The sequence below is a fragment of the Eubalaena glacialis genome, chromosome 11, assembly GCF_028564815.1.
Source record: "Eubalaena glacialis isolate mEubGla1 chromosome 11, mEubGla1.1.hap2.+ XY, whole genome shotgun sequence".
Taxonomy (NCBI): Eukaryota; Metazoa; Chordata; class Mammalia; order Artiodactyla; family Balaenidae; genus Eubalaena; species Eubalaena glacialis.
In genome coordinates, this window is record NC_083726.1 from 75,013,724 (window position 1) to 75,157,902 (window position 144,179).

Sequence of the window (144,179 nt, forward strand, 5' to 3'; positions counted from 1 at the left end):
AGGCAGCAAAGAGAGAAAGCTTTTAATGATATGCCAAAGTATTCTTTTTGTATTCAGCATTAGTATTGTCTCAAAAACACTGTAATTCAGTTACATTAACTGTGCATATATAAAATTGTTTGAAACTGTGACAACTGCAGCTTCTGTTTGGTAAAATATAAAGCCTCTTTGGATGCAACTATGAAATATATGTAAACCACAACCAATTCCAGGTATATCTTGGCTACATAGGTACATAATATAGTAAGAACCCTGTTTTACCCATGATGCTATGATCCATCAAATTTGTATTCATATTATTATTGCAGAAGTAATTTTATCTTTAATGTTCTTCAGTTCCATATGTCAAATTACTGTCTGCAGCTATAATCACCTTAAAATAACTACTATATCTGAAAGTAAATCCTGATGCTTTTCAGTAGGTTTGTGGCTTCAGATTTTCATGTGGTCAATGACATAACCATGAGAGATGATAAATGTCGGTCTTGTACACAAGTTACAGATTCACATCAACTTAACTGAAAAACAAAATATCAGAACTTAATTTATCATTAAGTATTTATTTTTCTTTATTTGAGCTCCCTTCTGCCAAAAAGATTACAAAAGCATTATCAAAAAATAGAAAAAAAGAAAATAATTTTTGGCAAAACCACTATAGCAGCAACAGTCCTACTACTCTTTGTATGTTCTATCACAGGACTGAAAGGCCCCAATTCCTTATAGATATTTCACTGACACCTAATCTAAAATTTCCCAACCCCAGCCATGGTGGCTGGACAAATCTCTCCAACCTTAGCATGCAATGGTACAACTAGCTGGTACAACAAGCAGCCAGAAAGGATAGCAGCATTAAATACTTCCCACCCAATGCAGCAAGTTAGTTGCCCCAAGCTGCTCATGTCCCAGCACACTTAATTTTATCAGCAAGTGCTGATAAAATGAACAGCAAGGTCCTACTGTATAGCACAGGGAACTATATTCAATATCCTATAATAAACCACAATGGAAAAGAATATGAAAAAGAATATGTGTGTGTGTATATATATGTGTGTAACTGAATCATCACTTTGCTGTATACCAGAAACTAACACAACATTGTAAATTAACTATACTTCAATTAAAAATAAAAACAAAACAAAACAAAAAAACTCCAAGACCAAAGCTGAACTGGGCATGCCACCAGGACCACAGGCATAAACCATGACTGTCCCAAGCAACTGAGATGATGTTCACTGTACATTTAAGTATTATCCCCATTTAACAGATGAAGAAAGAGATGTATAGAGACAGAGGCTAATTTACTGTGAAGACAATTTATTGTAAAGCTTAAGCTTCAGGGCACTTCACCTGAATATGCATGCCCTTTCCAAGCCCTGTACATAATTTTGTAGTCACAATTTTGTATTCTTTTTCCATAAAGAGGGCTCCTTACAACATGGATCTGCCCCTGTACAGAGGTTTAATAACTAACCCAAATTCACATAGCCCACAGTACCTAAAACGAGTTAGCACTGGTATTGATTTGATTTGGAGAATATACAGTCATATCAGAAAATGAAAAAATAGTATTAGTTGTTTTCCCCCCCCCAAGCAGAATCCTAACTAGTATTCCTATCTTGGAGTCTTTCCCTGCTATATTCCAACCTACACACCACTAATATCACAAATAGTCATAAAATACCACTTTCATTGCATTACTTCTGAATTTGAATGAGTCCTCAATAACAGATCAAATTTCAACTTCTCAGTCTGTCTTTCAACCTGTCAAGCAAATACCACACACATTTTAAAATATTTAAATATATAATCTTATCTCCAATTACTTATGTAATGTTTATTTTCTTCTTTGTCTTTCTCCAACTGAACTTTCTTTCATACTTGTTTCTGATTTGCCAAACCCTATCTAAAACTATCCTATGTTCTACTGTAATTCACAGTATCTATTTTTTAAACCACATATTTTGGCCTATGACCTTAAACATTTTCAAGCTTAATAGCATGTCATATTCCCCCTCCCCCCGATAAACTATAAATCTATCAGAAAGAGACTAAATTTTGGTTATTTTGTACCTCGACCTGGCACAGCACCTGGTGCATAGCATTCAACAAATGTTTTGCACAGGTGAACATTTTAGGCCTACATTTACAAATGCAAACCTCTACCTCACCTAAATTTAAACAAGATTTTAATCTGTGTCTTTCTTATGACACTGGTCACATTCTTCAATCTAAGTTATAAAAAGGCGATCTCATTCTGAATAGCATATTCTGGCCCAAAGACTGGTTACATCTTTATATTCTACCTCCTCTCCTCTATCCTACCACCCTCATTTCTGAGGTGGCTATGAATTTGGTGAAACAAGTCACCAATCAATAAATAAGGAAAATAAAAGAGAACCTTTTCCAAATTTAAAAAAATCAGTGCTTATACCTGACCTCTCTCAAATTTACACCTTAACCTGACTAGGAAAATACAGGGTCTCAGCGGTGACTTGTAAAAAGTATAAAACAAAAATTAGAGTTCTAGGTCAATGATTCCCAAATAAAAATAATTTTTTTAATTGGTAAGACTGACAAATTACTGATATTTTAATTTTGTCAAGAGAGGACTTAAAGGGGGAGAGGTACTTTAAAATCAAAAAAAGTAAGAGGAATATAATTTTAGAACAGTCCTTAAATTGAAAAACCTGACATTATCACTGATTAGCAAGTTTCAGGGACAGTAGATTGGGAACTGCTATCAGAGATGTATAAATTAGTTTCAGCTTAGATCAAATATCTTTACCCTAAATGAGACTTTGTTTGAAATGAAATGTTACGACATCTTGCAAAGATGTCCACAAACCATAACACTAAAGGCAAACCAAGTTAAGTAATTTAAAAAGGAAAATAAGGGAAGCTTACTTCTTCCCTAGCCCTTTCCCTCACAAAAGAAGACATTTTGTGTATAACTGGTAGAGTCCCTAAACTGAAGAGCAGCAAAAAGTCAAATGCCAAGAAAAACTGTAAAGACCTTTGCAACTATAAAGATGCTCCTATTAGATGATTCTGTAATTAAACTTAACATACATCAGGTTCCTATAATATACAAGAATACTCTCCTTCAGTTTAATGTATACAATCAAGTTGTTATGACCAAAATGTAAACTTGCTATAGCCTGCTTCATTCATTCCCTTGACAAAAATGTATAGTCCCTTAAGTGTTTTCCTGTCCTTATGCAGACCCCCACACACACTGTCTGCAAAATAATCCTTTCAAGTTCTTTAATACCTCCCCTCCCAATCCATCTCTTCTAAGAACTCTTGCTAAAGATTAGGTCTCCAATTTGATCAATTATTTATCTCACATCCTTTTCAACTTTTAAGAACCTGTATTTCATTGCTTCTCTGTGGTGTTTGTTCTGCTATCCTTCAAGGCTTAACATAATTTCCTGTTTCTCAATTCTCTAAATATCCGCAGCCCTTTATTTATCCACAGGCCACTTTTACAATACACATGTTTCTATATAGCACTGTGTAGTGGTTAAGCACATTGTTCTCTAATCCTAACTCTGTCACTGATTAGCTAGGTGACCTTGGGTGAGTCACTTAACGTTAATGGTTTCCCCATCAGTAAAATAGGGATAACATCTGTACATACCTCATAGGGTTCTTGTTAAGAGTAAATGAGCTAATAACATGCAAAAAGCACTTAGAACAGTGCTTGTTATATATTAAGTGCTATTTATCTAGTATTATAGTCATTTACCTAATTCTAATCTCACCATTCTACCATATATTCTTTTTGTGGGCCAAAGTTATATCTTTTCACTTCTGAATCCCCCCATACAGCTTAACAATGTCCTAAACATGTAGGCATGTAAAAACATACTTGTTGAATACTTAATGTTGAATGTTATAAGGGAGCAGTTGTTCTGAGGGGACTCTGTAAATGTTCTCCAGTTATTTCACTTGTCTATATTTTAAGTTCCTAACAGTTCCCAAAATTTTCAACCACAAAACCATCCTAACATCAGAGGGGAAGAAACAAGTACTCCAGGATGGTCTGGGATAAGAATTAAATTTCTATTCTATAGTAGCTCCAATCAGCTGCTAGTGATTACTAAGCATTGTCTGGGATTCTGAGGCCCTTTAGGGTCTCATGATCAGATGCCATGATCAACTAATCTTGCCAACTGTTATAGTAGAAAGTGGAGGTACTCATCTTTTCATTACAAATCTGCAGTTTGACCCTAAGGAGCCCATTCACCCCCCTGCACCCCCACCATACACAAGAAAATTTATTTTAAATTACATATTGTATCTTAAAATTTCACAAGAGTTTTGTATTTTTCTCTATAATGTATCCATGTTAGTTTAAATTTTAAAATATATTTTTCTCTGATCTCCGAGGAGATCTGATGCTCCAAGGAGATGTGTCATGTTTCTTCTGTGGTTCCTTAAGCCCCCTGGTACCTAATACCTCCAGGTACAGCACTACCTCACTTTGAGAAACACAGTCTTTGACTACACGTTTCCTGTGGTTTACTGGTTTTACATCCTCCCAATAGCAACTAAAATATTACTCCCTGAATAACCAGAAGTTTGAGATATATAACAGAATAAGAATAGCACTTTTACATTTTCATGCTTAAAATGTAACACATTAAATGCTTAAGCATTTGTAAAATGACTTCATAACTCATTTAATATTCACATTTTAGAAAATATTAAAATCAAATTGTATGAAATTATAATCATATATCAACTAAATCTTGTGAAGCCTGTAAATGAATTTTCACTTTTCTCCAAAGTGGAAGTTTGATGGTAGAACACTAGCCAGGAATAATCAAGATAAATTTCTAAAATAAAATGCTAACATAGTCTTCAACAGGATAAATGTGCCTGCTAAAATTATTGGGCACAGTTACAATATTTGGTGAATACAAAAATTGTCTTTCCTCTTACAAATTCGTTAGAATTTAAATGTGTTATATTCTAACCATATACCACTCTCCTGGGTCTACTTGTGAAAAAAATTGTATTTAATGGCTTAGAGTTTCAATCAAAACAATTTTTTTCATCAAAGAATTTGATCAAATGAAATTGTAGGCCCACATGATTTCCATCCTAGTGGACTCCAAGGTCAATAGCAATGAATAGGTTATATAAAACTAAATTGCCAACCCATTATGTTTTAAGTGATTACTCCTAAATACAAAGTACATTGTAAATTCTCTGTAAGTTATTAAAGTAAAAACTATTTATTTTACCTCACTTTAAAACAAACTATATTGGATTTTTATGGTTGATAGTGCCCCCCCCCCATCAATGTATTTAAGGGCTGCAAGGAATGTCCTCTTCCATAACACTTTGCAAATTCATGCAAAGATTATATATTGACCTAAAAGAAACCCCTCCCAAGAAAGAGGGGCAGGGCGGGAAGAAGGCAGAAAAGGGCTCAGGTGCTCAGAGGCCTCATTAGAGGAGGACGCGGGACACACGGTGAGCAGAGAACCGCATGGAAAGTAGCCCCACCCGTGAAGCCTTTGGAAACACAGCGGGGAGAAGCTGGATTGCTTCTGGTTTAGGAATAGAGACTTGGTGCTAAGATCTCCCATCTTAGATAACGATTGAAAGACGCACTCCTGACAAGTTCTTTCCAGCTAAGTCTGTGCACTCCCCTCCAGGGCTAACGGAAGAGGCGCCATTACGGGAATGAATGTCCAGGGACTCAAATGCTACAGTCTCAGGCTCCAGCAGCACAACTCACCTGGACCCCCCGACCCAATTCATCTCCTCAAAACTTCGGAGCAAGAAGACACCGGGGTCGCGACAGGCTGTTGCTCTGACTTCTTCGTCTTGGGCTGAGCGACAGGTTCTTACGCCTCAGATGGCCCCTTCTCGGCTCCAGAGAGTATGGCACAGCCTCCCGACAGCCTCTGTGGCCTGGGGTAGGCTGCTTCCGGGCCTCCCGACAGCCCCTGCGGTTTCTGCGGAGAACGTATCCTGACAGAGCCGCAAGCGAAGCTCTGGGAAAGCAGTCAGCCCGCCTCAAGGAGAAAGAACACAGATTTTACAGCTCAGGCAAGGGAAACCTAAGTAAATGAAATATCGGATTGTGGCCACAGGGTTAGTGTTTCAAACCACCTGCACCATAATTTTATTTAGTTCTGTATTGGTTTCAGCCTCTTCTTTCAGGTCAAAGACCAGACTTGGTGGAGAAAAAGAGAGGACAACGTTATAGATCTATAATCCTAAAGATAATATTTCCTTTCCCACTTACCACTCTTTCTCCAAATCCTTTAAAATCTTTCACTTGTAGTTTTAATATTCAGTAAACAGTTGTCTATTAGAAACATTGCACTGTAGTAATTGATTATTCTGTATATTTTGTTATTTTTTGAGAGAACTTCGTCAAAACTTAATTTAGCTGTAAAGGCCCAAAGACTTTAAACTCCTTACTGAAAAAAAACCTCAAAACAAAAATTGGGTTTTGCTGTTCATATCCGTGTTATGTTTGTATATCCTTACAAAAATTTATCTTACAAAGTGTTCTATGATATTTTGGTTAGAAACTAGGAATCTCTTATCCCAAACAAATGCACAAAATACTTTTTTTTCCCCCAATTGTCATTATTGTTTTCCACATTTTAACCTGGGGAATATCTCATAATTTCAAATATAATACATTTTCTGTTGTCATTAGGAAATAGTACCTAAAATAGGATTATGTCCCAGGATAGACATCTTGTGTAATCATATAAATACTGATTTTTATAACAAAGATTCAGTGAAGTACTAAAAAATTAGACTAGTTATTAGGTAATTATTTGTAACAGCTGAAATGTTGACCTAAGATCTCATCATCAATGTTATGCCTCACATGAATAAGGCTAGCATGACTGATAGATAATAAGAGTCAAAGACTGAGCTGTTTTAGGGCCAGAGGGCAATTAGGTAACCTCTTGGATCAGGAAACTGTTCAAGAAAGAAATACAGCACTGATAAAATATTATTTAGCATTTGTTGAAAAGGAAATCCATCCAAAATTCTTAAACCTTAATTTGTCTTTATTACTAAAAATTATTTACTTTCTGGTGATTTACTATCTAAACACACAAGCATATATTATCTACATGATATATATTTTTATTTACATACCTGTATATGTAGATCTCTTTATTATAAAAAATGACTTACGTTTTACAGTTTATAAATCATATAGTTTTCCTAATATATGTAAATATATGTATATGTTCTCTAACATATATAAAATGTATTTAATCCTACTCTTCCATGGACATTGGTAGTATCCACTTTGACATGGACATTGAGAGTATCTCACTTGAGAACAGAGTAATTTAATAATTATTGCTTATTTTTAATTTTTATTTACTTTCAATATCTTTGTCTAAGATTATTTCTACCCTCTTAAGAAAATTTTAATACTTCCCCATATAAAAACATGTAAACTTGACAAGCTTGAGTGGAAATGAGACTGAACTATGTTTACTATAGTAAGCAGTGATTTTTTTTTTTCCACCTCCCTTTTCTCTAGTTTGGAACTCAAATTAACATTATCGTGGCTTTAATTGCATCATGCCAGTATAAAAAAATGAAAGAAGTACTTTGACATTCATAGTTTCTTATTTAAATGGCATATATTTCCAACTGGAATTACCTATCTGGTTTTCTATCATCTCTGCCTTTCCTGAAGGCTTGAGCCTAGTCTCAGATGCTCAAATCAATCCTGGCCCTTGGGGGCAGGGTGGGATGAAGGGTGGGAGTGGAATTTAAGTGGTGATAGTTAGGCCTGTACTTTAGTGGCTTAACAAGTTAAATCTTATATTGACCTTTTCCCTTGTTCTAGTAACTGGACTTCAACCTTCCTTCTACCACATTTCTGGCAACCAAATTTCTCTTCTTGATCATTTTCTTTATACCCAGTTCCTCAGTCTAACAAGGCTTTCACTCCAGGCTTTAAAAGCATTTTCCTGTACCCCAGCTTCATTACCAGTTGGTAAACTGACCTGCCTACATATTTAGGCCTGCATATTTAGGTCTCTAATTTTCTTTGCTTCTAGATTTCCCACTGCCCTGCTCGTCCCCTGATCTTGTTGTCCTATGCCAGTGATGCAGGCCACTTCCCTTGACTGCCAGCTGCTTTCTGACCCATGCATCCCTCTGTGTATCATGTTCTGCCAACTGAACATCCTCCTATCACCCCCAGTTAAGTTTATCCTGACCCTCCACATGTCCTATCATAGTCAGGAGATGTGACATAAAGAATTAAAATTTATACATGTAAGGCAGCCTTATTTTGACACATGAAAAGCATGAGATTAGGAACAAAAATTTTTTTGAAAATAACCACTATGACACTATGATCTCTATGTGCAGACTTAGAAAGTCTTGATGGAATGATAGATTACTGTGCTAATATGGCCAGCTATCAAAGAATCTTGCATGAATTTGCTACTCATGTATTAGTAAATCTGCTGAATTGAATGCAAACAAATGAAAAGAGATCTGTGATGATTCTTGGAACTCATATAGGTACCTGGAAAAGAAGGAGTTAGGAAAGTTTAAGAATATGGTTACTAATAAAAGTGAGGGTAGTTCTTTATTCACCGTAAACTGAATAATGAAGATCACAACACTGAGGCAAGTTTTATATTCTAGCACAGGTTTTGGCAAACTTCTCCAGAGGCCAGATAATGAATACTTTGGTCTCTATTTCATCTACCCAGTTCTGCCACTGTGGCTTGAAAGCCAAGAAGTAAATAAATGGGTGTGGCTTGAAAGACAATAAGTAAATAAGTGGGTATGGCTGTGTTCCAATAAAACTTCATTTATGGACACTGAAATAAAAATTTCATATAATTTTCACATGTCACAAAATATTATTCTTCTTTTGATATATTTTCAGCCATTTTTTGAATATAAAAACTATTCTTAGCTCATGGGCTATATAAAAATAGGTGGTGGGACAAATGTGGCCCACTGGTTGGGTTGTAATTTGCCAACCTCTGTTCTAGTTTAATGCATATCTTTTCAGGCTTCCAACTGACTAGAAATGTGTGTGTATGTTGTGTATGGGGGAACGGGGGCAGTGGAGAAACAAAAATGTTTTTGCATTTTTGAGAATAACTCATCTTTGCCTAAAAACATGCCTTTTACATTTTTTAAAATATCAAAATTTTGCTTGACTGTTTAGCAGTTAAATTCTCCATTAGGGATGTAGAGAATTTTTTTAAACACTTTTGATTTTTATCAAATAATCAAAATGGAAATGGGAAGTAGCCAGTAGATTATCTGTAAACCTAAACAAAACAAACAAAGCAAAAGCTTACAAAAGACAAGAAACTCTTGCAAAATGAGGTAAGATCCTGAAGAAGCTATTTCTACCATCTAACTCCTGTTTGATTCCCAAATGGTTAACTTTGGATTATAAAGTAACATACCTCCAAGTAACAACTCTGAAGGACACAAGGGGGTGGTAGAAGTGAAACACTGCTCTCATTTATTTAATAGCACCTTGTAAATAATCACCAATGCATCAGATCTCTATTGCTAAAAATAGCAGTTATGGGGCTGGAAGGTTTTCATTATAAGGACAAGTAAACTTTGGAATGGACGCATAGCAAAGAATTATTTTCTATTATACAGAAGACTTATCTCCTATTTATTTACAAAAAAATAGGCTCAACTTGTCTGATAGGTTCTGGGACTTCATGTGAAATTACAGAGACGGAAAAAAAAATTTAATGGGGGAGGGAGGAGTGCCGAAAACCAGATCCAAGTGCTTGATACTTTGTTTTTTTCCAGTGCCCCTCCCATTTGTCACTTTCATCTCTCTCCCTTTCAGATTCATTCCATACCCTTTTCATTATATGTTGATCTTCTTGTCCCTCTTCTCTCATCTCCCCAGTTCCTCCTCCCTCATTCGTTTTTTAGCTCTTAGAAATCTCACTTTCTTTTTGCTCTTCCTCTGTGGTATCTACTAAAACCTTAGAGAAGTGATGTATTTTCTGAAACTTCTGTGGGTTTCTAAGTGACGCTGAGCATGCTCAGTCGCTAGGGCAGGTTTTGTCGCCAGCAGCTGCCCTGATTCGACCTCTCCAAAAATAGACATTTAACTCTCTGAACTGTTTAAGGATGTAATTCGTTTTGCTCTCTCTTCATTTTCAAGGTTCAAAGGAAAGCAGCGAGGATTCCAGGGGTCCCGTCGCCCCTACAGCCAATGAGGGGCCTGAGAGGGAGGAGCTTGGGGCTGCTTGGTGCAGCTTGAGCTTCTGAGGGAATCATCCCCAGCAGACGCAGTGGAGTCTGTGCTGTGCTGCATCTCACAGAACAAAATCTTAAAAAATAAAAACAAAAAACAGAAGAGGAGAAACGCTGCAGAGTATGGAACGCTGTAGAACTTTCTGAAACATTTGCTTGGGATTCCCGGGGAGCATGATCTTTTAAAACCAATTCTTTCTGAAGCCGGTTTGGGTAACTGGGAAAATGATACATATGCTAAATGCAGCAGCTGATCGAGTGAAATGGACCAGATCGAGGACTGCTAAAAGGGCTGCCTGCGTGGTGGCTGCAGCCTATGCTCTGAAAACCCTCTGTCCCATCATTGGCAAGCGTTTAAAGCAATCTGGCCACTGGAAGAAAAAAGAAGCTTACCCGGCTGCAGAGAACAGAGAAATACTGCATTGCACCGAGGCCACTTGTAAAAAACCTTCGCCTGGAGTGAATGCAGATTTTTTCAAACAGCTACTAGAACTTCGGAAAATTCTCTTCCCAAAACTTGTGACCACTGAGACAGGATGGCTCTGCCTCCACTCAGTAGCTCTAATCTCAAGAACCTTTCTGTCTATCTATGTAGCTGGTTTAGATGGAAAAATCGTGAAAAGCATTGTGGAAAAGAAGCCTCGGACTTTCATCATCAAATTAATCAAGTGGCTTATGATAGCCATCCCTGCCACCTTTGTCAACAGTGCAATAAGGTACCTAGAGGGCAAATTGGCCTTGGCCTTCAGAACTCGCCTAGTCGACCATGCCTATGAAACCTATTTTACAAATCAGACTTATTATAAGGTGATCAATATGGATGGGAGGCTGGCAAACCCTGACCAGTCTCTTACTGAGGATATTATGATGTTCTCTCAGTCTGTGGCTCACTTGTATTCCAATCTGACCAAACCTATTTTAGATGTAATCCTGACTTCCTATACGCTCATCAGGACTGCTACATCCAGAGGAGCAAGCCCAATTGGGCCCACCCTTTTAGCAGGGCTTGTGGTATATGCCACTGCTAAAGTGTTAAAAGCCTGCTCTCCCAAATTTGGTAAATTGGTGGCTGAAGAAGCTCATAGGAAAGGCTATTTGCGGTATGTGCACTCCAGAATTATAGCCAATGTTGAAGAAATTGCCTTCTACAGAGGACATAAGGTAAGAAAGAAATTAAGGTGACGGGTGAAATGTGAGACTGTTCAAGCTGCCACTGCAGTGCTAGATACCATCTGTTGTACTGTTGATGGACCCACTTCTTTAGGGTTTTAGATTCTTATGACATTCAAACCTGTATTAAAATATATGCTTCATTACCCTTTTTAATCACAAGCTGTTAAAGAATTATATGTAGAGTGCAAACTTTTCTAAAGTTTCATGAAAATAACATTTTCAGCATTCTAAAAAAGTCTACTTAGTCTCAGTTATCCAAATATGCTCAGAATTATCTCTAAAGCATTTTCTTAAAACTGAAATCCTAAGTAGATGGTCCTAGAACATTGAAGAAAATATATGTTTAGAAACTAAGTAAACATACTTCCACTGAGATGGAAAATTTAGGATGGCATTGTTTGTTTGTTTGTTTTTCAAGAGAAAAAAAAAGTGCTTTCATATGAAAGACAGGTGTGACAATTTTGCATGCCTGGTCCATGATGGAGTTCCTCAGTTCTAAGAAGTGCAGGAGAGTGGCTTACAAATGGCATTTCCATTACTCTTAATGTTCAGTACCATATTTTGACACAAATTAGAAAAGGTAGTGAAATGAAATTTTGTCTAGCTTAGAGGGAAAAGCTAAGATTAGAGATGAAGGGGAAAAAAGGAGTTCCAGAATGTTATTTTTAAATATTAAAGATTTTCAACATTAAACAGGTCCCTTAAATAGTTAACCTGATTACATAAACTTGCAGTACATTAAAGACTTTTTAAGGTGATGCATCTGAAATCGTAATACAAATGACTTGGCAAATGAAATAGTAAGTTATTCTAAAGTTGAAATGGTATTATAATTACGAAGCAGAATTATTTAATTTTGAAACATCATCAATAACAACAAAAAAAGAAATTTTATAGCAGTACCAATCTGAAGAAGAAAATTTAAAGCAAATTTAGGACTTCTATTCCCACTTGAAAATTGGCTTAATATGTTGCAGTAATCATATTTATGTCATTCTTGAATCACTGAGCTCAGTGATATAAATTATAGCATGTTGTAGGCTTCTTGCATTTAAGACAAAACCTAGTAAATTGAGTTAGTTCAAAAGTGGAGTCTAATTACACATATACATGTCATGTGTTTATTTTCAGATATTTTTGCTGTAATCAAAAAGGATAAGGTTCTGTTTATTCATGTCTTACGGAATATCATTTAATTTTAACATCTTATACATATAAATTTGAAAACATAAGTATAAATCACTTGTATATATTTATATTTAACATATTTACTGAATATCAGACATTTAAAAAATAATACAGGTGTGATTACAACTAAATAATGACTAATTCTGACATTAATCTGTATTTATTGATTGTTAGAATCACAGATAATAGTATACTAAGTAAAACAAAATAATATGTAATTATCTTTAAAGAAAGTCCTCAAGCATAAGTTATTTATTTTTATAGTTCATACTAGGTTAATTCTTATCTCTTTTTCTCTCCATAGGTAGAAATGAAGCAACTCCAGAAAAGTTACAAAGCTTTAGCAAATCAGATGAACCTCATTTTATCCAAACGTTTGTGGTACATCATGATAGAGCAGTTCTTGATGAAGTATGTTTGGAGCAGCAGTGGACTAATTATGGTGGCTCTACCTATTATCACTGCAACTGGCTTTGCAGATGGTGGTAATGGCATTTATGCTTAATATTAAATATATGTTTCTGATTATTTCTCTTTAAGGTGTCACTGCTGGAGTTATGTCAGTGAATTGTGTAGCCATCATTCTATAGTCCTTAATGGTCAGAAACAATGGCAGACTTTGCAACATCCAGTAATAAGACCAGCAGTATGAAAGAAGTGACTCAAAAGACCTTTCCAGTTCTGTGATATTTCAGAAATCTCTGATGTAGTGTTTTTGGGAGTTGATCGTGAGCAATTTTAATTATACTGCCTAATATAGAATGATTCTCTAGTTTACAGTTCAACTCAACACAAATTAATACCTTCAAAAAGAGTATAATAGAAAGTCTCCCCATGTGTTGTAAATTTCAGTTCTGCACATAGCATGCATTTAGTCTATAAATATTCTATAACTAGATCTGCCCTGATTTGTGATTTGAATAGTTGGTTGACTACATTAGACAACTAATAATACTGTTTCAGGGAGAGCTTCATGCCATGGAACAAGGTCTCCTCTACTTGTAGGTAATATAGAAAACCTCCTATTTGGTGGTATTGTGGGGATAGGGGTTGTAAAGTTGCAGGTGTCTAATTCTATCCTATCACTGTCCCAGTGGGTTTTTTAATCAACATTTTTCATCCTTTGGAACAACTAAGAAAGATAGAGACAAGGAGGACAATATTAAAATGTTATGTAATACTTGAGATGGGAGTTTGGGTCTTAATTGGCAGGACAGAGGGGGATTAATTAAAGCAGCAGCATTTTCCTGTCTTTTTCCGAAGTAAAATATTCCCCCTCCTCTTTAAAAACCACTTGACCAAAATTGGTCTTAATGTTGAAGGAGCTAGACAAAAACATGGGCTTTGTGGTGAGACAGAGCTTTGCTCAACTCTGCTTTCCCTCTTTCTGTTTGTGTCCTTTTAGTCAAGTTAATTAAACTGTGTAAACCTCAGTTTCCTCATCTGTAAAATGAGAATCAGAAAGGCTACTTCAGAGTGGGGTGGTGAGGATTTGGTAGAATAATGTTATCAAGAGCATGTATCAAGAACATTGACATGGTGACAATTATTGCCTAGAAAACAAAAGGCAACACTAAGAAAAATGTAACAGAATTCACACTATTTTACAGTTATTTTTGGTGTAGAATTAAGTATTAATAGTTATTTGTTTGAAGTCATCCAATAAAAAGTAAAAAATTACCATATGCTTTAATATTTAAAACAGTGCTTTAATGCTTTACCAATTCTCACAAAAACACCTGTCAAATTTGAGTCATTCTTAACCTAAAATTGTTCATTTTGGTAAAGTAGGATTTGTCAATCCCTTGTGGTAAGTGCTATACGTATACCAAATGTACTCTGCAACTCAACTGTCTAATAGTGTATTTAGACCACTAGGAAAACTGAATTTTATCTGTTTATTTAATGTTTTCAAAATTCGTTTTAATCATTTTAAAAAGCTTCTATTGAAAAAGGCATTGTTAGTATTTTTAGATTTAATCCTTTCATAATGAAATAAAATAAATTCCTTTTTCAAAAGGGTATTAGAGAAAAAAAGACAAAAATATATGGTCTTAAGATTAGTTTTACTAAGAAATTTAACAAAATTGTCAGATATTCATAGTGAATATCTATCCATCAGTTTATGGATATTTTAAAAGTTTCATGTATAATGTATATTAGAAACTACCCCAATGACAAAATTATGGTGTTGTTCTGTTAGTCTTTGGAAGAACTGGTCTTATTAGAAAACCCTGGAGTATTCAACATAGAACAGAGAAAATGCAGGTATTAATAGTGACAAATTAACCCCACAGAGACCAGTAAGAAGTAAACAATGTATGCAAACAATCTAACAATCTTCTGTAGGTGATGTAATAAGATATTTAAAAATAAATCCTACAAATCTTGAAAATACAATAGTAAATTAAAGAAACAGCATTAAAATTTTAGATTGAAATTGTGCTAATAATCACATTGATGCAAGTGAAACAAAATAATTCTTAAAGCTTCTTTTCAAAAGAAAATTTTATAAAAAGAAAAGCAATATAAGAATTTCATAGAAGAATAAAATGAATTCATATGATAATATTAAGAGAGTATGCTTCAATATCTTCTGTAATTTCTAAGGTTACTGTGTGTATGCTTATAATGTTCGTATGTATGTATTTATGAAATATATTTGACTTATGATGACATACCACATGAAAACATTAAGTTATTTTACTCAGACAAAATAATTGATTTTTTTTTAGATAATGATATTATCTTTGAGGCTTTAGGTCTTGTAATTAAATACTATCTATCCTAATCTAGTCTTCAATCTTAATTTATGCTTACGCCCTGAGTTGTCTCTTACATTAGAGATAAATTAAGCGCATGATAGTACATATTTTAATGCAAAAATAGATGGAAAGAAATGGATGAGTAAGAGAGGGATGGCAAAGAGAAAAGGGAGAAAAAGCAGAAAAGAGGAAAGAAAGAGAAGAGTAAAGGAAGAAACAGGCCACTGTTCAAATCTTGACTCTGCTAGTTAATAGTTATCCATCCTTAAGAAATTTACAGAAACTTTATATGCCTCAGTTTTCTTTTAACTATAGGAATAATAGTATATATTTTACAGAATTGTTATGAAATTATAAATAATGTATTTAATGTGCCTTGAAACAGTCCATGGCAAATAGTAAGAATTTAGGTGGAAGCAACGGTTAATATTTATTACATTCTTACTATGTGGGCTCTGGTATCAGATTGCCTGGGTTCAAATGCTGGCTCTTTTGCTTACTGGGCTGTGACTTTGGACAAATCATTTAACCTTTTTGTACTTCAGTTTCCTCATTTCCAAGATGGGGGAAATTATAGCAGGCTTGTTATGAAGATTAAGGAAGATCCCATGTGTAAAATTTAGAGCAATGCCTGCATCATAGGAAATGCTCAATAGATGTTTGCTGGCCTGATTATTGTTAAAAGAGCAAGGCATTTGAAAGTGATTAGGAAGTTGGAGGTAAAGATGCAAATAGGAGGAATAGCCTACATAAATTATTTGAGAGGAGGAAAGAAAAATAGTTCTGTAGTAGATTGGTTACACCATCTAGCTACAACTTTAAGTAAAATCTGTGGTAAGGACAGGATTATATTTATATTCAAGTTCACATTACAAAACTGCATATGGTATCATGTCATTTTCACGTCAGAAGAGGAGCTTACAGGTGATCTAGTCTGGAGCCCCAGGTCTGCCTAAGGTCACACAAGTGGTTAGTGGAAGCACTAAGGATAGAAGACATTATGTAATTCCTTGTGCATTGCTTTTTTTCCCTTCACTATGCTGCCTCTATATTAGCTGTATTGGAACTTATTCTATAAGGGACTTAACTTATTTGAGACCAAGTAATCATGGGAGCAAATGGTTGAAAAAGGTATTGAAATGGTTAATTTTGTATCATCTCTATTATCTTTATAGAGGACATTACCCCTTTATTTGCTTCATATTAAGAGAAAGGCTGAAATTATGTGAAGAAAATAGTTACTTGGGAGCTGTAATCTCAGTTGTTTAATGTTATAGGCCACTTCCACTTTTCTTCTCTTTATATCAAGAGCAGTTCTGGGCAAGGCCAGGGAAAGCTACTTATAGGTCTCTCCCGCCAGACCTTATTACAGACACCTAACGAGTAGGAAAGAGAGCAGCTAAGCCACTGGCACTGCCAGTGTTGGTAATCTGCTAGTGTGAGGTGGCACATCAGAAGTAGCAACTGAGAGATACTGTTCTTAGGAATAGAACTATATTCTACCCATCACCCTAGTAACATGGGTGATGTTTATATTCTCAAAATGTACCTGCAACAAGATTAGATCCATAGCTCCTGCTGCATTAGTATGTCTCATATTCCAATGTCAAATTATTCAAATAAAATGTTATATTATAGGTCAGTTTAGATATGATTACTCTCCTGTCGACCAATAACAGTAATTATCAATATATATCAAAGACATACTTTTAGCTGTAAGTAGCTATGCATATATGTAGTTATGATTTTTAAAGTATAACACATATGTGAACAAGACACAATCATTAGTGTACCACTCAACCAATTGTCACCAAGTTAAGACATATACATAATCACAACTCAGAAGAAATAGAACCTTACCTTCATCCCAGAAGCCTCCATACCCCTTCCCAGTCCTATCCTCATCATTAGCCCCCCACCCCAACTCCACTTACTCCTGCCCTTGCCATGCCACAGCGAAGATAATTATTTTACTGACCATTCATTAATATTTGCTGGTTTTTGAATCTTCTATAAATAGTATCGTATAGTACGCATGAGCATTCTAGTCGCTCCACATCTTTGTCAATGTTTGACGTCAGTCTTTTTCGTTTAGGCATTTTTCATCTTAGACATATGGTGGGTGTATAGTGGTACTTTACTGTGGTCTTAGTTTTCATTTCTTTGATGGCTAATGAGATTAAGCACTTTTTATTCATTTATTGGCCATTTGGATAGCTGTTCTTATGAAGTGCTGATAATTTTTTTGATTAATTTTAAATTAGCTTATCTGTTTTTTTCTAATTGATTTGTGAGAGCTGTTATGTATTCTGTAATAAGTCTTTTGTCAGACACAGACACACAAAATCTCAAATATCTTTTCCCACTTGATTCTTCCTTTTTCAGTCTCTTAACAGTGTCCAAGAGAAGTTATCATTTTAATATAGTTCAATTTATCAATCATTTTCTTTGTGGTTAATGGTTTTATGTCCTGTTTAAGAAACATTTGTCTAACCCAAGGTCATAAAGATACTCTCCAATTTTATCTTTTAGAAATTTATTGATTTTTCATTTCACATTGATATCATCAATCTATTTAGAGTTGATATTTATATGTGGTATGAAGTAGAGTAAGGCTATAGTTTTTGCTGAGATTTGTCAAGATGACAAAGGTAACATGTAAATGAAATTAAATAAACTCAGATTATAAAAGCAAAGGATAAAAGTACAAAAGAATAGCCCACTTTTTTTAACTTTTAAAAATAAATAGACTTAAACCTGAGTTATAAAATTCTTTCTCATCTTTTCAGTGAAATAGCAACAGATGTGACTATGTTGCAATACATACTTATTATTAGCAGTGATGAAAAGTAGCAGTAAAATGAGCAGATATGTTAACTATTAAATCCTTAAATGTGGAACTTTTGAAAAAATATTTTAAATATTTGGTGAGGAAAATGAAATGTGTTTACCTAAGATACAAAATAGGCGAGTGCTTTAGGTCATGAATTTATATCTCTGACACTAAGGAATCTTGCCTTGTCATAGAAGTTATTTGCTAATGTGTGCATGACAAAATACTCTTGCACTGTTCTCAAACTACCTGCCAAAGAAAAACCAGTAGAATAAGTCAAATGAAGTCTTTCCAGAGCTATTTGTAATTTTGTTACAAATTCATAATTTTAAAAGCATGGAGAAAGCCCAGTAGATAATAATCTGCCAAAGCAACATAGAAATTACCATGCCATACAGAACACCAGTCCATCTGTGCTAGTGTTATTTCTTTTTTTAGATTTTATTTTACTTATTTATTTTTATACAGCAGGTTCTTATTAGTTATCTGTTTTCTACATATTAGTGTATATATGTCAATCCCAATCTCCGAATTCATCCCACCACAACCCCTGGGCTTTCCCCCCATGGTGCCCATACGTTTGTTCTCTACACCTGTGTCTCTATTTCTTCCTTGCAAACCGGTTCGTCTGTACTATTTTTCTAGATTCCACATACATACATTAATAGACGATATTTGTTTTTCTCTTTTTGACTTGCTTCACTGTGTATGACAGTCTCTAGGTTCATCCATGTCTCTACAAATGACCCATTTTCGTTCCTTTTGTGGCTGAGTAATATTCCATTGTATATGTGTACCACATCTTCTTTATTCATTCAACTATCAATGGGCCTTTAGGTTGCTTCCATGACCTGGCTATTGTAAAGAGTGCTGCAATGAACACTGGGGTGCATGTGTCTTTTTGAATTATGGTTTTTTCTGGGTATATGCCCAGTAGTGGGATTGCTGGATCGTATGGTAGTTCTAGTTTTAGTTTTTTAAGGAACCTCCATACTGTTCTCCACAGTGGCTGTATCAATTTACATTCCCACCAACAGTGCAAGCGGGTTCCCTTTTCTCAACACCCTCTCCAGCATTTATCGTTTGTAGATTTTTTGATGATGGTCATTCTAACCAGTGTGAGGTGATACCTCGTTGTAGTTTTGATTTGCATTTCTCTAATAATTAGTGATGTTGAGCAGCTTTTCATGTGCCTCTTGGCCATCTGTATGTCTTCTTTAGAGAAATGTCTACTTAGGTCTTCTGCCCACTTTTTGATTGGGTTGTTTCTCTTTTTAATATTGAGCTGCATGAGCTGTTTATATATTTTGGAGATTAATCCTTTGTCCATTGATTTGTTTGCAAATATATTCTCCCATTCTGAGGGTTGTCTTTTTGTCTTGTTTATAGTTTCCTTTGCTTTGCAAAAGCTTTTAAGTTTCAGTAGGTCTCATTTGTTTATTTTGGGGTTTTTTCCGTTACTCTACGAGGTGGGTCAAAAAAGATCTTGCTGTGATTTATGTCATAGAGTGTTCTGCCTATGTTTTCCTCTAAGAGTTTTATAGTGTCTGGCCTTACATTTGGGTGTTTAATCCATTTTGACTTTATTTCTGTGTATGGTGTTAGGAAGTGTTCTAGTTTCATTCTTTTACATGTAGCTGTCCAGTTTTCCCAGCACCACTTATTAAAGAGACAGTCTTTTCTCCATTGTATGTCCTTGCCTCCTTTGTCATAGATTAGTTGACCATATGTGCGTGGGTTTATCTCTGGGCTTTCTATCCTTTTCAATTGATCTATATTTCTGTTTTTGTGCCAGTATCATACTGTCTTGATTACTGTAGCTTTGTAGTATAGTCTGAAGTCAGGGAGCCTGATTCCTCCAGCTCTGTTTTTCTTTCTGAAGATTGCTTTCACTATTGGGGATCTTTTGTGTTTCCATACAAATTGTGAAATTTTTTGTTCTAGTTCTGTGAAAAATGCCACTGGTAATTTGATAGGGATTGCATTGAATCTGTAGGTTGCTTTGGGTAGTATAGTCATTTTCACAATATTGAGTCTTCCAGTCCAAGAACATGGTATATCTCTCCATCTGCTTGTGTCATCTTTTTTTTTTTAACACCTTTATTAGAGTATAATTGCTTTACAATGGTGTGTTAGTTTCTGCTTTATAACACAGTGAATCAGCTATACATATACATATATCCCCATATCTCCTCCCTCTTGTGTCTACCTCCCACCCTCCCTATCCCACCCCTGTAGGTGGTCACAAAGCACCGAACTGATCTCCCTGTGCTATGCAGCTGCTTCCCACTAGCTATTTTACATTTGGTAGTGTATATATGTCCACTTTGATTTGTTTCATCAGTGTCTTATAGTTTTCTGAGTACAGGTCTTTACCTCCTTAGGTAGGTTTATTCCCAGGTATTTTATTCTTTTTGTTGCAATGGTGAATGGGATTGTTTCCTTAATTTCTCTTTCTGATCTTTCGTTGTTAGTGTATAAGAATGCAAGAGATTTCTGTGTGTTAATTTTGTATCCTGAAAATTTACCAAATTTATTGATTAGCTCTAGTAGTTTTCTGGTGGCATCTTTAGGATTCTCTATGTATAGTATCATGTCATCTGCAAACAGTGACAGTTTTACTTCTTCTTTTCCAATTTGTATTTCTTTTATTTCTTTTTCTTCTATGATTGCTGTGGCTAGGACTTCCAAAACTATGTTGAATAATAGTGGACATCCTTGTCTTTTTCCAGATCTTAGTGGAAATGCTTTCAGTTTTTCACCATTGAGAATGATGTTTGCTCTGGGTTTGTCATATACGGCCTTTATTATGTTGAGGTAGGTTCCCTCTCAGCCCACTTTCTGTAGAGTTTTTATCATAAATGGGTGTTGAATTATGTCAAAAGCATTTTCTGCATCTATTGAAATGATCATATGGTGTTTATTCTTCAGTTTGTTAATATGGTGTATCACATTGATTGATTTGTGTATATTTAAGAATCCTTGCATTCCTGGGATAAATCCCACTTGATCATGGTGTATGATCCTTTTAATGTGTTTTTATATTCTGTTTGATAGTATTTTGTTGAGGAGTTTTGCATCTATATTCATCAGTGATATTGGTCTGTAATTTTCCTTTTTTGTAGTATCTCTGTCTGGTTTTGGTATCAGGGTGATGGTAGCCTCATAGAATGAGTTTGGGAGTGTTCCTTCCTCTGCAATTTTTGGAAGAGTTTGAGAAGCATGGGTGTTAGCTATTCTCTAAAAGTTTGATAGAATTCACATTTGAAGCCACCTGGTCCTGGACTTTTGTTTGCTGGAAGATTTGTAATCATAGTTTCAATTTCATTACTTGTGATTGGTCTGTTCATATTTTCTATTTCTTCCTCGTTCAGTCTTGGAAGGTTATACCTTTCTAAGAACTTGTCCGTTTCTTCCAGGTTGTCCATTTTATTGGCATAGAGTTGCTTGTAGTAGTCTCTTACGATGCTTTGTATTTCTGTGGTGTCCATTGTAACTTCTCCTTTTTCATTTCTAATTTTATTGATTTGAGTCCTCTCCCTCTTTTTCTTGATGAGTCTGGCTAAAGATTTATCAAGTGTGTTTATCTTCTCAAAGAACCAGCTTTTAGTTTTATTGATCTTTGCTATTGTTTTCTTTGTTTCTATTTCATTTATTTCCGATCTGATCTTTATGATTTCTTTCCTTCTGCTAACTTTGGGTTTTGTTTGTTCTTTCTCTAGTTCCTTAGGTGTAAAGTTAGATTGTTTATTTGAGATTGTTCTTGTTTCCCGAGGTAGGCTTGTATTGCTATAAACTTCCCTCTTAGGACTGCTTTTGCTGCATCCCATAGGTTTTGGATCGTTGTATTTCTGTTGTAATTTGTCTCTAGGTAGTTTTTGATTTCCTCTTTGATTTCTTCAGTGATCTCTTGGTCATTTAGTAACATATGGTTTGGCCTCCTTGTGTTTGTGTTTTTTACGTTTTTTTCCCTGTAATTCATTTCTAATCTCATAGCATTGTGGTCAGAAAAGATGCTTGATATGATTTCAAATTTCTTAGATTTACCAAGGCTTGATTTGTGACCCAAAGTGTGATCTATCCTTGAGAATGTTCTGTCTGCACTTGAGAAGAAAGTGTAATCTGCTGTTTTTGGATGGAATGTCCTATAAATATCAATTAAAGCTATCTGGTCTATTGTGTCATTTAAAGCTTCTGTTTCCTTATTTATTTTCATTTTGGATGATCTGTCCTTTGGTGTAAGTAAGGTGTTAAAGTCCCCCACTATTACTGTGTTACTGTTGATTTCCTCTGTTATAGCCATTAGCATTTGCCTTATGTATTGAAGTGCTCCTGTTTTGGGTGCATATATATTTATAATTGTTTTATCTTCTTCTTGGATTGATCCCTTGATCATTATGTAGTGTCCTTCCTTGTCTCTTGTAACACTCTTTATTTTAAAGTCTATTTTATCTGATATGAGCATAGGTACTCCAACTTTCTTTTGATTACTATTTGCATGGAATATCTTTTTCCATCCCCTCACTTTCCATCTGTATGTATCCCTAGGTCTGAAGTCGGTCTCTTGTAGACAGCATATATATGGGTCTTGTTTTTGTATCCATTCAGTGAGCCTGTGTCTTTTGGTTGGAACTTTAATCCATTCTCATTTAAGGTAATTATCAATATGTATGTTCCTATTATCATTTTCTTAATTATTTTGGGTGTGTTTTTGTAGGTCCTTTTCTTCTCTCGTGTTTTCTGCTTAGAGAAGTTTCTTTAGCATTTGTTGTAGAGCTGGTTTGGTTGTACTGAATTCTCTTAGCTTTTGCTTGTCTGTAAAGCTTTTGCTTTCTCCGTCAAATCTGAATGAGATCCTTGCCAGGTAGAGTAGTCTTGGTTGTAGGTGCTTCCCTTTCATTACTTTAAATACATCATGCTACTCCCTTCTGGTTTGTAGAGTTTCTGCTGAGAAATCAGCTGTTAACCTTATGGGAGTTCCCTTGTATGTTAGTTGTCATTTTTCCCTTGTAGCTTTTAATAATTTTTCTTTGTCTTTAATTTTTTTCAATTTGGTGACTATGTGTTCAGCGTTTTTCTCCTTGGGGTTTTCCTGACTGAGACTGTCTGTGCTTCCTGGACTCGGGTGGCTATTTCCTTTCCCATGTTAGGGAAGTTTTCAACTATAATCTCTTCAAATATTTTCTCAGGTCCTTTCTCTCTCTCTTCTCCTTCTGGGACCCCTATAATGCGACTGTTGTTGCGTTTAATGTTGTCCCAGAGGTCTCTTAGGTTGTCTTCATTTCTTTTCGTTCTTTTTTTCTTTTTTCTGTTCCGTGGCAGTTAATTCCAGCATTCTGTCTTCCAGGTCACTTATCCGTTCTTCTGCCTCAGTTATTCTGCTATTGATTCCTTCTAGTGTATTTTTCATTTCAGTTATTGTACTATTCATCTCTGTTTGTTTGTTCTTTAGTTCTTCTAGGTGTTTGTTCTTTAATTCTTGTAGGTCTTTGTTAAACATTTCTTGTATCTTCTCGATCTTTGCCTCCATTCTTTTTCCGAGGTCCTGGATCATCTTCACTGTCATTATTCTGAATTCTTTTTCTGGTAGGTTGCCTATCTCCACTTCATTTAGTTGTTTTTCTGGGGTTTTATCTTGTTCCTTCATCTGGTACATAGTCCTCTGCCTTTTCATTTTGTTTGTCTTTCTGTGAATGTGGTTTTTGTTTCACAAGCTGCAGTATTGTAGTTCTTCTTGCTTCTGATCAGTGTTATTTCTTCTTAACAGAGGCTATCAGTGAAAGCTATTATTCAAACCCCTTTTAACCCAAATTCATAAAATCCCATAATTATTTTAGACCATCAGCCAGATTCTCTGAGCCAAAACTATTCTTAGCACTTTAACTGATACAGCAATCACTATTTTGGTAGCTTGCTGAGAATCCTTTGTTAATTTTTTGTGGCTATCTAAATTTTTCACACATTTAAATGTGTTTAAGAATATCTACATTCTGTTCCCAGCCTATTTAGCCATTCAGGTCTTTCTCTCATCACTTATACTAACACTCAAAGCCTTTCTTTTTTCATTCTTCAAGGAAACAGACTAACTTCAAGGGAACTAAAGATAGTTCTCTGGAGCAGTACTTAACTCTCGAGCTAGGAGGTCCCCATGAACTCATGGTTTTTCTGATACTCGAGTAAAATCAGTGCTTAATACCAACCCATACTGTAACTTGACCAGGTTATTATTCAATTGGCATTGCTTGAAATTTCCCTTCTTTGAGACATTGCTTATGCTGTACTTGTGATCTTTTAAAACTGTATGCAGTCTTCAAGGCCTCACTCTCAGTCTACTCCTCCATGAAGCATTTCTTGTCTCTTGCAGCAAGAAATTATTTTTGCATCCTTCAAATGTGTCATATTAACTCTCCTCATAGGCTGCCCTGCATTGTTATTTTGGAACTTGTCTTCTTTCTCCTATCAAACTGTAAGCTTCCTAAAGAAAGAATCTGAAAATTACATTTAATCCTTGCATATCCTGTAACACCTTGCCTAATTTCTTGTAAATCCTGCTGTTCAGTAAATATCTGCTGAGTGAATTTTACCTTATATTATGCATGGATCCCTTTCAAACTCAGCTGAGCTGTCTATGAGCAAGTAAAGGTGAAAGTATCCGGTAGTTATAGCAGGGCACATGTTAAATATTTGCATGTCATGGAGAAAAAAAAAACCCTTTTCACTGAGATAAATCCAAGCAAAATAAATAGCAAAGTGGGCCTATGGCTATTTATATTATTCTAATTTCTTCATTAATTTGCAGCTTTCAATTTAGAATTTTGGTGATAGTCCATAGAAATACCGGATAGAGAATCAAATTGATGCCAAGATTAAAGTAATGACCTGGAGAGAATAATTTTGAAGAATAATACTAAATGGAGTAGATATGCAATAATAACAATAACACTTAGAGAAAATAATAACACCTAACATTTAAGAGCAATTATTATAAACCATGGATTAGGCTAACACTTTGTTTGTATTTCCCCACTAAATCTCACAACAACCCTCTGAGATAGAATTGTTTGAGATAGTACTATTATTTCCCTCATTTACACATGAGAAAATAGCTTGGAGAAGATTAGTGGCTTGCCCTACTAACCTTACTACTTGCCAATAAGTGGTAGAGTCTGGACTCTAACCTAGTCTGACTTCTGGCTCTTAACCATAATTCTGCATTGACAATAATTTAGGATATTTATCTATCTATCCATCCATCCATTCAATACACATTAAGGAGTACTGTGTTCTAGACACTCTGGTGAGTACTAGGAATAATGAATAAAATACAGTCTTGCCCCTTAAAGAACTTATAGTCCACTGGAAAAGCCAGACAAGGGTTTCCAGGGAAACCTATACTAAAGAGCTAACTCTTTAAGAAAGAGCTTGGCAAAAAAGAAAGTATATTAAGGTCAGAAAATATTATATATGCAAATACCAGAGAATAAGCAGAATATTGCATGGTTGGGGTGTTGCTAAACTGTAGGGTGAAAGTTGAAACAGGTAGACAGAGCTAGTATGAGGGTCAGCTACTTTGCATTTCTATTAAAGAAATCACACTAGAAATATTTGCTTAGATTCTAGTTAATGGTATTTTATTGACTGAATCAGTAGTATTTTATTACCTAGCTCTAATAAGGGCAGGACGTTGACTTTGGTAAGGGTTGAAAGAATGCTAAATGAAAATAGTCTTTAATTCCTATAGATTTAATTCTTCTAACTCTCCTTCTAGAAAAATAATAAGACAAAGGAAGATTTAAATAAAATCTGGTACAAACACTATTTTTTAAATAATTCATTAATTCCTAGGAAATTGCTGATACTAATGAAAAGTTTTCATACGGTTGTTTTAGTCACAGCCTCATAGTACAAAACAAAACATTTAGTTACTTAAAAAATTCAACAGTTTTGTAATTTGCTTTTAGATCTAGAGGATGATCGAAAGCAAGCTATGGTTAGTGAGCGGACAGAAGCGTTTACCACTGCTCGAAATTTATTGGCCTCTGGAGCTGATGCTATTGAAAGGATTATGTCTTCATACAAAGAGGTACTTGCATTTCTTGTTATCAATTTGATTAAAATAAGATATATGAAAATCACCCAAAAATGTAAATTACCACATATGTTTATTATTTTGGAAACATCTTTTCTCTACCAAAAATTGCTAAGAGTATAATCAAGATAAAGGACAACAACTCCCAAGTCTATTGCTGCTAATACCTTTCAATTTTTATACTCTCAATTGTCAACTCCTTTTTCTGTCTATAGTATGACATATTTGCTCTTAAATTTTACTAAAAGGCCCTTTGGTATGGATTTTGGAGCCAGAGTGCCTAAATTTAAATTCTTGCTCCAGTATTTACAAATTATATGAACTTGACCTGTTTGTGTCTGTTTCTTGATCTGTAAAATGAGGATAATGAGAGTGATGACTTTGTTGAGTTGTTGTGATAGTAAGCACTTTAATAAGTGTTAGCCAATAATATTACTTATATACCTTGCAAACTTTTACTTATACTTCAGGACAAGTCAAGCCTTACCAACCACGTATAAAAAACCATCTTGTGATTCCACTTTCTTTCTGACTTCCCTGCAGAGTCTGGGTCTTCCTTCTCTGTGTTCATAGTACATCTGGTGCTTTACCACATTATAATTGTCTATCTTTTGCATAAGACCCTGAGTGGAAAGCAGGAACTATCTTATTCATCTTTACATTCCTAATATCTATTTTAATGCTTGGAATATTGTATATGGTCAGTAAATATTTGCTGAGAGAATGGTAATAAGACCTACAGATAGCACAGGGTTAATATTAAAAATCACTTTATTCAATTCAGATATTAAATAATATTCCCATGGACAGTCATTCTCACTATTAATTACTCTCGTGGCTTTTGCATCAATATAAATTGCCAGAGCATCATTATAAATTTAGCTACCTATTAAATTATCCTTGAATAAATTATATTAAATAGTTGCAAAGTTTGTGATTTGCTGACAAAACTTTTCAATCTCATTTAACAACTGATTTATTGAATTGGTTTTTTTTTAAAAAGGTAAAACCAGTTGTTTAGGGCCACAAAGCAAGACAACTCAATTAAAACTTTTTTTTCAAATATTAATTTTGATAATCTGGAGACACAGTTTTGGGGATAGCTTTTTCAGCTAATAAATTACTTATTATTAAAATTAAATGAGAAATCAAAGTTTTATATATCTCACATTCAAACACTTTGCTATCTAAGTCACAGAGAGAATATCAGTTCTTTTTTCTAGATTGTCTCCAACACAAGAAATGATTGCATTTTGTTTTATTTTGCCTGTATGTGCATTGAATCATAGAACTTTCACTTCTAAAGAATCTTATTACTCCTGTGAAAGCACGTGAAAGCATCATGGATTCTCCACTAGCTCTAGAGGGAACAAGGTTTCTTTTTAGACAAACCCCCTTGTCTTATATCCCAAAGTAATTTGTCCACAGTCACATTCTCTTTTTTTTTTTTTTTTTGACACTCTTTGCCCATTCATCCCTGCATCCTGGTCTACTAACTCAATGCCCCCTGCCTTTCTTTAATTGACCTCCACATTTGTTTCAGATTTTTTTAATGCAACTATATTTACTTACGTTTCTTTTAGATCCATATTTTGTTAATCCTTAGTTCTGTTTTCCTCTACTTGGGAACTCAAGAGATTCTTCTAGATAACATTTTAGAAATTATCCTATATAATAGCTATAACATTAATATATAGAAATGAAATACTAATCTAATTATAGACCTCTCACACAGTAGAGACATGTGGTAGAAGGCTTTTAACAATAATACCTGCTCATTCACTGTTTAAGTTTTGCACACACAAAAATCTTACACAATGTTGGTAATGTATTAGTCCATAGTTTATTGTTTAAGAGACATTTATTAGTGACATGCCTTGCTTATTGATACCAATTTCCTACTAAACAGTTCTGTAAGAGAATGGTTTTTGTTGCTTCCTTTTCACTGAGAAAGATGGTCTTGACAGGACATGAGTCATCTTTCAGATGAGTCACCTTGATAACAAGGTGTTCTTTTAATAGAAAAGCAGCAGAGATTCAACCTAAATTGGACAACTGGCAGAATAGGAGCAAGATACCACTCTATTGAGCCTTTTGAACTAAAGCAGAGATTTATCTCATCTTATAATCTCATCTAGAAAAAAAGTCACATTTAATATTTTTCTTTGGGCATATAAATCATGTTTGGCTTGAAAAGAAACTGAATTTTATGGGATTTGGACTGAAAAGGATTTAAAGCTTTTCACTGAGCTCACGCCCAATATTGGTATCCACTAGCAGGGGTATTTTCTCTGGCCAAACTTAGGAATTGTGACAATCAGTTTGACTCAGAAATGTCATTTCATAATAAGAAAAATATGCATTTTTCTTCTATTTAAAATCTTCTATTTTTAATTGAAAAAAGATATCAAAATAAAGAATCATTATTTCACTGAATGGATTTAAGCTTTTCACAAAACTTCTAATTTCTGGAAATCAAATTTTCATGCAAACAGGGGCCAAATCAGAAAATTGTTTGAAAGATTTTTAAGTCTCACTAATATTCTGAAGTCTTTACATTTCACTTTGAACCCTGACTTGAATGAATAATTTTTATGTGTTTTTTTAATTCCAATCAAACTTAAGCTGTCGACTTGCTATGCTGCTTTCTTGGTAAGTTTTTTAGTGTTACTGGTTTTAGTTATCAGATGTACTATCTACTTTTCAGGTATAATAAAATAGGATCTTTAACATTAAATCAAGAAGCTTATATGATTGCATATTTGTTTAAAAGTCTGTCTCGAGTATACTATTTTTTCTCCCTATGTTGGTTTTAGATAACTGAATTAGCAGGCTATACTGCTCGAGTATACAACATGTTTTGGGTCTTTGATGAAGTAAAAAGAGGCATTTATAAGAGAACTGCTGTCTTGCAAGAGTCTGAAAACCATAGCAAGAGTGGAGCTAACGTAGAATTACCCCTCAGTGAGACACTGGAAATCGAAGGTATTAAACTCATATGTTTTTATATTTTTTCTATATTTAAATGTTTATCAACAGAACCAAAGTTTTTTAGAAGATAGCTTTGAACAGATGTAAGGAACCAACATTTAGTTGTTTAAACAGTTATTCCTAAAGTCAGTGCTGCATTTTGAGGAGTAGTGACTAATATTACCATAAAAAATATTATGCTACTTTTATTTAGGACAAAATGTCTAGAATTATTTTTAGAAACTGCACATATGGCAGAATGAATTGTTTGCGTTTAAAATTCAAATAACAGAATTAGAGCTAATGTCATATTGTTCTCCATAATTCTATCATTTGGTTTGGTTATTATAGTTTTAAAAATTATAGTTCTATGTCTTAATTTCCTTTTTGCAACTGTGTTTTTTTTTATATAGGAAAGTTTAATTTAGAGAAATAAGTAGTTATAAACAGTGTGGCTGGGTTATACCAGATAGAGTTTAGCTTTGCTCTCATTATGATATTAACATCATATTATAGTAAAATAATATTTCTGAGAAAGATTTTCCAAATAGATATGCCAAAATGTGCAAATTTACATTAGACTTTGCTTTAGATATAGATATCTATATTTACATTTATTTCTATGATTCATTAATGTGAATTATCTTTATAGTGAATTTACCTGTTATGCTACATTATACTTTAAGTTATTTAATTAGCAATAACACATGATAGCTTTTGAAACTTAAACTCTTCCTTAACTTATAGGAAAAGTTATTGATGTGGATTATGGAATTATTTGTGAAAATGTTCCCATAATTACACCAACGGGAGAAGTGGTGGCTTCCAAGCTAAACTTCAAAGTAAGATGATATTCAAGAATCTTCTGATTGTTGCCAACACAATAATACAAAACAACTCAGAATTCATGTACCTTATATTAAATACTTGGAGGAGCATATGGAAAGGAGGGGAAATCAAGAAAGGTATGCATAGAGGCTCAATTACAGATGCAGTTACTTCCTCAGAAAGCAGAGAGAAAGAAAAATTTGATTTCTACTGCTTTATGGCCTGGTTGAAAATCAAAATTAGAGTACACTGAGAGCCTATACAAAGTAACTTTTGGGAACAATAGGAAATTTCTTCAGAAATTAATATCTGGAAATACATTTTATTTTTTTTCCTTATAGGAGTTACTCAAAAAATACAAGCCTATATTGTTATATATTTACTAAAATATGAGAGAAGAGGTCATCAGCAAGTTTACATTCTCTAAATTTAATTTATATTTTCAATAATCACATCTTCTATTAGGAAAAAATGATCAGAAGATTCATGAATTGGAATTTAGCTTTTAATTCTGTTGAGAATAATAGTTATTTGTTATTTAATACTCTGTCTTGATTACAAAAACTAAGGTAAAAAAATAGCTAATAAATCTGAGACCCTGATTTAAAGTATTGTAAAATTCAAACACACATTTTGGAATTCAAGTACAAAATAATTTGCTGACAAGTGTAGTGGAGTTATCTGTGCTTAGTTCAAACAATGACATGATTGTACTTGATAACAGAATTAGAAACATGACCGTATATGTACATTTAATGATTTTAATATGGACCTTAGTCTAGAGTTAATTATTAACGATGTATTTGAAAATGCATAAGCCTGCTGGAAGAGGATGAGAAGTACTGAACAGGGAGAAATTCTGTGTTAATAAACGTAAGAGAAATTGTGTTTTAACTACAATTTGGTTGGGCTCTATTTTTCCATTTATGGACCTATAGAGTAGCAATAAGGTGCTAATGATGCATCATAATCTTAAGTAGATTTAAAATAAAGCCTTTGAAGAGGCCTACATGGGATATTTAACTATTTGCTAATACTTTAGCAATTTATAATGTATGACTTTGTATAGAGGTTTTTCATCAAGTTAGGTTTCATAATATCAATTCTTGTTGCTCCATTTATTAAATAGAGGGAGAGTCTTGAATTCTGCCACCTACTAACTAAATACATTATTGTGGACACATAACACTCTTTCTGTGAAAAAACTCAGAGCTCAGTATATTTTTATATAAAATGAATTTTAAAATACTTAATCTAGTGAAAGTGTCATAAATTTTGAGGTTCTACAAAGGTATATGTTAATATAGTATACTTTTATGATAATTATTTATTTCTGAGTCAGACAGGGAGTTTTATTTAAAGTCTCAGGTCCCCAAAGTATAATAGAAAATTTTGTTTCCTCTGCATGGATTGATATATAAACAGGTTTCTAGAGGAAAACATTCTTGTTCTTATGTTAGCCTTTTGGAATTAAAAAACCATTTGGAGAAGAAAATTTCAGTAAATGTGGGAATTCTTTTGCCTCACACTCACTGTTTACTAAACATCAGAAAACTTATGCTAAAAAATAATATGAATGTAGAAAAGTCTTCTATTACGACTCAAAATGTGTTAAATTTCTGAGAATTCCTGGTAGAGAATGACCCTATTAAATATTTTGTTTATATACCTTTTGCCATGGCACATACCTTTAAAAAATCATTTGAAAAGTGTTTATGCTTCTACAGAATTAAACTTTCTTAATCCTCTCTCTACTGAAAGAGCAGAGCAAATCACAAAACCCTTTCTGGGTTCTTCCCAGGATTTTTTAAAAATTTTACTCTATCAAAATGGCATTTCAGTTTGCCTACAATTAGGGAGAAAAAAATATCTGTGGTCAGATTTTATAGACTCAAGCTTGCTCCTGTCTTATGTCCTTGTGGTAGTTATCTTTATTGCCTGGAATACTCTTCCACCAGATCTTACTTGTTGCTTCTTGTCACCAGGCTAAACCAAAATGGTATCTCCTCAAAGAGGACTTTCCTAACCACCTAATCAAAAGAAGCCCCTTTCCCCTGCCAACCTCACAATGCCACCATCTTTCCCTAACACATCTTCCTTTTTTGCTATCATAATAGCATTTATGACTAGTTAATTTTTTGTTCATGTGTTTATTGCCATCTTTGCCATTGAAATGTAAGCTCCACAAGAACAGGGACTTTGTCTTGAGCAGCACTGTATCTTCTGTGCCTAGAAGAATGTCAAGCACATTTAGATATTCAATCAATGTTTGCTGAGGAAATGACTAATTACTCAGAATATAAATCTGAACCATTTTTGCTTTACATTTATTTATTACATACATTCTTAGTTCTTGTATCTAACCTTCATATCAACCTTTTTTTCCTTCCCTTCCTCCCTTCCTCTCCCTACCACCTTCTTTCAGCAAAAAGATTTTAGCTTATGTTATACACAGCAAATGAGTAATGGATATACATGGATATGGTTCCTTATAGTGACATAATACAAGTAGTGTAATGCTCTTTCACCTTTGAGTTTTCAACATAATGTATTCTACATCATGGACCTTAGATATTTGTATCTATACTGCACAAAGCTACATATACAGGCATACTGTAAATTTCTGCCTCTCGTACTTTCATACTATATTCATTTTTTAGTCACTAATTATAAAATATCATTTGTTCTTAGAAGTAAATCAGATTTTTAAATAATGTTCCTTTTTCTTGACCCTTACAATACCTTTTAAATAGCACATTGCCAACTTCCTGATCCTATTAGGTGGAATAAGAAGTCATAAAATATAACTGTTTAAATTTAAATGATAAATAAGCTGAAAGATTCTAAGAGAATCATCCAATCAACAATTGATAAATAACTTAATTCATCCCTAGACATAAGACTAAATTACAGTCTTCTTGCTTGTCTCTGTCTTAATTTCATAAATGTATTTTCTCCATCTGTGAATAAACCAAAATTAGAATCATTTTATGTCTCATTATGGGTTTTTGTGATTTCTGTAACATTTCAGACTACTGAATTAAACAACCCAGCTGACTCGTAGAACTCCAACTTACAAATACAACAAAGTTGTATCTTAATTGAAGTAAATTTAATCAAATATTAATATAAATAAAATAAATTTAATCTATTTTAATTTAAATTAAAATTTTACAATTTCTTATTTCCACGTGGTTATGTTCCTACGTATTTGTGTAGTATGTGATGGCAAGACCTCAATGAAAATTTTGGGAAGTCAGTGCTCATTCGAAGAAGATCCATTTCTTTGGAATTGGATTATTTTATGATGCTTTTAGCGTCAGAGCATAGTCAAAAGCCAAATTTGATGGTCTCAATCCCGATATATTTTTCTTTGATTCCTTGCCCATCCTAGGTTATCATGTGTTTGAAAGTTTTTTAAAAAATCCCTTTTAAATGCTGCCAAATGAAACCATTTTTACATATTGTAATTTCTAATTTTATTTCTTACCTTAGGTAGAAGAAGGAATGCATCTTTTGATAACTGGTCCCAATGGTTGTGGGAAAAGTTCTCTCTTCAGAATTTTAAGTGGGCTCTGGCCTGTGTATGAAGGAATCCTATATAAACCACCTCCACAACATATGTTCTATATTCCACAAAGGTAGGTAAAGTTTTTTATATCACAATGAACAATTTCCTTTTGCTTTTGAATTATGTTGATTCCTTAAACTCTTCTGTAGGTAATCTTTAAGCATGTTTTTATTGAGAGATGCAATTAAGGAAATGAAAATTATCCTAAAAAGTTTTCTTACTGCTTTGATTATAATAGTTTCCAGGATAATAACAATTCTTTTCATTTTCACATCATTGTAATGAACACTCAAAGACTATAGATGTTAGTCTCAAGGAGTAACAGGCTAGTCCAAAGAGTAACTATATTGCCTTAGATGTCAGATTAGCTCTTCTCACAAAAAAATTAATAGTTCTTGGATAGTATACTAGTCTTTCCATCAAGCTGCATACATTCATATGTTCTAAAATTGTTCAATTATATTTTAAGAGCCTCTGTGAAATAATCTTTATCACAATTCTGTTATATAATTAATTAATGATTTGAAACTACCTTAATTAAAAATATTTTACTCTAATAATGAGTGTAAAAGTAAGCATAGAAATATTTAAAAGGAACATTTTTCTTCTGAAGTTTTTAACTATCTTCCTTCATAACAATTTACAGATGTCTAAACAGAAAGTTATACTTGAAAATTTGGAATATTCATTGTGGGTGACAGAAAATTAAATTTAAAGAAAATTAAAATTAAATTCATCTGACCCAGTAATTTTTCCATCTGTCATCACCCTGGGTTAGGTCGACATCACAAAAGTACTCCTACTGTGTTAGAGGACTATTCTGTGGAACCTAATAGAGCATCTATGCTGAAATTATATTACAAGAGCAAATATAAAAGTTACATCAGGGCTTCCCTGGTGGCGCAGTGGTTGAGACTCTGCCTGCCAGTGCAGGGGACACGGGTTCGAGCCCTGGTCTGGGAGGATCCCACATGCCGCGGAGCAACTGGGCCCGTGAGCCACAACTACTGAGCCTGCGCGTCTGGAGCCTGTGCTCCGCAACAAGAGAGGCCGCGATAGTGAGAGGCCCGTGCACCGCGATGAAGAGTGGCCCCTACTTGCCACAACTAGAGAAAGCCCTCATACAGAAAACGAAGACCCAACACAGCCATAAATAAATAAATAAATAATTTTTTTAAAAAAAGTTACATCAAGTATGATGCTATCACATCTCTCTTCCTCTTTTTCCTTTGTCAGAAATTGTTTGTACAGTCCTGCCCACTGGACTAATTTTTAGATCATATATTGTAGTTATGCAGATGAGGCTTTGTGTGGCTTTTTCTTTAAAGTAAGACCTATCAGAGTAGTAGGAAGCTATCTGAAGTGTAGAAGGATGAAGAACTGTATTGGCAGTAAAAAAATATTGGATGTGAGCAGTGCTATGAATACTTATATTTAACACAAAATAGATGACATCTGTGACAGCAGAATCATTGTCTCTTTCTGTCTGTGCTTTAGAATCCTTTTGGGAAATGTTCTGGATCTGAAAACTAAATAATACTGCCAAAGTTTAAGTTTCAGACATTAATGCATTAAGTAGACCAATTTTAATTTCTTATTTAGGTTTTAAAGCATAAAATCATGAGGAAAATATTCTGTTACATCATAGAATCTACTCTTTTAATGCAAATAAAATTATATATGTAAATTTTTTATTTTTTGCTATTTTAGATTTCATTTATAATATAGATACATTTCTTGAATATAGCTATACACTGAGCAATGAAAGACATTTCTCAGACATAAGAAAGTGCATAATCAGCAAAGTTATCCTTCAGAAATGAAAGAGAAATATTTTCCCAGACAAAAGCTGAGGGAATTCATGTTCATTAGAGCTGCCTTACAAGAAATTCTGAAAGGAGTTCTTCAAATTGAAATGAAAGGCTGCTAATTAGTAACAGGAAAACATATGAAAATATACAACCCTGGTAAATGTAAATATATAGTCAAATTCATAATACTCTAATACTGTATTATGGTGGTGTGTTAACCATCTAACTCTTAGTATAAAGGTTAAAGGACAAGAGTATTAAAATAACTATAACTAGTACAATTTATTAATGAATACACAATATAAAAATTATGACATTAAAAACATAAAAGGGGGAGAGTAAAACTTGCAAGATGTTTTATATATGCCTCATAGGAACCAGAAAGCAAAAACCTACAGTAGATTCACAATAGATAAAGAGAAGGAAATCAGAGCATACCACTACAGAAAATCACCAATTCACAAAGGAAGGCTACACGAGAGGAAGAAAGGAACAAGAGACAAAACAACAGAAATCAGTAAGTTGGCATTAGTAAATCCTTACCTGTCAATAACTAGTCTAAATGTAAATATATTGACTTCTCCAACCAAAAGACATAGAATGGCTGGATGGATGAAAAAACAAGACCCAACTATATGCTGGCTATAAGAAGACACTCACTTCAGCTTTAAAGACACATATAGATTGAAAATGAAGGGATGGAAAAAGTTATTCCATCTAAATGGAAACCAAAAGAGAGCAGGGATAGCTATACTTATATCAGAAAAATTAGATTTTAAGCCAAAATTGCTAAAAAGAGACAAAGAAGGTCATTATATAATGAAAATGGGGTCAATTCATCAAGAAGATATAACAGTTGTAATATATGTACACTCAACATCAGAGCATCTTAATATATTAAGCAAATACTAACAGATCTGAAGGGAGACAGACAGCAATAAATTAATAGTTAGGGACTTCAGTACCCCACTTTCAACAGTGGGTAGATCATCCAGACAGAAAATCAACAGGGAAATATTGGACTTGAACCAATATTTAGACCAAATGGACTTAGTAGACATATACAGACATTCCATCCAATGGCAGCAGAATACACTTCTTCTCAATCATGCACGGAACATTCTCTAGGAATATTATATGATAGGACACAAAATAAGTCTTAGCAAATTTAAGAAGATTGAAATCATACCAAGTATTTTTCCCATTATAACAACATGAAACTTGCAATCAATAAAAGGAGGAAAGCTGAAAATTTTACGAATAGGTGGAAATTAAACAACACACTCTTGAGCAACCAGTGGATCAAAGAAGAAATCAAAAAAGAAATTAAAATATCTTGAAAGAAATGAAAATGGAAACACAATATATGAAAACCTATGTGATGTGGCAACAGCAGTTCTCAGAGGGATATTTATAGCAATAAGAAGAAAAGAGATCTCCAGTAAACCTAACTTTACATCTCAAAGGAACTAGAAAAAGAAGAACAAATAAAGTCCAAAGTTTGCAGAAGGAAGGAAATAATAAAGAGAAGAGCAGAAATAAATGAAATAGAAACCAGAAAACCAATAGAAAAGATCGATAAAACTAAGAACTGATTATTTGTAAAGATAATATTGATGAGCCTTTAGCCTATCCCTGGGATGCAAAGATGGTTGAACATTGCAAATCAATAAATATGATACACCACATTAATAGAATGAAAAACAATTATCATATCATCTCAATAGATGCAGAAAAAGAATTGACAAAATGCAATATCCTTTCATAATATTAACTGTCAACAAACTGGATCTAGAAGGAACATACTTCAACATAATAATGGCCACATTTGACAAACTCAGAGTTAATATCACATTCAATGGTGAAAGAATGAAAGCTTTCCCTCTAAGATCAGGAACAAGACAAGGGTGCCCATCTGACCATTCTCATTCAACAAAGTACTGGAAATCTTAGATAGAGCAATCAGGCAAGACAAAGAAATAAATGCATTCAAACCAGAAGGGAAGAAGTAAAATTGTCTTTGCAGACAATATGATCTTTCATGTAGAAAATCCTAAAGACTTCACCAAAAACATTTAGAACAAATCAATGAATTCAGTAAAGTTGAAGGATACAAAATCAACATACAGAAATCAATTGTGTTTCTATACACTAACAACAAACTATCTGAAAAGAAATAAAGAAAAACTATTCCATTTACAATAGCATCAAAAATAATAAAGTACTTAGGAATAAATTTAACCAAGGAAGTGAAAGATCTATACACTGAAAACTATAAGACTTTGAGGAAAGAAACTAAAGAAGACAGAAACAATTGGAAGGATATCCCATACTCATGGATTGAAATAATTAATATTATTAAAATGTCCATACTGCACTAATCCATCTATAGATTCAATGCAAGTCCTATCAAAATTCCAATGGCATTTTCCACAGAAATAGAAAAAACAATCCTAAAATTTTTGTGGAAGTACAAAAGACCCTGAATAGTCAAAGCAATCATGGAAAGAAGAACATGGTTGGAGGCATCACACTTCCTGTTTTCAAACTCTGTTACAAAGCTATAGTCATCAAAACAGTATGGTACTAGTATAAAAATAGACATAAACCAATGGAAGAGAATAGAGGGCCCAGAAATAAATGCCTGCATATGGTCAATTAATATTTGCCAAGAGAGTCAAGACTACTCAAGGATAATCTCTTCAATAAATGGTATTGGCAAAATTGGATAACCACATGCAGAAAAATGAAATTAGACTTCTTCTGTCTTACACCACTCACAAAACTGAACTTGAAATGGATTAAAGACTTAAATGTAAGACCAGAAACCATAAAACTCTTAAGGCATAGGAAAAACTCCTTGACATTGGTCTGGGCAATGATTTTTTGGATATGACACCAAAAGCACAAACAATAAAAGCAAAAATCAGCAGGTGGAACTACATCAAACTAAAAATCTTCTACACAGTGAAGGAAACCATCAACAAAATGAAAAGCCAACCAATGGAATGGGAGGAAATATTTGCAAGTCTTATATCTGATAAGAGGTCAATATTCACAATATATAAGGAGCTCATACAACTCAATAGGAAAACAAACAAACAGTACAGTTTAAAAATGGGCAGAGGATCTTAATAGACATTTTTCCAAAGAAGATATACAGATTGTCCAACAGGTACATGAAGAGGTGCTCAACGTCACTAATCATCAGGGAAATGCAAGTCAAAACCACAATGAGGTATCACCTCACACCTGTCAGAGTGGCTAATCTCAAAAGATAAGAAATAACAGGTGTTGGCAAGGATGTAGAGAAAAGGGAACCCCTATGAACTCCTGGTGAGAATGTAAGTTGGTGGAGCCACTATGGAAAGCAGTATGGAGTTTCCTCAAAAAATTAAAAATAGAACTACTGTATGATCTAAACTCCCATGTTCATTGAGGCATGATTCACAATAGCCAAAATATGAAAACAACCTAAATGTCTGTCAACAGATGAATAGAAAGAGATGTGGTATGTATGTATACACAATAGAATATTCTTAAGCCATGAAAAAGGAAATCCTGACATTTGTGACAACATAAGTGAAATAAGTCTGACAGAGAAAGATAAATACTGTATTGATATCACCTATATGTGGAATCTAAAAAAGCTGAACTTGTAGAAACAGAGTAGAGTGGTGGTTACCAGGAGCTGGAGAGTGGGGGGAATGGGGAGATGTTGGTCCAGAGTACAAACTTACAGTTAGAAGTTGAATAAGTTCAGGGAATTTAATACACACCATTGTGATTAGAGTTAATAACACATTATATATGGGTAGTTGTTAAGAGAGTAGACCAATGTTCTCACCACAAAAAAAAAGTGGTAATTATGTGAGTAATAGAAGTGTCAGGTAACAATACGGTGATAATTATTTTGCTATATGTAAGTATATCAAATCAACATGTTTATAACTTGAACTTACACCATGTTATATGTCAATTTTATCTCAGTAAACCTGGAAAAAATATCACTAAGCTGTACACTTAAGAATGGTTAATATGGTAAATTTTATTTTACGTGTATTTTACCACAGTTTTTAAAAGTGGAAAAAAAAAGAAAAAAGAAGTGCAAAAATTCTAGTCTTTGCCCTCAGGAGACCTAACTATGTTATTTTGCAACAAACATAAATCAATAGGAAACTTTTTCTTAATTATGAAATTTACTGTTGCCTAGGCAAAAGGTCAACTACACCTTAGTTAAGAAAAATGAGAATGAAAATCTATTTTTTAAGGCTTAATTTTTTTTAATAATTAATGTTAAAAGTCATTTTATCTTGATTATAAAGCTTCTTGAAACATGAAAATTTGTATTTGTTTAAAATCCTATAGGACCAATATCTTGCAAAAGAGCATAAAATTTATTTAAATGTATATGTAAACTAGGAGAGCCTAAATATAGTATTTACATCTAGTATTCTAAAAGCTATTGATTTTTTCAAAAAAGTTTGAAAATAATCTTATGTGTCTTTATGATTTAAAAGAAAGCTGCTACATAGACGGGAGGGGAGTTTGGGGGAGAATGGATACATGTATATGCATGGCTGAGTCGCTTTGCTGTGCACCTGAAACTATCACAACATTGTTGATTGGCTATACTCCAATATAAAATAAAAAGTTAAAAAAAAAAAAAAAGAAAGAAAGCTGCTACAACCTATTTCAAAATATTTGTCAGTAGATAATCTTAAACTTTTCTTTTTAGGATATTCTTATTAATGAATATTATCTAGTATCTTATTGCATTAATTTATAGCAATAGAATATAGGTTAAGTACTAGTTTGGCAGAAAAAAACCTGTAAATTAAATATAGAATTGAGTCTTATGTACCTACAGAATCAACTTCATAAGTCACAAACAGACCTTTATAATAATCCCCCTGTTTTCACTTTTCGTGACTGAAAGACTTCTTGGTAGAGGATCAATCTCTTTATGCAATGATCAAATGTAAATTAATTGTTATTTTTATGAGGAAAAAGGAGTGGGTTTTGTTAAAGTGGATTTCTAATAATGTCATGTAGTGTACAGAAAAAAAAGTAAACTGAGGGAAAAAATGTTCTGATTAAGTATATTGGGACTGCTAATTTTTTTAATAATTTAAATAATAATGAAATTTTTAATAATAATAAAATAATAATTTTTAATAGTAATGAAATTTTCAGAGAATTTGAAGAGCTGCTACGGCTCAGTTTCAAGTTGGGAAACCTGAATTCCTGAGAAATTGTGAAATCACCTCAATATTTCCCCAGTTAATATCTTCTGATACTTCAGCAATGTTAATAATGAGAACCAGATAAAAGAAAATCTGGGCCTTGGTTCAAGAATACAAATAAAAAGTTATTTGGGATGGTAGATGGTAAAATTCTTAGTTTTGCTCAGATAGTTCTTAAACTATTTTGGCAATCTTAGGCTGTTTGAGACTGAATTTCCTGAGCAATGTGACTATACTCTTTAAACTGATAGTTGAAACTCATTGTTTCCTACTGTATCAGCCATCTGACCCTCAGGAAAATTCTTACACTTGAATACAGATCCTGAATTTCTTTTGTCAGTTCTTGGTGCACTTTGTCTTAACCACTTAAAGGTTGATTTATGATCTCCTGCTCTAGCTTTCACTAATCCACAAATTTATGGCTCATTAGTCATTTAGTAATTCCCTAGTACATCTCTGTCTTCAGCTATTAAAGACTCTGAAGCCCAATCTTTTTTTCTTTTTTTTCTTTTTTGGCTGCGTCTGGTCTTAGTTGTGGCGCGCGGGCTCTTTGTTGCTGTGTGCGGGCTACAGAGCGCATGAGCTCAGTAGTTGCAGCTTGCGGGCTTAGTTGTCCCGCGGCATGTGGGATTTTACTTCCCCGACCAGGGATCAAACTGGCGTCCCCTGCATTGCAAGATTCTTAACCACTGGACCACCAGGGAATCCCTGAAGCCCAATCTTTAATTTGTTTAGTTCACTTGCTAACAAAATACTATTGTATGCTAACACTTACCAAAATGGGAAATTGAAACATTTGGTGGGGGTTGGGGAAACAGAGCGTGAAGGAGAGGAAGGGAAGGAGGGAAGAAGGAAAGAAAGAAGAAGGGGATGGAGGATGGAAGGGAGGGCAGGAAGCAAGACAGAAGATAATAGTTGTTTACTGACAAAAGGCAGCAAAATCTTGGGTTCCTTTGTGCTACTTTAAAAAAAAACTCTCCAGGGTATCAGTTGTATACATCACATATTTCTCCCCAGCAACCGTCTCCAGTTTGGCAACAGCCCACCATGTAATTCTGTTCCCAAAGCTCCTGCTGTCACTACCCTTTCTTGGTAGAAATATCTAGGGACAGAAATTTTAACCATGATCTTCTTACTACTGTAAACTTTATGCCCAAATACTTACACTAAGGCCAACAGATCTAAAATAGATTCAGACTTCCCACAAATTTGCATGAAAAGATAATTTGTACACATTTCTGCCCGTACTTGACTTTGAAGTCTGAGAAGTAAAAGGTTAAGAAAGTGAAAGGATTATAAGGATTGAATTAAATTTGACTAAGCATTTTTTAAAAGAAAGAGAAAAATAAAAGAAAAGAAAAAAATGGGGGTAGAATAGTAGGGATATTGTATTTCATATCTTGGGAAAATTACTGTACTTTATTCTTTGTCAATGCTCTACTCTTTTTTTTTTAAATCAATGTTTATTAATGCCCTGCTAGAAGATGCTTTAGAGGATAGTGAATAAATAAAGACACAGTCACTCTCAATGTGTGTTTGTGTCTAATTTGGTTATAAACAAAAACATGCAACTATGTCCTATAAAACCCAGAATAAATGCCTCAAGAAAGATAAGAAATGCTATAGAAATATTCAAAATGAGAAAAAATATTGTAGAACAGCGTGTCACTTGACCTGGGTTTTGAAAGTTAGAATTTTAACAATTGTCATAAATTGGATGTTTCTCAAATGTCTAAGTAGAGCAGAAATGCCACTGATTCAAGTAAGCATGAGTCTTCTGTTTTTGTTTTTTGGATACTTCCTTCTAAGCAGGGCTGTTCTATCCACCCTCCTTCTAATACACCAAGCTGAGGAAAGCAATTATTTATTATTAATATTATGTCATTGGTACATACTGAAGATAATAGCATCCATCCCCTAGGTCCTTAATCATTGCTAAGATGTTCTTTCAGCTGAAGTTCTTTGAATTACTTTTTAAAGTTCTGTAGTGCTTTGGGGGTCTGCCCTTTCCCTAGTATCCACCTAAGAAGCTCGTCTCCTCTTTTTGAATAAATGACATAGTCTTAACAGGTTAAATTTTAGTCTGTTAGTGCTTCTTGAAAAACATAGCAAAAGAAGACAGTAACTTGTTTCTACAACACTCATTTTTTTTTTGGTCAGAAGATATTCTGAAATTATAAATAACATATTATTTATCAGCTCAGTATTTATTTACTAACTGCTTCATTCACAAGGTAGTATATTCAAGTATCATGTTACTTAATCTTCTAGACTAAATGTAAATGCTGCTTAATAGATAAAGTAGTTATGAATCATAGTTTTAAATAAAATACAACATTAAAATCCTAAATTTGGTTGTACACAGGAATAATAGCATGACTAATTAGATTGTACAGAGAATTAAATATAGATAACATTACTTCTATCTTTTAACATATGAACAGTACCTATTGATTACTCTCTGCATGTCATGCTAAATAGATTATTTTAAATGATTAAATTTGAGTTCAAAGGGATTATAAACTTTAATACTTAGAGTTGCACACCAGTTTAAAGCCAGGGTCAGAGTTCACCAAATCTTTGGATACAAATCCTCTGTATTCACTGCCTCTTATTGCAGGTTAATAAAATAATCTTATTAAAAACATCTACCTCAGGTAGAAAAAAAAAAGCCCTACTGTTCGACCTTAAAATATTTTCTCAGACAGTCTTAATTAATCTTAATTAATAAAATAAAAAGATTCTCTAACACTGTCCCAAATTTATGGGGAATAACAAACTATCATTCTTTTATAGTTTGCACTCACTTCCAAAAATTTCTATATTCTTCAACTGTTTCTCTTAGAAGAGCTTATGACATGAAATCTCATCTTTTAGAAGTGCCAACATGTAATCCATTGTTTTCTTTGATAGCATTTCCACACATCCCTTTAATGATATAGGTTATGTATTTCTTAAATAAGGTGAATTAATATTGATTTTTATTTTGACAATCTTATGACCTCTTGAGATAATTGGTGGATCCTAGGGCATCTTGAGCAAGGGCTGAGCATCTCTGGTCTATTACTACTAACACAAGCAATTACTATGTATTAGTCACTGCTTACATATATTACATGTTTCTGATTTATCTGTATGACAACCCATAAAGTTGGTGTTAGTATCCCTATTTTATAGATGAGAAAACTTAGAGAGGTTGAAGTCATTCCACTGATAAATTTTGGAGCCAGCATTTGAACTTTGGTGTGTCTGAGTCTAAAGTCACTTTGTCTTGCTTACTGCTAGCAGCAGGGTACATGTTTCTGAAAAATTACTACTCTTCTGCCTGCCCTTGAAAGTGAGTATCACCAGTTAAGGTTGTTTGCTTGGTATGCTGAATCTGTACTAATATCAAGCTATTGTTTGGAAGCAGAGGTCCTTATAATGCTTGGGGTACAGGGCAATCCAAGCCAATTTTAGCATAAAGTTTTGCACAGATACTTGGCTGTCATTCATTTATGTTAATGTGAAAGAAGCTATATTCTTGTGTAAAAGTGAAATTCATTTAAATTAAACTATGTTCAAATCACTTTCAAATTAGAATATGTTCTCTGTTCTTTCCTATTCTTCTAAAATCCATTTCTCTATAAAATATAAAATAATCTCTCAAAAATATACCCATAGTTTTAAATCAGACTTCTTGAAGAAAAGTAAAATAAGCAAATCTTAATTTTCATGATGCATTATGGCATACAAAATTATTATTTACCCTTTAAGTTGTCAAAAGAAGAGATTATCTTTTGCAACAAAGACTGTGTTTTGTGTTAGGAAGTTCAGCAGAATGGACAGAATACTTAAATAACACTAGTAACAGCAGCATTGCCACAACTGTACTGCATGCTAAGACATGCCTGTGTCAAATAAGTTCTGTAGATATTTTAAAATATGAACTTTCTTTTGAATTGTTTCTTTATGAATGCCTTCCAAATCCAGGATTTCCTCTTTGGAGGGATAAGAGAACTATGTTATACAACAGCATTGTTTAATCCACACATTTAAAACTAGATAATGACTATTAAGGAACCAGAAAGCACATGAGACCAGAAAGGAGGTTAGAAGACCTAATTTGCCTCCTTTCTCCATGGAAGAGAGGGTGCCCTCATAGTCAGTAAAGAATTTTTGGTGTGATCCTTACTTTTCTTCTTTTTGCCTAAGATCTCAGATTAAAAAATGAGGGTGTGATCTGGAAAAGGACATACATAAGAATATGGGGTCGTGCTACTTTAGATATCTTGATGACTGTTTTCTATTGAGTCTCTAGCTTTCGGACTTTTTGATTCTTTTTGATGAATCTCTAGGTGCCAAAACAAGATAGGGAGAGCCTCTGAAGGACAAGGAGTATATTTACTTAAGTAAGATGCAGGCTAACCTGAGTGGAATGTTGGTCTGAAAGGGCACTGTAGTAAAGGAAAAATGTAATATGGCTTAATCCAGGCATACTCATGGAGCCCCATACCTAAAAGGTTATACATACACTGATCTTGTTGCCCCCAAATTAGACAAATCTGAACTTGAGGAGAGGGAGTTGTCACTGGAACAGATTTTGCCCTTTTTGAGTCACTGTTGAATAAATCTTTATAGAATATAAGCTAGAAAGGGCATGTCTCTGTATAGCACTCTGTACAGCATTGGGGGGTATTCTACTAAGTCTGTAGTATACCTATTGGCATATTGTAACTGTGCAATGAATGTCTGATGAATGATTTAATAAATGAGTGAATGAACATCTCCACTGATTTGGTTTCTACTGCCAAATTAGTCTGGCTTCTTATACTACTTAGGAAGCAAACTATTTATTTTCTTGCTTGCACTAGATATGTCACAAAATCTTCTTTGTGATGGCAATAAATATTTGTCACTTAACATATCTTTTTTAAAAGAAATTATTTTAGCCATGAATAAGGCTCAGTAGTATTGCTATAGCTAATTCACTTCTATTCCTTTGCTTTCTGACTATTAGATTCAAATCAAGTAAACTTTGCATAAATATCTTTGGGCAATTGGCTCAGAATGATCAACTATACATTTTAGTACCTCCTGTGTATTAATTGGTACAGTTCAGTTTTTAAAAATCTCTAAAAGATCTATAAATATAAAAATGATTTCCTGTAGCTTTTTATTTTTTGCTTTAATTTTTATTTATTGCTTGGAAAAATGTTAAGGATACATTTTTTTCATATTTAACTCTTTTATAGGCTAATTTATAAAAATGATAATGGAAAAAATCTTCCTTTGCATATAAAAGTTTTCATTATTTTATGAGTCAATTATTAGGTTAAACCAAATAGAATTGCAATTTTTGTAGGTCAAAAGGTCAAATATCAGGAATTTCATACAGTAATCTAATATAATGATAAATACAACAAAGTTGACTTTTAAAAAGTTTGCATTCTTCCCAGTTTGGGAGTACTTTGATTATTACACTAACAGTATTTTTATTACTACTTGGAAATAAACACAGTCCCTGCTCTTAAAAGGCTGTACACATATCTCCTTTGGTACCTAGAAATATCTTATCTTAGAAATGTAATTTCAGTAATGGTAAGTATATCTTTTCAGTTGGGAATTTCTTCTTTTTTGCTACATATTTATTTTAAGACTATTATGAATGACTTACACATTGAGGACTCAAATCTAGTTGTTGCTGTTCATGAAAAAATTCTGATGACATGATTGGTTCCAGAATGTACATTTATATGAATTATTAATAGCTAGATTTTATGGCTTTCAGATTGCTAACTTATTACTATGGTAACACAGCAATACTTAGCTGTACCTTATTCTTAAACTTAACACATCTCATGCCTTAAATACATGAGTATTGCTATAAAATTTTTATCAATATTGTTCACAATTAAATTCTAGATGACTATGAAATATTTAGCATTTTGGGTGATCATTCCAAAGACTTCAAGTACAGAGCTAACATTTCTCAATGCTTTCTTCTTCCTACTTTGTCTCTATTAAAGAGAAAAATAGAGAATAGTATAAACCCTAATAAATGTCAATACATTTTGCCAAGAATCATATATTGTCAGATATTTAATATAGAAAAGTAGGCAGTATAATACAAATTATAGAAGTACCCTGAGACATTGTAATATAACTGTAAAAAGCCATAATCCCTGGGAGTGGATTTGATCTCTAATAATTTTACTTTAATTTTACTATTATAATTAACAGTTTTAAATATAGATGCATTCAAAGTAATTTCAGATTACAAAGGAAATTTTGATAATTGCTTAAATAATGATAATCTAAATTATAGTATGATACCTATAGCTTTATTCCAATATCTTTTCCACAACAAATAGAGGTAATTCTGGATTTTACTTAGAGAAAGTAAATTGAAACTAGATAGTGTTTCTTTTTGATATCTACTAATTGTAAGCAATCTATTTCTTTTGTTGTTTGGACTACAAACAACAAAAGAATGGGCCAGAGCAAGTGACATGGTAATGGGCCAGAGCAAGTGACATGGTAATTGATCTACCTGAATTATTTAGAAGATAATCTGAATAGGTCTATATATCTAGAAAGGAAAGTTTAGTAAAGAGTACTTTAAGTGCTTATCAATTATGTATGACTGTGGTAGCACTAGAGAAACTTGAGCTAACTTAAAATGTTAAATTCCAGGCCTATGAGCAGGAAAAAGGATCACATGCAAACTAATCGTATAAACATTGGATATAGGGTCCTCCATTTTTTTGTGCTTTCAAATAGATTCAACATCAACCCAAATTTCCTTGATATAGCCTTTCCAGAGAATTCAGTTGTAACTTTATAGTAGTATTTTTAAATAATTATATTAATAAAATCTATTATTAGAGTATCCTTAGTTGCTATGTACCTCAATAAACACATATAGAATGTGTTATTTTTACCATTTCACATGATCATAAAACAATTGAGGAAAAAATGGAACTTTAATAAAGCAATATTTTTTGGGTCCTTAATTAATATATACTTTTATGAAATATTTTTGTATAATTTCATCAATATTCCCTTCACATAAATTTTCAAAATAGCAATTTTCATATTCTATTAAATCATTTTGAGTAACAGTAAATCAAATAACAAATTATGTAGACATTTAATTTAAATCTCATCCTGATTGAATTTTTTAAAACTTAGTAGCTAAGAGTGTCTTCTTTTAAGTTCTGTTTTTACTTTTTTTTAATTTTGAGAATGCATATTCAACATATTATTAGGCTTATAAACACAATAAGAAATTAAGCATTGCAAAACAAAATTATAATTAAGAGTTTTTATGAGATAAATTTTCATATCTGTTCATCAAAGAGAATTGACAGATTTCAGAAGTCATAAAGAAGACATAAATAATATTAAATGAATCTTTTAAAGAAGTTACAAAGTTTTTAAAATAAATTTTATTTATTTATTTATTACTTACTTACTTAGTTACTTATTTATTTATTTTTGGCCGCGTTGGGTCTTCGCTGCTGTGTGTGGGCTTTCTCTAGTTGTGGCAAGCGGGGCTACTCTTTGTTGCGGTACACAGGCTTCTCGGTGTGGTGGCTTCTCTTGTTGCGGAGCAGGGGCTCTAGGTGCGCAGGCTTCAGTAGTTGTGTCACGCGGGCTTCAGTAGTCGTGACTCGCGGGCTCTAGAGCGCAGGCTCAGTAGTTGTGGCACACGGGCTTAGTTGCTCCGCGGCATGTGGGATCTTCCCGGACCAGGGCTGGAACCCCTGTCCCCTTCATTGGCAGGCGGATTCTTAACCACTGCAACACCAGGGAAGTCCCAAAGTTACAAAGTTTTTTAAATTAATTTTTATTGGAGTATAGTTGCTTTACAGTGTTGTGTTAGTTTCTACTGTACAGCAAAATGAATCAGCTATACATACACACATATCCCCTCTTTTTTGGATTCCCTTCCCATTTAGGTCATCACAGTGGATTAAATAGAGTTCCCTGTGCTATACAGTATGTTCTCATTAGTTGTATATTTTATACATAGTATCAATAGTGTATATGTGTCAATCCCAATCTCCCAATTAGAAGTTACAAAGTTTTGCTTCTTCAAATTCCTTTTACAAAGAAAACATTTGGCAGCCTTATGCATATTGATACCTTTGAGGTCCCATAAATTGCTACAGTGAACTAAGTGGTGCTCCAGTTACTAAATGAAATATTTCTGGGTAAACGAGATACTTAAGTGTTTAACAGAATATACTCTCTAAAATCTAGGTAATTATGTATTTATTATTTATTAATCATGTTGAGAATAATAAAAATTTACTATGGGAATAAAACCACATGTCTTTTAGCTGGCTAAATAGAAATTCTTTTGTATCTGCTTTTTTCTTTTTTTTAAAAAATAGAAGTATAGTTGAGCTACAATGTTATGTTAATTTCTGGTGTGTAGCAAAGTGATTCAGTTACATATATATTCTTTTTCATATTCTTTTTTAAATTGACCTATAGTTGATTTACAATGTTAATTATTGCTGTACAGCGAAGTGATTCAGATATATATATATGTATATATATATATACACACACACACACACACACACACATTCATACATATGTATACATTCTTTTTATATTCTTTCCCATTATGGTTTTTCATAAGATATTGAATATAGTTCTCTGTGCTATACAGTAGGACCTTGTTGTTTATCCATTCTATATGTAAAAGCTTACATCTGCTAATCCCAACCTCCCACTCCATCCCTCCCCCAAACCCCTCCCCCTTGGCAACCACCAGTCTGTTATCTATGTCTGTGAGTCTGTTTCCATTTCATAGAGGGGTTCATTTGTGTCATATTTTAGATTCCACATATAAATGACATCATATGGTATTTGTCTTTCTCTTTCTGACTTACTTCACTTAGTATGATAATCTCTAGTTGCATCCATGTTGCTGCAAATGACATTATTTCATTATTTTTTTATGACTGAGTAGTATTCCATGGAATAAATACACCACATCTTTATCCATTCATCTGTCAATGGACATTTAGGGTGTTTCCAAGTCTTGGCTATTGTGAATAGTGCTGCTATGAACATAGGGGTTCATGTATCTTTTTTTTTTGTTTGAATTTTTGAATTTTATTTTATTTTTTTATACAGCAGTTTCTTATTAGTTATCCATTTTATACATATTAATTTATATATGTCAATCTCAATCTCCCAATTCATCACACCACCACCACCACCACGCCCCCCTGTGCCACTTTCCCCCATTGGTGTCCATACGTTTGTCCTCCACATCTGTGTCTCTATTTCTGCCCTGCAAACCGGTTCATCTGTAGCATTTTTCTAGATTCCACATATATGCATTAATATATGATATTTGTTTTTCTCTTTCTGATTTACTTCACTCTGTATGACAGTCTCTAGATCCATCCACATCTCTACAAATGACCCAATTTCGTTCCTTTTTATGGCTGAGTAATATTCCATTGTATACATGTACCACATCTTCTTTATCCATTCGTCTGTCGATGGGCATTTAGGTTGCTTCCATGACCTGGCTATTGTAAACAGTGCTGCAATGAATATTGGGGTGCATGTGTCATTTTGAATTATGGTTTTCTCTGGGTATGTGCCCAGTAGTGGGATTGCTGGGTCATATGGTAATTCTATTTTTAGTTTTTTAAGGAACCTCCATACTATTTTCCACAGTGGCTGCACCAAATTACATTCTCACCAACAGTGTAGGAGGGTTCCCTTTTCTCCACATCCTCTTCAGCACTTGTTATTTGTAGACTTTTTAACGATGGCCATTCTGATTGGTGTGAGGGGGTACCCCATTGTAGTTTTGATTTGCATTTCTCTAATAATTAGTGACTTTGAGCATCTTTTCATGTGCCTATTGGCCATCTGTATGTCTTCTTTGGAGAAATGTCTATTTAGGTCTTCTGGCCATTTTTGGATAGGGTTTGTTTGGTTTTGTATTTGAGTTCAATGAACTGTTTGTATATTTTGGAAATTAAGCCTTTGTCAGTCACATCATTTGCAAATATTTTCTGCCATTCTGTTGGTTGTCTTTTCATTTTGTTTATTGTTTCCTTTGCTATGCAAAAGCTTGTAAGTTTGATTAGGTCCCATTTGTTTATTTTTGTTTTAATTTTTATTGCCTTGGGAGACTGACCTAAGAAAACATTGGTACAATTTATGTCAGAGAATGCTTTGCCTATGTTCTGTTTTAGGAGTTTTATGGTGTCATGTCTTATGTTTAAGTCTTTAAACCATTTTGAGTTTATTTTTGTGTACAGTGAGAGGGTGTGTCCTAACTTCATTTATTTACATGTGGCTCTCCAACTTTCCCAATACAACTTGCTGAAAGACTGTCCTTTTCCCATTGTATATTCCTGCCTCCTTCATCGAAGATAAACTGACTGTAGGTGTGGCATATTCTTTTCCAGTATAGATTATTACAAGATGTTGAATATAGTTCCCTGTACTGTACGGTAGGACCTTACTGTTTATCTATTTTATATATAGTAGCTTGTATCTGCTAATCCCAAACTCCTAATTTATCCCTCACTTTCCCCTTCCCCTTTTGGTAACCATAAGTTTGTTTCCAAATGAACTTATTTACAAAACACAAACAGACACACAGTCATAGAAAACAAACTTATGCTCTTTTTTAAGATATTGCCCTTTCACATAGGTAGATAACTTAAACCTAAGTTGAAATGAACTTTTTTGTCTCCATAATGGTTTATTGAATGCCTACTATGTGCCTGTAGTACTGTACTAAGTGCTCTACATTGCTTTATGAAAACCTACTGCTTCATTTAATCCTCATAACAAATTCAATAAAGTGAGTTACTTTATAAATGACGTAACTATAGCTCAGAATTTGGGTCACATTGCTAGTGAATGGTGAGATTGGGATTCCAGTCCAGAACCATCTCTCCAAAGCCCATTATCACAACCATGACTCTATACTGTCTTCCCCAAAATGTAGATATAAAATATAATTTCATCAAATATTTCCAGTTAATCAAGTCTTATGATGGAATCCTGTAGAAACACCATTGAAATGAACGTTCAGATGTATTTTAATCATTGCAGTCTCAGTTATGTATTGTGTCATGGCTGTTCTGTGGATTGAATTATATTTGGGGTTTATGCTAAGGATATCTAAACTTCTGATTTACATTAAGTTGGAACTGGCATCACTTTTTAAGTTAGCTAAATTACTGACTCCCAATATTTCCTTGTATTTCTTCTTAGTAGTCTCAGAATACCGACTAAAAAATTGTTCACTGGCCCTGATGGTCAGTATCTATTTTATGCTACTGTTATTATTACCAGATATTAATTTAAGATAATACCACATTATATAAATGCTTAAAATGATGGAAATAAACAAATAACTTTGTGTCCTAATTCTGTTTTTAAAAAATATATGGTTAGACTGGAGAGGGAAGAAAATCAGAGAGCAGGAGAAGACATACGGAATATGGTAGAAGAAAAGTGCCTAGAAATGGTGCAGCCACTTGGGAAAACAATTGGTCAGTTCCTCAAAAAGTTAAACAGAGTTACCATATGCCCCACTCCTAGGTGTATGCCCACTATTCATAATAACCAAATAGTGGAAACAACTGAAATATCCAGATTAACAAAATATGGTGTATCCATACAATGGAATTTAATTCAGATATTAAAAGGAATGAAATACTGCTACATGCTACAACATAGGTGAACCTGAAGATATTATGCTGACAGAAAGAAGACCACATATTGTGTGATTCCATACATATGAAAATATGTGAAATTTCCAGAATAGGCAAATCCGCAGATACAGAAAGTAGATTAGTGATTGCCAGGGCTTGGGAGGAGGGAAGAACTAGGAGTGCGTGCTCTTAGGTATGGAGTTTCTTTTGGGGGTGAAGAAAATGTTCTGGAATTAGATACTGGTGATATTTACATGAGCTTGTAAATATACTGAAAATCATTGAATTTTACACTTTAAAAGGGTGAATTTTATAACGTGAATTATATCTCAATTTTAAAAATATGACTAGAGATTCCTTATGTTTGCAAAGACTCCATTGAAAACCTTATTACATGAATGCATATATGTATAATTGAAATATAAATATTTTGATTTTCAAATGTTAGTTAAATCTGTTATAAAATAAATTTTTGTGCTATCTATCCTTTAACTAAATCATTTGCATGTTATGGGAAAATAGGTAGAGAATTGATCTACAAACACAGTTTGTATTTAAAACCTTTAATTCTCTCTCTCTCTACACACACACACATCTTTTTTTTTTTAAGTAAGTTGCTGTAAATAAATCTTCACCCCTAACTTCTTTAGGGTGTACAGTTGACCCTTGAGCAATGCAGAGGTTAGAGGCACTGACCCCAGCACAGTTGAAAATCCATGTATAATTTATAGTCGGCCCTTTATATCTACGGTTCCACATCTGCAAATTCAACCAACCACAGATTGTGAAGTACTGTAATATTTCCTATTAAAAAAAACCCATGTATAAGTGGACCCATGCAGTTCAAACCCATGTTACTCAATGAGGAACAGTATTTTCAAAGAGCAAGAATAGTCTCTAACATAGACATAGTATGATGATCAAATTCATGAAAATTAACATTGATATAATATTATCTGAACATACTTTTGTTGGTTCTCAAACCGCCCCTTGTACACAGAGGGCAAGAAGAGACAGAAGAAAGAGGCAGACCACTCCAGATTGGTGGATGGCAGGTTTAATAAGCAAGGGAATTTACATTTGAGGCTTGTCATGGGCAGCCTCAATATGAGCCTCTCCACTTCTATCCACCAGAATCTTAAAAGTTTATATAGAGGCTTTAATGGGGTTCGGTCATGTATACCATCCGTATGGTCTCAACACCACATTGCTCCCTCAAGTCTGTGTCCTTGAAAATAGTTGGCGGCTGTGGGAACTGTGGGTTAAGCATACATTCCAAGGTCAGGGAAGGGGGTTGGAGCATCAGATTGCCTGGGTCCAGCTCACAGGTCAACTGGCAGTGAAGTCCTCTTGATTACCTCCTCCAACAACTTTCCACATTCAAATTTTTCCAATTGTCATAATACTATTCTTTATAATAACTTGTTTTTCTCAGTCCATCATCATACATTGTACTTTAGTTGCCATGTTGCTCTAGTTTCTTTTAATGTGAAAGAATTCCTTAGCCTTTATTTGTTTTTTATGACATTGATATTTGTAATGAGTGCAGGACTGTTGTTGTTGTTGTATATTCATAAAGTCCCACAATTTGGGTTTATCTGATAGCTTCCTAATGATACAATACAGTTTACACATTTTTTTGCAATAATACTACCTGCATTAGTTTCCAAGATCTACTGAAACCAAAAACTTGCTGGTCTGAAACAACAGAAATTTATTTTCTCACAGATCTAGAGGCCAGGAATCCAAAATCAAGGTGTTGGCAGGGTCACCCTCCTTCTGGAAGCTCAAGGGGAGAATTTTTTCTTACCTCTTCCAGCTTCCAGTGGTGCCCGGCATTCCTTGGCTTGTGACAGCATAACTCCAATCTCTGCCTCTGTCTTCACATGACTTTCCTCCCTGTGTTTTTCCTCTTCTTTAAAGGTATTTATTGGATTTAAGACCCATCTGGTTAATCCAGGATAATCTTATCTCAAGATCCTTAACTTAATTACATCTGCAAACACCTTTTTTTTTTTCTAAATAAGGTCACATTCACAAATAATAGGGGTTAGGACTTGGACGTATCTTTGAGGTCCACAATTCAACCCTCTATACTTCCTAAATGCTGTTGTGACCTTCTCAAAGGATAGTATCAGGATGCAGCAAATGTACAGAGAACGAGGAAATAGATTTTTGTTCAAAAAATTATGAATTCATGCTGATACTCTAATTCAAATTAAACATTACAGTATATTTTTCTCGCCTTCCCACATTTCATATTTGTATCTTCCTTCTTCCACAGTGAGAACCTTACCTCCTAACGTTATTAAAATGTTTACTTACTTGGTCAATCTTACAACATAGTTTCAGAATTGCTACACCTATAGCAACAAGAAACATGAACAATTAGTTTTAAGGTTTCTTTGTGGTTCTTTTGGTTTTCAACTGAAATTATGTAATCAAATTTGAAAGTTACTTGGATCAGTCCCTCCTCCCTGTTTTATGTGGTTATGTTATTCATTTGATATACTTTTCAGTTAATTTGTTTCTGTTTGTATTCAATTTTAGGGTTTCTTCCTTCCTTTTACTGGTTAAATTTTTTAAAAAATAATAACACTTTAACATGATTCTAAGAGTAAAAACTATATAGAAAGTATTCTTAAAGAGGTCTTTCCCTCCCTTATCTATTCTGCCTTGTTCCTCCCATCTCCTATAGGTAACTGATTTCATTAGTTTCTGGTTTACTGTTTCCTTTTGTAAATATAAGCAGACAGATGTATATTTTCTTATTTTGCTTTCATTTTACATAGAAGTGGTATACTACATATTAGTGGTTCTATCAAATGGGGATGGTTTTGTCCCCTAAAGGGACAAAATAATATTTGGAGACTTTTTTTTTTTGGTCACTGCTGCAGTGGATGCTAGTAGCATCTGGAGCATAGAGATCAAGTGTTCTGCTAAACATCCTATAATACACAGGATATACCTCAGTGACAAAGAACTATCTGATTTAATATCTCCATAATACCACTGTTGAGAAACCCAGCTATATATCTACTTTGCACTTTGCTTTTCAACTTAACAATATATTATGTAAATCACCCTATATCAATTCATAGAGATCTTCCACATCCTGTTTTATAGCTGCACAGTGCAGGTTCTATAGTTTATTCAGTCAGTCTCCTTTGTATGCGCATTTAGGTTCTCAATATTTTGCAGTTACAAAGAATGCTGTAATGGATAACTTTACACATTTTTTTGTTGATGGTGGTGTATTTTTGGAAGTATATCTTTAAAATAAATTCCTAGAAGTGGGTCAAAGACCAGATGATATATTGGTTTGTAGAATCCTCTCCAAAGCGTTGTACCATTTTGCATTTTCACATTGTATGAAAGTACCTTGTGTCTCCATAGACTTGCCAATTGAGTGAGTTGTCAAGCTTTTGAACTTCTACCAATGTGCTAAGTAAGAAACTCAGTATAGTTTTAACTTGCATTTCTCTTATTGTGAATGATATTTTTTAAGTTTTGTTTGTTCACATTGCTGGGTCAAAACCTCAAATTTTATGTTTAACCCAAATAGTTTTAGATGAAATACAGAAGCAACAATTATAAAATACAACAGAACAAGTATGTATTTCTGTGCTGAAAACATCCAAGTATTTCTTGTAGAAACTTTTCTTGTGGCTATGTCTCTATATGTTTTTACATGAATATAACAGCGTTTTATCCTGCCACGCCTGAGAAATACTCATCACCAGGTAATAAATATAATCCTAGAAATATGATATTTAAAGTCTGCTCTGGAGTTTTCAGACCACCAGGATGTCACACTGAGTAAACGAAACTGATTTTGTACTAAGATTCTTGTGTTCTTGGTGTTTTACAGGCCGTACATGTCTCTTGGAAGTCTTCGGGATCAAGTCATTTATCCAGATTCAGTGGATGACATGCATGATAAAGGCTATACAGACCACGATCTAGACTGTATTCTACATAATGTTCACCTCTACCATATAGTTCAAAGAGAAGGAGGTAAAGTCTATAATTTGTGTTTTTTTCATGTATTTAAATTAATTTTTAACAAATAAACTTGGGTTTAATTTGAATGTATGCTGTTGTTGGAACATAAGCACGCAAGTAAAGATGGAGTTTACAGCTTTTGTTGCTTTTCCATTATTGACATGCTCTTTTCTGCTTATGTTATATTTCATGCAGCACACTAAGCTTTTTACTAAGTCTGCTGCTAGCATTTGAAAACAGTTTTTTTTTTTTTTTTTAGTCATATTTTAATGTACATGTGTCCCTGAGGCCATAGTCAATCTAAATGTATGTAAAGTTCATGACAGAAATATTCTCCTGTCAAGCTCTCAGCTTACATTAAATGTAATAATTTGAGAAGTAGGTATCACAGAACTTATTTATTTTCAGACCCACAGTCTTACCAATACATTTTTTTCTCTAAAGCAACAAATAGAGAATTAGATAAAATATAGACACTTCTGTACTGTAGTATTTCAACATAAAACATACTTTTGAAAAAGTAGGAAAAACAGTTATACATATTAGCTCAAAAAAGATTTACTTTCAAAAAAACAAAATTACTTTCAAATAACTTGATAAAAATATAATTTGATAGCCTAGAAAAACTAATGAAATAGCAAGCTAGAATTCTAGGTTAAATTTTGCATGGGTTTTATGTTTTATTTTTTAGCCCATTAACATTATCAAAAGAAGCAGGGTAGTACAGAAATTAAGAATGTAAGCTTCAAAGTCAGAGTTCTGGAATCAAGTCTTAAATAGCTGGGGAACCTTCAAGATGGCGGAGGAGTAAGACGTGGAGGTCACCTTCTTCCCCACAAATACATCAAAAATACATCTACATGTGGAACACCTCCTACAGAACACCTACTGAACGCTGGCAGAAGACCTCAGACTTCCCAAAAGTCAGGAAATTCCCCACGTACCTGGCCGTGTGGCTGACAGGGTCTCAGTGCACCGGTTGGGTGTCACGCCTGAGCCTCTGAGGTGGGAGAGCCGAGTTCAGGACATTGGACCACCAGAGACCTCCCGGCCCCACTTAATATCAGTCAGTGAAAGCACTCCCAGAGATCTCCATATAAACGCTAAGACCCAGCTCTACTCAAGGACCAGCAAGCTCCAGTGCTGGACACTGTATGCCAAATAACTAGCAAGACAGGAACACCACCCCACCCATTAGCAGAGAGGCTGCCTAAAATCATAAGTTCACAGGCACCCCAAAGCACACCACTGGACGCAGTCCTGCCCACCAGAAAGACAAGATGCAGCCTCATCACCAGAACACAGGCACCAGTCCCCTCCACCAGGAAGCCTACACAACCCACTGGACCAACCTTACCCACTGGGGGCAGACAACAAAAAACAATGGGAACTATGAACCTGCAGCCTGTGAAAAGGAGACCACAAACACAGAAGTTAAGCAAAATGAGAAGACAGAGAAATATGCAGCAGATGAAGGAGCAAGGTAAAAAACCCACCAGAACAAACAAATGAAGAGGAAAAAGGGAGTCTACCTAAAAAAGAATTCAGAGTAATGATAGTAAAGATGATCCAAAATCTTGGAAATAGAATGGAGAAAATACAAGAAACGTTTAACAAGGACCTAGAAGAACTAAAGAGCGAACAAACAATGGCGAACAACACAATAAATGAAATTTAAAATTCTCTAGAAGGAATCAATAGCAGAATAACTGAGGCAGAAGAATGGATAAGTGACCTGGAATATAAAATAGTGTAAATAACTACTGCAGAGCAGAATAAAGACAAAAGAATGAAAAGAATTAAGGACAGTCTCAGAGACCTCTGGGTCAACATTAAATGCACCAACATTCAAATTATACGTGTCCCAGAAGAAGAAGAGAAAAAGAGACAGAAAATATTTGAAGAGATTATAGTTGAAAACTTCCCTAATATGGAAAAGGAAATTGTCAATCAAGTCCAGGAAGTGCAGAGAGTCCCATACACGATAAATCCAATGAGAAACATGCCAAGACACATACGAATCAAACTATCAAAAATTAAATACAAAGAAAAAATATTAAAAGCAGCAAGGGAAAAGCAACAAATAACATACAAGGGAATCCCCATAAGGTTAACAGCTGATCTTTCAGCAGAAGCTCTACAAGCCAGAAGGAAGTGGCAGGACATACTTAAAGTGATGAAAGGGAAAAACCTACAACCAAGATTACTTTACCCAGCATGGATCTCATTCAGATTCGACGGAGGAATTAAAAGCTTTACAGACAAGCAAAAGCTAAGAGAATTCAGCACCACCAAACCAGCTATACAACAAATGCTAAAGGAAATTCTCTAGGCAGGAAACACAAGAGAAGGAAAAGACCTGCAAAAACCAACCCAAAACAATTAAGAAAATGGTAATAGGAACATACATATCGATAACTACCTTAAATGTAAATGGATTAAATGCTCCAACCAAAAGACATAGACTGGTTGAATGGAAACAAAAACAAAACCTGTATATATGCTGTGTACAAGAGACCCACTTGAGACCTAGGGACACATACAGACTGAAACTGAGGGGACGGAAAGAGATATTCCATGCAAATGGAAATCAAAAGAAAGCTGGAGTAGCAATTCTCGTAACAGACAAAAAAGACTTTAAAATAAAGACAAGAGACAAAGAAGGACACCTCATAATGATCAAGGGATCAATCCAAGAAAATATAACGATTGTAAATATTAATGCACCCAACATAGGAGTACCTCAATATATAAGGCAAATGCTAACAGCTATAAAAGGGGAAATTGACAGAAACACAATAATAGTAGGGGACTTTGACACCCCACTTTCACCTATGGACAGATCATCCAAAATGAAAATAAATAAGGAAACATAAGCTTTAAATGACACATTAAACAAGATGGACTTAATTGATATTTATAGGACATTCCATCCAAAACAACAGAATACACTTTCTTCTCAAGTGCTCATGGAACATTCTCCAGGATACATCATATCTTGGGTCACAAATCAAGCCTTGGTAAATTTAAGAAAATTGAAATCATAGCAAATATTTTTTCTGACCACAACACTATGAGACTAGATATCAATTACAGGAAAAAAACTGTCAAAAATACAAACATATGGAGACTAAACAATGCACTACTGAATAACCAAGAGATCACTGAAGAAATCAAAGAGGAAATCAAAAAATACCTAGAAACAAATGACAATGAAAACACGACGGCCCAAAAGCTATGGGCTGCAGCAAAAGCAGTTCTAAGAGGGAAGTTTATAGCAATACAATCCTACCTCAAGAAACAAGAAACATCTCAAATATACAACCTAACCTTACACCTAAAGCAATTAGAGAAAGAAGAACAAATAAACCCAAAAGTTAGCAGGAGGAAAGAAATCATACACATCAGATCAGAAATAATTGAAAAAGAAATGAAAGAAACAATAGCAAAGATCAATAAAACTAAAAGCTGGTTCTTGGAGAAGATAAACAAAACTGATAAACCATTAGCCAGACTCATGAAGAAAAAGAGGGATAAGACTCAAATCAACAGAATTGGAAATGAAAAAAGAGAAGAACAACTGACACTGCAGAAATACAATGGATCATGAGCGATTACTACAAGCAACTATATGCCAATAAAATGGACAACCTGGAAGAAATGGACAAATTCTTAGAAAAGCACAACCTTCCAAGACTGAACCAGAAAGAAATAGAAAATATAAACAGACCAATCACAAGCACTGAAATTGAAATTGTGATTAAATATCTTCCAACACATATGGACACCACAGGGAGAAAGTGGTGGGTGGGGATGGTGTGATGAATTGGGAGATTGGGATTGACATACATACATTAATATGTATAAAATAGATAAATGATAAGAACCTGCTGTATAAAAAAATAAATAAAATTAAATTTAAAAAAATCTTCCAACAAACAAAAGTCCAGGACCAGATGGCTTCACAGGTGAATTCTATCAAACACTTACAAAAGAGCTAACACTGATCCTTCTTAAACTTTTCTAAAATATAGCAGAGGGAGGAACACTCCCAACTCATTCTATGAGGCCACCATCACCCTGATACCAAAACCAGACAAACATGTCACAAAAAAAGAAGACTACAGGCCGATATCACTGATGAACATAGATGCAAAATTCTCAGCAAGATACTAGCAAACAGAATCCAACAGCACATTAAAAGGATCATACACCATGATCAAGTGGGGTTTATTCCAGGAATGCAAGGATTCTTCAATATACGCAAATCAATCAACGTGATACACCATATTAACAAATTGAAGGAGAAAAACCATATGATCATCTCAATAGATGAAAAAAAAGCTTTTGACAAAATTCAACACCCATTTATGATAAAAACCCTCCAGAAAGTAGACATAGAGGGAACTTATGTCAACATAATAAAGGCCATATATGACAAACCCGCAGCAAACATCATTCCCAATGGTGAAAAACTGAAACCATTTGCACTAAGATCAGGAACAAGACAAGGTTGCCCACTCTCACCACTATTATTCAGAATAGTTTTAGAAGTTTTAGCCACAGCAATCAGAGAAGAAAAAGAAATAAAAGGAATCCAAATCAGAAAAGAAGAAGTAAAACTGTCACTGTTTGCAGATGACATGATACTATATAGAGAGAATCCTAAAGATGCTACCAGAAAACCACTAGGACTTATCAATGAATTTGGTAAAGTACCAGGACACAAAATTAATGCACAGAAATCTCTTGCATTCCTATACACTAATGATGAAAAATCTGAAAGAGAAATTAAGGAAACACTCCCGTTTACCATTGCAACAAATAGAATAAAATACCTAGGAATAAACCTACCTAAGGAGACAAAAGACCTGTATGCAAAAAACTATAAGACACTGAGGAAAGAAATTAAAGATGATACAAACAGGTGGAGAGATACACCATGTTCTTGGTTTGGAAGAATCAACATTGTGAAAATGACTATACTACCGAGATACACCATGTTCTTGGTTTGGAAGAATCAACATTGTGAAAATGACTATACTACCCTAAGCAATCTACAGATTCAATGCAGTCCCTATCAAATTACCAATGGCATTTTTTACAGAACTAGAACAAAAAAATTCACAATTTTATGGAAACACAAAAGACCCCAAATAGCCAAAGCAATCGTGAGAAAGAAAAATGGATCTGGGGGAATCAGGCTCCCTGATTTTAGACTATACTACAAATCTACAGTAATCAAGACAGTATGGTGCTGGCAGAAAAATAGAAATATAGATTAATGGAACAGGATAGAAAGCCCAGAGATACACCCACACTCATATGGTCACCTTATCTTTGATAAAGGAGGCAAGAATATCCAATGGAGAAAAGACAGCCTCTTCAATAAGTGGTGCTGGGAATACTGGACAGTTACATGTAAAAGAATGAAATTAGAACACTCCCTAACACCATACACAAAAATAAACTCAAAATGGATTAAAGACCTAAATGTAAGGCCAGACACTATGAAACTCTTAGAGGTAAACATAGGCAGAACTCTCTATGACATAAATCACAGCAAGATTTTTTTGACCCACCTCCTAGAGAAATGGAAATAAAAACAAAAATAAATAAATGGCACCTAATGAAACTTTAAAGCTTTTGCACAGCAAAGGAAACCATAAACATGACGAAAAGACAACCCTCAGAATGGGAGAAAATATTTGCAAATGAAGCAACTGACAAAGGATTAATCTCCAAAATATACAAGCAGCTCATGCAGTCAATATCCAAAATAAACAACCCAATCCAAAAATGGGCAGAATACCCAAATAGACATTTCTCTAAAGAAGACATACAATTTGCCAACAAACACATGAATAGATGCTCAACATCACTAATCATTAGATAAATGCAAATCAAAACGCCAATGAGGTATCACCTCACACTGGTCAGAATGGCCATCATCAAAAAATCTATAGACAGTAAATGCTGGAGAGGGTGTGGAGAAAAGGGAACCCTCTTGCACTGTTGGTGGGAATGTAACTTGATACAGCCACTATGGAGAACAGTATGGAGGTTCCTTAAAAAACTAAAAATAGAGCTACCATATGACCCAGCAATCCCACTACTGGGCATATACCTTAGAAAACCATAATTCAAAAAGAGTCATGTACCACAACATTCATAGCATCACTATTTACGATAGCCAGGACATGGAAGCAACCTAATTGTCCATCAACAGATGAATGGATACAGAAGATGTGACACATATATACAATGGAATATTACTCAGCCATAAAAAGAAACGAAACTGAGTTATTTGTAGTGAGGTGGATAGACCTACAAACTGTCATACATAGTGAAGTAAGTCAGAAAGAGAAAAACAAATACCATATGCTAACACATATATATAGAATCCAAAAAAAATTGGTTCTGAAGAACCTAGGGGCCAGACAGGAATAAAGACGCAGACGTAGAGAATGGACTTGAGGACATGGGGAGGGGGAAGGGTAAGCTGGGATGAAGTTAGAGAGTGGCATGGACATATATACACTACCAAATGTAAGATAGATAGCTAGTGAGAAGTAGCCACATAGCCCAGTGAGATCAGCTCACTGCTTTGTGTCCATCTAGAGGGGTGGGATAGGGAGGCTGGGAGGGAGACACAAGAAGGAGGAGATATGGAGATATATGTATACGTATAGCTGATTCACTTTCTTAAACAGCAGAAACTAACATATTGTAAAGCAATTATACTCTAATAAAGATGTTGAAAAAAAAATCTTAAATAGCTCTGTTCTCTGTATCTTCACCTGTAAAGTGGGGATAAATATCTACCTTATAAAGATTCTGTGAAGATTAAGTTAGACTGTATGTAAAGTATTTAAAACAGTGGCACATAGTAAATTTGCAAGAATCAGTTGCTAAAGGTAATAGAACTAGTTGATATTGATACCATGATATTTTGTCTTTGTGTGATGGTACTTGATATTTTATATAGAAAGTTCACATGTATTATTTTATTGATCCTTACAATAAGCAAATGAGTTAGGCAAAAGAGGCATTATTCTATTTATTTTATTGTGTTTATAATATCATAATTCATAAGTGCTGTAAATATGGAAAGCAGGTTTTCTTTTTGTTTCATATGGTCAACTTTTTCCCAGTTTTAAAACACTGTGGCTGAATAATAGCTGCCTGTTAATTTTGGGTAAGTTTGAAATCGAACAATCTGAATAGAAATTTATAATAAACATGAGATATTCTATCCCTTTAGAAGTCAAAAGAAATTCTGGAACTGTTTTTCAGAATTTTCCAACCTTAATAATGTAATAGTAATTGTTATGGTTTATTGAGTACTTACTCTGCAGAATATAACATATTAAGCAATTTACAATGTCATCCTGTTTAATATTTGTGACTGCCTGATGATGTGGGTTTTACCAACTCCCTTTTACAGATGAAATTCAGAAGTTTAATAGTTTCCCCAGGGCCCTCAGCAAGTCGTGGGACAGGGATTCAAACACAGATGGGACTTGAAAGTCAATATTCTATATTAGGCTATGCCACTGCTCTATGCTATCTTAGCTTCTTAGATGCTAATAAGACTTGCTATATCCTTACACATAAAAAAAAAAATGCTAAGGAAACCCACTTTACTTGCCTAGTCCTTAAAACATGAAACGTGTTTTAAAGCAAAGCAGGAAAGCATTTAAATTTGCAAGGACATCACTTACTCTGGAAGAAGCCTGCTGAAGTTCTAGTAAGATTAGCTAACACTTTGCTTAGAGATATTCTTTGCTTTAGTAAAAGATGGATTTTAAAACTATGTTTTATTCCATCAAAGAGATTACAAAATAGAAAGGAGTAGAAGTGTTAATGAATAGACGTGAACTAAAGCAGTTTGTTCATCTTTAGGAAGCAGGAAAACTGTTCACTTCTTAGCTAATTTATTCTCACTATTTCAACATCAGAGATGATATTATGACTCAGAGTTTTGATTTATATGTTCTCTGATCATGAAATATTGCCTACTAAAACTTTTGGGTTTAGTGGAACAAAGGACATGATTTATTTAAATACATAATATTAAAGCTTCCTTTGACCCAAATACTTTTGTCTTGTGCATTCTCAGTTGAGGGGGGAAATTTTTTTAACCCCAGAATTTTTCTCCACTGTGTAGCAACCTGAACCTATTTGTCAAATCCTCACTTATGTTTCATAAATGCTATAAAGTTAAGTCATAGAGAAAATTTTATTTCAACAGTTTTCACTAGAAGCAAGAACTTTGAACCACATGGCATTTAGAGATTGTTTTTTCCTAATATAAAATTATGTTTTTAAATAGATAGAAAATTCCTGGAAGTTTGCCCAAGAATGAACACTGGTCCCTACTGGGGAGTATCATTGGGAAACAGGGAAAATCTTATTTTCAATCTAGGGCACAAGAAACAATGAAACTCTACTTCTTATTTCCTTTCCCTTTGACCAAGTTTATTTAGAAATTTTAATAAAGATGAAAATTCAGCTGAGGAAGAATAAAGAAAGCAAAGAGCCTGGATTTTTTCCAAATGGAAAAATTAAGCCTTGAATACTTTGGGATTTGGAAATGTCGTGTGTGTGTGTGTGTGTGTGTGTGTGTGTGTGTGTGTGTTGTGTGTGTATGTGAAGTTTTGACAGTCATTTTCCTCTTTGAAAATCAGGCTTTGCCTAGTCTGCTCCGTTTTATGATATTCCCACTTCAGAAAAATACTTGATATGGCTGTCTTCCTAATAGACTGCATGGTTTTGTTTCTAAGTAACGTTTTTTTCTTATTACAAAATTAAGAAAAGCCATAAAAATAATTTTAAAATAATAAAATTTTCAAATATTATAAAAATGTATAGCTTAGAAAGTAAAAGTCTCATAATTCTATTCCCAGAGAGGTTGTGTATGTGTGTTTATTTACAGAAATGCAATCATAATTTATATATGTATATGTGTTCTTGCTTCTAGTGAAAATAGTAGAAAGAAAATTTTCTCTATGACTTAATTGTATAGCATTTATGAAACATAAGTGAGGATTTGAAAAATAGATTCAGATTGCTATACAGTAGACAAGTGTTCTGGGCTTAAAAAATTTTCCCCCTGCCAACTGAGAAGGCAAAAGAGAAAAGTATTTGAGTCAAAGGAAACTTTAATTTTACATATTTAAATAAATCATGTCCTTTGTTCCACTAAACTCAAAAGTTTTAGCAGGCAATCGAAAAATCTGCAGCAAAAATCTGCATATAACTTATAGTAGGCTGTCTCTAACCAAGGTTCCTCCATATCTGCCGTTCTGCATTTGCGGATTAAACCAACTGCAAATTGTATAGTACTGTAGTATTTACTATTGAAAAAAATACATGTTTAAGTATTTCACAGTTCAGTCTGTGTTGTTCAAGGGTCAACTGTATACAAACACACACACAATTCTGCAATTTGGTTTTCCATATAAAAAATATTCTAGGTACGTTTCTATATCAGTATGTATTGACCTAACCTATTTTTTTAAAAAATAGAAGGCTTGCTTTTTGAATAAATAGCCAAAAGAAAGTCCTGCATATAAATAGACCTGCATATAAATCCTAACTCTAATATATAGCTGTGTAAAATTTGATATATCAATTTCTCCATGAATTTCAGCTTATCGACCTATAAAATAAAACTAATAATAGCTACCTAATAAGGTTGTGAAATATATAATGAGAAAACTCATATAAAGTGCCAGGCAGATGGAAACCATTTAAGTTAGCTCCTGTCATACCCTTTGTAGACTTTGCAATAAGCCTATGCAAATCTGTTGATCTTTTCTCCCACCACCCTCCAAATTAAGTCTATCAACTCTTTGGAGATATTCAGAAACAAACACATTTTCAGAGTGTCAGTATTTGGAATTCTTAGAAGACGTTTTGTCAATGTAAGTAATTATTACTGGTAAAAAATATCAAATCTAAAATAAAATGCTTAAAAATAAGGCTCTCTAGCTTATCCAAGCATTTCTGAGAAATATCAGGTTCTTTGTGTTAATAACTTAAACTTGCTAGGAATCACTTGTCTAGATAAAAACTGTAAAAGATGCTCTCTTTAGTTAAAAGATGCTTTATAAAATATATACTTATATATATTTTAAAGGATGGGATGCTGTTATGGACTGGAAAGATGTCCTGTCAGGAGGGGAAAAGCAAAGAATGGGCATGGCTCGCATGTTTTATCATAGGTAAGTATATTATACTAAAGTAATGACTATTCCATTGTTGTAACCAAAAAATGTTTGGCTAGGATTCCGTGCCCTCATCTTTAGTCTGAAAATATTTTTCTGAAAAACTAGTGCTTAGAATTTACAGTTTTTTAATTTCCTAGGTTATTTTTTTAATGTGACAGAAATCTCCAAGTATTTAAAAAAATTTTTTTATGTTGAGTAATGTTAGATGACAAAATTAAATTTTTATATGTCCTAAGTTTGAAAGTAGGATTATTACTAATTTTAAAATGTGAAGAATACATAACCACTGTTATACTGTTGTGAACACAGGAGGTAGACATTCAGTAATACTTCTCAATTAAATTATTAAATTCAAACTAAATTAACTTTCTAACCACTTAGTAGCCTATAAAACTTAGTAGTGCTCTCCTCCTTGAAAATCAGAGGCATATCCAATGGAAAAAGGAACCAGCCAGCCTAAGTCTTAATGGAGTCAGAAATAGAGATGCAGGAAAAAATTTCTCTTGATAAAACTTTTCTATTTGCAACCAGCTTCATAGCCTTTTGAATTCAAGGTACCAAACATAAGACATTGGAAAGAAATATTAAAGCTATTCTGATTTGTTCCTCTTTTTTGTCCTATTCTGTGAAGAATAAATACCCTTTTTTTTAACGTTAAACCTCTGGCAATGAGAACCTGAGTTGTTACTCACTTTTAATACTTATATCTTGGGCAAAAAAGCCCGAGTTATGTGCATGAATGCCTGAATAGACCATAAGCTGGGGCATATGCCATACCCTTGAAGAAGCTGCAGTGGAAGCAATAATACCTTCATAGGGAACTTTTAAAAGCTGATAAAAACCACACACAAAAAAATTATCAAGTAAGCCTCATTAAACACTTAGCAACAAGTTGGCTACCAATTTTTAAAAAATCTTTTATTATGGAAAAACCATTAAAACTTCATCTAAGAGAGAAAATTGTAAGATGAACCCCATATTCTTAACACACTGATTTAATACAGGACTTGATTTATCTATTTTTTATTTATGAAGCATTTTAAAGCAAATCCAAAATCATGGAATTTTTTCATTAAATACTTTGGCATCAATCTCTGAAATATTAGGATATTTTCTTACATAATATATCATAATCATAACTAAAAATTTGATAATAATCATTTAAAATCATGTAATACCTGGTTCATATTCATTTTCCCTGATTGTCTCAAAAATATCTTTTTATGCTTGGTTTGTTCAAACCAAGATCCAAACAAATTTTATATACTGAATTTTGTTGTTATATATCTCTTAATTATTTTTTTAATTTAAAGAGTCTCTTCTTCTCCCTGCCTCTGTCCCCTTCCCCCATCTTTTATGCCATTGACTTGTTAAAGAAACTGGGTCAGTTGCCCTGTAAGAATGTTGTCCTTTCTAGGTTGATCTGATTGCTTCCTCATGAGATCCCTTTACCTCTTTCCTCAGTCTCCTATTTGTCTTGTAAACTGGAAATTAGAGCTAAAAGCTTGATTATATTTAGGTTCAGCCTTTTTGGTAAGAATATAACATAAAATATTTATCATTAAAAAAATAATTTAAACAACTTTATTAAATATAATTATATGTTTATATTATAAAAGTAGAAAATTAGATAAGTAAAAATAAGAAAAAATCTGTTGTCTCACTACCTGTAACACATAAAATTTTGGTATAGTTTTTTTCTCTATTTTGGTATACAAAAGTTGGTTGTTATTTTTTAATGTAACTACTTTCATAAAGTATATTGCAGTTTATATCCCTCTTCTTTTTTTTTGGCCACACCACACGGCTTGAAGGATCTTAGTTCCCTGACCAAGGATCGAATCCAGGCCCGTGGCAGTGAAAGCACAGAGTCCTAACCACTGGACTGCCAGGGAATTCCCTATATCCCTCTTTTTATTTTGTATGCTATTATGTGTACTATTATGTAATAGCTAGCCAGGGTTTATTTATTAGTATTATCATTAGTGTTATTATTATTATAAATTTATGTACCAAATACATAAATGTATTTAAGTATACAATTCTATGACTTTTGACAAATGTATATACATTATGTAACCAATATCCCAATTAACATAAAGAATGTTTCCATCACCGTAGAAAGTCTCTCATGCCCCTTTCCAGTCAAATCTCTCCATAGACAATTTCTGTTCTGATTTCTATCCTCATAAATTACTCCTCCTGTTCTACAATTTCATATAAATTAAATCATACAAATATGTATTATTTTTGTGTTATACCTGGATTTTATTAATGAAAAAATATTGTGTAATAACATGGTATTTGTAAGAATGACACGGTTAGTTCAAGAATATGGCAAGCTAAAGAAGTATGAACCAAAATTTGTGAACTCAGAATTTTTAGTGAAGTGCATTTTGGAATGACCTTTTTGAGATGATTTGGTGAGATTCAAGAGTAAACTTTACAGTGTGTCGTTTATGACCAGCTGTTACCCACTATTACCCTGAATCTGTTTGAGCCTCGTCCATAAATACTCAGTAATATGATCCCTAGCATAATTGGTGAAATGTAATATGATGGAATGTAAGGTATGACCATAAATTTCTCACTATGTCAGTGTGTTAATAAGATAAGCTCTGTAAGAAAAAACAACAGGCATTAATAAAAGGTGCTAACCTAAAGAGATTTTAAGTACATATAACTTAAAATAAATACTTGAAACTCTTGTATCTAAAATATTTTGGATATAATGTGATACTGAATAAAAATAAAGTTATAACAGTGGAAAGAATTTAGTGCTCCACGGAAAGATGAGGGAAGATGAGCAAGTTGAAAACCAGAATTTATTGAAAATAAAATAAAATGAAATAGACATGCTAAATCCAGTGAAGGACCTGCACTGTTGGTGGGAATGTAAGTTGGTGCAGCCACTGTGGAAAACAGTATGGAGGTTCCTCAGAAAACTAAAAATAGAATTACCATATGATTCAGCAATCCCACTCCTGGGCATATATCTGGACAAAACTATAATTCAAAAAGATACATGAACCCCTATGTTCATAGCAGCACTATTCACAATAGCCAAAACATGGAAACAACCTAAATGTCCATCAACAGATGAATGGATTAAGAAGATGTGGTACATATATACAATGGACTACTACTCAGCCATAAAAAAGAATGAAATAATGCCATTCGCAGTGACATGGATGCAACTAGAGATTACCATACTAAGGGAAGTAAGTCATAAAGGGAAAGACAAATACCATATGATGTCATTTATATGTGAAATCTAAAATATCACACAAATGAACTCCTCTATGAAATGGAAACAGACTCACAGACAGAAAGAACAGACTGGTAGTTGCCAAGGGGGAGGGGCTTGGGGGAGGGATGGAGTGGGAAGTTGGGGTTAGCAGATGTAAGCTTTACATATAGAATGGATAAACAACAAGGTCCTACTATATAGTACAGAGAACTATATTCAATATCCTGTGATAAACCATAATGAAAAAGAATATCAAAAAAGAATGTATAGGGACTTCCCTGGCAGTCCAGTGGTTAAGACTCCACGCTTCCAATGCAGGGGGTGCAGGTTCAATCCCTGGTCAAGGAACTAAGATCCCACATGCCACACAGCATGGCTGAGGAGGGGGAAAAAAAAATGTGTGTGTGTGTGTGTGTGTGTGTATCTGAATCACTTTGTTGTACAGCAATGATCAACACAACATTGAAAATCAACTATACTTCAATAAAAAGTAAAAATAGGGCTTCCCTGGTGGCACAGTGGTTAAGAATCCACCTGCCAATGCAGGGGACACAGGTTCGAGCCCTGGTGTGGGAAGATCCCACATGCTGTGGAGCAACTAAGCCCGTGCACTACAACTACTGAGCCTGCCCTTTAGAGCCTGCAAGCCACAACTACTGAGCCCACCTGCCACAGCTACTGAATCCTGCATGCCTAGAGCCTGTGCTCCACAACGAAAGCAGCCACTGCAATGAGAAGCCCGCACACTGCAACGAAGAGTAGCCCCAGGTCGCCACAACTAGAGAAAGCCCACACACAGCAACAAACACCCAATGCACCCAAAAATAAATAAATAAAATAAATAAATTTTTTTAAAAAGTAAAATTTTTTAAAAATCGAGTGAAGGAAACGTATAATAATGAGAAAGTGCCTCCCCTCATTCTCAAAGGATTAATAACAAGATTTGAGTTGTAATGTGGAGCACTTGAGCTAACTAAAATGGAGAACTTTGGCAAGGAGTATTAAGTATCAAAATTGTATACTCTTTTTGAGAGGATTTTAATTTTTTTGAAAGGATTACTATTTTTATTATTTTTATTTTGGGGGGGTACATTTTCTTTTTTTTAACAACTTTATTGGAGTATAATTCTTTACAATGTTGTGCTAGTTTCTGCTGTATAACAAAGTGAATCAGTTATATGTATACATATATCCCCATATCCCCTCTCTCTTGCATCTCCCTCCCACCCTCCCTATCCCACCCCTCTAGGTGGACACAATGCACTGAGCTGATCTCCCTATGCTATGTGGCTGCTTCCCACTAGCTAGTTATTTTACAATTGGTAGTGTATATATGTCCATACCACTCTCTCACTTCGTCCCAGCTTACCCTTCCCCTTGCCTGTGTCCTCAAGTCCATTCTCTACATCTGCATCTTTATTCCTGTCCTGCCCTTAGGTATGTCAGAACCTTTTTTTTTTTTTTTTTAGATTCCATATATATGTGTTAGCATACAGTACTTGTTTTTCTCTTTGTGACTTACTTCACTATGTATGACAGACTCTAGGTCCATCCACCTTGCTACAAATAACTCAATTTCATTTCTTTTTATGGCTGAGTAATATTCCATTGTATATATGTGGCACATCTTCTTTAACCATTCATCTGTCAATGGACACTTAGATTGCTTCCATGTCATGGCTATTGTAAATAGTGCTGCAATGAACATTGTGGTACGTGACTCTTTTTGAATTATGGTTTTCTCAGGGTATATGCCCAGTAGTGGTATTGCAGGGTCTTATGGTAGTACTATTTTTAGTTTTTTAAGGAACTCCATACTGTTCTCCATAGTGGCTGTATCAATTTACATTCCCACCAACAGTGCAAGAGGGTTCCCTTTTCTCCACACCCTCTCCAGTACTTATTGTTTGTAGATTTTTTGATGATGGCCGTTCTGACCGTTGTAAGGTGATACATCATTGTAATTTTGATTTTGCATTTCCCTAATGATTAGTGATGGTGAGCATTCTTTCATGTGTTTGTTAGCAATCTGTATATCTTCTTTGGAGAAATGTCTATTTAGGTCTTCTGCCTATTCTTGGATGGGGTTGTTTGTTGTTTTGATATTGAGCTGCATTAGCTGCTTGTATATTTTGGAGATTAATCCTTTGTCAGTTGCTTCATTTGCAAATATTTTCTCCCATTCTGAGGGTTGTCTTTTTGTCATGTTTATGCTTTCCTTTGCTATGCAAAAGCTTTTAAGTTTAATTAGGTCCCATTTGTTTATTTTTGTTTTTATTTCCATTTCTCTAGGAGGTGGGTCAAAAAGGATCTTGCTGTGATTTATGTCATAGAGTGTTCTGCCTATGTTTTCCTCTCAGAGTTTTATAGTGTCTGGCCTTACATTTAGGTCTTTAATCCATTTTGAGTTTATTTTTGTGTATCATGTTAGGGAGTGTTCTAATTTCATTCTTTTACATTTGGCTTTCCAGTTTTCCCAGCACCACTTATTGAAGAGGCTGTCTTTTCTCCATTTTATATTCTTGCCTCTTTTCTCAAAGATAAGGTGACCATATGTGCGTGTGTTTATCTCTGGGCTTTCTATCCTGTTCCATAGATCTATAGTTCTATTTTTGTGCCAGTACCATACTGTTTTGATTACTGTAGCTTTGTAGTATAGTCCGAAGTCAGGGAGCCTGATTCCTTCAGCTCCGTTTTTCTTTCTCAAGATTGCTTTGGCTCTTTGGGGTCTTTTGTGTTTCCATACAAATTGTGAAATTTTTTCTTCTAGTTCTGTGAAAAATGCCATTGGTAGTTCGATAGGGATTGCATTGAATCTGTAGATTGCTTTGGGTAGTAGAGTCATTTTCACAATGTTGATTCCTCTAATCCAAGAATGGGGTATATCTCTCCATCTGTTTGTATCATCTTTGATTTCTTTCATCAGTGTCTTATAGTTTTCTGCATACAGGTCTTTTGTCTCCTTAGGTAGGTTTATTCCTAGGTATTTTATTCTTTTTGTGGCAGTGGTAAATGGGAGTGTTTCCTTAATTTCTCTTTCAGATTTTTCATCATTAGTGTATAGGAATGCAAGAGATTTCTGTGCATTAATTTGTATCCTGCTATTTTACCAAATTCACTGATTACTCCTTCTAGTTTTCTGGTGTCATCTTTAGGATTCTCTATGTATAGTATCATGTCATCTGCAAACAGTGACAGTTTTACTTCTTCTTTACCAATTTGGATTCCTTTTATTTCTTTTTCTTCTCTGATTGCTGTGGCTAATACTTCCAAAACTATGTTGAATAATAATGGTGAGAGTGGGCATATTGTCTTGTTCCTGATCTTAGTGGAAATGGTTTCAGTTTTTCACCATTGGGAATGATGTTTGCTGTGGGTTTGTCATATATGGCCTTTATTATGTTGAGGTAAGTTCCCTGTATGCCTACGTTCTGAAGGGCTTTTATCATAAATGGGTATTGAATTTTGTCAAAAGCTTTTTCTGCATCTATTGGGAAGATCATATGATTTTTCTCCTTCAGTTTGTTAATATGTTTTATCACATTGATTGATTTGCGTATATTGAAGAATCCTTGCATTCCTGCGATAACCCCCCCTTGATCATGGTGTATGATCCTTTTAATGTGCTGTTGGATTCTGTTTGCTAGTATTTTGTTGAAGATTTTTGCATCTATGTTCATCAGTGATGTTGGCCTATAGTTTTCTTTTTTTGTGACATCTTTGTTTGGTATCGATATCAGGGTGATGGTAGCCTCGTAGAAAGAGTTTGAGAGTGTTCCTCCCTCTGCTATATTTTGGCAGAGTTTGAGGAGGATAGGTGTTAGCTCTTCTCTAAATGTTTGATAGAATTCGCCTGTGAAGCCATCTGGTCCTGAGATTTTGTTTGTTGAAAGATTTTTAATCACAGTTTCATTTTCAGTGCTTGTGATTGGTCTGTTTATATTTTCTATTTCTTCCTGGTTCAGTCTCAGAAGGTTGTGATTTCCTAAGAACTTGCCCATTACTTCCAGGTTGTCCATTTTGTTGGCATATAGTTGCTTGTAGTAATCTCTCATGATCTTTTTTATTTCTGCAGTGTCAGTTGTTACTTCTCTGTTTCATTTCCAATTCTGTTGATTTGAGTCTTATCCCTCTTTTTCTTCATGAGTCTGGCTAATGGTTTATCAATTTTCTTTATCTTCTCCAAGAACCAGCTTTTAGTTTTATTGATCTTTGCTACTGTTTCCTTCATTTCTTTTTCATTTATTTCTGATCTGATGTGTATGATTTCTTTCCTCCTGCTAACTTTTGAGTTTATTTGTTCTTCTTTCTCTAATTGCTTTAGGTGTAAGGTTAGGTTGTATATTTGAGATGTTTCTTGTTTCTTGAGGTAGGATTGTATTGCTATAAACTTCCCTCTTAGAACTGCTTTTGCTGCAGCCCATAGCTTTTGGGCCGTCGTGTTTTCATTGTCATTTGTTTCTAGGTATTTTTTGATTTCCTCTTTGATTTCTTCAGTGATCTCTTGGTTATTCAGTAGTGCATTGTTTAGTCTCCATATGTTTGTATTTTTGACGGTTTTTTTCCTGTAATTGATATCTAGTCTCATAGTGTTGTGGTCAGAAAAAATATTTGCTATGATTTCAATTTTCTTAAATTTACCAAGGCTTGATTTGTGACCCAAGATATGATGTATCCTGGAGAATGTTCCATGAGCACTTGAGAAGAAAGTGTATTCTGTTGTTTTGGATGGAATGTCCTATAAATATCAATTAAGTCCATCTTGTTTAATGTGTCATTTAAAGCTTATGTTTCCTTATTTATTTTCATTTTGGATGATCTGTCCATAGGTGAAAGTGGGGTGTCAAAGTCCCCTACTATTATTGTGTTTCTGTCAATTTCCCCTTTTATAGCTGTTAGCATTTGCCTTATATATTGAGGTACTCCTATGTTGGGTGCATTAATATTTACAATCGTTATATTTTCTTGGATTGATCCCTTGATCATTATGAGGTGTCCTTCTTTGTCTCTTGTCTTTATTTTAAAGTCTTTTTTGTCTGTTACGAGAATTGCTACTCCAGCTTTCTTTTGATTTCCATTTGCATGGAATATCTCTTTCCGTCCCCTCAGTTTCAGTCTGTATGTGTCCCTAGGTCTCAAGTGGGTCTCTTGTACACAGCATATATACGGGTTTTGTTTTTGTTTCCATTCAACCAGTCTATGTCTTTTGGTTGGAGCATTTAATCCATTTACATTTAAGGTAGTTATCGATATGTATGTTCCTATTACCATTTTCTTAATTGTTTTGGGTTGGTTTTTGCAGGTCTTTTCCTTCTCTTGTGTTTCCTGCCTAGAGAATTTCCTTTAGCATTTGTTGTATAGCTGGTTTGGTGGTGCTGAATTCTCTTAGCTTTTGCTTGTCTGTAAAGCTTTTAATTCCTCCGTCGAATCTGAATGAGATCCATGCTGGGTAAAGTAATCTTGGTTGTAGGTTTTTCCCTTTCATCACTTTAAATATGTCCTGCCACTTCCTTCTGGCTTGTAGAGCTTCTGCTGAAAGATCAGCTGTTAACCTTATGGGGATTCCCTTGTATGTTATTTGTTGCTTTTCCCTTGCTGCTTTTAATATTTTTTCTTTGTATTTAATTTTTGATAGTTTGATTCGTATGTGTCTTGGCATGTTTCTCATTGGATTTATCGTGTATGGGACTCTCTGCACTTCCTGGACTTGATTGACAATTTCCTTTTCCATATTAGGGAAGTTTTCAACTATAATCTCTTCAAATATTTTCTGTCTCTTTTTCTCTTCTTCTTCTGGGACACGTATAATTTGAATGTTGGTGCATTTAATGTTGACCCAGAGGTCTCTGAGACTGTCCTTAATTCTTTTCATTCTTTTGTCTTTATTCTGCTCTGCAGTAGTTATTTACACTATTTTATATTCCAGGTCACTTATCCATTCTTCTGCCTCAGTTATTCTGCTATTGATTCCTTCTAGAGAATTTTAAATTTCATTTATTGTGTTGTTCGCCATTGTTTGTTCGCTCTTTAGTTCTTCTAGGTCCTTGTTAAACGTTTCTTGTATTTTCTCCATTCTATTTCCAAGATTTTGGATCATCTTTACTATCATTACTCTGAATTCTTTTTTAGGTAGACTCCCTATTTCCTCTTCATTTGTTTGGTCTGGTGGGTTTTTACCTTGCTCCTTCATCTGCTGTGTATTTCTCTGTCTTCTCATTGTGCTTAACTTACTGTGTTTGGGGTCTCCTTTTCATAGGCTGCAGGTTCGTAGTTCCCGTTGTTTTTGGTGTCTGCCCCCAGTAGGTAAGGTTGGTTCAGTGGGTTGTGTAGGCTTCCTGGTGGAGGGGACTGGTGCCTGTGTTCTGGTCGATGAGGCTGGATCTTGTCTTTCTGGTGGGCAGGACCACGTCCAGTGATGTGTTTTGGGATGTCTGTGAAGTTATTATGATTTTAGGCTGCCTCTCTGCTAATGAGTGGGGTTGTGTTCCTGTCTTGCTATTTATTTGGCATGTGGTGTCCAGCACTGGAGCTTGCTGGTCCTTGAGTGGAGCTCGGTCTTAGCGTTTATATGGAGATCTCTGGGAGTGCTTTCACCAACTGATATTATGTGGGGCCTGGGGCTCTCTGGTGGTCCAATGTCCTGAACTCGGCTCTCCCACCTCAGACACTCAGGCGTGACACCTAGCCGGAGCACCAAGACCCTGTGAGCCACATGGTCATGCCAAGCCAGACTCTGGTCCAACAGGCCTTGACCGAGAGGATTTTAATTTTAATGTTTAAAGACTCACCAGAAAAGTCCCTTCTTATGGGTAATAGACTAGATCCTTCTCAAGGCTCACTCTTCTGATGACGCAGCAAAAGAGAATGGAAGGAAAATCTGAGAAACAATGTTACCTAATGTTTTACTTCGTTATATCAGTTTCAGCATACAGCCATTGCTTAATATACTTACATATGTGTACACACAGACACACACACACACAACCCATCCCACCAAGAAAGCAAAGTGTTTGATACATCTTACGTCTGATAGGCTAGGGGTTGCTATGACAATGGATGGTAAGAAATATACTATTTTTCTAATTCTAAAATTGCATCTCTTCTGTTTAGCTCAATGTACTCTAAAAAATAAGACACAATATGATAAGTAAATTAATTACTGAAAAGAGATTTATAGAAAAAGGAAAATTTTACTACAAACCTCTCTGTTTTATACTTCCTTTTCTTCTCCCTCGTTTCCACTTAAGAAAATCATCCACAAACAGAAATCAACTCTGAGACAAAGAAATAAAGCTTAATACTTAAACCACAACAGTAACCAAAACTAAGCAGCAAAACTATTTCTGTTGTCAAGGGGAACCTGCAGTGATCTTTTAATTCTTTGCATAGAGAGCTGATATTAAAGTCAAATGGAGTGTTAAAGTTGGCTTTGACTCCTGTATCTATTATCCCTGACTACACCTGCCCCCCCAGTAGGTAACAGGACCTTATTGATAAGCAAGTCCATCATAGAAAAACAGTTTGCAGGGCTAAATAATTATTTATGCTGAATGAGAAATTAATACTTGTTTCAATTTGTATCTTTTCATTGTCATTTATTTTATTTTTTATAATGTATTTTTTATTGAAGTATAGTTGATTTACAATGTTGTGTTAATTATTCCTGTACAGCAAAGTAATTTGGTTATAAATATATAACATATATATATATATATATACATATATATATATATATACACACACACATTCTTTTTTAAAAAATTCCTCTCCTATGGTTTGTCATAGGATACTGAACACAGTTCTCTGTGCTATACAGTAGGATCTTTTTGTTTATCCATTCCATATATAATAGCTTACATCTGCTAACCCCAACCGCCCACTCTATCCCTCCCCCAACCCTCTCCCCCTTGGCAACCATAAGTCTGTTCTGTATGTCCGTGAGTCTGTTTGTTTCACAGATAGGTTCATTTGTGTCATATTTTAGATTCCACATATATCCATATGATATCTCTAGTTGCATCCATGTTGCTGCCAATGGCCTTATTTCATTCTTTTTTATGGCTGAGTAATATTCCAGTGTGTGTGTGTGTGTGTGTGTGTGTGTATACTCATTTTTATACATTCATCTGTCTATGGACATTTAGGTTTCTTCCATGTCTTGGCTATTGTAAATAGTGCTGCTATGAATATAGGAGTGCATGTATCTTTGCAAATTATAGCTTTATCTGGGTATATGCCCAGGAGTGGGATTGCTGGATCATATGGCAACTCTATTTTTAGTTTTTTTGAGGAACGTTAACACTGTTTTCCATAGTGGCTGTAACAATTTACATTCTTACCAACAGTGTAAAATGGTTCCCTTTTCTTCACAATCTCTCCAGCATTTATTATTTATAGACTTTTTGATGATGGCCATTCTGACTGGTGTGAGGTGGTACCACATTATAGTTTTGATTTGCATTTCTCTAATTGTTAGCAATGATGAGCATCTTTCCATGTGCCTTTTGGCTATATGTGTGTTTTATTTGGAGAATTGTCTATGTAGGTCTTCTGCCCATTTTTCAATTGGGTTTTTTTTTTATTGTTGCTGTTATTGAATTGTAGGAGCTGTTTGTATATTTTGCAAATTAAGCCCTTGTCAGTCACATCATTTTCAAATAGTTTCTCCCAGTCTATAGGTTGTCTTTTCGTTTTGCTTATGGTTTCCTTTGCTGTGCAAAAGCTTACAAGTTTGATTAGGTCCCATTTGTTTATTTTTGCTTTTATTTCTATTGCCTTGGGACATTGACCTAAGAAAACATTGGTACGATTTATGTCAGAGAATGTTTTGCCTGCGTTCTCTTTTAGGAGTTTTATGGTGTCTTGCCTTATATTTAAGTTTTTAAGCCATTTTGAGTTTATTTTTGTGTATGGTGTGAGGGTGTGTTCTAACTTCATTTATTTACATGCAGCTGTCCAACTTTCCCAATACCACTTGCTGAAGAGATTGTCTTTTCCCCATTGTGTATTCTTGCCTCCTTTGTCAAAGATTAATTGTCCATAGGCATGTGGGTTTATTTCTGGGCTCTCTGTTCCATTGATCCATATGTCTGTTTTTGTGCCAATACCACATTGTTTTGATTACCGTAGCTTTGTAATATTGTCTGAAGTCTGGGAGGGTTATGCCTCCTGCTCTGTTCTTCTTCCTCAGGATTGTTTGGCAATTCTGGGTCTTCCATGGTTCCATATAAATTTTAGAATTATTTGATCTAGTTCTGTGAAAAATGTCATGGGTAATTTGTTAGGGATCACATTAAATCTGTAGATTGCTTTGGGTACTATGGCCATTTTAACAGTATTAATTCTTCCAATCCAAGAACGTGGGATACCTTTCCATTTCTTTGAATTATCTTCAATTTCCTTTATTAATGTTTTGTAGTTCTCAGCATATAAGTCTTTCACCTCCTGGTGAAGTTTATTCCTGAGTATTTTATTTTATTTTTTGATGTGATTTTGAAAGGGATTGTTTGTTTGCATTCCCTTTCTGATATTTCATTGTTAGTGTAAAAAATACAACCCATTTCTGTATATTAATCTTGTAATCTGCTACCTTGCTGAATTCATTTCAGTTCTTCTCTTCCAATTTGGATACCTTTTATTTCTTTTTCTTGCCTGCTTGCTATGGCTAGGATTTCCAATACTATATTGAATAGAAGAGGGAGAGTGGGCATCCTTATCTTGTTCCAGATTTTCGTGGGAAGGCTTTCAGGTTTTCACTGTTCTATTGAGTATTATATTGGCTGTGGGTTTGTCATAAATAGCTTCTATTATGTGGAGATATGTTCCCTCTTTACCCACTGTGGTAAGAGTTTTTATCATGAATGGATGTTGAATTTTGTCAAATGCTTTTTCTGCATTTTTCAAGATGATCATGTGGTTTTATCTTTTCTTTTGCTGATGTGGTGTATCTCATTGATTGATTTGCTTATGTTGAACCATCCTTGTGAACTTGGAATGAATCCCACTTGGTTGTGGTGTATGATCTTTTTTATGTATTGTTGGATTTGGTTTGCTAACTTTTTTGAGAATTTTTGTGTCTACATTCACCAAAGTTGTTGGCCTGTAATTTTCTTTTTTGGTGGTGTCTTTGTCTGCTTTTGGTATCACGGTGATGGTGGCTTCGTTAGAATGTCTTTGGGAGTGTTCTCTCCTCTTCAACTTTTTGGAAGAGTTTGGGATGGATCAGTGTAAGTTCTTCTTTGTATGTTTGGTAGAATTCTCCTGTGAAGCCATCTGGTCCTGGACTTTCATTGTCATTTATTCTAAAATATCAGAATTTCTTCAGACGAAGTTGTCCTGGTAAATACTTGGTACTGATTTTCAACCCTGAAATAAACAATAAATGACAGTGCATGAGTTGACCTTTGGTCCCATTAACAAAACTAAGTCATGCTACTGAGTACCAAATAAGTCCAGACAGGCTTGAAAGAAGACAGAGAAAGGGAAAAAAAGATAAAGACCTGTGGGGTGAAAATGAAAGGGAGAGAGTTATCAGAAGGAAATGGTGGCAAATGGTAGGTGCCTCTGATAGTAGTAGACAGTCATTTCCAGAGTAAAAATTGAGCTAGGAAAATAAATTGTTGAGTACAATCAGAAAACTATTTACTGATTTTTTTCCTTAAGAAAATGGTCTCAAAGTTACTAGGTTAAATGCCTACTCTAAATTTGTCAGATTAAGCATACTTACTTTTGCAGGGTCTTGGATCAATGAAATTCCATTAATTGTGATTAGGTACTCACATTGTTGATAAAATTATCTTCTCAATAAATGTTTGCCAACAGGGTTGTGACCTGTTTGATAGTTAGCTACTATGTGTAATGTATTTTTTGTGTTAATTAGTCAGAACCTTGTCACCAAGAATGAACCTGCGTGCTGCAGGAAAGTGCATTCAGTAAGCTGTCTCATTTTTCCTCTGCCTCATATTCATGATTCACCCATCTGCAATAAAGCATATTGTATTATGAGCAGGTATTAAAAAATCTATTTTAAAATCTAAGAAGAGATGTAGAGAACAAATATATGGACACCAAGGGGGAAAAGGGGGATGGGATAAATTGGGAGATTGGGATTGACATATATACATTATTGATACTACGTATAAAATAGATAACTAATGAGAACCTACTGTATAGCTCAAGAAACTCTGCTCAGTGCTCTGTGGTGACCTAAATGGGAAGGAGATCCAAAAAAGAGGAGATATATATATATACATATGGCTGATTCACTTTGCTGTACAGCAGAAACTAACACAACATTGTAAAGCAACTATACTCCAATAAAAATTAATTTAAAAAGTAAAATCTAAGAAGAATATGAAATTCTAGTCCAAAGAAGGGTAATGACTGCTTTTTTGCTTTATTATTTATCACCTTTAATATTGTCATTATTCTCTTTTGCTCCTTTAAAATTGTTAACATTGCAGCTCATATTACCCAAAGAAAGAATTATAATTCAAAATGAAAAATTTTAATGTATTTGTGCTTATTTTTAAGACCAAAATATGCATTGCTGGATGAATGCACCAGCGCTGTCAGCATTGATGTTGAAGGAAAGATATTCCAGGCTGCGAAAGGGACTGGAATTTCCTTACTTTCTATAACACACAGGCCTTCTCTTTGGTAAGTGTTTCCAATGCTCATTTATGATAGATGATTTTTCTTTATATTTCTGAAAGAATAACTTTGCCAAACTTTTTACTATAGAGCATAAGACATATCAGTTATTTTCTGCCTGTATTTCTGTTAACGTTAAACTATGCCTAAAAGAGTAAAATCACTCTGAAGCTAAAGGATGAAGTTCATATATTTGATAGCATATGGCAGAGATTAGTGATCTTTCTGTATACTTTTGAGTAACTATCTTTAGGGTTTTAAGGTTTCCAAAAATTTGACTGCCCAATGGGTAGGACCTGACCAAAATTAAATTGAAAACAATGTATTTCTATGTCAAGGGAAAAAATGAAATGTGAAAATACTGCTATTAAAATATGAGAACTAATATAACAGTAATGGAAGAACAAAAGGTACCCCAAACCTAACATTATAACAATGAATTTTTTAAAAATTATCATCACATTCCAATAATTCTGAAAAGAAGTAGAAAACTCCAGTGATTTTTTTAAACTGAAACAGTCATTATTCCATAGCATACACTGGGAAAGAATATATTTATATAATTTACATCATCTTTTTAGTTCTTTTTTAAAAATCCAGGAAAAAAAAATATCACAACTTGATATCCCTCCATATGATTAAGTTGGAGAAAGCACAGGAAAGAAAAAGCTTTTTTTTTTTTTGCTTTGTTTTAAGGAAAAATGAACAAAAATGTTTTATAAATAATATTTCATAAAACCTAATGGGCCCTCCCATCAGGAAACTTGCACAAGCCTCTTAGATAGCCTCATCCACCAGAGGGCAGACAGCAGAAGCAAGAAGAACTACAATCCTGCAGCCTGTGGAACAAAAACCACGTTCACAGACAGAGAGACAAGATGAAAAAGCAGAGGGCTATGTACCAGATGAAGGAACAAGAAAAAACCCCAGAAAAACAACTAAATGAAGTGGAGATAGGCAACCTTCCAGAAAAAGAATTCAAAATAATGATAGTGAAGATGATCCAGGACCTCGGAAAAAGAATGGAGGCAAAGATCGAGAAGATGCAGGAAATGTTTAACAAAGACCTAGAAGAATTAAAGAACAAACAAACAGAGATGAACAGTACAATAACTGAAATAAAAAATACACTAGAAGGAATCAATAGCAGAATAACTGAGGCAGAAGAACGGATAAGTGACCTGGAAGACAGAATGGTGCAATTCACTGCTGCAGAACAGAATAAAGAAAAAAGAGTGAAAAGAAATGAAGACAGCCTGAGGCCTCTGGGACAACATTAAACGCAACAATATTCGCATTATAGGGGTCCCAGAAGGAGAAGAGAGAGAGAAAGGACCCGAGAAAGTATTTGAAGATATTATAGTCGAAAACTTCCCTAATATGGGAAAGGAAATAGCCACCCAAGTCCAGGAAGCAGAGAGAGTCCCATACAGGATAAACCCAAGGAGAAACACTCTGAGACACATAGTAATCAAATTGGCAAAAATTAAAGACAAAGAAAAAGTATTGAAAGCAGCAAGGGAAAAAAGACAAATAACATACAGGGGAACTCCCATAAGTTTAACAGCTGATTTCTCAACAGAAACTCTACAAGCCAGAAGGGAGTGGCTTGACATATTTAAAGTGATGAAAGGAAATAACCTACAACCAAGATTACTCTACCCAGCAAGGATCTCATTCAGATTTGATGGAGAAATCAAAAGCTTTACAGACAAGCAAAAGCTAAGAGAATTCAACACCACCAAACCAGCTCTACAACAAATGCTAAAGGCACTTCTCTAAGTGGGAAACACAAGAGAAGAAAAGGACCTACAAAAACAACCCAAAACAATTAAGAAAATGGTAATAGGAACTTACATATCAATAATTACCTTAAACATGAATGGATTAAGTGCTCCAACCAAAAGCCACAGGCTCACTGAATGGATACAAAAACAAGACCCATATATATGCTGTCTACAAGAGACCCACTTCAGACCTAGGGACATGTACAGACTGAAAGGGAGGGGATGGAAAAAGATATTCCATACAAATGGAAATAAAAAGAAAGCTGGAGTAGCAATACTCATATCAGATAAAATAGACTTTAAAATAAAGAATGTTACAAGAGACAAGGAAGGGCACTATATAATGATCAAGGGATCAATCCAAGAAGAAGATAAAACAATTATAAACGTATATGCACCAAACATAGGAGCACCTCAATACATAAGGCAACTGCTAACAGCTCTAAAAGAGGAAATCGACAGTAACACAAAAATAGTGGGGGACTTTAACACCTCACACCAATGGACAGATCATCGAAACAGGAAATAAGGAAACACAAGCTTTAAATGACACAAAAGACCAGATAGATTTAATTGATATTTATAGGACATACCATCCCAAAACAGCAGATTACAGTTTCTTCTCAAGTGCGCACGAACATTCTCCAGGATAGATCACATCTTGGGTCACAAATCAAGCCTCAGTAAATTTAAGAAAATTGAAATCATATCAAGCATCTTTTCTGACCACAACGCTATGAGATTAGAAATGAATTACAGGGAAAAAACCGTAAAAAACACAAACACACGGAGGCTAAACAATACGATACTAAATAACCAAGAGATCACTGAAGAAATCAAAGAGGAAATCAAAAAATACCTAGAGACAAATGACAATGAAAACACGACAATCCAAAACCTATGAGATGCAGCAAAAGCAATTCTAAGAGGGAAGTTTATAGCAATACAATCCTACCTCAAGAAACAACAAACATCTCAAATAAACAACCTAACCTTACACCTAAAGGAACTAGAGAAAGAAGAACAAACAAAACCAAAAGTTAGTAGAAGGAAAGACATCATAAAGATCAGAGCAGAAATAAATGAGATAGAAACAAAGAAGACAATAGCAAAAATCAATAAAACTAACAGCTGGTGCTTTGAGAAGATAAACAAAATTGATAAACCATTAGCCAGACTCATCAAGAAAAAGAGGGAGAGGACTCAAATCAATAAAATTAGAAATGAAAAAGGAGAAGTTACAACTGACACTGCAGAAATACAAAGCATCCGAAGAGACTACTACAAGCAACTCTATGCCAATAAAATGGACAACCTGGAAGAAATAGACAAATTCTTAGAAAGGTATAAGCTTCCAAGACTGAACCAGGAAGAAATAGAAAATATGAACAGACCAATCACAAGCACTGAAATTAAGACTGTGATTAAAAATCTTCCAACAAACAAAAGCCCAGGACCAGATGACATCATAGGTGAATTCTATCAAACATTTAGAGAAGAGATAACACCCATCCTTCTCAAACTCCTGCAAAAAAAGGCAGAGGAAGGAACACTCCCAAACTCATTCTATGAAGCCACCATTACCCTGATTCCAAAACCAGACAAAGATACTACAAAAAAAAGAAAATTACAGACCAATATCACTGATGAATAGAGATGCAAAAATCCTCAACAAAATACTAGCAAACAGAATCCAACAACACATTAAAAGTATCATACACCATGAGCAAGTGGGATTTATCCCAGGGATGCAAGGATTCTTCAATATATGCAAATCAATCAATGTGATACACCATATTAACAAATTGAAGAAGAAAAACCATATGATTATCTCAATAGATGCAGAAAAAGCTTTTGACAAAATTCAATACCCATTTATGATAAAAACTCTCCAGAAAGTGGGCATAGAGGGAACCTACCTCAACATAATAAAGGCCATATATGACAAACCCAGAGCAAACATCATTCTCAATGGTGAAAAACTGAAATCATTTCCACTAAGATCAGGAACAAGACAAGGATGTCCGCTCTCACCATTACTTTTCAATATAGTTTTGGAAGTCTTAGCCACAGCAGTCAGAGAAGAAAAAGAAATTAAAGGAATACAAATTGGAAAAGAAGTAAAACTGTCACTGTTTGCAGATGACATGATACTATACATAGAGAATCCTAAAGATGCCACCAGAAAATTACTAGAGCTAATCAATGAATTTGGCAAAGTAGCAGGATACGAAATTAATGCACAGAAATCTCTTGCATTCCTATACACTAATGATGAAAAATCTGAAAGAGAAATTAAGGAAACACTCCCGTTTACCATTGCAACAAAAAGAATAAAATACCCAGGAATAAACCTACCTAGGGAGACAAAAGACCTGTATGCAGAATACTATAAGACATGGTTGAGAGAAATTAAAGATGATACAAACAGATGGAGAGATATACCATGTTCTTGGATTGGAGGAATCAATATTGTGAAAATGATACTATCCAAAGCAATCTACAGATTCAGTGCAATCCCTATCAAATTACCAATGGCATTTTTTACAGAACTAGAACAAAAAAATCTTAAAATTTGTATGGAGACACAAAAGACCCCGAATAGCCAAAACGGTCTTGAGAGGAAAAAACGGAGCTGGAGGAATCAGACTCCCTGACTTCAGACTATACTACAAAGCTACAGTAATCAAGACAATATGGTACTGGCAGAAATACAGAAATACAGATCAACGGAACAGGATAGAAAGCCCAGAGATAGACCCACGCACCTATGGTCAACTAATCTATGACAAAGGAGGCAAGGATATACAATGGAGAAAAGACAGTCTCTTCAATAAGTGGTGCTGGGAAAACTGGACAGCTACATGTAAAAGAATGAAATTAGAACACTCCCTAACACCATACACAAAAATAAACTCAAAATGGATTCGAGACCTAAATGTAAGACCAGACACTGTAAAACTCTTAGAGGAAAACATAGGAAGCGCTCTTTGACATAAATCACAGCAAGATCTTTTTTGATCCACCTCCTAGAGTAATGGAAATAAAAACAAAAATTAACAAATGGGACCTAATGAAACTTAAAAGCTTTTGCAAACCAAAGGAAACTACAAACAAGACGAAAAGACAACCCTCAGAATGGGAGAAGAAATTTGCAAACGAATCAATGGACAAAGGATTAATCTCCAAAATATATAAACAGCTCATGCAGCTCAATATTAAAAAAACAAACAACCCAATCCAAAAATGGGCAGAAGAAAAAAAAAAAAACCTAATGGGGTTTTCCCTTTTTAAAAAATTACGATACCATTTTTATCATTCCCCTACTCTTTTATTGATTCATCATCATAATAATAGTTGCTAATGCAGATTCAGCACCTATTCTATTCCAGGCTCATTTTATTTAAGCCTAATAACAACACTATAGAGTACAGGTAGTCTAATTATTCCCATTATACAAATGAAGAAACTGAGAGCTAGAAAAATGAGAAAAATAATTTACTATGATCATACTCCGTATACTCTACTATATTGCTCTACGTATTATAAGGAACTCAAAATGTATCTCATGCATAAATCATAAAAACACTTTTTCATTCACACTACGTTCTACTCTCTACATTCGCATTTCTATTTCATAAATCAAAATCTTTTCCTTTGACATGTTAGTAACTATATAATGGACTCTATATGCTTTGGCCTCCTCTCCCACGGGACAGGAAGGATTCTTCCTCTCTCTCTGACTGGAGCATTTTTTGGCATGTGGCTGATCACATTTATGCCAAAGCTGTCATTATATACACAACTTCATACCTAGACTAAGTAGCAAGCTTTATTTGAGTTAAAGCCTTTGGGTCTTTGAAGCCTTTCCAGACCCTTTACCTTATAGAAATGTTTACTTTAAAATTGTGAGTAAGCTGAGCATTCCGTGCAGATCAGGCTTTAATTGTTCAAACTTCTTTGACTGAATTCTACTTCTATAGAGAAGATAATAATCTATTTCACACTTTATTTAAACATTCAGATTTTTCATATTTTTCTTTCCTCAGATAATTTACCTGAAAATAGAGAATTTCATGAAGTGACCCTTTCTATGGAATTTTGTAGTTTGTCTCTCTGTTGTTAAAGAATTAATTAGCATCTGGAGTGTTAGGACCCTGATTTGCCAGTCTCCCCAGAGGCAGTCTGGATCTAGTCCAGGATGAGGTAGAGTCCATGTCAATGAGTGTGATTGCTCTGATTTCCCCTTGGATAAAACCAACAGGAACTGGTTTAAGACAGTTATGACATATGACTGTGGAACCAGGCCAGAAGAACTCTTGAGTCCTTTCTGGCTCTTAGTCCTGGTGTTTTTCTGACTTCTATCAATGGGTTTATTATGCCTTCCTGTCATTTAGTTCCTATTCAAGTAGCCTAAAGAGGCATTGGAAGCATATTCAGCCATTTTTTTTTTCTTAATTTAAGAACAGAGAGGTTTTTGTTGTTGTTATTGTTGTTTTTAAGACTTTTTTTTAGTTTTAGGTTCACAGAAAAATTGAAAGGAACAGAAATACGCCTATACTCTCTGCCCACACATGCATAGCCTCCCCCATTATCAACATCCCCCACCAGAGTGGTATAATTGTTACAATTGATGAACCTATACTGACACATCATTATCATCCAAAGTCCATAATTTACATTCAGGTTCACTTAGTGTTATGCAGTCTATGGGTTTGGACAAATTTATAATTACATGTATCTATCATTATAGTATTATATAGAATATTTTCACTGCTCTAAAATTCCTCTGTGCTCTGTTTATTTATCCCTCCCTCTCCAACACTTAGAAACGACTCATCTTTAATGTTTCCACAGTTTTTCCTTTTCCAGAATGTCATATACCTGGAACCATACAGTATGTGGCCTTTTCAAACTTGGTAATGATAGTCATTTAATTTTCCTCCATGTCTTTTCACAGCTTGCTAGCTCATTTCTTTTTAGTGCTGGATAATATTCCACTGTTTTGATGTACACAGTTTGTTTATCCATTCACCTACTGAAGGACATTTGGTTGCCTCCAAGTTTTAGCAATTATGAATAAAGCTGTCATAAACATTCATATGCAGGTTTTTGTGTGGACATGAGTTCTCTCAAGTCCTTTGGGTAAATATCAAGGCGTTCAGTTACTGGATCATACTGTTAAATGTATGTTTAGTTTTGTAAGAAACTGCAAAACTGTCTTCCAAAGTAGCTCTACCATTTTTCATTACCACCAGCAATGAAAGAGAGTTCCTATTGGTCCACAGCTTTACATTTGGTGTTGTCAGTATTCTGGATTTTGGCCATTCAAATAGGTGGGTAGTGGACAATTTTTTAAATAAATAATAAAATCTAATTTTATACTTTCTAACAAGAAAAACATGTTTTTAATTGCAGCTACCCATAGTATATTTCCCCGTAAACTGAAAAGTGCATTAGTTCTGCTTTATGAACTGGTTTAGTTATTTTAGGTTGTAGAAATCTATTATTTCTGATTATCCTTTCTTCCTACATGAAATTCTTATTTTCCCTGAAAAGATTTCAGAAGAGGAAAAATATGTATTATATTTTCCTCCATAACAGCAAATGGGTAATTGTTGATTGTAAAGATGAAAATCAATACCAGTATCTGAAGAGGTCAAAAATTATAGAAGCTTATTAAATTATCTGATTCCTGAATAGAATTACAATTTTATAATTATCACTATCCAGTGCTTTATCTTATTTGTGTAGAATGTCTGCAGATTATTTCCAATGATCCTCTGTTAAAATAGTGGTTTCTTTTAAATTCCTCTGACTAAGATAAACTCTGAAATATTATTTTAGCCCATAATATAGAACACACCTTTGAATATCAGGTCATGAAACACCTATACAGTTTCTTCCCCCATGTAAAAACCAAATAATGTTGTAGGACCAGAGTGATGAGCCAAACCTCCAATATAAATTGAAGATGGAAGTTGCTCAAGATCTGAACTACTGTGTTCTAAAATTGCTCCTGGTTGTAGATCCAAGGTTAGGAAAGCCCAAGAGAAGTTGAGAATGAAATAAACAAAATGATTTTTTTTACTATTATTTCTCTTTCTTATATCACCATCCTTCTTTTGTTTTTCCATTACTTTTGTTTTAGCTCTCATATTTTAATAGCACTTTTGTCACATTTAAATTTTTTCCCTTGATGTAGGAATACATTGTTTTCAATTTAATTTTTGTCAGGTCCCACCCATTGTGAGGTCAAATTTTTGGAAAACTTAAAACCCTAAAGATAGTTACTCAAAAGCATATGGAAAAGATTAATCTCTGTCATATGTTATCAAACATATGAACTTCAGCCTTCAGCTTGAGAGTGATATTTACTCTTTTAGACATAGTTTAACTTAGTTTAGTTTCCCCATCTTACAGCATGTTAAAACCATCCAAACAAAATGGGATGAAACCCAAATTTCTATCAATTGGTGAATGCATAAAATGTGTAATACAATGGAATATTATTCAGCCATAAAAATGAATTAAGTACTAACACTACAACTAGATGAACTTTGAAATCATTTTGTTGGGTGGAAGAAGTCAGTCACAAAAAGCCACATTTTGTATGAGTCCATATATATGAAATGTCCAGAACAGAAAAATCCATGGAGACATAAAGGAGATTGGTGGTTGGCAGGGGCTGAGCAGAAGGAGAAGTTGGGAGGGACTGCTAATGTGTATGAGGTTTCTTTTTGGGGTGAAGAAAATATTCTGGAATTGGATAGTGCTGATGGTTGCATGAGCTTGTAAATATACCAAAAATCATTGAATTTTACATTTTAAAAGGATGAATTTATGGTATATGAATCATATCTCAGTTTAAAAATGGAGGTAAAAGCTACTTGATATACCGCCACTGATCATAGTAAATAATGACTGATGACAACTTAAAAAAGAGCAAGAAGTGAGAAAAACTGTAAGAGAAAGACAAAAACTGAGGACACATAAGAACATGTGCCTCTTCAGCATAGTGACAAAATGCAGTGGCTCAGCCATGCAAGGACAGCTCTGCCAGATTACCCTCTTTACACACACCCCACAATTCCCAGAGATTGGTGTCCTTAGCCTTCATTTAAGAGAAGGTGAATTACCTTCTGTCTCATCAATAAAGTCATCTCCATGCCTCTCTGAAGTTCCTAATTATGAACTTGAGCCATGAGAAAAGAGATTAAATTATTTGAAAGCATGGAAGTATTGATAGCTGAAGATTTCTATCAGTTCATTTTTTTTTAATGTTTTAAAACTTTAATTTTTGAGAAATTTTTACTTATGTTGACTAACTCATTCCCAAAGGATAGTGTACTAATGAATTGGTATTGTATTTCCTTTATTTTTCTTAGTTATTTTTTTAATAGCCTTTAAAATTTTTACTTTCTTCCCTCTGCTTCCTTTCCTTATTCCCATTCTAAGTATGCTTTGATATTTATTCATACTGGGCTATGAATATAAATAGATGCAACAGTATGTCTTCCTTTGTAATTCATGTATATTCAGAATATAAAATAAATTTAATACAAGCAATAGAATTTCCTAGAGGCTAGACTAATGACTTTTGGAGTAAAATAAAATCACAATACTTTACCTCTTGAGGGATTCTTGAAAATCAAATGTAAAATAGGCACCTTACTTAAAATTTGCCTTTGGATATCAATTAGAATGATAAATCTATAACTAAAATGGCTTTTTGTAATTATTGCTAATAATATTATTTCATTTTGATTATGCAGGAAATACCACACTCATTTATTACAGTTTGATGGTGAAGGAGGTTGGCGCTTTGAACAATTGGACACTGCTATTCGTTTAACACTAAGTGAAGAAAAACAAAAGCTAGAATCTCAGCTAGCTGGAATTCCCAAAATGCAGCAGAGACTCAATGAACTATGTAAAATTTTGGGAGAAGACTCGGTGCTGAAAACAATAAAAAATGAAGATGAGACATCCTAATTTATTTTGACATGTTTTAAAAGTTAATTTTTAGTTAAAGGCTCAGAGACACTGTTATAGGGCATGCATTGTGTTAAGCTAAGCACAGAGGAAAAAAAGACAGCAAGAAATGTTTTATAAGATTTTAGCATCAAGGAAATATAAGATCTGACTTTTCAGAAGAAAATAAACAAATGCATTATGTAAGATTAGTCATTATGACTTATACTAATTCCTAGTGAAAGCCTAATTCACATGTAAAACAGGATTTTCTAGGTAAATTCATGATGAATACTAGATTTGCTGATGTGTATGTGTTGTGTTTGAAATTCTTAACAAACATGGGACATATTTTGAGAATGGACAACTTAAGAGCAGTGTTTGGGTTGAAACAAGGTGCAGAAAATTAGAAGTTTGAGTAACATTTCTGTCCATTTATGGTTTTTAGATTTAACAGCTAGAATTCATGTTCCTTTATTGCTAGTGGTCAACTAAAACCTGTGTACAAAACCGCTAACAGTTTGATAAATAATTTCAATGCGAAAGAAATTCTTTTAATGGCAGTGGTTGAAAGAAAAAAGCATGGCTATACTTCTTTTATATGTATAAAATATCCTATTTTTAATTTTAGATTTTGAGCATCTCGTGGGCACATAAATTCATTTTAATGAGAATCTTACATATTTGTTAATAAACTTTCATTTTAAAAAGAGAATTGCCAATACAGAAAAGGAGTATCCAAACAATGTTTGTCTCAGCCTGTTACTTTACTTGGAAGGATTATTTATTGCAAATTCTGTCCAGAAATACTTAGCTTGTTTTTGTCCCCAAAGGAAGAGTCCACCACATTTTGAAAATAGCAGTGCTATAATAGAATAGAGGGATTTTCAAAATCATAGTAGTAATAACATACATTGGAATAGTACTTTATAATTTACAATCCTCACTTACATCAATTAATTTTAATCCTGGGGCAAACTTTTGAAGCAAATATTTTTTTTTCCTAGTTTGCTTTTGGGAAAATTGCCACTCACATTTGCCCTAATCATGCAGTTTATTTAGGGGCAGATCCAGGGGTCAAATGAATTTCCCCTGTTTCCCTGGTTCAGTGCTATTTTCAGTATTATCCTTGAAATTCAGCTGGGCTATAATAGCAATAAAAGTTAGATGAGATGTTGAAAAGAGAATAAATTTAGTAATGTTAGTGTTATTGTTATTGATTATTGTTTACAAGGTATGGAAATTTAAGTACAAAATGGAAAGGTTATTGATCTGTGGTTTAAAATAGGGCAGGAAAGTTAGCAAATCTTTCAGCAGCTATGCACTCATACGCAATATTAATGTACCCCTACAGCCAGCATTCAGAAGAGGAATTGTGTTATAAATCAATTTAATATTTATTGAACATAATGAGAAAGAATCTGTATGGAATAGTCATATGAAATAAATCTTATATATTCAATTGCCTTGGAGTTGGAAGTATGAAAACCAGGACTACCATTTTAATCTCCTACTGCCTATGCCACCATGTTGATAGGCCAGGGAAAATGGGAATGCTGTTATTAGTGGTTTAGGATTTTATTTGCATATTTAGACACAGCCATAATAGATGCTAAGTCAGTGATTCTCAGACTTTTTCAACTGATAGAGTACCTGGATGTCATTCATGATGCCTGTAATAGAACATGTAATAGAATCATGACATTTTCATATTTTCAATTCTTCCATGCTAAGACATTTTAAATTATCAATAAATGTAACCACCTTATGTGAAGGAATGTAATATAAAATCAAAACCAGTACATCTAAGTTTTTCTGTTAGTATCATTAGCTATTCATTTATTCATTTGTCAGTTACTACTACTTCCTATTAGAAAAGTGAGGCAGACATCAAAGGTTTAAAAAAAAAATGCATGGAACCAAAACTTAAACTTGATAAAAATTATTCATTAATCTAAGTTCTATATTAGCAGTTATTCAGTTTATACGGCTGTAGGGAAAATTCTGGGGCAAGTAGCTTAAGTTAATTTTTAAAGGTATAAGAAGAAAATGAAAAGTCCTCATTTGAAATATGTACATAATTTTTATGCCTTAATTTGAAAAGTAAAGCATTTAGGAACCAATATATTGTGTTTTGAAACTTTGAAAAGAATGCCAAAACAAATATTAGATTTTTAATTAGCCCTTATTTAATATATCCTACCAACTGGCTGAAGTAAAGAACTCATTATTTATAATGTACAGGATTCAAGGATGTTTAAAATTCTGTATTAAAAGCTATACACACTGCAGTTTAAATGTTAAAGTTCTAAGAGAAACATGTTTTGCATGTGCTTTTTTGTGCCTGTTTTTTTTTTTTTTTTCTGAATTTTCTTCCATGACCAATATCCTCTAACTTGCAGGGGAAAAAAATCTTTAATTTGAATTTGTATTTATGTTTCATTTAACTGTTTATAAAATTGTCCAATGAGTATACCATATTTTACTATTTTTATAGTTATATTTTGTGAAAAATGTGAACAAGATTGAGAAATGAAGTAGCCATCTTTGAATATAGATGAGGAAAGGAAAAAGAAAGAATATTTCAATTTTCAAACAAGTTTTACCATGTTATCTATTTGCCCCAATTATTTTGACTTCCGTTTGTTTTGTTTTGGTCAAAAAAAGCTGTAAGTTTATACAGCTCGATTTTTAAATGTGCTTTTTTTGGTTAACTTATAAACTTGGAAAATAAGTTGCATTCTATGAAAATGTTGCATTACATTTCTACAGCATATAATGTTATGCCAAGCATGAGTCTAAAATAGTGTGCATTCTTGTCGACAAGATAATGTGTAAAAATCTTTCTCCATTAATCTCAAGGAGAATGATATATCTTGAAATTCAACTCGAGTTTACATTTGTTTCCAATGGGAATGGTTTTCCCTTGATAGTAATTTAGTTTTTGTGTCAAATTTTGTTCTTCCAGTAAAGGTATAAATGAACATGTTAGGTTTTTTTGAGACTTTGATTCCAAATATAATTTCATATTTGGCAATAGTTTTAGCTTATTAAAACCTGTTTGGAATAGTTTTTTGATTCCATAAGCCTAGAAAAATTTGTTACACATTGGAACACCAATCCAGAGAATGTTACACACTTCTGAGATATGCATAAAATCGTAATGGTTATTAAACTATCGATTAAAAGAGATGTCTTTGATATAACTACTTTATGGGCAAAATTATTTTCATTTAGAAGTGTAAAGTACTTTCACATAACCCACAGTATTTACAGGTCTGATGATTCACGTTTAGGTAAGATTAAGAGTTGTAATGTTTGCCACATGAGAACTTTCAGGTGGATGTATAAAATATTTTTATTAAAAGCATCCCTTCTTCATTGCTGGTGCCTTTCCTGATTACCAAGTACAAAACGGCTTTACGGTTTTTATTGTGAAATTTTCAAAACCAATTATCTATACTTATAAGCAGGGGTTGAGTAGTAGTTGTATTAATGAAAGCAAATGAGAAAAATGTCCTTAATGGTAAAAATCACTATGTGACTAAGCTACAATGTGGTTATGGTGTGAATACATTATAATATAGTCTTCATCCAGTATGCAGTTATTTGAGCTCAGCATTACTTGTGAGTTCCTAAATCATCATGAAAAAAACTTGATTAATCAAAGGAATTACAGATTATTCCAGTGATAGAAAATATCCTCTTTCTATATTTTAAATGATTCTGTTGGGTGTCTACATACACCTCAGTTACAAGTTGTATCATGCACAATTTTGTCAAGTACTGTGCACAGTAGTCACCAAATAGTTGTTTAAATATTTATTTTCTTTATTAATTCAACACATTTATTTATTAAGTACCAACTTATGCCAGACACTGTGCTATGTTCTAGGAATGAATAAAATATGGTCCCTCTCCCAAGAAGCTTACAGTCCACTGAAAATTAGGAAAATGAGTACCTTCATTCAGAGAAAAATTCAATAGCTGCTATTTATTATTTACCAAGTAGGCACAACGCATTGCATATACATTGACTCATTAAATCTTCACAAAACTCTAATAAAAAAGGAAAGTGAGAACAGAGAAGTTAAGCAATTCATCCAACCTAATGCAGCTACTAAGCTATAGAGCTGAAATTTGAACCTAGAAATATTTGATTACAAAGCCTTTGCAACTCCTCATCACCTTCCTTTTAATTAGTTTAGGTCATTTTTCTTTATTGCAGTTTTTAACTCTAAAGTTGTAGTATATTTTTTAACTGGCTCAGGGTTTCTGGTTAACCAAAAAGAAGCATTTTTTTTTCATCTAAAAAGGAAATTTATCACACAAATTATATTTTTCCTTGTTTTTATTATAAACAATGGATATGGTCCTATGGGAGAAGGAGAACAGAAGGCAAATTTTCAGATATTTTGAGGAAGAAATTCCAAATCGGTTAACATTTATTAATTCAGTAAATATTTATTGACACATTCAAGGTACCAGTTACCATGCTAGGGATTCAGAAGTGGAGGAGACAAACCTTATCTCAGCCCTCATGAAACCTTTTAGTACCTCAATACTAAACAATTTTATGCCTGTTAGATATTGTGGTCCCATCTAAATGGTATATTTGTTTTATAGTGTCTTCTCAGTTCTTGTATTTCTTGCCTAAGACCACTCTCTTGCAATATTTAAGCAATAAGCATTTTTTGGCAGCGGAATTCCCTTGATTATACGCTTAAGGGCTTCATAAGCCTCATGCCCTCCAACTTGGTCTAAATTACAAGGTCCAATAAAACCAGTCTGTAGGACTATATCATCCTTCACCAGTAGGTGCTCCCATACATTTAGCACGTTGTCTTGAAACCTGAGAAATATGAGCTTCTCCAGTTCAGATCATGTAAAGTGAGCCAGTTTTGTACAACGAAAAGCATCTCTCTTGTGTTAACACAAAATGAAGATAACTATAGCAGAAAAGTTCTAAAAAGCAAAACACAAAGCAAAACAAAAACAACCAAAAAATCCCCAATAATTATAAAAGTAAATAGACAAGGGTTCCAGAGTTAAACATATTTAAAATTATATGCTTTATCTCTGTACTTGTGTTCTAATGTAGGTGATATGGTGATTAAGTATTCACCTTATGTATTTTTATGTAATTTAATGCCTATAAAATAGATAAGGCATCAATGAGGCAATGAAATATTAAACACTAAATGATATTCACTTGGCTCTATCATTTAATTACAGTTTGATCTGTATAAAAGAGGAGACAACCTTATATATCAAATATATTATTTAATTTTTACATATTGAATATATTAAACTTAATACTTAAAAAGTATTGGGTCTAGACATTACGCAGATGTATAAAGTTAGACAAGTTTACACTAGAAATGTGTCAGAACTCACAAAGGGTGAGGCAAAAGAAGTCCTATAATCAGATGACATTTTATTAGGAAACTAATGTAATGGGAACGTTTGCAACACAGATATTGATAATTCAAGAGTAATAAAAACTGTTGAAACAATAATCAAAGTCCCCTTGTTTAGGACAGCTTGTTGCTCAATATGGGAAAAGTTTCCAAGATCCATGTAAGTGGGGTTTAGATAAATGAGGTTAATGTAGATCCAAACAGATACATATATTATCCTGCAACCTAACACACACACACACACCTTAGAAGTTTAATAGTTTAATACAAAAGCAGCATAACGATTTTGAGAACTAAAGTAACTGAAGAATTTTTTTTATTGTGATAAAAAAACATAAAGTTTAAAGTTTACCATCTTAACCATTTTCAAGTGTATTTTTCAGTAGAGTTAACTACATTCACATTGTTGTGAAACAGATTTCTAGTATTTTTTTATCTTATAAATCTGAAACTTTATCAATAACTCCTCTTTCCCCCTCCCGCCAGCCCCTGGTAACCATCATTCTACTTTCATGAATTTGCCAATGTTAGATACATCATCTAAGTAGAATCATACAGAATTTGTCTTTTTTAAACTGGCTCATTTCGTTTAGCATAACGTCCTCAAGTTTAATCCATATTGTGGCTTGTGAAAAGATTTCCTTCCTTTAGAAGACTGAATAATATTCCATTGTATGTATTACCACCTTTCGTTTATCTTTTCATCCATTGAAAGAATAGATTACTTATTCCTCTTGGATATTGTGTATAGTGCTGCAATGAACATGGGTGTGCAAATATCTCAAGACCTTGCTTTCAATTATTTTGAATATATATCCAGGAATGAGATTGTTGGTTCATATGGTAGTTCTGTTTTTAATTTTTGAGAAACCTTCATTCTATTTTCCATGATGGCTGTACCCATTTACATTCCCTCCAACAATACACAGGGATTCCCTTTCTCCACATCCTAACCAACACTTGTTGGTTATCACTTGTCTTTTTGATGATAGTCATTCTAACAGATGTGAGGTTATGTGTCATTGTGGTTTTGATTTGCATCTCTCTGATTATTAGTAATGTTGACACATGCTTCTTTGTCATTTGTATATCCTCTTTGGAGAAATGTCTATTCAAGTCCTTTGCCTGAAGAATTTTTTAATTAAAACTTGTTTCATGATGTTTAGGACTGCAGTCTGTTTCCTTTGCTTCCAAAAGCTGTCTCCCCTTACGCCTCATCCATCCTTCTGCACCTCATTCCTTTGGCTGTATATGGCAGGTGTTCCCTTTTATTTCCTCCCTTATTCATTTTCTTTCTCAAATCAGGAATGTCTTTTTTCCACCAACTTCATCTACCAAAACTCTATCTAGCTTTAAGGATGTCTTAAATTCTTTCCAGTTATACAAAACTCTTTCTTTTTTAATGCTTACACAGCACTTTATTTAAAGTCCTGTCATCACATTTATCACATGCTACCTTTTATTCAATTTTATTCATTTGTCACATAATCTAAAATAACCCCCCAAAAAGTTCCTCTCTATCACATCAGTTTTATTCATGAAACTCATTTCTCCATTTATCTTATTCATTAATTTCTTAGTTGTTTCTCTCTGTCTACTACCTTTGCCCTCCATAGACTGTGAACTCTGGACTAGGAATTTGCTTGTATTATTTATGGCAATATCTATAGCACCTAGAACAATACATGGCAGTTGGAGAACATTTAAAAAGTATTTGTTCAATAGGTGCATAAATGGATGAGTAAACAAATGAATAAAAATAGTGCAAAAGAACAAAAATGAATGAATGAAAGAATGAAAATGAATTAATGAGAATGAGTGAAATCACTGAGGAAGAGATATAAAAAGAAGTGCATTCTCTCCTTCATATCCTCATAAACTAAACCCATACTGCTAGGTAAAACTATAATGTGTATTTTTTTTCTTTTCTGCTGAAAAAACTTGAGCATCTTGGGATTTCATACTATTTGTTTCATCCACCTTCTTTCCTTTTCTCTAGAATAAGTTAAGAAGTAATACACTGGTCTCAGTCTTCCCAACAGGATGCTGATTATAAAAGTTCCACATAATTTGCTGATTCAGTAGAAATTAGATATCACATTAACTGTCTAATTGGATCACCTAGCTCCATGTTTTCTTTCTTTCTGAGATCCCACAAGTGTATATCCTTCCTCTTTCTACTTCTCTGGGTAGGTGTCAACACCCCTCAAGTCAGGTAGAATAGGCCTAGGAATTCGTAGATCCTATACCCTCATTATTATCAAACCCAATGACCATAACGAGGTCTTTCTCCAAATTAGAGACATGAATAGACTTTTGCTTTCTTTAATGTTTACATAAAATTCAATAGCAACTGAACAACTTCACCCTAACGACCACTAGACTCCTGATGGTAAGAACAAAAGGGTGAATTCAAAGGCTAAAGCAATTCAATTCCAACCCATAACAGAGTCTATTAGAATGCAGCACTTCTTCTCACCTCACAACAAGCCTCAGGTGTAGGCTATGTTGGGCAGTGATTTGTGAAATGCAGCAGGACCCTGTGGGGTCCTCCCAGGTATAAATTCTTTCTGCGTCCCCTGTTTCTTTTTTGTAGGAAATAAGGTTCTTTCAGCCTCCTTGACCTTCCCTGAGTTCCAAAGGGCAGATTCAAACAGCTGCTTATCAGAGAAGGGAGGGAATGCAGAAACAAAGAGGAGCAGTCAAGAAACAGTAGTGCAGCCATGGGGCAGGGTCCTGGTTCCTCCTCAAGGAATATATATAACAGAATACCTTTGAATTCTTCTGAAGGAGAAAAGGCCCCCAACCAGGTGGAGGATGGTAACTTCAGACTGAGCACAAGGGTCCTGGAACACTGCCCTGGTTACCACACCACCAACCAATCAGAAGAAAATCTGCACACAGTGGAAGGTAACAATGGCTCTGACCCCCCTCCCCAGATGATTCTCCCTTTAAAAACGTTCAGGGCTGAGCAGAATATTTGGAGCTGGTTTTTGGACATGAGTCCACATTCTCCCCAGGTTGCTGGCTTCCTGAAAAAAAGTAGCTTTTTCCTTTTCCCTTTCATCCCTTGAGTATTGGCTTTCAAGTGGCGAGCAGCTGAACCTGAGCAGTAACATTAGGAAAACAGACTTTGGAGAAAGACTGTTTTGTTGAGTCCTGCCTCTGCCACCTCCCTGATGACCATGTTACTTAATCTCTCCATCCCTTGGGTTTCTCATTTTTAAAATAGAGATAATAATACTACTTACCTCATAGTATGTTGTGAAGATTAAATGTATTCATACTTATAAAGTGCTCAGGAGAGAGCCTGGTATATGCTTATAGTTATTACCATTTATGCATATACTGGTATGAGTTATCTAAATAAAAATCTAATCAGCATCCCTCAGGAAATGGTTGGTTTTGATTGAGTCATGGAAAAGAGAGGGCTAATTTAGGAGGAAGGGGTGGTCCTTTTGGATTAAGAGACCCCCCCAGGTCTGACTTGTTAGAAGACAACTAGCTTGGTGTCTGATATATTACTCTGCATCAGTAGTTACTCAATATGTTTGTGGAATAAATGACTGAATAACTGAATGAATAAATTAGCTATTGGCAGAAGAAAAAGGGAGATAGGCAAACAAAAAAGGTAAAAATGCTTTCTTTTGCAATTTTACCTAGTGTCCAAATGCTAGTTGGCATATCACTTAAATCGTATAGACTTTGCATTGGGTCTTTGCAACGGGTCCACTGGTTACTAAAGCCTAAAATTATGTGTAAACTGATGTGTCCAAAAAGTTAAAACACTAATCTTCCTCTCAATTTAGTTTCTCCAGTCCCAAGTCTGCCAGTGTCCCAACACAATTTTGTCAGATCCACTTCTTTTATTTCTTCCATACAATCCCCTAAAGGGAAGAGGACATGAGGAGGAGAAAGGGACTTGTAGAAAAAGAACAATAAAGAGAAAGATAAGAAGGAAAAACGGTAATATGTGACTGTGGTTGTAGCATATTTTCATGTGCCTGATGGCTAATGGAAAGTATGTTTAGAGAGGAGAGGAATAGTAATTCTGGAGACCTATGACCTTCATCACACTGGCTTCCCTCATCTCTGTTACCTTCTCAAGTGAATTTCCAGATTCCCAGGGAACACTTGAATAGATGCTCATTGAAAATCCTCTTTCATTATGATGAGGATGGAAAGTTGGAATGTACCCCAACCTCTTACTGATCTATTTTGACTTATCATATTACCTGAAAACTATATTGATCACACCCATCCAGCAAAACTCCAATCATGTGTGATCCTAATCACTGGTTCTCTTCACGCCTGGACAGGAACAGCTGAGTATTGATGGAGCAAGTCACCCTTCACAGTAAAATGTTCACTAGAAAGTTATGATGATTCAGTAGCACTCTGCAATCCTATCATATTTCTTTAGTTCATTCACTCTCTCACTCTCCACAACTCTGTCTCTGCTCTCTGAACAAATGCAACCCTACCTCCTTCTCCTTTTCTCACAGCTCATTTGTTCTACCCCTTGTCCCTTCTCACAGACGACTGTTTCTTTTGTTTCCTAAATCAGTTGCTCCAAGGAATACTCCTTGTTAGTTCCTCATTCCTCACAGTCCATATCTAATTCAGCACCAAATTCTGTTCATTTTGCCTCCTAAATAATAACTCTCAAATAAGTCTCCTTTCCATCTTCACATTAGCAATGTTCAAGGAGAAATCATTTCTCTCACTTGGATTACTGCCATTGCTTCCCAACCAATCTCATAGTATCCGTTCAATAACTCATAATAATTCAATCTATTCTTTTAAAAAGTTTAAAACTGTTTTTCAGTGCGATATTGTACATATACTGAAAACTGCACGAAGTGTGAATATATGGTGAAATACATTGTCACAAATCCAACACCTGTTTAACCACCACCTAATAAATAGGGCATTGCCAGCACTGAAGCCCACCTAATGCTCCCTTCTAATAACTATTCCCTCCTTCACCACTCGTAGTATAACTACTATCCTAACTTCTAGCACCACACATTAGTCTTGCCTGCTTTTAATTTTATGCAAATAGAATGACACTGTATATGTCTTTCTGTGTCTGGCTTTTATCTAACATTATGTGCTTGAAGTTCATCCATGTAGTAGTGTTCAGTCTTAGTCTGTTCATTCTCATTTTACATAGAAATCCATTGTATACATAAATGACAATTTACTTATTCGTTCTACTCTTGATGAACATTTGGTCTGTTTCTAGTTCAGGGCCGTTAAGAACAGTAAACTGCTATGAACATTTTTCTACATGTCTCATGCTACACATGGGCACACATTTCTCTTGGGCCCATCCACTCTAGTCACAATAGTCAGAGTGATTTTCCTAATGCAACTCTAATCCTATTGTTCTTCTCTCAATGACTTTCAGTAACTCTTGGGAAAAACTAAAATCTTAATTTGGCCTATAAAACCCTGCATAATCTGGATTCTCTCCTTCCAGAGCCTCTTCTTGAACAATGCCTTCTTTGCTCCAAGTTCTTCTTTCATTCCCTGAAATGGGAAACATACCTTCTTGTCACAGGGTCTTTCACATCTTCTTTATCCATACATCAATTGATGGACACTTAGGTTGTTTCCATATCCTAACTATTGTAAACAATACTGCAATGAACAAAGGGGTGCACATATCCTTTTGAATTCGTGTTTTTGTTTTCTTTAGATATATACCCAGAAGTGAAATTGCTGGATCACGTGGTAGTTCTATTTTTAATTTTTTGAAGAAACTCCATAATGTTTTCCATAATGGCTGCACCCCAACAGGGCACAAGGATTCCCTTTCTCTATGTCCTTGCCATTACTTACTATTTCTTATCTACTTGACAATGGCAGTTCTGACACGTGTGAGGTGATATTTCATTGTGGTATTGATTTGCATTTCCCTAATGATTAGTGACGTTGAACATCTTTTCATGTGCCTGATGGCCAACTGTATGTTTTCTTTAGAAATATGTTTATTCCTCTGCCCCTTTTTAAATTGGATTGTTTTTTCATTGTTGAATTGTATAAATTTTAAAATATATTTTGGATATTAACCTCTTCTCAGATATCTAATTGCAAAAATATTTTCTCCCATTCTGCCTTTTAATTTTGTTGATGGTTTTATTTCCTGTGCAGAAACTTTTTAGTTTGATGTAATCCTACTATTTACTTTTGCTTTTGTTACCTTTACTTTTGGAGTCAGATCCCCCAAAAAACATTGCCAAGATTGATGTCAAGGTGTTTACCACCTATGTATTCCTCTAGGACTTTTATGGTTTCAGGTTTTATATTCAAGTCCTTAATCAATTTGGAGTGATCTTTTGTCTATGGTGTAAGACAGTAGTCTAATTTTATTCTTCGTATGTGGCTGCCCAGTTTTACCAACACCATTTAGTAAAGAGACTGTCCTTTCCCCATTACACAATCTGCACTCCTTTGTCATAAATTAATTGACTATATATGCGTGGGTTTCTTTCTGGGTTCTCTATTCTATTCCATTGGTCTATATATCTGTTTTTATTTCAATACCATACTGTTTGATGACTATAGCTTTGTAAAGTCATGAAATCAAGACATGTAATGCCTCCATCTTTGTTCTGCCTCAAGACTACTTTGGCTATTCGGAGTCTTTTGCAGTTTCATACAAATTTTAGGAGTGTTTTTAATGGTTCTGTGAAAAAGGACATTGGAATTTTGATAGGGGTTACATTGAATCTGCAGATTTCTTTGAGAAGTATGGCTATTTTAATGATACCAATTCTTCCAATCCATAAACACAGAATAGCTTTCCGTTTATTTGTGTCTTCTTTAATTCCTTTCATCAACGTCTTATAAATTTTAGTGTACAGGTCTTTTACCTCCTTTGTTAAAATTATTGGTTAATGTTTTGATGCAATTATAAATGGGATTGTTTTCTTAATTCTCTTTCTGATAGTTTGCTGTTAGTGTATAGAAGTGGAACAAATTTTTGTATATTGATTTTGCACCCTGAAACTCTACTGAGTTTGTTCATTTGTTATAAGTGTTTTTTGGTGGGGTCTTTAAGGTTTTCTATATGTAAAATAATGTCATCTGCAAACAGTGACAGTTTTACTTCTTACTTTCTAATTTGGATGTTTTTATTCCTTTTTCTTGTTTGATTGCTGTGGCCAGGACTTCCAATACTATGTGGAGTGAAAGTGATAAAAGTGGACATCCTTGTCTTCTTCCTAATCTTAGAGGAAATCCTTCCAGTTTTTCCCTATTGAGTATGATGTTAGCTATAGACTTGTCATATATGGCCTTTATGATGTAGTTATGTTCCCTCTAAGCCAACATTGTTGAGAATTTTTATCGTAAATGGGTGTTGAATATTGCCAAAAAAATTTTCTGCATCTATTGAGATGATAATATGATTTTTATTCTTCAGTTTGTTAATATGTATCACATTGATTGATTTGCAGATGTTGAACCATCACTGGAACAAATCCCACTTGATCATAATGTATGATTATTTTAATGTATTGTTGGATTCAGTGTGCTAATAGTTAGTTGAGGATTCTTGCATCCATGTTCATCAGTGATAGTGGCTTGTAATTTTCATTTTTTTTTGTAGTGTCCTTGCCTGGTTTTGATATTAGGGTAAAGCTGGCCTCATAAAATGAGTTCAAAAGTGTTTCCTCTTCAATTTTTTAGAAGAGTTTGAGAAGTATTAAATCTTCTTTGATTGTTTGTTAGAATTCACCATTTAAAGCCATCTGGTCCTGGACTTTTGTTTGTTGGTAGGATTTTGATTACTGCTTTAGTCTCCTTACAAGTAATAGGGCTATTCTGATTTTCTATTTCTTCCTGATGAAGTATTGCAAGATTATATGTTTCTAGAAATTTATCCATTTTTAGAAGGTTGTCTAATCTGTTGGTGTATACTTTTTCATAGCAGTCTCTTATGATTCTTTTATTTCTGTGGTGTTGGTTATAACTTCTCATCTTTCATTTCTAATTTCTATAAAAAAGGCCCTGCATTTTTTCTTAGTGAGTGTAGCTAAAGGATTGATAATTTTGTTTATCTTTTCAATGAACAAGTTCTTGGTTTCACTGATTTTCCCCTATTGTCTTATTAGTCTCTCTTTTGTTTATTTCTGCTTGGACCTTTATTATTTCTTTCCTTCTACTAAATTTGTGCTTCAGTTATTTTTCTTTTTCTAGGTCCTTTACATGTAAAGTTAGATTGTTTGAGATTTTTCTTGCTTCTTGAGCTAGGCCTGTATCAGTATGAACTTGCCTCTTAGAACAGGTTTTGCTGCATCCCTACAGATTTTGGTATGTTTTATTTTCATTTTTATTGTATTAAGGAATTTTTAAATTTCCTCTGATTTCTTCATTGACCACTGATTGTTCAGTAACATGGTGTTTATATTAACATATTTGTGATTTTTAAATTTTTTTTCTTGTAATTGATTTCTTGTTTCATACCATTATGATTGGGAAAAGTGCTTGATATTACTTCAACATTCTCAAATTTATTGAGACGTGTTTTGTGGCTTAACATATGATTTACCCTGGAGAATGTTCCATGTGCATTTGACAAGAATGTATTCTACTGATTTTGGATAGGATTTTCTGTATATATCTAGTAAGTTCCTTGGTGTAAAACTCATTTAAGGCCACAGTTTTCTTATTGATTTTCTGCCTGGATGATCTATCCATTGATGTAAGTGGGGGATTAAAGTCCCCTACTATTATTGTATTGCTGCCAATTTCTCCATTTAAATGTGCTAATATTTGCTTTATTTATATAGGTGCTCTTATATTGGGTGCATAAATATTTACAAATGTTATATCTTCTTGTCATGACCCCTTTATCATTATGTAATGCCCATCTTTGTCCCCCATTAAGCCTTTTATTTTAACGTCTATTTTGTCTGTTGTAAGTATAGCTACCCCAACTTTCTTTTGGTTTCCATTTGTATGAGACACCCTTTTCCATTCCTTCACTTTCAACGTGTGTGTGTCCTTACATCTTAAGCAAGTGTCTTGTAGACAGCATATAGATGGGTCTGTTTTTTTTTAATTCACTCATCCATTCTATGTCTTTTGAATGAAGAATTTAGTTCATTTTCATTTAAAACAATTATTGAAAGGTATGTACTTATTGCCATTTTATAACTGTTGTTTAAAATGTTAAATATTGCCAATTATACACAGAATTATATGGACAAACATATAAGTGCCTTTTCTTAAACTATAACTTAAGCACGAGAATATATTTGAACACTTCCATCTTGATGGAATGTTAATCTTGGAGCCTCCAACTATTTGGTCCTCTCCAGTGCAGCTGTAAGGTACAGACAGGACTCTCACTGCCAGCAGCATTCCTGTGGTAAAACTATGTGAGGCCTAGATTGTCCTCAAATTATCAGAGCAACATTTTTTTAAATAAGAGAATAATGAACAAATAACAAACAAAAATACAAAGTAGCATCCCAGAAACAAGGCTCTGCTGTATGTGTCAAAAGTAGGTGAATAAATATAAAGTGTAACTTCTGGATTGGATATTTTACATGAATTCGTCATTTCTTTACTGTTTACATTTTTAATTGATACTTTTAATCATATAGGGTATTTGATATTTTATATATACATACCCACTCTTTTTTTTTTTGTTTAGATTCTTTTCCCATTTAGGCCATTACCCTTGTGCTATACAGCAGGTTCTTATTAGTTACCTATGTTTTATATAGTAGTGTGTATATGTCATTCCTAATCTCCCAATTTATACCTCTCCCCCCTTATCCCCTGATAACCATAAGTTTGTTTTCTTCATCTGTGACTCTACTTCTATTTTGTAAATAAGTTCATTTGTACCCTTTTTTCAGATTCCACATGTAAGCAATATCATGTGATATTTGTTTTTCTCTGTCTGGCTTATTTCACTTAGTATGACAATTTCTAGGTCCATCTATGTTGCTGCAAATGGTATTATTTTGTTCTTTTTATTGCTGAGTAATATCCCATTGTATATATGTACCACATCTTCTTTATCCATTCCTCTGTTGATGAACACTTAGGTTGCTTCCATGTCCTGGCTATTGTAAATAGTGTTGCAGTGAACATCGGGGTGCATGTATCTTTTTGAATTATGGTTTTCTCTGGGTATATGCCCAGGAGTGGGATTGCTGGGCCATACGGTAGTTCTATTTTTACTTTTTTAAGGAACCTCCATACTGTTCTCCATTGTGTCTGTATCAATTTACATTCCCACAAACAGTGTAGGAGGGTTCCCTTTTCTCCACACCCTCTCCAGCATTTATTGTTTGTAGATTTTTTGATGATGGCCATTCTGACCAGTGTGAGGTGATACCTCATTATAGTTTTGATTTGCATATTTCTAATAATTAATGATGTTGAGCATATTTTCATGTGCTTTTTGGCCATCTGTATATCTTCTTTGGAGAAATGTATATTTAGATCTTCCACCAATTTTTTGATTGGGTTATTTGTTTTTTTGATGTTGAGCTGCATGAGCTGTTTGTATGTTTTGGAGATTAATACCTTGTCAGTTGCTTCATTTGCAAATATTTTCTCCCATTCTGAGTGTTGTCTTTTGGGTTTTTTTATGGTTTCCTTTGCTGTGCAATAGAGATTATACATTTTTAATTGAATGTATGGATTTATTTTGGACTTTAAATTATTTGAATTGAACAACCTGCAAACTGTCTTTGTTGCTAAAAGTTTTCTGCCCTCACATTTGTCTTTTGTCTTTTTTTTTCAGAAAATGGCTTAGAGGAAAATTTCAAGGAAAAATAAAATTTATTTTTTTAACTATATATATTGTAGAGGTAATGATTTGAAAACTATAACGTTTACCTGTTCATATTTGTGTAAATACCTAGTTCCTTCATATTTAATATTATGTGTTTTATTAGATGTTTTCTAATATCTCATCAACATTCTGTAGTTATTTGATTCTTCTTTGATCCTTGATTTTATCCTCTGATCCCAGTGTGATCAGGATGAGTGCAATTACATCTTATTATTTATCCCTCTAGTGGCTAAAATTTAAAAGGAGTGCAATATTAAGGGACCAAAAGAATCACAATTGTTCCAGAGAAAGAATATGCATTTAGAGAAGGAAAAGGGTCAGGAAGAACAGAAAGTAAGTGAACTAGAGAGTGAGAGAAAATTTAAATAAGAAGTCAGGTAAGTAAAATAGGTAAATGAGGAGATGAGTCAATATTTTCTAAGCAGGCATTGCACCAGGAACTTATCATGTATTTTCTCACTTAATGTTCACAAAAGCTCTACAAAGAGGATACAATCACTATTTCATAGGCAAAGAAGTTGAAGCTTAGAGGATAAAATAACATGTTCAAATCATACAATTAGAAGCTGTAGAGTTGGAATTTGATTCCCTTAATATCCAGTGAAGTTGGAAACATTGAAGATTAAGTGGATGTTTTCCTTTATTCCTTATAGGGTTGCAATTTCCTGTTGGCTCAACGACTGGATGAGCAAGGATATGATAGATGGATGTGACAGGGCTACCACCCTAACACACACCTATCCACCTACTTATGGTTCTTGTGGAACTGGAAATGAGGGGTGGAGTTCATTGATGACACCCAGGTTCGTAGCTCCAAATATGATGGATTAGCTTAAATAGATGAAGGAAAAAAAACCCCAACAACCCACCAACACCATGACAATTTGGGCTAGAGAAGTAGTTTGTATATTCCAGTTCTGCAAAACATAATATTCATATGCAGGAATTCTTCATGACCTTGGGTTAAGAGAGATAATAGCCTTCATCTCTCACATATGCCTGCTATTTCTTATTTTTCTTTATCATTTTCATGACATGTAATTCTGTCATGAAAATACTGTATCTATAGCCAAAGGCTAGGGATGGGCTGTATTTAGTAAAACAATACACTGTTTCTAGGCAATATCTAGACCCAGTGAATAGTTTTAAGGATATGTCTCAGGCAATGAAACATGTACCATGGAGTGCCTGTTAAATTCTAAATACTGCTTGTCAAAATCTAGAGCTTATTGCTTTCTGAAGCATTTTTTTTCTTAATGTTTGAAGGAACTCCTAACACATATAAAGAAAAAAATTTCCTGTAAGGTAGATCTCGCTCGTACATTGTCTACTTGACTATCTAACTTAGAATTTTGAATATTTTTTTTTGTTTGTTTAAAGATTATTAAGCATGAGAAAAAATTCATGGAGGTCTTTCCTTAGACTATGCCCTCAATAGATTATTTATTGATCTTTCAAGGCCCATCAATTGTTCTGCTTCTTGATGCTATTTGTATACTTCTTTTATCCTCTTATAAGATTTTAATTTCCTTTGAAGAAAATGTTTTATTTATTATGATAATTTTATTTTTAAAAGTAAAAGTAGTACTGACAAGTCAAAAAAATCAGTGTATAAGGAAAGCATTCATAATTTCTATCTTTTCCATTTAATCCTATCCCATAATATATCCCATGTGATCAAATCGGTGGGTAATCTCCAAACCTTTCTCTATTTTCATACCAATATATACAGGATTTATTTCCTTTTTATTGCTTACTCCACATATAATTCTGTAACTGCAAAAAATTCTTACTTATTATAGATATTTGCTCTTAAATCACTTATTTCTAATGTTCATTTTAGTAGGAGCATATTATTCCATACTATCAATGCACTGTCCCACTATTGATAAATATATTGTTACCAATTTTTTAACACTGCTATAAAAAGATTTGTACCCAACCAAAAAGCTCTTAGAACTAATAAATGAATTTGGTGAAGTTGCAGGATAAAAATTTAATTTACAGAAATATGATGCATTTCTACACACTTATAGCAAACTATCAGAAAGAGAAATCAAGAGAACAATATCATTTATAATGCATCAGAAAGAATACAATACCTAGGAATAAATTTAACCAAGGAGGTGAAAGACCTGTACTCTGAAAACTATAAGAAAGAAGTTGAAGATGACACAAATAAATGGAACGATATCCTGTGTTCTTGGGTTGGAAGAATTAATACTGTTAAAAAGCCCATACTACCCAAAGCAAACTACAGATTCAGTGTAACTCCTATCAAAATACCCATGGCATTTTTCACAGAACTAGAACAAACAATCCTAAAAATGTAATGGAACAACAAAAGACCTCGAATATCCAAAGCAATCTTGAGAAAGAAGAACAGAGCTGGAGGTATCATACTCCTTGACTTCAAATTATACTACAAAGCTACAGTCATCAAAACAGTATGGTATTGACACAAACACAGACACATAAACCAATGGAACGGAATAGAAAGCCCAGAAATAAACTTATGCTCATATGGTCAATTAATCTACATCAAGAGAGGCAAGCATATACCATGAGGAAAAGACAGTCTGTTCAACACATGTTGTTGAAAAAACTGGACAGCTATGTGCAAAGAATAAAACTGGACCACTTTGTCACATCATATAAAACAGAAACTCAAAAATGGATGAGAGATTTAAATGAAACCATAAAACTAGAAGAAAATATAGGCAGTAACCTCTTTGACATCAATCTTGGCAACATTTAAAAAAATTTGTCTCCTTGGGCAAGGTCAACAAAAAGCAAAAATAAACTAAAAGGACTACATTAAACTAAAAACCTTTTGCACACCAGAGGAAACTACCAACAAAATGAAAAGACAACCTACAGAATGAAGAAAGATATTTGCAAATGATATATCTGATAGGAGGATGATATCCAAAATATATAAATAAATACATACAGCGTAACATCAAAAAAAAAAAAAAAAAACAATAAAAAATGGGCAGAGGATCTGAATAGTCACCAAAGAATACATATAGATGGTGAACAAGCACATGAAAATGTGCTCAACATCACTAGTCATCAGGGAAATGCAAATCAAAACCACAATGAGACACCATCCCACAACTGTCAGGATGGCTACTATCAAAAAGACATAAAACAAGTTCTGAAGAGGATGTAGAGAAAAGGAAATCCTTGTGAGTCTTAGTGGGATTGTAAATTGGTGCAACCACTGTGGAAACAGTATGGAGATTCCTCAAAAAAACTAAAGATATATTATCATATGATCCAGCAATTCCACTTTGGGGAATTTACCTGAAGAAAACAAAACAAAACAAAACAAAACCCCCACTAATTTGGAAATATACATACATCCCTATATTCACTGCAGCATTATTTATGATATCCAAGATATTGAAGCAACCTAAGTATCCATCAATAGATGAGTAGATAAGGAAGATGTGATAGCTATATATATATATATATATATATATATACACACCACAATGGAATATTATTCAGCCATAAAAAAGAATAAAATCTTGCTTTTGAGGCAACATGGATGGATCTGGAAGGTATTATGCTAAGTGAAATAAGAGAAAAACATTGCATGAATTCACTTATATGTGAAGTCTAAGAAACAAAACAAATGAATAAACAGAACAAAATGGAAAAAAGACTCATAGATACAGAGAATAAACTGGTGGTTGCCAGAGGGGAGAGGGATAGGGGGATGGATGAAATAGGTAAAGAGGATTAAGGCATACAAATTTCCAGCTATAAAAATAAATAATTCATGGGGATGTAATGTACACACAGGTAATATAGTCAATAAACTGTAACAACTTTGTGTGGTGGTAAATGGTAACTGAATTTAATTGTGGTGATCATTTCATAATGCATAAATATATTGAAACATTATGTTGTACACATGAAAATAATATAAAATTTTATGTTAATTGTAACTAAAAAAACAGATTTGTAACTAAGTTCCTGCAGAATAACTTCTCAAAAATGGGCTGGGAGAATTAATAGATATTTTCAAATGTCTAATCAAAAAGATAGTAGCACTCCCTTCAGGGATACATAAGAATATCTGTTTGCCTGCTCAGCTCCCAGTACAGAACATTATCAATCTTTTAATGTTTACCAAACTGGTGAAAAATAATACCCTATTATTTTCTAATTTGCTTCTTCCTGACTACTGGAGGTGACAAATATCTTTTCACATGTCTCTTTTTAAATCTCTATTACCTCACATAGTTTCTTCTTTGTCCCAAGTCCTGCCATCATTCTGAAACTTTTCAATGTACATGTGAATTAATCATCCAAAAACACGGCCATTTTGTGCCTTGGCATCTTCATCTATAATGATATTCACCTCTACCTGCATAAGCCATCCACTTCCATGGCTACAGGTGAACTGGTCATCATCTGGAACTACTTGAACTTCTAAACTAAACTTAGATATCTTATTCAGAATACCACGTTCTTTCAGCTATTCTGCTTCTCTTTCTCAGATACTCCCACAAGAGTGGTTAATCCACTTAATTGAGATTTCCAGTCCCATCCCTTTGTTTTCTGTAAAAAGATCATCTCATAAGCAAGAACGCTCTTCAAAAAGTGAAGCAATAAAAGCTTTGGAAAGCAATGCTTCTTACTCTTCTTTGGGATAATATAATATCCATGATTTTCAATATGAGGAGCTGTAGGGAGTGTTTAGAAATATTGGGATTGTTTTGGGTTGTCACAAAGACTAAGGGTTCGCTACTGATATATGTGTGACAGGCTTCTAGGAGAATGATATATATCCTTCAAAACCTGGAACTATTCCACACAAAGAAGTATTATCCCATCCAACATACCAACAATGGACATTGTTAGGAAACACCACCTCCCTTTTTTTTTTTTTTCTTAATTCAGCAAAGCTGCAGGAGACAAGATTTTTTTTTTCACACACACGCACTGTATTTTATTTTTACAAGAGATAAATAGACTGACATCAAGCATTGTACATGGATGACCACAACAAAAGCAACAATGATTGCAATTACCAAACACGAAACACACTCATACTATGTCATAATATTGACATTCAGTCCAGTAATCCTCCACTGTAACAGCTCCTTTACTTTGCAGTGAAAATTGATTTGTATATTTTTTGCCTCTGAGTCCTTGTGGGATTTTTTTTTTTATTCAAACAGAAAGTCACCAAAATTGTAATCATCCTCATCAGTTCACTCAGTCCCATGTAATTAATTTTTTTTTATCTTGATCTTTTGTTAGCACTTTTATGAATTCATCAGTTTTCCATTAGAATTCTGAAAATGCTTACTCATTCAGTTCAGCAGTATAGTCAGTTACCAGAAACCTGTACTTGTCAGAGTCTTTTCCATAAATTCCTTGAAGATGAAACCATTTTATTTTTGCAAAAGCATCAGAGTACACCCAGAACTGTCCATAAATGACAAAAGACTTAAAAATGACCACGGTTAAAGATTTGATGAAAGTTCATAATAATGCAATTGACAAGGAAATTTATTTATTTCTGATATACATTTTAAAGTAATAACTAGAATTTTGACTTATAACATTATACCAGAACATATAAGATTTTTAGAAATTTCATATAATGACTGAAACATTTATATTAACATATTTCCATACAAATAACCCAAAGAAAGTTAAGTATTAGTTGTTTTTGTTTGTTTGTTTGTTTTTTTATACTGCAGGTTCTTATTAGTCATCAATTTTATACACATCATTGTATACATGTCAATCCCAATCGCCCAATTCAGCACACCACCATCCCCACCCCACTGCAGTTTTCCCCCCTTGGTGTCCATATGTCCGTTCTCTACATCTGTGTCTCAACTTATGCCCTGCAAACCGGTTCATCTGTTCCATTTTTCTAGGTTCCACATACATGCGTTAATATATGATATTTGTTTTTCTCTTTCTGACTTACTTAACTCTGTATGACAGTCTCTAGAACCATCCACGTCTCAACAAGTGACTCAACTTCGTTCCTTTTTATGGCTGAGTAATATTCCATTGTATATATGTACCACCTCATCTTTATCCATTCATCTGTCGATGGGCATTTAAGTTGCTTCCATGACCTGGCTATTGTAAATAGTGCTGCAATGAACACTGGGGTGCATGTGTCTTTTTGAATTATGGTTTTCTCTGAGTATATGCCCAGTAGTGGGATTGCGGGACCATATGGTAATTCTATTTTTAGTTTTTTAAGGAAACTCCTTACTGTTCTCCATAGTGGCTGTATCAATTTACATTCCCACCAACAGTGCAGGATTTTATCCACACTCTCTCCAGCATTTGTTGTTTGTAGACTTTCGCATGATGCCCATTCTAACTGGTGTGAGGTGATACCTCACTGTAGTTTTGATTTGCATTTCTCTAATAATTAGTGATGTTGAGCAGATTTTCATGTGCTTCTTGGCCATCTGTATGTCTTCTTTGGAGAAATGTCTATTTAGGTCTTCTGCCCATTTTTAGATTGGGTTGTTTGTTTCTTTAATATTGAGCTGCATGAGCTGTTTATATATTTTGGAGATTAATCCTTTGTCCATTGATTCGTTTGCAAATATTTTCTCCCATTATGAGGGTTGTCTATTTGTCTTGTTTATGGTTTCCTTTGCTGTGCAAAAACTTTTAAGTTTCATTAGGTCTCATTTGTTTATTTTTATTTTTATTCCATTACTCTAGGAGGTGGCTCAAAAAAGATCTTGCTCTGATTTATGTCAAAGAGTGTTCTTCCTATGTTTTCCTCTAAGAGTTTTATAGTGTCCAGTCTTACATTTAGGTCTCTAATCCATTTTGAGTTTATTTTTGTGTATGGTGTTAAGGAGTGTTCTAATTTCATTCTTTTACATGTAGCTGTCCAGTTTTCCCAGCGCCACTTATTGGACAGACTGTCTTTTCTCCATTGTATATCTTTGCCTCCTTTGTGATTAGTTGACCATAGGTGTGTGGGCTTTCTATCTTGTTCCATTGATTTATGTTTCTGTTTTTGTGCCAGTACCATATTGTCTTGATGACTGTAGCTTTGTACTATAGTCTGAAGTCAGGGAGTCTGATTCCTCCAGCTCCGTTTTTTTCCCTCACGACTGCTTTGGCTATTCGGGGTCTTTTGTGTCTCCACACAAATTTTAAGATGATTTGTTCTAGTTCCATAAAAACTGCCATTCGTAATTTGATAGGGATTGCATTGAATCTGTAGATTGCTTTGGGTAGTATAGTCATTTTCACAATATTGATTCTTCCAATCCAAGAACATGGTATATCTCTCCATCTGTTGGTATCATCTTTAATTTCTTTCAGCCGTGTCTTATAGTTTTCTGCATACAGGTCTTTTGTCTCCCTAGGTAGGTTTATTCCTGGGTATTTTATTCTTTTTGTTGCAATGGTAAATGGGAGTGTTTCCATAATTTCTCTTTCAGATTTTTCATCATTAGTGTATAGGAATGCAAAAGTTTTCTGTGCATTAATTTTGTATACTGCAACTATACAAAATTCATTGATTAACTCTAGTAGTTTTCTTGTGACATCTTTCTGATTCTCTATGTATACTATCATGTCCTCTGCAAACAGTGACAGTTTTACTTCTTCTTTTCCAATTTGTATTCCCTTTATTTCTTTTTCTTCTCTGATTGCCATGGCTAGGACTTCCAAAGCTATGTTGAATAATAGTGGTGAAAGTGGACATCCTTGTCTCATTCCTGATCTTAGAAGAAATGCTTTCAGTTTTTCACCATGGAAAATGATGTTTGCTGTGGGTTTGCCGTATATGGCCTTTATTATGTTGAGGTTGGTTCCCTCTATGCCCAGTTTCTGGAGAGTATTTATCATAAATGGGTGTTGAATTTTGTCAAAAGTTTTTCTACATCTATTGAGATGATCATATGGTTTTTATTCTTCAATTTGTTAACATGGTGTATCACATTGATTGATTTGCATTTATTGAAGAATCCTTGCATCCCTGGGATAAATCCCACTTGATCATGGTGTATGATCCTTTTAATGTGTTGTTGGATTCTGTTTGCTAGTATTTTGTTGAGGATTTTTCCATCTATATTCATCAGTCATATTGGTCTGTAATTTTCTTTCTTTGTAGGATCTTTGTCGGGTTTTGGTATCAGGGTGATGGTGGCCTCATAGAATGAGTTTGGGAGTGTTCCTTCCTCTGCAATTTTTTGGAAGAGTTTGAGAAGAATGGGTGTTAGCTCTTCTGTAAATGTTTGATAGAATTCACCTGTGAAGCCATCTGGTCCTGGACTTTTGTTTGTTGGAAGATTTTTAATCACAGTTTCAATTTCATTACTTGTGATTGGTCAGTTCATATTTTCTGTTTCTTCCTGGTTCAGTCTTAGAAGGTTATACCTTTCTAAGAATTTGTCCATTTCTTCCAGGTTGTCCATTTTATTGGCATAGAGTTGCTTGTAGTAGTCTCTTAGGATGCTTTGTATTTCTGCCGTGTCTATTGTAACTTCTCCTTTTTCATTTCTAATTTTATTGATTTGAGTCCTCTCCCTCTTTTTCTTGATGAGTCTGGCTAATGGTTTATCAATTTTGTTTATCTTCTCAAAGCACCAGCTTTTAGTTTTATTGATCTTTGCTATTGTTTTCTTGTTTCTATTTCATTGATTTCTGCTCTGATCTTTATGATTTCTTTCCTTCTTCTAACTTTGGGTTTTGTTTGTTCTTCTTTCTCCAGTTCCTTTAGGTGTGGGGTTAGATTGTTTACTTGATATTTTTCTTGTTTCTTGAGGTAGGCTTGTATAGCTATAAACTTCTCTCTTAGAACTGCTTTTGCTGCATCCCATAGGCTTTGGATCGTCGTGTTTTCATTGTCATTTGTCTCTAGGTATTTTTTGATTTCCTCTTTGATTTCTTCAGTGATCTCTTGGTTATTTAGTATCGTATTGTTTAGCCTCCATGTGTTTGTGTTTTTTACGTTTTTTTCCCTGTAATTGATTTCTAATCTCATAGCATTGTGGTCAGAAAAGATGCTTGATATGATTTCAATTTTCTTAAATTTAGCGAGGCTTGATTTGTGATCCAAGATTTGTTCTATCCTGGAGAATGTTCTGTGCACACTTGAGAAGAAAGTGTTATCTGCTGTTTTGGGATGGAATGTCCTATAAATATCAATTGAATCTATCTGATCTATTGTGTCATTTAAAGCTTCTGTTTTCTTATTAATTTTCTGTTTGGATGATCTGTCCATTGGTGTAAGGGAGGTGTTAAAGTCCCCCACTATTACTGTGTTACTGTCGATTTCCTCTTTTATAGCTGTTAGCAGTTGCCTTATGTATTGAGGTGCTCCTATGTTGGGTGCATATATATTTATAATTGTTTTATCTTCTTCTTGGATTGATCCCTTGATCATTATGTAGTGTCCTTCCTTGTCTCTTGTAACATTCTTTATTTTAAAGTCTATTTTATCTGATATGAGTATTGCTATTCCCACTTTCTTTTGATTTCCATTTGCATGGAATATCTTTTTCCATCCCCTCACTTTCAGTCTGTATGTGTCCCTAGGTCTGAAGTGAGTCTCTTGTAGACAGCATATATATGGGTCTTGTTTTTGTATCCATTCAGCAAGCCTGTGTCTTTTCGTTGGAGCATTTAATCCATTCACATTAAGGTAATTATCGATATGTATGTTCCTATGACCATTTTCTTAATTGTTTCTGGTTTGTTTTTGTAGGTCCTTTTCTTCTCTTGTGTTTCCCACTTAGAGAAGTTCCTTTAGCATTTGTTGTAGAGCTGGTTTGGTGTCACTGAAGTCTCCTAGCGTTTGCTTGTCTGTAAAGCTTTTGATTTCTCCATCGAATCTGAATGAGATCCTTGCTGGGTAGAGTAATCTTTGTTGTAGGTTCTTCCCTTTCATCACTTTAAGTATATCATGCCACTCCCTTCTGGCTTGTAGAGTTTCTGCTGAGAAATCAGGTGTTAACCTTATGGGAGTTCCCTTGGATGTTATTTTTCTTTTTTCCCTTGCTGCTTTCAATAATTTTTCTTTGTCTTTAATTTTTGTGAATTTGGTTACTATGTGTCTCGGTGTGTTTCTCCTTGGGTTTATCCTGTATGGGACTCACTGTGCTTCCTGGACTTGGGTGGCTATTTCCTTTCCCATGTTAGGGAAGTTTTCGACTATAACTCTTCAAATATTTTCTCTGGTCCTTTCTCTCTCTCTTCTCCTTCTCGGACCCCTATAATGCAAATGTTGTTGCGTTTAATGTTGACCCAGAGGTCTCTTAGCCTGTCTTCATTTCTTTTCACTCTTTTTTCTTTATTCTGTTCCACAGCAGTGAATTCCACCATTCTGTCTTCCAGATCACTTATCCGTTCTTCTGCCTCAGTTACTCTGCTGTTGTTTCCTTCTAGCGTAGTTTTCATTTCAGTTATTGTATTGTTCATCTCTGTTTGTTTGTTCTTCAATTCTTCTAGGTCTTTGTTAAACATTTCTTGCATCTTCTCCGTCTTTGCCTCCATTGTTTTTCCGAGGTCCTGGATCATCTTCACTATCATTATTCTGAATTCTTTTTCTGGAAGGTTGCCTATCTCCACTTCACTTAGTTGTTTTTCTGGTGTTTTATCTTGTTCCTTCATCTGGTATATAATCCTCTGCCTTTTCATCTTGTCTATCTTTCTGTGAATGTGGTTTTTGTTCCACAGACTGCAGGATTTTAGTTCTTGCTTTTGCTGTCTGCCCTCTGGTGGATGAGACCTCCCACCCCCCTTAATAATCTGATTTAAAAGAAGAATGCAGATGTAAATACATTGTTTTATGATTTAAGGGGTTCTACTGATCCCTGATGCCCATTAATGGAGCCCAGATTTAAAAACTCCTGCATAAACTAGGTAGTGTTTAAAAATACAATTGGCAGTATTCAACTCTTTCAAAGCTTCCTCATGTTGATCTTTCTGTCATGCTTGAACCCCACAAAATAAACTGCTCTTCTTTTTCTGTCTTTAGGAAAGTCTAGTTAAGCATGAATACAATAACCCCTTCAATCTGATTTTCCATACAATGGCTGAGATATTATAATTTTCACAAGGAACTTCACCACTCTAAGAATAATTTTAAAGACACTCTAAAATGCATATATTTTGTGTAACAATATTACTCTTAATTATAAATACCCTCTTCTATTTCATACTCTGCCTAAAGAATGTATTACTAAGAAAATTTATTTTCCTTCTCTTCCTTGAAAAGGGATTAGGTAGGACTCACAGTGCCCTGGACAATCTAGATAAATAATAGATTTCAAGGAGGTTCTTAATCTTCACAAGAAACATATTCACATAGAATAAAGCATCAAGAAGTATACTAAATTTTCTTCTCCTCAAAACTAGGTAGAGTTGTTTCTTCTTTCCTTAATTAGATATATAAAAATTGCTTTTTATTCTAATATGGTTTAAGTTCCATTTACTATGACATCTCTATTTTATCTCTCCACATACCTTCACTCCCTTTGCTTCTATCATATTAAACTGGTCACCATCTCCTGGATCTGGAGTGTATTTCACCCTTCTCTGCTTTTTGTCGTATTGTTTTTGTTACTCATTATTCTATCAGCAGAAGCATAGTCATCCTTCAAAACCCAACTCAGCATTATTTTGTCCATAAATTCTTTTCCTGATTAACTACAATCAGAATTATTTAGTGATTTTTCATTTCTAAATTACATAATTTTATCTCTTTTATGGTTTTATTTGATTATGTCACATGTAGTTAATTGTATATTTAATGTATGCCTTTCACTAGATAGTAACCTCCTGGAGATCAGAGCTATCTCTTTTTCATATTTGGGTCCATGTCTCACAGGACATAGCACCATGCCTTGACTACATCTAAAATAGCTGCCTTTTTATTTCTTTAACAACACACTATTCATTTCCCCTTCAGCAATTATCACAAGCTGTAATTATTTTTTTTATTTATATATACATTTACTGCCTGAATCTTTCAATAGAATGTAAAGTCTGTGAGGAAAGGGACCATGCCTATCCTAGTTACCATTGTTTCTCCAGATGAAAAAGGAGCTAATCAATAACTGCTTGTTTTTCCATAAATTCAGCCTCTAGATTGTCAACATCTTGAAGTTACGGACTAATGTACAGTTTATCTTCAGATTATTCCCTAATGTGTAGTAAGTAAATGCTAGTTAAAACCATACATGGAGAGAGGGGGTGGTCAATATGGTGGAGTAGGAAGACACTGAACTCAACCCCTCCCATGGACACACCAAAATTACAACTATTTACCTCCCAAAAAAATCCCCAAAACAAAAACAAAAAATCCCAAATTACAGCTACTTACAGAACAACTAGCTATGAGAGTAACCTGAGACTAGAAGAAAAGATTTTCTACAACTAAAGATATAGACAGGAACCACAATGAGACAGGTAGATGGGGTGGAGACACACTAGAGTCAAGACCCACACCACTGGGTAGGCAGTGCACAAACAGAACAATAACAAATTGCAGAGGATCTCCCCAAGAAGCAAAGGGTCCAAGCCAGATCTAGGAAGCATAGAGAGTACCAAACTAGATGAACACAAAGTGGTCCACACCAAGACACATTATAATAAAAATGGCAAAAATTAAAAAGAAAAACAAAATCTTAAAGGGAGCAAGGGAAAAAGAATCTTTAAAGAAGCCCAAAGAACGCTCATAAGAACATTAGCTAACTTTTCAGGTGAAACTCTGCAGACCAGAAGGAAGTAGCATAATATTCAAAGTAATGAAAGGAAAAAACCCTACAATGAAGAATACTCTACCAAGCATGTTTATCATTCAGATTTGAAGAGGAAAAAATTTTTCACAGACAAGCAAAATGTAAAAGGGTTTAGCACCAGTAAACAAGCTTTAAAAGAAATGTTAAAGGAATTCCTCTAAGCAGACTAGAAAAGACCACAATTACAACCATAAAAATTATGAAAGGAAAAAATCTCATTGGTAGAGAAAAACATATAGTTAAGGTAGCAGATCAACTGCTTATAAAACTAGTGGGAGAGTTAAAAAGCAAGCATCTATATTCACAATAAGTAGTTAAGGGATACACAAAACAGAAAGATGTAAAAATGTAGAGTGGTTTGAATGTGTTCAAAATGAGATCATCAATTTAAAATATATAACAAACATAACAATAAAGAATAATAATCAAATCACAAGAAAGCAAAAGAAAAGAGAAAAAAATAACTACAAAACCAAAAAATGACCATAGTACATACACATTAATAATTAATTTAAATGTAAATGGATTAAATGCTCCAATCAAAAGATGTAGCCTGGCTGAATGGATTAAAAAAAAAGAAAAACAAGAAAAATATATATGCTGCCTACAAGAGACTAAAGACACACATAAGCTGAAAATGAGGAGACAGAAAGATATATCGAATGCAAATGGAAATGAAAAGAAAGCTGGCGTAGCAATACTTATATCAGATAAAACAAACTTTAAAACAAAGACTGTACCTAGAGACAAAGAAGGGCATTACATAATGATAAAGAGACTGACCCAACAGGAAGATATAACAGTTATAAATATGTATGCACCCAACATGGGCACACCTAAATACATAAAACAAATATTAACAAACATAAAAAAGATTTACAGTAATACAATAATAGTAGGGGACTTTAACACCTCAGTTACATCAATGGACAGATTATTCAGACAGAAAATCAATAAGGAAACATTGGCCTTAAATGACACACTTGGCCAGATGGAATTAATAGATACATACAAAATATTTCACCCAAAACAGCAGAATACACATTCTTTTCAAATGCACATGGAATATTCTTCAGCATAGATCTCACACTAGGGCACAAAAGAAGTCTCAATACATTTAAGAGGATTGAAATCATATCGGACATCTTTTCCAACCACAAAGTATGAGACTAGAAATTACCCACGTGAAAAAAAAATCTGTAAAAAAAAACACAAACACTTGGAGGCTACTCAACATTCTTCTACACAACCAATGGTCAATGAAGAAACAAAAGAGGAAATAAAAAAATACTTGGAGACATGAAAATGGAAACACAATGTTCCAAAATCTATGGCATGCAGCAAAAGCAGTTCTAACAGGGAAGGTCATAGCAATGCAAAACTACCTCAGGAAACAATACAAAATCTTAAATAAACAATCTAAACTTTACAGCTAAATGAATTGTAAAAAGAACAAACAAACCCAAAGTTAGTAGAAGGAAAGAAATAATGAATATCAAAGCAAGTATAAATAAAATAGAGATTAAAATTAAAGTAGAAAACATCAATGAAACTAAGATGTAGTTCTTTGGAAAGATAAACAAAATTCGTAAACTTTTAACCATATTCATGAAGAAAAAAGGAAAGGGTACAAATTAATAAAATCAGAAATGAAACTGACATAACTGAAATACAAGGGATCATAAAAGATTACTATGAAGAGTTATACACCAATAAAATGGACAACATGGAAGAAATGGAAAAATTCCTAGAAATGTATAATCTCCCAAGACTGAATGAGGAAGAAATAGAAAATGTGAACAGACCAATTACTGGTAATGAAATTCAGTACAAAAAAAGTCGGAAAAAAAAAAAAAAGTCCCAACAAAGAAAAGTCCAGGATGAGACAACTTCACAAATGAATTTTACTAAACATTTAAAGAAGAAGAAACACTATTCTTCTCAAACTATTTCAAAAGATTGAAGAGGAAATAATGCTTCTAAACTCATCCTACAAGGCAGAATCACCCTAATACCAAAACCAGATGACAATTTAAAAAAAGAAAATACAGGCCAATATCACTGATTAGCATAGATGCAAAAATCCTCAACAAAATATTAGCAAACCAATTAAACAGTAGGTTAAAAGAATCATACGCCATGGGATTTATCCTGGGGATACAAGGATGGTTTAATATCTACAAATGAAACACTGTGATACCCCACATTAACAACTTGATGCATAAAACTAATATGACCATCACAATAGATGCAGAGAAAGTTTTTAACAAAATTCAACATCCATTTATGAGAAAACCTCTCTACAAAGTGGGTATAGAAAGAATATACCTCATTATTATAAAGACTATATATGACAAACCTGCAGCCAAAATCATACTTAATGGTGAAAAGCTGAAAGCATTTCCTCTAAGATCAGGAACAAGTATGCCCACTCTTGCCACTTTTATTCAACATAGTATTGGAAGTCTAAGCCACAGCAATCAAACAAGAAAAAGAAATTAAAGGTATCCAAATTAGAAAGGAAAAAGGAAGAGTGTCATTGTTGCAGATGACGTGATACTATATATAAAAACCATAAAGTTGCTACCAAAAAGCTATTAGAACCTCTAAATGAAATCAGGGAAAATTCAGGATACAAAATTAATATACAGAAATCTGTTGCACTTCTATATACTACTAACAAACTATTTAAGAAATTAAGAAAACAAAAAAAATCCCATTTACAACTGCATCAAAAAAAAATAATACCTAAGAACAAACCTAACCAAGGATGTTAAAGACTTTAACTCTGCAAATCATAAAACTTTGATGAAAGAAATCAAAGATGACACAAACAAATGGGAAGACATACCGTGGTCATGGAATAGGAGAATTAATATTTTTAAAATAACCATACTACCCAAAGCAATCTACAGATTCAATGAAATCTCTATCAAAATAAAAATGGCATTTTCACAGAACTAGAACAAATAATCCTAAAATTTGTATGGAACCACAAAAGACCCCAGAGCCAAAGCAATTTTGAGAAAGAAGAAAAAAGCTAGCGATATCATGCTCTCTGATTTTAAACTATATTACAAAGCTAAAATAATCATAGCAGTATGGAACTGGCATGAAAACAGACACATAGATCAATGGAACAGAAAGAGAATATGGAAATATAGCCATGCTTATACGGACAGTTAATCTGTGACAGAAGAGGCAAGGCTATACAATGGGGAAAAGACAGCTTCTTCAATAAATGGTTTTGGAAAAACTGGAAAGTTACATGCAAAAGAATAAAACTGGACTACTTTCTCACACAGTATATAAAAACAACAACAAAAGCCACCTCAAAATGAATTAAAGACTTAAATGTAAGACTGGATACTATAAAACTCTTAGAAGAAAACATAAGCAGTACAGCCTTTGACATCGGTCTTAGCAATATTTTTTGGATATGTTTTCTCAGGCAAGGTAAAAAAAGCAAAAATAAACAAGTGGAACTTCATTAAAACAATAGCTTTTGCACAGTGAAAGAAACCACAAATGGAATGAAAAGGCTGCCTACTGGATGGGAGAAGATATTTTCAAATGATATATCTGATAAGGGGTTAAAATCCAAAATATACAAAGAACTCATACAACTCAACATCAAAAAAACAACCTAAAAAAAAAAACTTGATTTAAAAGTGGGCTGAGAATCTGAATAGACATTTTTCCAAAGAATACATAGTGATGGCCAAAAGACATGTGTAATGATGCTCAACATCACTAATCATCAGGGAAATGCAAATCAAAATCACAGTGAGATATTACCTCACACCTGTCAGAATGGCTATTATCAAAAATACAACAAATAAAAAGTGTTGGCAAAAATGTAGAGAGAAAGGAACACGTGCACTCTTGGTGGTATTATAAATTAGTACAACCATATATAATACATCTGAAGAAAATGAAAACACTAATTCGAAAAGATACATGCACCCCAATGTTCATAGCAGAATTATTTATAATAACCAAGATATATGGAAGCAACCTAAGTGTTCATTAAGAGCTGAATGGATAAAAAGATCTGGCATATATAACAATGGGATACTACTCAACCATAAAAAGGAATGAAATTTTGCTATTTGCAACAACATGGATGGACACACAGGGTATTATGCTTAGTGGAATGTCAGACACAGAGTGACAAATACTGTATATTATCACTTAGATGTGGAATCTAAAAAATAAAACAAATGAATGAATATAACAAAACAGAAATAGACTCACAGATATAGAGGAAAAAAAAAACTAGTGGTTATCATTGGGGAGAGGAAAACGGGGACAGGCAAGACAGGGGTACAAACTGCTATGTATAAAACAGATAAGCAACATGGATATTTTGTATAGCACAGGGAATTATAGCCATTATCTTGTGATAACTTATGATGGAGTATAATACATAAAAATTTGGAATCACTATAAAACACCTGAAACTAATATAATATTGTAAATAATATTTAAATCAACTATACCTAAAAAATATTAGAATTGAAAAAAAGAATTTTTAGTTAGGCTTCTATAGACAAAGTTGTATGAGATATGATAAATAATTTTGTGACTTCTATTGACCTAAAAGAAAAGACTAATAACCAATTCATCTCAAAGTGGTTTGTATTCATTATCCAGAAAATTGTTCTATTCTTCACTGATAGTCACATTAATATTTACTATAATAGCTTCATACTTAAAAATTACTTTTGACATAAATTAATATTTAGATTAATTTGTGGAGTGTTTTCCTCACTAGTTGAAACAAAAGATTTATATAACTGCATCAGGTCACAAATATCTTCATAAATGCTATTGAGTAGAGCAATAGTTTAAGTCAATTTATTTGTTTAATTTTACTGTAAATCCTGTCTGTCTTATTCTGTTTGCGCTGCTATAACAAAAATATCATAGACTGAGTGGCTTATAAACAATGGAAATTTATTTCTGACAATTCTCTAGGCTGAGAAGTCCAAGGTCAAGTTCCCCCCAGATTCGGTGTCTGGTGAGAACTCACTTTTCATTTCATAGACAGATGTCTTCTTGCTGTGCTCTCACATGGTATAAGGGACAAGGGAGTTCTCTGAGAACTCTTTTATAATGGTACTGTTCCCTTTCCCTTATGACCTAATCACCTCCCAGAGGCCTCACTTCCTATTACCATCACACTGGGGGGTGGGGGTGGGGGGGTTGTAATTTCAACATATGAGTTTTAGATGAGACAAAAACATTCAGTTCATTATAGTGTCCCAAAGCATTGGCTTATATTACCATTCTTTATTTCAGCATGCATTACTTTTAGTATAAAATAATCATATTTACTCACATTGTTGTAAAAGTATGTACTGTGGCTAGACTGAACAACCCATTTTAAAATGCGCATCTTTGTCAGTCTCACATTTGATATAAAATACTAATTTGACAGTAGTAATTATACAAGAATCTTTCTATAAAATATCTTAATTATTCTAAGACCTCAAGAAAGGAATATATAAGTAGAAGGTCTTTTATTTTGTTTTTATTTCATATCAAAATATATAGAAATTAGATTGCTTCCTTAATAAGATAACAGGACATCTGTTTTAAAATATTAAAGACCTGAGTTGGAGCTTTAATAGTGGCTGATAAATTTATCTGACTTCATTACCTTTTTGTTGGATCCCTAAATGAAGCATTTTTCATGAGAGAAAAAACAGATTTATAACAGATTAAAGAGTACTAATAGCTCAGGCAAGCACATCCTTTGTATTCAAATGCCATTTCATGAGCACACTCTCTTAAACAAGGTCAGTAGCTTCATTTTAATGTATGAAAATAATCCATTTTTATGGACACTTAAGACAGAGATGACAAATCCAATAAAATACAAAATCTCCCACTGGAATGGAATGCCTGGAACTGGAGCTTGATAGATGTTTGTTAAATGACTTAAATATGTGCTTTAAATGGAGCTTGAATATATCTTGTCAAAAAGGGAAATCTTTAGCTCACATTCAGAAATCACTGGATTGTAGATATTATACTAACCATTAAACAGCCAGATAAAACTTTGCTTTAACTTTTCAAAGTGCTAAAAATACATTGCCAAGACTTTTAAAAGCACTAAGAAAAATGGACAATTAGACCTCAACAAATCATAAAAATCCTATCCTAAAGGAGGAGCTGGGCAGTAAGAAAAATATGAATTTTTCCTAATGTAGGGAAAACAGTTTGCTATATAAAAATATGAGATATTAAATTCTCTGTGTATTTTATTATGTTTTATTTATTTTTTTGAAGTATAGTTGATTTACAATAGTATATTAGTTTTAGGTGTACAGTATAGTGACTCAGTATTTTGTCAGATTATACTCCATCACAAGTTATTACAAGATAATAGCTATAATTCCCTGTGCTATACAATATTTCCTTATTACTTATCTATACTACTTATACAGAGTAGTTTGTATCTATACTACTTATACAGAGTAGTTTGTATCTGTTGATCTCATACCCCTAATTTGTCCCTCTCCCCTTCCTTATCCCCTATCCCCTTTGGTAACCGTAAGTTTGTTTTCTATATCTGTGTGTCTGTTTCTGTTTTGCATAACATTCATTTGTATTATATTTTAGATTCCACATATAAGTGAAAACATGCAGTATTTGTCTTTCTCTGTCTGACTTATCTGACTAAGCATAATATTCTCTACATCCATCAACATTGCTGCAAATGGTAGTATTTCATTCTTTTTTATGGCTGAGTAGTATTCCATTGTATATAAATACCACATTTTCTTTATCCATTCCTCTGTTGATGAGCACTTGGTTTGCTCCTATGTCTTGATTATTGTAAACAGTGCTGCTATGAACATTGTGGTGTATGTATCTTTTTGAATTAGTGTTTTTGTCTTCTTCAGATATATATCCATGGGTAGAATTGCTGAATCATATGATAATTCTGTCTTTAGTTTTTGGAGGAATCTCCATACTGTTTTCCATAGTGGCTGCACAAATTTACATTCTCACAAACAGTGTACAAGTGTTCCCTTTTCTCTACATCCTCTCCAACATTTGTTATTGTGGTCTTTTGGATGATAGTCATTCTGACAGGTGTGAGGTGACATTTCATTGTGGTTTTGATTTGTATTTCTCTAAAAATTAGCAATGAGCATCATTTAATGTGCCTGTTGGCCATCTGTATGTCTTCTTTGCAAAAATGTTTAGTCAAATCTTCTGCCCATTTTTTTATTGTATTGTTTCTTCTTTGATACTGAATTGTATGAGCTATTTGTATATTTTGGATATTAACCCTTGTCAGTCACATCATTTGCAAATCTTTTCTCCCATTCTGTAGGTTAGCTTTGTCATTTTGTCCTTTTCTACTATTTGTTTCAAATATAGTTCTGCCTGTGTTCTCTTCTAGGAGTTTAATATTTTCATGTCTTACATTTGGTCTTTAAACCATTTTGAGTTTATTTTTGTATTTAGTGTGAGGGAATGTTCAAATCTCATTGTTTTACAAGTAGCTTCCCAGTTTTCCCAGCACCACTTATTGAAGAGACTCTCTTTTCTCCACTGTATATTCTTCCCTCTTCTGTCATAGATTAATTTACCACAGGAGCATGGGTTTATTTCTGGGCTCTCTATTTTGTTCTACTGATTTATATGTCTGTTATTGTGCCAGTATCTTGCTGTTCTGTTTACTGTAGCTATGTAATATAAAGTCTGGGAGAGTGATAACCTCTAATTTTGTTCTTTTTTCACAAGATCACTTGGGCAATCAATGGGGGTCTTGGAATGAATTTTAGGATTGTTTGTTCTAGTTCTGTGAAAAATATCATGGGTATTTTGATAGGAATCTTGTTAAATTTGTAGATTGCTTTGGGTAATATTGCCATTTTAACAATATTAATCCTTTCAATCCAAGAGCACAGGTTATCTTTCCATTTCTTTGTATTATCTTCAATTTCCTTCATCAATGTTTTATAGTTTTCAGAGTATAGGTCTTTCACTTTCTTGGTTCAGTTCATTCCTAGGTTTCTTTCTTTCCTTTCTTTCTTTCTTTCTTTCTTTCTTTCTTTCTTTCTTTCTTTCTTTCTTTCTTCTGATGAAACTGGATTGGGTTTTTTTTTTTTTTACTTTCTCTTTCTGATATCTCATTGTTAATGTATAGAAACACAACTGATTTCTGTATATTACTCATATCCTGCTACCTTGTTGAAATCATTTATTAGTTCTAGTAGTTTTTGTGTGGAGACTTTAGGGTTCTCTATGTAGAGTAGCAAGTCATCTGCAAATAGTGACAGTTTTGATTCTTCTCTTCCAATTTGGATACATTTTATTTCTTTTTCTTGTCTGACTGCTGTGGCTAGTACTTCCAATACTTTGTCAAATAGAAGCGGTGAGAGTGGGCATCCTTGTCTTGTTCCTGAATTTAGCAGGGAAGTTTTCAGCTTTTCATCATCAGAAGTCTGGGCTGCTTCTAGGGTACCACTTGAGTAAATGCCAACAATGACCACTGCTGCCCCACCTGGGCTCTGCCTGAGGAGCAGGTTACCTCTGTGTCCCAAGGTCATGTCTTTTCCCAGGTCTCAGTCACCCTAGATCCAGTGTTGCACTGTGGCATGGAGTGAGTGGGGTCTGAGCGTTCACTCACCTTGGGCTGGGGAGCATGGTGAAGCAGTTTCTTGGGAAACCTAGCAGCTGCTAGGGCAGATCCCTCTCTGCCTTGCTTGAGGGCATCCAGCACCTGCACACTCCTCTCTAGTGGAGTCCCTGATTCTCCAGCATTTCTATCTGTTCCAGCAGTTCTCCAACCAGCCAAAGGGGCTTGTCTACTATGCATAGGGCCTCAGGACTGGGATGCCCAGTCTGTGGCTCAACCCTTTCACTCTCCAGAGCAGGTGTTCACTCATACAATCTACCTATTCCTCTGAGTCTCCTCCCAGGCGCACAGGTCTTCTCATTCCAATTACATGTGTATCTTTCTTTCAGCCTTGGTTGTACAAGAGTCCTTCTGCCAGTTTCCAGTTAGTTTTCAATGAGAATTGTTCTACATGTAGATGTATTTTTGATGTGTTCATGGGAAGAGGTGACCTCCATATCCTTTTACCCCACCATCTTAATCTCTCCCTGTGGAAATTCTTAAATCTTAACTCTTAAATTCACTATCTAAATTATGCAAAAACACTGATAATAAAAGTCTTGCTATTGAGTACCACAGTAAAACCCATAAGAGAATGCACACTTTGGAAAGAAGAATGTTGGATAAGGAGTTTATTATAATGACTGAATTGTGATAAAATCAGGCTGAATTGGTTCTGAATTTGGTTCTGAATTCTATTTTCTTCTAGTATAATGGAAGGTAAATGTTTCTAATGAAGAACAAATTGTCCACCAAAAATTGAAAAACACCTTAATGATTTTTTTAACATCTAACTAGTAATCAAACTTTTTAAACCAAATTTTCTAATATACTTATGGCATTTTCAGGCTTAAATTTTCAAAGACACACTGTGCCACTGATGAAGAAACTACTAGTTTCCTGACTAATATTGGCTCTACGGAAACGCTCTGTGGAGGACATTGAATTTGGAAAGGGGCACAAGATGGGGGTCAACTACCTCTGCTCTGTTTATCATCTTCTTACTGCCACCCAAGGAAGAAAGTAATCTGGAGAAAACATGGCAAAATTTAACAGTTATCATATTTTGAGGCTTAGTTTCTCTTTTTACAAAGTAGATAGTATTGTGACATGGTTAAGCCCCAGACTGCAGAGTCAAGTGACCTGCATTCACATCCCAGTTCTGCTGTTTATTAGCTACCTAACATCGAACCTCACTTTTTTCACTTGTAAAATGAGGAAAATTGATGTATTTGCCTCAAAGTGTTACTGTGAAAATCTAATGACTCAATACATGTAAAATGCTTGAGAACAAAACCTGGTGCCTAGCCACTGATATGAGTATTTGCTACTATTATTACTTTTTGTAAGTTTGAAATCTCTCATAATTTGAAAAATAAAAGGAAAGGAAATGTCATATAAAGTTAAATTTTCTCCACTCATTCTGAAAATTGAAGACAGAAGTTAAATTCTCTGAGAGGAAATTCTGTGGGAACAGACAAGCACTCAAGAGTGTGTTTTGCACTGTATTGTTGGAGATTTTAAACAAGGCATAATTTTTTTTAATTAAGGAAAAGCATTTGTGTCCTGAATCTATAAAATGCACATTTCTACTATAGGCTTAAACAATATTACAGTTAAATTACATTCAAGTTTAGTTGAAATATATGCTCCATCTAAAAAGCCAAGGGAATTGCAGTGATTGCTTACTGTTTTCTAATCAACTGTCATAAGCATGATTTTGCATCCCTTTCAGTTTTGATTTACTTCATACCATTTCACCTAACACTCTATAATCACTAATTAGATAATTAGTTTCTTTTTACATATGATGAAAATGATGGTCAAGGTGTTTCCCTAAGGTTACATGGTAGAACTGGGCCTTAAATACCAGGTCTTTGAACTCCAAAACCAGTGCTCTTAAAATATATGCTGCCGTCTTTGGTTAGGTATCATTATCAGAAAAGTTTGCTGGAGCTAAAAGAGTACGCCAACAATAGAACAAAACCAAAAATATTTTGCTGTTGTATCTAGTTCAGGTTAAGAAAGCTGCTACCTCTTCTTTAGTTCATTTCTACAAATATTTTTTCATGCCTCCCTTTCAGCTCCCAATGATTTCCATTTAAAATGGTTAATAGTACATTCTGAGAGACTTTATGAATTACCCAGGGTATGTATATGTGTGTATATGTGTGTTTCCACAATCTAGGATAGGTGCACACACACACATTTGTATATGTATACATATCCTATAGTGTAAATCTCATTATTTTATCTATGCCTCTCCTTTATTCCCCTCCATACCTATCAGAAAATTAACACATGGCTACAGAATCATGACAGACGGCTTAATTAATGTCTAAGTTAAGTTCTTTAAATTAGCGAGAAGAAACAAGCTATAAATAAAATGATGTGGCATGATTTTTATAAAAACATTTAATCAGAAATGATAATTCTAAACCATAAAGATAATATTCACACTACTTTGTAGGAAAGATATTTGAATTATCTAGTTAGTGATTATAAAGTGTTATTAAAACACTATGTAATTATTATTGGATCTGAGTCTCATTCTATGTAATCAATTCAATGAGAATTTTATTATTACCCTTTTAATTTTGGAATTTTATTCCTCATACAAGAATCTCTGCAATATATCTGTGTGCTTAATATGGTAGTTTTCTTTTTCTAACTACCTGTTGAGAAAAAATTGTTGAAACCAATGAAATTTCTATGTGGACACAGAGGATATTATGAAGCACTATGAATTGTGATACGAAGTTATCTCCTAGTTGAGGATTCAATAAGTTAGTTCCTTGACCCAATTAGTAAAACCTCTGTAAAGGAACTATCATACTTAATTTTAGAATCAACACCAAAAGTTGATAAGCTAGTATTTCTCTACTACATACAAACTGTGATCATATAAACTTTTTACAATGCAAATATTGGACTTGAAATCATGAACATCATTTAGTCAATAGAGCATTGAAACTAAAGATCCAACTCCAGCAGTTAATACCTGTATATTTGGGCAGGTAATTCCTTAATGTTGCTCTCTTTTCCTTTTCTTTTTGACTACAGAAGTCAAACTAAATAAAATAAGGGTTCTCAAAACTCAAAATGTAAAACAGCATTTGCAAAGCCTTTTCTAAATTGTAAAGTGTTATACAAATGTTACATTATTAATGTTATTTTCTTGCCTTTGATGCTCACCAAAAAGTGCTGCTAAAGGGTCAGTGTCTAGTTCCCTCTCAATCTTCCAGAAGTCAGATTTATCCTTTTAAAATTATGTTTTCAAAGGACATTTTTCTCTGAGTGGTAAGCTTGAGTATATCACAGTAGGTAATGCTCCTATGTAGAATATATCTCAGAACATGTGACTGACTTGAGTTCAGACAATACAAATTATTCCAAAAGTACCTAAAATAAATGCATTGCGTGGACTCAAGATTGGGAGCAAATGCATGGACTTCAGTAAATCTTCACAGTCATTTTAAATAAGTGAAGCAATTTCATTTGCTTTCTTTATTTTACAGTCCAGTAAACATTCATTGATATCTCAGAGTTTAGTCCTTTCTTCCCAGCTTTATTGAGAAATAGATATATAACATTGTGTAAGGTTAAGGTGTACAATGTGTTGATTTGATACATTTATATATTGCAAAATCTGTACCACTGTATCATTAGCTAACACCTCGGTCCTGTCACATATTTACTGTTTCTTTTTTTTTTTTTTTAATTTTTATTTATTTATTTATGGCTGTGATGGGTCTTTCGTTTCTGTGCGAGGGCTTTCTCTAGTTGTGGCAAGCGGGGGCCACTCTTCATCGCGGTGCGCGGGCCTTTCACTGTCGTGGCCTCTCTTGTTGCGGAGCACAGGTTCCAGACGCGCAGACTCAGTAATTGTGGCTCACGGGCCCAGTTGCCCCGCGGCATGTGGGATCTTTCCAGACCAGGGCTCGAACCCGTGTCCCCTGCATTGGCAGGCAGATTCCCAACCACTGCACCACCAGGGAAGCCCCTTGCTGTTTCTTTTTTGCGGTGAGAATTTTTAAGATGTCTCCTAGCAACTTCCAAGTATATAATACAGCATTATTAACTATAAGCATAGATTATAGATAAGCATTTTTCTGTGCATATAAAATCTTATATGCACAGAAAATCTTATATATTCTGAGGATTAAATATACAGCATAATATAAATATAATCCTGCATATTTAATATACAGGATTTAATATATTTAATTATGTAATTAAATATAATCCTGTATATTTAATCCTGTGTTAATCTTATAATTGGAAGTTTGTACCCTTTAACTGACATCTCCCCATTTTCCCCACCCCTAGCCATGGTAACCACTACTTTACTCTCTCTTTCTATGAATTTGGCTTTTTGAGATTCCACATATAATGGATATTATACAGTATTTGTCTTTCTCTGTCTGACTTATTTCACTTAGCATAATGCCCTCAAGATGCATACAAGTTGTTGCAAAGGGCAGGATTTCCTTCTTTCTCACAGTTGAATAATATTTCATTGTATATATTTCAATGTATATACTACATATTCTTTATCTATCCATCTTTTGATGGACACATGTTGTTTCTATATATTGGCTATTGTGAATAATGTTGCAATAAATATGGGAGTGCAGATATCTTTTTGAAATCCTAATTTTAATACCTTTGGATATATACCCAGAAGTGGGATTGCTGGAGTCTATCGTAATTCTATTTTTAATTTTTGGAGGAGCCTCCATACTGTTTTCCATAGTGGCTGCCCAAATTTACATTCTCACCAACAGTGCACAAGGGTTCCTTTTTCTCCACATCCTCACCAACACTTTTTACCCCCAGAGCTTGGTCTTATCCACTTAAGGATGCAGAGAAGTGTCCATGGGTCCACCTTATCTGTCAGAGAAGAAAACTATGGGGTCAGAATTAGGATTGCAGCCCCATGGTGACACTGAGCTTTCTAGAATAGGATTAGAAGACAACTATTAGGAATATGAAGGAAAATAATGTTTGTAAACTCTGCCTCGGGTTTCACTTGAGTTCCAAACCACCTACAGCTGATATCTTCACTGGTCAGAGATATTATTTATGAATCAACATAGTCTTAGCTATTTGCTTTTTCAGTGTGTTTATTGGTCTTAAGAATGTTAAGATCTGTTTATTTACTTATTTTTTAATTGAAGAGATTATTTAAGCTAGCACACAAGCTTTGTGTGTAGCTGTAAGGTAGTTTCATAACACATCTAGAGATTCACATAGGTGTAAAGAAGTATGAGTTCTTTTCTTGGTTGCAGTTTTCTTCACACCACAAAAGTCGATAAGATGCCAGCAACCTTTACTAAATTCCAGTGGTCATCAAAGTTAGCCTATTAATACAGTCACCAGGGGATTTTTTAAAATATATATTTTTAGGTCCCAAGCCCTGAAGTTCTGCTTTAGTAGGTCTATGTGCAGCATGAGAATTGACAAGCCCATATAGAAAACACTGCCCTCCTCTTGCCTGCTTCCCTCAAAATAGCATTATCATTACCTTTATTGTTACCACATCATCACCATTAATTATGGAGTTTATTATATTCTATGTACTATGCAAAGTACTTTTAATTTAACACTTAAAATCCTGAAGGGTAAGTGCATTTAATAATATGGAAACTGAAAAATAGAGAGATTAAATAACACAGAGACCAAATCTGTCCAGCTCCAGAGTTTTGCTCTTTAATGCCACCATAAACTTGACTCTGTGCAGAAGTGTTTTACTTCAGGAGCCTGCTACCACCCTTCTTTTCCTTCCAACTCCTTGCTTAAGAAACATTAGCTCAGCTTCTCCAAGTAGTTTTGCAAACATTTCAAAGACATTTGTTGAAAGCAATTTTAAAAATGCCCTCTAACACAGAAAACCTTGAAAATAGATAGTTTTTGAGTTGACAAGGTGTATTTTACTTTATTTAATTATTTTCACTGTCAGCCTACTCCATGTCAGAATTTTCAATCTATACTTTCCTCCCATTTTTCCAAATGTAATTAACAGTTACACTAATTTGACATGTACCTAAAAAGTCTCATGGTACACACAATGCTTTCATTCTGTGTATTGCAATGTTGAAGCCAAAAAAGCCATTTTTCTTCATAAATGGCACCAAAACTCAGATTCTTTGCTGATGAGAGTTATAGTAGAAGTGGCTAATAAAAACTTAAACCATCATAATCATGATTAAAGTTCAAATGTTAGTCACTGATATTTACTAATCTACTCTATTGGGCCTTAGAAGACTTAAGCCTAATCTCAAAAACTCTTCCACTTAGCAAATTATAAGAAAAAGGTAATACGACAATTCCTAAATGATTAGCTTCATCTTTCAGAATTAAAAGTAAAAATACTTTTAAAAAAGGAAACACACACTAATGCATATAGAATAAAAACTTTAAAATTGTCTTTTCTGTGTAACATTTTAATGACCTGAATGTTTGGTTTTCATTATGCTCCTCCCAATATGTGAATTCAACAGAATTCTTGAAGCAATGGTGCAGCAAGTTTGGCTGTTGTGATTGTAAAGCCGATTGAATTAATGAAAATTGCATGACCTTCAGTTCTCCTTACTAAGCCATTTATTGTTTTAGTTAAAAGTATTTGTTGATCTCTATGTGCCAAGCATTACATTAAATTATACTTTTGTATTATTTATCAGATAGACTGGGTCAATACAAAAGTGAAAACAACTTTGAAATTTTTATTTTGCTTTTAATGTTTAATGTTTTATAGTTTAAAGACTATAATGAATGAATAAAAGGATGTCATATTTTAATTTTTTATCTACTTATCTACTTGATAACTCTTTTACTTTATTTCTTGTACACATGAACAGAATCCATTAATTAGTGTAAATTCAATAATACAAGTTCTTCCTAGTAGAGCAAAAGATTAAAAAAAGTAGTCATTCCAGCAAATGTCAAAAGGAAGAGTTGACTTATATCTCAAGGCCTTCATCCTAGTCTTCAGTAATTCACCTTTAAGAACTCTAACCAAACATCACTTATATAAATAACTAAAAGTTAAATAATAGATTTCCATCAGTTGTTCTCTTTCCTTCCTAAAAAGAAAATAGACATAGGTAAGTATTAGATAATGTACATGGAAGAACCATCTGACATCACCGGTGGATTTTCCCATAGTTTGCCCACCTTTGTTTACATAATATGATTTGAAGGAAGACAGTAACCAATTCAAGTTTTTAGTCACAAACAACAAAACTCATTCTAACTAATTTAAGCAGCAAGAAACATGTTAAGAGATACTAGAAATGGCACAGATTTCTACGACGGCCAGAAAGTCAGGTTTGTAAACAATGCAGCCAGAAACAAAGCCCAAATCACATTGCAGAACCACTACAGCCAAGATCCCATTGCTCTCCTACTGGGCACAGAAAACCCAACTCACACCACTGACCTTGGGCACTAGATACCAAGGACTCTACGACTGCTCCCCTGAAAACTGTATGCTGTTGCAACCACCTTCACTAGAAAAATGTATTTAATACAATGCCTGCCTCCTCACATTACTCTCTTCCAACTGAAAGTCTCATCTGAATGCATGTGATTAGCAGAGCTAAGGTCACCTGGCTGTGGCTTAGATGTCTACCTTGGGGGAGGATGTCAAAAGATTACAAAGGTCAAAGCATGAGAAATATCCACTACAGTTATATTCCTGGCCTGTCACAGATTGGACTCATTTTTCTGTGCTAAAGATCTTTCTCAACAGTACTAGGTCCTCTTTTGAATGCAAATATCCATTGAGGAGGCAACACATAAAATCATGACAATTTACTGTATTTTTCCCCAGATTCCTTTGCTCAGATGAGAAGTTCTGGGCTGTATAGCAACAAAGAATATCCAAGAAAGGATGCAAATCCATGAACTGGTGCAGAATAAGAAGTCAAGATAAATTTTGACTTCCCAAACTGTTTAGAATCTTGGATTCTAGAAGGTCAAAGAAGGCACTACAGTCTCTTCCTTATGTTATTTGGAAGTATATTAATATATTTGATCATTCAGTTACCATAAATGTGGTTTATGCAGAGTAGTACCACTTTTGATAGGGATAGAGTAGGATAGTTACACAGGTAGTTTTAGAAATCCCATTAGGGGATTATACATAGAGGGGGAACCTTAGGGAACTTTGGGAAACCACTGTACATTAATGGTCGCTCAAGAAAACTATCAGAATGTTGTGGAACAAAGCAGGCTTGCTTAACTATAAAGCCATTAATAAAAGCATGAGATAGGCCCCAGGCCATTAAGTGAAAAAATGAGGCCTGCATTCTGCTAGTTGAGTCCAGCAAGATAATGATCCTTAGAACCAAGGATAGGAATAACCAAAGGAAAGGTGACATTCCAAAGTAGAAGGAAGACTCTCATTATACTGAAACCTGAGATGACTTAACATATTTTAGTATATAGTACCACTCTTCTGCTGATTTGAATAAGTGCCATGACAGTCCTAGTTTGACCTTAAAGGGTCAAACACTCTCCTGCCCGATGCTGAGGAGGAGCTAATGATGTAAGCCTGACATTTACTCAAAGAATGAGGAAGAAGTTGGTCTTCTTCCCCTCCCCACTTTCTTTTGATTATAAAAATGTAGCCTACTTAATTCTTGGGGCAGAACCCCGTTGCCTGCTCACTTGCATCTCTCACAAGCATCCTATATTAATAAATCTACTTCTTGCCTATCACTTTGCCTCTTGCTGAATTCCTTCTGCAGTGAAACACAGGGAACCTGAGCCTCAGTAAGCCCTGACACCAGGTGAACAATTCTAATTAAAAGACCATGGGTTCAAATCCCAATCTGGATTTTGGCTGGGTTTGAGTCCCAGCCCTTGGGTTCAAATCCTAACCTGAGGTGTATGGTTTCACTTTCACACCACAGAACAAGTACCAACAAATAGTAGACACCAACAGATAGTAAGATCTTAAAGAGCTCAATGAGTTACACTGATCCTATACTCCTAAACTTTAGTAACTATAAAAGTTCTATCCACTACAACTGCTGAATGGGGCTCTGTGCTATATTTTAGTTTCCCCAGGTGAGCCAAAGGAAGCTAAAGACAGCCACAGAATGAATTGTGTCCTTTGATGCTCTCATCTCCCCTTCTGCATTCTTAAAACCTAAGAATTTCCCATTTAACCACTTGAAACATCCAGTGCCCTTTCACAAATATCTTCTGCCACAATCAAAAACACATTTCAGGAGAACATCTAGTCTATGTGTTTACACTATCACAGTGAATTTCAAACTGATCAACCATGTCCTTCCATAAAGAATACATTTTACCTCATGTCCCAATACACACATATATAACTGAAGTTAAAGTATCCTGAAATAATACCTTCCTTTATTAGGAAGGATAAACTCAGATATTTTCTATTCTACTCCATTTAATTTATTTTATATTCAAGCTAAGATCTAATAAATTGATTTCACAGACACAGCTTAAAAAGCATTGGCCTCCTATCTGTATAGATGCTTAGTGGAATGAATGTTTTGCCTTTTAGATATATTTTCAATATAGATATTGAAAGATATCAAAAGATAGTAAGAACAAAGAAATGAGTCTCTAAATTTAAATTTTAGACATCAATAAGATTATTGCAGAGATAATTTTGAAGACAAGGGAGAAATTTCATTGCTCTTGAATTCCCAACAAATAGTTAATCTCCTCTTTTGCCTGTTCTATTTTTTTAAATTAATGCTTTAGTTACAAAATAATATATTTCCAAATCAGAAACCTAGGAAAATGCCAAAAAACTACAAAGTTATTAATGCTTACTATAATCTTACCACCAAAAGATAACCACTGTTAACATTTTACTTTTATCCTTCTAGGACTTTTTCATGTGCATACTTACATATGTAATAAAATAACTAAATAGTATGCATTTTAAAAGAATATATGATAATCAGGTTTTCATGATAATAAAAATGTTAATATGGCATCACGACTTGATTTTTAGTTGAAAGTATTTGATTGTATGGAGGTATCATAATTTACTAAACCAATTTCTAGTGTATAACTTTATTTAAGATTGTTTCCAGTTTTTTGACATTATAAATAATGAGAAATCAGTGTGAGCACATTTCTGAATATTTCCTTAGATTAAATTTCTAGAACTGGAACTCAGCAGTGAAGGATTTGCACATTTAAAATACTCTGCCATAGCTATTGTCCTTAGTCTGTGTGGTCAGAGACACAGAACTCTCTGTAGCAGATGGACCATCTTGAGTAGGGTTCAGATTTCAGAACAAACTGTACATTTGCTGATATCTGAAATGTGAGTAATAAATGAATACCAAAGGCAGTTCTAAAAGGGAAAAAAGTGAGAAGTCACTGAGATGGGTATGTGCAAAAGAGTGTGGTTGCTGAGTAACCATCAACAATCCAATCTCCTTGCAGGGGGTGGGGAAGATAAGAGTTGCCTCTGTGGTTACATTTAGAAGTTCCCATCTATTTTCGCACCAGTTGGTATTATAACTCATTCTTACTCTGCTTCCAATTCCTTTCCTAACTGAGTTCCAGTCTAGCTTCCCCAACTTTGAAATGGTGTGCCCCCTTTCAATGTTCAGGCCCCAGATAATCTGTTAATGAAGAATGTTAGTTTTGCTTACAGATTGGAATTCGGATTATTGTCCCTAATTAATATCCAATAATTTATTGGGCCATGCCAAATTATTATTTTGATATATGAGACCAGCATCTTCTACAAGCCTTGCAGTTCCCTACAATGTTGGACCATAGCAGAAAAGGGATAGCTCCTTTTGAGGCGGAGATGAAGAAAGGGAGCTGCGGTAGGGAAAGGGCAAAGAAACAATTATCACAGAAGAGAAAATTGGCCTTAATTAATGTATAGTATCAATAGCATTATCTTTGTATGGGAGGGATTTAAAGCACATTCATTCATTTCTTACTTATTCATTCATTTATTGATTCATCATTTATTAAATACCCATAAAACATCAGGCTTTTAGTCACTGGGAAGTCAAAGTTAAATGCTTTATAGTCATTGTCCTTAAGGAACTCACAGTCTGAAAGATAAGCATGCAATGTTTTAGTTATATCTAAATTTAAAAGTAGGGAAAACGATATCTATAGTTTCCAGTGTAAAGGTCTGGTTGGGATTGAAGAAGTATCATGATCCAGAGCACAGGCTGCAGCTAAGTAATATGTTGTAGCGCCTGTTGGGTGTCCTGGATACTGGAGAATCTGGAATTGTGTATTGGAATTGCGTTTGGGAAGCACTCATCACATGTGCTTACAGAGCTAGCACTTAACATAGATACATCATAGATATGTCATTGAACAAAATGCTTCAAAGTAAGAACAATTATGCCTGGACTTCATGAAGTCTACATCTAAATCAGCTGGTCATTGGAGACCTAAGGAAGAGGAGAAGGGATCTATTTGATGTTTGGCAAATGAGTGTGAAGCAAAGCTGATATAAGACCTCTTAGGACAGGTTTTCGGAACGGGTTTGGTCCAGTTGGTTTATTCCAGAAGCCACCTACCTGGGTCAAGAAGAAGAGCTACAAAAAACAAAGAGTTAAGAGGCAATTACCTTAGATAAGCAGGTAATCTTCCTCAAGTTTCTCAGTAGTTTCTCTGGAGAAGCTGTACCATCTTGTTTGAAAACAGGGTGTGCGGGCTTTCCTGGTGGCACAGTGGTTAAGAATCCTCCTGCCAATGCAGGGGACATGGGTTCGATCCCTGGTCCAGGAAGATCCTACATGCTGCGGAGCAACTAAGCCTGTGTGCCACAACTACTGAGCCTGCACTCTAGAGCCCGTGAGCCACAACTACTGAGCCCGCGGGTCACAGCTACTGAAGCCCGCGTGCCTAGAACCCATGCTCTGCAACAAGAGAAGCCACTGCAATGAGAAGCCTGTGTACTGCAACGAAGAGTAACCCCCACTCGCCACAACTAGAGAAAGCCCACCTGCAGCAACGAAGACCCAAAGCAGCCAAAAATAAATAAATTTAAAAAATTTTTTTTTAATTTTAAATTTTAAAATTAAAAAAAAAAAGAAAACGGTGTGCAATGGTTAGTCAATACTGGAAAGGATGACAATGACAAATCAAAGGAAAATACAAGAAAATGCAACAGTTGAAATTGCATTACAAATTTATGAAAAGAAATAGATTACCCAGGGGAGAAATTTTTTGTGCCAACAAAACCCAGACACTGAAGGAAAAAAAATCTGGCATCAGTGAAGCTTGTGAATAAGAACAGCACAAAATTGAATTTTTTAAAATTTCAATTAAATCCTATGCTTCTCTTTGGCAGTGATCCCACCCCGAGTTTTGTGATGACCCAGGTGTCTCCAACTATATTAAAAGATGTCATAAAATTTTGTAAACAAAATTAGTTTACTAAGATAAATAGTTAGGAAATATACTCGACTGGAACTCTAAATCTTATTCTAGTTAGCCAGTAACTAGTGTGAATTTGAGCAAATGAATTCTCTCACCCACAGTTTCTTCACTTTTGAGTTAGGGAATCTGACTGGTTTATAAAGTACTATCTAACAGTATAATTTTGTCCTTTTGCACATCTTGGGCCCCATATGTGTGTGGGGATGGAGGAGGGTGTGGAGTAGTACTAGTGATTTGGAAATTAGTGTTTTCTACCTCTTCAAAACTGGGAATTCATTATTACATGCTAAAGAAACTCACACTTTCTTTGGGAAGAATGAGGATGAAAAATTGTCTTGTGGTTGGGAAGACCCACAGAATACTCAACAGAGCACAAGGAGAGGAAATAGTAATGCCAGAATCTTGAGTCTGGCAATGAAGACAGGGAATGGGCAAAGAAACAAATAATAAGGGATTTTCCTGCGTATTTTATTATTTACTGGGAACCTCTGTTATTTTTTTATCTGTCACATTAATAACTGGCTCAAGAAAGTGCCAGATTGTTCCCTTCCTGGAATCTTGTAATCCCTGAAGTCATGGCCCTACTTTAGCCTTGGCAGAGTAGAAGGTAACATAGCCCTGGTTTTACTTGTTTTACAGCTAAACAAACCCTCTGTTTTCCCCTGCTCAGTTCTTAATAGGGAAGAACAATTGTGTTTTTTTTGTGTTTTGTTTTTAATTTGAAGGAATCATTCTGAGCTGTAGGTAACACCCCTTCCAGGCATGTAGAGTCAAGTGTTTTGGCCAGTCAACACTTCAATGGATAGGGGAAGGTGGCTTTTGGGTCAGGTATTAACCATGGAGAGACATACAGATATTTTACCTACTGGATTTTAAAAGAATTACTTGTGATAAAATACTTAAACATGAGACATTGTGACAAGAAGAGTACAAATGTTTAGACTGCCACCACTTGAAGTCGTTGCTGACAACACAACCAAGGTGTGCCATTTGTACCACACCGGTCCTATATTGCTGATTATTTATGGTAATTATACAGGAGGTAAGCACACAGAGCACGCTGGAAAAAATAAAGAGAGATTATGAGAGTTAAGGGGAGGGGAGAAGAGGAGAGGAGAGAGGAAGTGGTAGTGAATAAAAAGGGTGAGGTATATGTTCTGGTTCTGAAACCTTAATGTCTATTAACCATGCAGTAGATACAAAGATCTCTGAAACATTAAAACTGCTAAAAATCTTGTTTTAAGCTTTTATTCCTAACTGTTGTTTTTACAAGGCTCCCCATTAAGTATACATTAGAACTGTAAAGGAACTGTTTCCTAATTTAAAGCAAAATAGTCTAAGTTGACATTTCCCTTATCTGAATCTTGTGCTTATCAGACACACTGGTGTATGTCATAAAATCATTAGCTGATATTTAGGCATTTTTATTCTTCTTCTGCTATGCCGCTGAGTAGTTTTTTCCATAAGCATCTAACATTTAAAAAACATACATTTCAAAAAGTTTATTGTTTAAAGGATTTCAAAACTTTTTATTCACATTACTGTGATTTTTTTTTATAGCACTCAAACCAACAGAAAGACATAATTTATTTAAAAATGACATACAATTTATCTCAATAATGCATCAACTTCATTGCCAGGAGCTTTATAAAAAAGGGATGTTCAGGAAAAAAACCAGGTAACTTGATCAACAGATTATATTTTGTAAAATATGTAACAACTGTGTCTGATTAATTTTATACTATAATGAAAATTGACTTATTCTGTGGCATTTAAATTTTTAGAAAAGTTGAAACTCAAAATACATATCTGCAAATTATGTTTTTGCTACTATACAGTACTTCGATTTTTTTAAAAAATTAGACTGGGGAAGATTTTATATTCTGCTTTTTTATGACTTGTATTGGTATCTAGACTTTAGCTTTAGTGTTTATTTGGGAAATGTATTAAATTGTCCAAGCTTCAGTTTTCTCAGCAATAAAATGGGATTTGAATACTTCCTTAAGATTGTTGAAAGGATTAAATGAAATAATGTAGACAAATCATCTAGCACAAACTCTGACAGTTGGTAATAAATTAAGGAATGTATATTGTTGGCCTGATAAACACAGTTAATTCTGCAAAATATTTATTACATAGATATCAAATGGTCCAAAGGATAATTTATAGATATGAATTTAGAGATCTTGAGAGTTTCATTGTTCAAAATTCTGTGTCTATTCACATAATTTATTCCTTGTGGTTAAGAAAGGTTTCCCGGTACACCCATGTTATAAGCTAAGATCTATAGGATGAGTAGGAGCTAGGCAGCTTTGGGAGGGAGAGAGAGAATAAACAAAGTGGGGATAGGGATTGGGTCAGGTAGAGGAAGAAAACATAAGCAAGATGCAGAGGCTCGCAAACTTGGATGCACGTTGTAATCATCTGGGAAGCTTTAAAAATGTATTGATCCCTGGGTCCCTCCCCCAGAGGTTCTGATTTACTTGGCCTGAGATGACCAGGGTGATAGGATTTTTTAAAGTTCTCCAGGTGAGTTTTCTAATGTGCAGTCAAGGCTCAGAATCATTGCTCTAGAGGCAAGAAATCAGGGAGCTAAAAGAAAATAGAGAAAAAGGGTAATAAGGAAGGAAGATAGAGGCTAAGATGGAAGAAGCTGGCAATTCGTGGAATGCCTAGCTGACTGAGCAATGCTATCCTGTGTCAAGCTATGCTAAGGACTCCAGGTTTTATTCTGAAGAGAAAATAGTTGCAAGAAAAATTTTGTTGTCATTTGCTG

The 144,179-nt window shown here is 34.2% G+C and overlaps 1 protein-coding gene across 4 annotated transcripts; it reads left to right on the forward strand.

Moving 5' to 3' along the window:
• Positions 1 to 10,491: 10,491 nt before the first annotated feature.
• Positions 10,492 to 91,357, forward strand: ABCD2 (ATP binding cassette subfamily D member 2). Of its 4 annotated transcripts, none has more exons than XM_061205398.1 (10): positions 10,492 to 11,427; positions 12,932 to 13,112; positions 26,187 to 26,308; positions 29,131 to 29,299; positions 30,032 to 30,126; positions 33,608 to 33,753; positions 56,305 to 56,450; positions 66,583 to 66,667; positions 81,456 to 81,581; positions 91,138 to 91,357. In XM_061205398.1, exons 1-10 carry the CDS (start codon positions 10,492 to 10,494, stop codon positions 91,355 to 91,357), a joined length of 2,226 nt encoding a protein of 741 aa, XP_061061381.1. The 4 variants fall into 4 exon arrangements, with proteins under 4 accessions (XP_061061381.1, XP_061061382.1, XP_061061383.1 ...); XM_061205399.1 differs by having other exon boundaries at positions 26,193 to 26,308; XM_061205400.1 differs by lacking the exon at positions 81,456 to 81,581 and having other exon boundaries at positions 26,193 to 26,308.
• The last annotated feature ends 52,822 nt before the right edge of the window (positions 91,358 to 144,179 follow it).

Excerpts from the sequence above, each read along its gene's own strand:
- ABCD2 (XM_061205398.1), top strand. The coding sequence starts at position 10,492 with ATGATACATATGCTAAATGCAGCAGCTGATCGAGTGAAATGGACCAGA. Across the intron at positions 66,668-81,455 it reads GCTCGCATGTTTTATCATAG|ACCAAAATATGCATTGCTGG; the intron begins GTAAGTATATTA and ends CTTATTTTTAAG. Across the intron at positions 81,582-91,137 it reads ACACACAGGCCTTCTCTTTG|GAAATACCACACTCATTTAT; the intron begins GTAAGTGTTTCC and ends TTGATTATGCAG.